This window comes from Mustela lutreola, chromosome 4 (assembly GCF_030435805.1).
Source record: "Mustela lutreola isolate mMusLut2 chromosome 4, mMusLut2.pri, whole genome shotgun sequence".
NCBI classification, from domain to species: domain Eukaryota; kingdom Metazoa; phylum Chordata; class Mammalia; order Carnivora; family Mustelidae; genus Mustela; species Mustela lutreola.
This window is the reverse complement of record NC_081293.1, coordinates 131,725,025-131,869,203: the sequence shown is the minus strand read 5'-3', so window position 1 is coordinate 131,869,203 and position 144,179 is coordinate 131,725,025. Positions and strand designations below refer to the sequence as shown.

The 144,179-nt window shown below is 37.5% G+C and overlaps 1 protein-coding gene and 2 long non-coding RNA genes across 6 annotated transcripts; 1 reads left to right on the top strand and 2 right to left on the bottom strand.

Moving 5' to 3' along the window:
• Positions 1-47,871: 47,871 nt before the first annotated feature.
• LOC131829378 (uncharacterized) lies at positions 47,872-58,062 on the bottom strand. 2 transcript variants are annotated; one of them, XR_009352835.1, is made up of 3 exons: positions 57,765-58,062; positions 53,258-53,345; positions 47,872-48,622 (listed from the first exon to the last, which is right to left on the bottom strand). It is a non-coding gene; the product is annotated as an uncharacterized LOC131829378 (long non-coding RNA). The 2 variants fall into 2 exon arrangements; XR_009352836.1 differs by lacking the exon at positions 47,872-48,622 and adding an exon at positions 50,059-51,530.
• On the top strand, positions 48,552-108,880 carry CALCR (calcitonin receptor). Its single transcript, XM_059171132.1, has 12 exons — positions 48,552-48,628; positions 55,246-55,402; positions 57,746-57,856; positions 62,492-62,604; positions 64,760-64,851; positions 72,635-72,761; positions 89,674-89,827; positions 94,947-95,007; positions 95,093-95,159; positions 97,548-97,766; positions 98,484-98,525; positions 108,620-108,880. The coding sequence occupies exons 1-12, from the start codon at positions 48,578-48,580 to the stop codon at positions 108,878-108,880; spliced, it is 1,455 nt and encodes a 484-aa protein (XP_059027115.1). The 5' UTR covers positions 48,552-48,577.
• On the bottom strand, positions 84,909-123,793 carry LOC131829377 (uncharacterized). 3 transcript variants are annotated; one of them, XR_009352833.1, is made up of 6 exons: positions 115,590-123,793; positions 114,493-114,581; positions 114,157-114,290; positions 110,236-110,329; positions 91,657-108,923; positions 84,909-85,035 (listed from the first exon to the last, which is right to left on the bottom strand). It is a non-coding gene; the product is annotated as an uncharacterized LOC131829377 (long non-coding RNA). The 3 variants fall into 3 exon arrangements; XR_009352832.1 differs by having other exon boundaries at positions 114,157-114,281; XR_009352834.1 differs by lacking the exons at positions 114,157-114,290; positions 114,493-114,581; positions 115,590-123,793 and adding an exon at positions 112,333-114,139 and having other exon boundaries at positions 110,236-112,134.
• Between the last annotated feature and the right edge of the window lie 20,386 nt (positions 123,794-144,179).

Here is a 144,179-nt window from a genome sequence, read left to right as displayed (position 1 = left end):
CAAACAAGTGGTCAATAAATTTAGACCATTATGAGCTAAAAATTCCACAGAAAACTTCAGAAAGGAAATGGGACTTTGCTGCAATTGATTGGATTTTCATAAATCCTTATGCTGGGGATTTGAGTGAACTTTTTACATATAAAAGAAAATTATCTGGGGAGCCTTTTTTTTGAAACACAATAACATACAACAACATAGCATGTTGTAAACTAAATAAAGTATATAGGTTCTCTAGGTTTAAATTTTTCTAGGAGGTAAGAAACACAAAATCTAGAGAGGGCAGGGAGTGAAAATAACTCAGCTGAGGCTCCTCGACCCCAGAGGAGTCTTTCTTGGAGTGTGCTGTGGTCTTCAAACATCAGTGTCACCGAGACTTTGTTACCATGCAGATGCTAAGTCCCTCTGTGGCTCTACTCAGTTAGTATCTCAGAGGGTTGGTCTGAGGAACCCACTATTTAAACAAATGCCTAAAGGACATTCTTATCTCAATAACTGCTTTCCTGAAGGGTGCATATACAGGCTACCAGGTAGAACAAATCCTGAAACAGCATACAAAGTCTTGAACATATGTGGCCATCTGCTTGGAGGGAGGCTCCAAGGCTTCCATCCAATTCTCAAAAGGGGGGACGCCTGGGTGGCTCAGTCCATTAAGCATATGACTCCAGCTCAGGTCATGATCCCAGGGTCCTAGGACTGAGTCCCGCATGGGGCTCCTTGCTCAGTGGACTCCTTGACTACAGCTCCCCCTGCTTATGCACACTCTCTAAAAAATAAATAAAATCTTAAAAAAAAAAATTCTTTAAAAGATGTGGAAACCACCCCCCCCCAAAAAAATTGTTAAGAATCACTGGAATACAGGAAAGAAGGCAAGGACATTTTAAGGAAAGAGAAATGGGATGTTTTCAGTGTGAAGGGGATCAGAACTATCACCCAGGCGAGAACACTGACCTGAGGGTGGACGTGAGCAGGCAGTGATGTTAAATGGATGACGAGGCCAACCACATGTCCACCACCTCTGCGGAAGAAGAGTAAGCGTCATAAAACTGTAGCAGGAGGAACTGAGACAGGAAATAAATACTTTCTCACACTAAAACTGCCGGGAATACCCCAGAGGGTGGGAATAAACTAGATAATCACCCATCCAGAAAGTCAGACACACTAAAAGATTGATGATTCAGGTCTGTCTGCTTTTTTCAGCAGAAAATAGAATTATGCATTTTGGGCTGTTTTTGGTTATGGCAGTAACCGCAGTGGTCCTAATAAAGGAAGAGACTTTATGACATTTTATTTTTATTTGTATTTTGAATGTTTAGGTTTATTAAAAATTAAATTTTAAGTCAGCTCCTTATTATGTTTTCTATGTCCTTCGTTAATTATCCATTATGATAGCAAAATGATCAATGCTACAGTTTAGTGGATCAGTTAGTGCTATTTTAAAAGGCATGTGTTGAGCATATATTGCCTGGCTAATTTTCTACTAGAAAAAGATAAAGTTTTATTTTTCATCATACCCGTTCTAAATAAAGTAAATGGACATTTATCAGTGGAATAGTATAAATTGTCCTGGGCTTTGACTAAGAGTCCATAATAACCAGCCAACCTCATTAATTTGTTGAGGAAAAAAAAAATCTATCAAACATGTTGTTTGTTCTCTTATGCAAGAGAACAAAAATGTTGATTTTTCATTCAAATGGTTTGAGTATATATATTTGAAGAAAATTCATTCAAAGAATTGTAAAGAGCTGTTTACATGACTGATAGAATTGTTTTTGTTAATTCTTAAAATAAAATTATTAAAAAAATCAAATAAGAAGCTAATTACATAGACTAACAAACTTGTAGTAGGGAAAAAAATGGAGTGACATTGAAAAGCTATGGGATTCTACAAAGTTTAAGAAAAGGATGAAATGGATAGTTGTATCTATAAGTTTTCATTTCATTTATCTATAAGTTGTATCTATAAGTTTTAGAATGTTTGAAGAATAATTTCATTTAATTGTATTAATACCAAAGAGAAAGGTTGAAAAGTGGAAAAGGTGTGTGATGTAGAACAAGACTAAGAAAACCCTGCTTACCAGGTGATACACAAACACCCAGGACCTTGTCCACTGAGCATAGTAAAATGGCAATAATAACCTGTTCTAAAACTTGAACTCTACTCTGACTTCTACCACCAGCTTTTGTTTTAATTTTTCTAATACACCATGATTCCATGGAGGAGCCTCACGAGCACTTTCTCCCTAAAGCACTAGCCATATTAGAAAATGGTCATTCAGAGAATTATACTTTAGCCTAAAATCTGGACCAGAGTTTAAGAGAAGAAAAATCTTCTTATTCCTTCACTAAACTTTACATTACTTATGGCTTAATAAATGTTTTACAAATGCTTATTTGAAATGAAGAAAATGGTTTCATAACTTTTTCTTAGTATCAGTGTATTTCTTTAGTTTATTTTCAAAAAACCTCAAACTTACAAAAAAGTCACAATAATAATATAAGGAACTCCTATATATCCTTCATGCCAATTTACCAACTCATTTTATCATTTTTTATAATTATTTTGGGGCCATTTATGAGTAAACTGAAAACACTGCGCTCCTTTACCCTTAAATACCTCAGGGTGCATTTTCTAAAAATAAGTACATCCTCTTAAATAGCCACACATCATTTAGCAGTGGTATTTATTTAACAATACGACTATTTAACAATACTATTATTTAATCCAGAGTCCGTATTTAAATTCCTCACTAATTCCTTATAACAAAAATGACCCAAAAGAAACTTTCTGAAAATATACAAGAAAATAAAGAAGTCATTAAACATGTTTAAAAAAAAAAAAAAAAACTGCTTTACCCTTGGGTGGGGGGAAATGGTGCTCTTTACAATTCTCTATGATTTTTTAGAGACTTTCAGGTTTGTTTGGTGTTTTTTTAATATAATGTAATAAGAGCTCAGAAGTTTTCTATAAGATCTCTAGCTTTTCTTTCCAAAACCAGTTAAACAGGAACCATTAACCTTTCTTAAACAGAAGTGTGTGGCACATAAGATAGATCTCTTTACACTGATCAATAGAGTAGGAACAAAATTAATGCCCAGGACTGGTCATTAGTGTGCCACTCACTTCCATGAAATAGCATGTGTCTGTCTAGGGGCAAAAAGCATTTAACATAGAAAACAGCTATCAGGATTTATTTCGCACTTTTAAAATGCTCTTATACTTCTTCCATGCCCTCACCACTTAAAATCGATGACTAGATGTAAGAAAGAACTTCTGGACAGCCTCGCCAATTAACTTACTCCTTCTTAGACAGAATAGCAAAATACTAACCTGAAGGAATTTTCCATCTTGGTGCATGCACATAAACATATATGATATTAAACAGGAGGTAAAATCATGCAACTCAACAAAGGTTAAGAAAATTGAAATTTGGGACGCCTGGGTGGCTCAGTGGGTTAAGGCCTCTGCCTTTGGCTCAGGTCATAATCCCGGGGTCCTGGGATCGAGCCCCGCTTCGTGCTCTCTGCTCCGCGGGGAGCCTGCTTCCTCCCCTCTCTCTCTCTGCCTGCCTCTCTGCCTACTTGTGATCTCTGTCTGTCAAATAAATAAAATCTTTAAAAATAAATAAATAAAATAAAATTTAAAAAAAGAAGATTGAGATTTGAGAAGATGCAAATAACAAGTGCAAAGGTTTTTTAAAAATTGAAAAATCTGTTTCTCACCAGAGAACTTTAGATGTCATGGCATTAGTTAACAGAGTTCAGTCTGCTTTAGTATTCCAAAAGTCCTACACTGTGGCTCAGTCTGCATCCAACTTCATAATTAGGTCAGAAAAATGATTACACCACCTCTTAGGCCAAGAGCAAGTGCTTAAAGAGTATTAACAGCCCTGAATAGATCAGCCAAGGTTATTTACTTCGGGGTTTCAATAGGAAATCTTTCAATTTTGAAATTCTTTGGCAATGTTCTCTATATTTCAAGTGAAAACTACTGAGCCAAGGACAGACAGTGTTTGGTCTCTGTGAGAACATTAATTCATTCATTCACTCATTCAAAACCTGTAAACTTGAGCTTATTGATGGAAGCAGCAGCAAGATAATAATCTTTATCTGTATACTAGTTTTCAATTTAAAAAAGACTTTAGCATACATCATGTCAAGTAATCCTCAAACTTAACTCCTGTAAGACAGAGGTTCTCAATGTCTCCATTTTACAAGTGCTTACAAGAACAAAATGTTAAACAAGACAGCCCTGTGTACTCAAGGAAGTTAAGGTTGCATGGTAAAATACCCAGCTAGGTGGAATTTTTGTTAAATATGAAGAATAAAATTTGTATTTCAGCTTGTTCGGTATGAATTATCTAGTATATTTTAGTTATACAATTGCCAGGGTCTCATATAAGCCATATATTATGATTAGAAGAAAGGCTGATCAACTTGGAAAAATAGAGCAAAAGTATAGAGTTAAAAAATTATAAGTCAGCCAGATTCAATGACAGTGAAATTTATACTTTTTTTTCATATATTCACATGAATAATTACAGGAGAATTATTGTGAATAGCCATAAAATAACTATAAATAATGTTGAGAGGCAATTTACTGAATTAAGATTAGCATTATAACCCTATCATTGACTAAGTTAGCGATGTTGGGCAAATTTTTAATTCTCTGAATCTGTTTTCTCATCTGTTAAGATAAGGATAGTAATCAGTCTCCTTTGGTTTTTATATAGACTGACCCTTGCATAAAATACCTAATATAACTCAGTGAATGTTATCTCTTTTGTATGAGTATATAAATAGTTCTATATGGGATTATTTATATATTTCTAAATACTGTATGCTCTCTGGACTTGTGTAAAGGTGAATCTTTCTTGTAGTATCTGTGTTTCTCTTCACTAAAGCCTTCTGATATAATTTTACTGAAAAATGGGAAAGAAAAAATGTAATGAAACTTGTTTCACAAAAATATTATCCTCAGTTCTGCAATCACTGTTACGTGTGAGTTTAGTAATCCCTCATTATCACTCAAAGAAATGCAAATTCTTCGTAAGAATGGTTTCTTTTTATACCATACTTTGTAAAACTTCTGAATTTTATTTGAAGGGGTGCTAACATGGGTAGAAACAGAAGTAATGCCTACCTACATTTGCATCTTTATTCAAAGGAAAAGAGATCATATTGTAAGAGGCAGCGTAGTGTAGTGGGAAGTAAATGGGCTTTGGAGGCAGATTCCTCTAATTTACAAATCCCAAAGCCTCCATTTGCTCCCTGTACAGTTCGGACCATGCTTTTTACACTTGCTCAGCTTGACGTTCAACCATTTCAACAGAAACTATTAATTCATACTTTTTAGGGCTGTGGAAAATATTACTGGTAATATGGAATACTTGCCAAACATGTGATAGGTGTATAGTAAAATCATGTTTCTTGGTTTTATTTTTAGCTATTTTGATACAAAGCTTTCTGACAAGGACAAAATGCTCATAGTTAACCTTCTCTTTTATATCATTCTTTTAAAAGCCCCATCTTCAAAATCATCCCTCTGTTAGATAAAGGGATCTTTTGTTAGCTAGTGGTGCTTGGTTTGTTTTCCACTTTGAAATGTGGGATAGAGAGAGGGTCTCCAGGATGGTAAGAGTATGCCAACTGCTAAATAAACATCGGAAAGGTCAGAACAGACTGACCTTGAGCAATGACCCCCCAAATTTATTTCTCAAAGAAATAACATAGCAAAAAAAAAAAAAAAAAAAAGAGAGAGAGAGAGAGAGAGAGAGAGAAAGAAAGGAAGGAAAGAAAAGAAAAAGTACTTTCTGACTTTACTGGGCAAGGGGGAAAAAGACTCATAAAATGTTAATAGCTTATCACTGTACATTTTAGATCTACTTAGCTACTAAACCTGTGAGCAAAGGACTCATGTTTCCATTCTTCTTCAATCAGGGTGAATCCACAGTAAAAGGATGAAATGAGTGGGTTTTTATTACAGCGTGTCCCCCCACCTCACTTCCCAGTCCATGTCTCCTCATCCAACAGTGCCAAGTCTTTTTTATCTTTTCTTCAATATCCTCCCCCATTGAAACCTCCCCTTTCATTACCACATTTAAAAAAAAAAAAAACCACACACACACACACAAAAAAAACACAAAAACCAATAGCAGCTTAGTGCTTTATCCCTCCTTGGTCTTTGCATTTCAGCAGAGGTCAAAGGCTAAGATTTCAATTGAAAACATGAAGCATAATTTGTTTTTTTTTTTTTTAAAAAAGTCAGGCTTTTGGAGGAAAGATTGCCAGATTAGGAAGATGATTAGAACTTTTTGCAAAAATAAAGTCATATTGGATAATTGGTGCTGAGCCGTGTCTTGGGTATTTTGGTTAATTCAAGGAAAAATGAAAGTGTCTGTCAAATACAGTTATGGCTTATTCAAAATGAAAATCATGGGAAAAAATATTCTTCAATTTAGATTATCTATTTTGTTGAATAAAACAGGAATAACAATGAGAAAATGAGCCACTTTTATCCTCTAAAATGGTAGTTCCTGGGTGACTTTTAAAGACATAACATCTTTAATCCCTCAGACTTCCTAAGATGTGTTTCTAGGTATTGTTCCACTTCATACTTGTCCTGGGAGGTAAGCGCAGTTATCATCCCTTTCCTCAGAAAAGGAAAGTAGTTAAGCTTGACTAGGTAGTTATCAGCAGCACTGAGGCTAGAATTAATTTATCCTGTTCTGTGGACTGTTTACTGACTGCCTGGTGTGAGCCAGGTCACCTATCCTGTGCCACTGGGCTTTCCTCATTTTTAGTGCAGTCTTTCCTCTCTGCTTGGCCTTGGTGTGGAAAGACAAAAGGGGTTGTGCAACCCTTTAATGCATGAATGCTGGGAGTTAACCAAGGAGGAAGACAAAGAGGGCTTTGGTTCCTCCAATTTGCATTGTACCACAAAGTTCAGAAGCCCCCTAGAGCCGCCCCTCACCCGTCTATAGGGTGGTCTCCTCTGGGCTATGTTCCCTGGGTTGGATTGCATGTGCTTAAAACAAACAAATCTGAGCTCTTCTCTTTGATACGGAACTGTAGATCCTTTGGACGTTTTTATTCCATATTCTCTCTCTGAGCAGAAAGGGACTATTTGAAATTGGCAAAACTAACTAAAGGAGTTAATAGTTAACCAACTGGATCATATGATCACGCTCTTCCTAAATATAAGGCCAGCTCTAGTTTTAACCATGATCCAAACAAGTCTTGGTTCTCTATGGCTCTTGTGTATACCAGAATCCTATAAAGGAAAGCTAGAGCGCAACTTTTTCCGACTGGTTTGGCAGTATGTTGATCTTTTGTAAAGCATACCAGCCAGATAAACTGATCTCCGACCTAGTTTGCCAAGCATTTCTGCATTTACCAGAAAATGGGAAATTATCTTTCACACCAATGACATTGAATACTCACATCTTTCCTGAGATTTTTCTGCTTTGGACATGAGCAATCATGGCTCTATGATGTAGGTGTTTATGAAATCCCTGCAAAAATCCGTTGGGTTTTTTGGCAAAGGAGCACCTCTGCCGTTTGTTTTTATTCTAAAGAATTGCATCCATAGGCCGCAATCTGTCTACCATTCCAAAACCTAGCCAGATGGACTGTTAGCGGGTCTGTTCTAATTTGGGAACCATTCCAGCTCTGAAATAAAGTGCCTTAATAATTTTGTTCCATGTGTATCAGCCATTGACTGAGGTTTTGGCCCACCACAAAGAGCAATTATGCAGCTTTCTCATTACTATCATTATCCATCTGTAAAGCGTCCTGTCAATAAACCACATTTTCTCCTGGCTTGGGGTCTTTTTTAACCTAGTCTCCTGAATATTATTCTATTCTGCCTAAGGTGAAAGGCGATGCAGCAGACAGCAACACATGCAACAGAAGGGCTTCTAGAGATAGACTAGTGACCAGTGGATAGCGGAGTGGACTGAAAGACTGACGAGAGTTTTCTTCCTGTCTTTAGCATCACACCCTTGGAGCTATACCTTTCCAACAGCAGACATAATCTCTTCAGGGCTTGTAGGTATAGCTATTTATTATAGAGCCTGCACTTGCCTTTGGATAGACTTAATCATGCAGTATCTTTCCCAAAATTGAGAAAGAGAGAAGTTCTGAAGTAGTGAGAATATTGATTACTTGACTACTATTGTCTTTTGTTCATATCACACAGTTATGATCATGATTTCTGCATGGCTATTTGTAGACAGTATTGGAGAGTACTCAGTAGTGACTAGAACAGTAAGACTCAGACTCTTCTTACAGTTTATATATACATAAGTAGTTTTTTAAAATCTCAGAAAGAGTGCTCTTTTTTTTTAAGATTTTATTTATTTATTTGACAGACAGAAATCACAATTAGGCGGAGAGGCAGGCAAAGAGAGAAAGAGGAGGAAGCAGGCTACCCACTGAGCAGAGAGCCCGATGCAGGACTCAATCCCAGAACCCTGAGATCATGACCTGAGCTGAAGGCAGAGGCTCAACCCACTGAGCCATCCAGACGCCCACGAGTGCTCTTTTTAATTTGGAGTGAATATTAACAGCATTATGAGTTTTGTTGATTTATTTATTTGGTATATTAAATATTCTTCAGCTGCAATTTAAAGACAACTTCTGTGACAATTTGTTGATGATGATTTCAACATATTAAAATTTTAGCTACATACTGAATTTTGATTAATACTTTGGCCACCATATTATTGGGGTTGTTTCAATTATCCTAAAACTAGAAGAGTCCTTTTTTGTTTGTTCTTAAGCTTCTAATAGTGGTGGCTTTCACCGTTGGCACTGTTGACCTGGAAACCAATATAAAGATGAACAGAATAAAAGAAATAAGGACTAAAAGAATGTAAATATAATTGTATGGCCACATCCATTCATACTGCCATGAAGTTCTGGAATTGCTTTGAAGAATATGTAAAAATTAACTCAAGGAAAAGAAATACTTTTTCGTAATTGGCTCACGAGATTGAAAATTGGCTAATTTTTCCATCTTCCGAAATGTTTTTTAATTTTCACCTCTATTTTGTGATATGTAAGGGCAATGTATGATTGAAGGAAATATTCCTTAAGTCATATGATATGCAAGAGGGACACGTGGAACACCAAAGGTGATAATTTAGCATCTCAGGCCCCTGCTAACGTGCAGACTTTAACAGCAACTCAGTCTAGGTTCCCACACTCACTGACTTCCATCCCCGTTGCCTAAAGCCGATTGTTCACAAAGTGAAGTCACTTTACCACCCTCATAGTGCTCTGTGTATCAATTATTAATTCAAATCCATTAATTCTATTGAATTCAAAATGAAGAAATTAAGATAAGAATTAAACATGCTGTTCATGACCAATGTTTTATAACTTAAATATAATATAAATTGTAATAATACTTTAATTTTTACATTCTACTGTGTTCTCTCTGGAGAGCCCTTTTTCCAGGCACCTCCAACCAGCTGACAACAGGGGTTCTCAAATTTTCGCTTGCATGGGAATCATCTGCAGGGTTTGTAAAAGCCTGATTGCTGGGCGTCCTCACCAGTTTCTGGCTCAGGAGGCCTGGGGTGGGGCCAACGAATTTGCATTTCTAACCAGCTCCCAAGTGATGCAGATAATGTTGATCCAGGGACTACACTTGGAGAACCACTGGCTTAAAGGACCCTCCATCCTGCCAGGATGGCATTTTCCATCAATCAGCCATTTTGAAAGCTTGCAAATGAATAAAGACTTATGTTCCTCTGCATTATTGAGATATAATTGACATACAACATTACATAAGTTTAAGCTGTACAAGGTGTCACTTATTATAAGCAGCGAATTTATATAAGAATCTAGGAAAGTTAGAATACTGATAAGAGACGCTCTGAACAGCATCTAATACTTTGAATGTTTCTGGAGATTTAGAGTTTCTTTTCATGGATGGTGCTACTCTCCTCAATCAAAGAAGTTAACCACTAAACACCTGTGTGACTAATTGCCATCTGTGCTCTCTGGAACCTTGCTAATAGAAGAACATGTCAGAGATCTTTAATGAATTTTAAAATGCACCACAGGTAGATGATCTTAAGCACTTCTTATGTAAGGGAAATTATGGACCTCCTGTCTAATATATTGCACAAATCCAAATAAATGAAATTGAGCCAACTCTTTTGTATGATGCGGCATTAATTAAGAGGTGGGAATAAAGTCTATAGTTATGCAATCCACACAGTTTCTAGAATGAAAAAAACTGGCCTACCTGTTGAGACCCCAGTTCAGTCTAGCACTTAAGGACTAGGGATTATTCTCCACTGGCAGGAGAGCAATGGAATTGGACAGTGAAAATGGAATTGGACAAACTGAAACTCAGCAAAAATCTGAATGTTTTGATTTATAAATTTACTACCTCTGTCTGCCACGGACTTCCTAATGAGGATCACCTAACCTCTCAACCACTGTATTTCCCCAATTACATAGGAGGGACAATTACATAGTTTTGTGAGAACATTTTTAATAGAAAAGAGCTCCTTTCAGAACTTAACTTTCTAGAATAATGGTCAAAGCACTTATTACTGTATCTTTGCTCAATTTGATAAACCAGTTTTCTTGAGAGTTCATGCTGTAAAACATGAGTACTGATAGAAGTAAAAAAAAAAAAAAAAAAAGAACTCTCTTTCACATGTACAAATAGTGATGTCTGTGAGGCTTTTGTTATTTTAAGGAGAGTACAAATTGAACCATTAATCTTAACCATAGAAGAAAATTTTGCCTTCACATGCATTACTTTTACTGTACTATCTTTCCAATGACCACTCTAAGTATTTTTAGAGTGGTAATTACTGACCTTGCCCAAAGCTTTTTCATTCATCCATTCATTCATTGAATAAATACTTAGTGTTCTAGCTGAACTGTGGTTGAATCTGTGCCATGACCCTACATTTTAATCACAGTTGTAAATCCCAGATACAAGATATTCAAACATGGAATTAAAAAGGAATAAGGAAGACAAATGAAAGGATTTCTGTTACTTATGGGATGATTTAAAATAAGTGAAAAAATCAGATCAAATATGCAGTTTTATGGTTCTTCAAATTGTTTCTTTCTTTGAAACTATGTGAAATACATACTTATATCTTTATCATGTAGCTGCTTATCAAATTTCATTCACTTCATAGAGTTATCCACGCATGCAATGCATGCAACAGGCATTGAAATAAACTAATTTGCCTATGATCATATTTCAGGCCAGTGCCTACAGCTATAGAACACAGCATCCCTCCCAGAGAAGTTGAAGATCATCATTTCCCACAAAAATAAAGCCAAACCTTCCTCTTTCACAAAATCTCCAATAAAGTTGGTTAAATACTATATATATATATATATATAACTATATATATATATATATATATATATATATAGTTATATATATATATATATATATTTCAGGCTAAGTTAGTAACATAAGTGAGGGTAAATCAGAAGTTTTACTCAGGGGCACCAGGGTGGCTCAGTGGGTTAAGCCTCTGCCTTTGGCTCAGATCATGATCTCAGGGTCCTGGGATTCAGCCCCGCATCCGGCTCTCTGCTCTGTGGGGAGCCTGCTTCCCCCTCTCTCTCTCTGCCTACTGCTCGGCCTACTTGTGATCTCTCTCTCTCTCTGTCAAATGAATAAATAAAATATTTGAAAAAAAAAAAAAGAAGCTTTATTCAGGGACAAGTACTTTAGGGTAAAATAGGTATTATGAAACTTTGACTAGAACGTTTCAGCGTGGCTTTTTGTTAGGGTTTAATTTGTTCCTTAAGGGCTAAATATGAGTAAGATATATTCTAATTTTTTCCCATTGAAGTCTTTTCAAATTATTTTTTCAAATAAAATGGTTTTGATGTATTTAAATGAACAATACTCTTTTAGAAGTTATTTATATTACACCATAAAATTTAAAATTTCACAGCAACTTCCCAAACATTATTGAGGGTACTTTGGACCAAACACTGTACAAGGTGCTGGTAATGTAGAAATGAGTGCAGAAGTGTGCCTGAAAGTGTTCAGACTAACTGATAATCTTTGTTAGTAAGCTACAGAATCTATTTGAACATAGACTTAATTTTTGGACTAATCACACGGGTGTCAGGGCACTTATTAAGTAGTTGCAGACATTTTGAACAAAAAAAGACCAATATTTCAGGGCAGTAGCTAGCAGTATCTTATACTCTGGAACCTCAAATAAGCCAGTAGACCACTATACTTTTTGAGTAAGCTTACTAAGTTAAACTGAAAATGGTCACCTTGAGGAAATGAACAACAAAAACCCCATATCTGTCATTAAACCTGTGCAGGTCTGTTTCCTGCAAAGATATATCACCTTCAGTCGTTTTGACCCCAGCATACTATTTCCTTCCCCACTAGAGCAAACCTGCATGAAATACAGAATTCTGCCCCCATGAAATAGGCTTCTGTTTGGTGAAGTGCTTCTGTTGTTTATGTCTATCTTTTATAATTGCTGCGGGCCTTTGTTTTGTCTCAGAAGCCTATAAACAGAGTTAACCCTCGACGTTGTTTTGAAGTGGGTATACTTTGTTTTGGATGCTTTTTTCCAAGAGGCAGTCATTTTTCTGAAGATGCCGACCTACTTCAGTTGTTTGTCATCTTTAATCAGAGGATCTAAAAAATTTTATTTTGGTAAAAAATTTATTACTAGAAAATCACAGTACTGAATAAGTATAAAATAAATTTAAGTAATTAAATTTTCGAGTGTTACTTTTGTAAATTTATAGCATTTATGGTTCAGAAGTGATTAAAATTTAAAACTATATTAATATTTTTGGGACACCCTTTAAATAGATGAATAATATTTAGATATAAAATTTAAATATAAATGCATGCTTTTTAATGAATAGTACATAATACAAATTAACTTTTAAAAGTTATATGTAAATTTGTGTAAATTTATAAGTTGATATAAATATGTATTTATTTGAATTTGTATAAATGTAGATTTGTATGAAGTCATTTTACTGTCTATAAATATGTGAATCTGAAATACATATCAGTATTTTTTATTTATATATATACTTAAAATTCACTCTTTTGCCAAGCCATCTATTTGACAGAGAATGAGGAATATACATTATTGAGTGAATTTGAAGTTCAGCTAAAAGTTTTTTTTTTTTTTTTAAGATTTTATTTATTTATTTGTCAGAGAGAGAACGAACGAGAGCGAGCATAGGCAGACAGAGTGGAAGGCAGAGTCAGAGGGAGAAGCTGGCTCCCTGCAGAGCAAGGAGCCCAATGTGGGACTCGATCCCAGGACGCTGGGATCATGACCCGAGCCGAAGGCAGCTGCTTAACCAACTGAGCCACCCAGGCGTCCCTCAGCTAAAAGTTTTAAAGCTACTTTTATATATGATCACTCTTTATAAATAAAAATTCATTCCATAATACAAATCTAAATTTGGGGAGAAAAGCAGTTATGAAGAATAGATTTTTTTTCTCAGAACTATTTTATTTTGACTCATAGTTTTATGATATTGGAGTAATTTAGTTCACCTTATATCAAAAGAATAGCTAACCTATTGTCATGTATTCTGGGAATGAATGACCCAAAGCTAGAATTTTGGTATCTTACGTCTGCTCGTAAATTTACACTGTCAAACATAGATTCTCTCTCTACTCTTTAGAAAAAATTTTTATTTAACTCATAAGGAGCTATGCTGTTGAATAAACTTCTAAGACTTACATAGTTATAAGAACTAACATCTTGTACTCTCTCTATATTGACAAATAACATGGAGTCATTTTGCTTCTTTTTGCAATAATATAAACTGTATGATCTGCCTAATTGAAATAATATTTCTTAAGTTATCATCTTACATTATTTTATAGTCTCTCCATAACCTGAAAGTCTTTATGACCCTACTGCAATAGAACCCCTATACAAATCTAAGCAATTCAAAATATTCATTATAAATTGCAAGCTAATTTTTTCTTTGTCTTGTCTCTGAATCAGTATCAGTAATACTTTATTTTTCCCCCTTCTTTACACTGTTCTGTATTGACCACTTATCTCCAAAGGATAATAACAGTATGATGAATTGATACAAACAAAAGAATAAATGCCAAAAGAGGTGTTGTCTCCACCATTCCCTGCTATTGTACATCAGGGTCATCTTGGGGAAAATTGCTTCGTAAACTCAGGGTCTAAGTTTTCTCACCTGAACAAACAAAAAACAATCCAATTCACACAGATAGGTGCTAAAGCCTCGGTCTGTGTTTCACTGCCCATGAATCCTTTTGGAATAGTGGTTTCTAATCTTTATATCGACTCCTCATCAGATTAGTTCATTGACAAATGTCCATTGATTCCAATCACATTTCGTCTATCCTTGTTCATTTCCTATGACTAGAAGTGACAATGAAAGCAAAAATGTGAATTCCAAGTTTGCTAACTTGTTCCACTGAGATTGAACGCTGATTTTTCCTACACATGATAATTCTTTTCCAAAGAGCATTCACATTTAGATTAACTTAATATGAAACAAGTCTCTAAACACATAAAGAACATTACCCAAAAGAAATATTGAAACTGTTACTGAAATATTCCATAGTCAAAGAAATAATCTGATAGGAAGTTAATACACATACTGTAATGCATGTAAAGTGTTTAAGAACACTTGTAATAAAGCTGTTTCTGAGAAAGCTAAAAAGTGAAGGAGGAAGGAAGATAACCTAAGGATCGACACTGATTAACTGTTGTCAATCTAATTCCTAACTGGCCTAAATTCCTAAACTTTCAAAGTGACAGACCTACTGACTTAAATCCCTATAGCAAAATATCCAGCCTTGATATCAATGAGTATAGTGTGGTCCTGATACTGGAAGGGATAGATTGCCATGTGGCAAGGCAGACACAACTTTGAGTTCCTGGCTCCTGGTTTCCTTTGTTTTGTGTCTAGCATATACACTATTATCTGCTCTATATCGTCTGCTGCTCTCAACCTTAATTTGAAAAGCTCTCTACCTTTGATGGGATAGTTATTTCTTTCCTTAAAATCTTTTTAAGATTTTATTTATTTATTTGACAGAGAGAGACACAACAAGAGAGGGAACATGAGCAGGGGGAGTGTGAGAGGGAGAAGCAGGCTTCCTGCTGAGCTGGGAGCTATCCCAGGACCCAAGACCATGACCTGAGCTGAAGGCAGACGCTTAAGGACTGAGCCACCCGGGTGCCCCAGTTATTTCATGTTATTAGTGTGAACATAGTTCTGAGAAATCCAACCAGGTACCTTCTGAGATAGCTTACACATCTCTAATAGCCTACCAACTTCTGTTATACTAAATCCAGATTCTGTAAGAAATGCAAATAATTGGAGAAAGGTACAGCAGAGAGTCAGTGTTAAAGGTCATGTTTTTGAATATTTTTTGAATTGGTCAAATTGGGAAGATAGGAAAGTATAGAATGGGAAAGACAGGAATATTTAAGTGATTTCTAAAAGAGCAATATGTAAAAAATATGTAAATATGTAAAAAGAAGAAGAAGAAGATTATAATTTTCTATTTAATTGAAGCCAGGAAAGGAAAAAATTCAACCTCAAGATTTGAGGTTACTATTTGACCATGTAACTTGCCCACTAATGATCATTATAATTGACGTTTATGAAGCACTTTTTATGTGTTCAGGCACTTCTCTAAGTACATCACAAGCATTAATTACTTTAATTCTTCAAACCTATAAGGTGAATGTTTATATTAGCCTTTTATTTTATTTTTTTTTAAAGATTTATTTATTTATTTGACAGAGAGATTACAAGTAGGCAGAGAGGCAGGCAGAGAGGAGGAGGAAGCATGCTCCCTGCCGAGCAGAGAGCCTGATGCAGGACTCGATCCCAGGACCCTGAGATCATGACCTGAGCCAAAGGCAGAGGCTTAACCCACTGAGCCACCCAGGTGCCCTAGCCTTTTATTTTTAAAGATGAAGAGCCTATGCTTGCAGAGGTCATATGACTTGACCTAAAAATTTCAGTTTTATAGTAAAAACCAATAGGGACACAAAATTCACTTTCTTTAAAAGATACTTTATTATGAGTACCTTTGGAATTCGTTTTCTGAAAAAGTTAATAGTCTCATTATCTACTTAGAGACAAAGAATTAAAGATACAGCTGTCTATAAAAATTATACACACTCTCTGACAGACATACATTAGTTTCACTTTTATTTATTTTGTTTTTCTAATATTTTGATAATTCTTTGAAGTCAATTGCATATATGAGTTCCTTGGCAAAGGAGAACACAATCAGTAAGTTTTGGGAACAACTTGAAATTAAATTTGCTTACTTAGTACTAGAAGGCATTTTTTTTTCCTTAAGCAGAAATAAACTTAATAAATAAAATATATGAGATATAAGATTATAATTTGATTATAACTTAGAAGAGAAAATTATAAATATGTGTACAAAAATACATTGGAAAAAATAGATTGAAATATTGGAGGTAGTTGTGTTGGGGTGGTGGGACTCTAGCCAATTTTCTTCATTCTACATATTTTTTCCATTTTATTTAATGAGTGGTTGTTACCTCTATGATGAAAAATATTTAAGTATGGAAATAGGAAATGTAATTACAGAATACTATAATCAGAGAGTCTTAGAGTTATAAATATATTATCTAAAATAAATTTCTATAAAGTATGGGCATCCATTATAGAAATTTCTAGGCATTAATATGCATATTTGTTAGATTTGAGAACTTAGAAACAAACGACTTCAAAGGGAAATCTACCTCATTATCAAAATATTAGATATTGGAACTTGATATTAGATTTTTAATATCTACTTATTGAAAACTTTTTTATGTTGACCCTAAGTTTTATCTCACTGTTATGGTTTAGACTTAAAAATAAAGGAACAATCTCTAGGTTTAAAAAACCAATCAAGGGGAATGTTTTGCATTGATTTTGGAAGTGTTGCTTTGTTCAAGGCACTCTGCTAAGCACAAGACCAATAAAATATAAGTCCCACTCTCTTAAGAGTTACTGATATAGTTGAAGACATGAGACACATACCCAAATAAAAGCCGAAAAAAATTGAAGACCTAAAAGTGATAGACTTGATTCATTGGTTCATTCAGCACACATTATCGAATACCTAGTAGATGACAGGAACACAGTGGTCAACAGAAAGCAGTCCCTGCTATAGATAACGTCATAGTCAAGTTAGAACAGCTAGTAGGAAACCTAGTGATTATGGTACAAATACACTCATTTATCCATCCTTTTATCTCTAGTTCATTTTTAAAGCTTTCACTAAGCACCCTTTGTGTAGCTACCAAGAACAGCACCAAAAAGAAAAGTGAGGGCTGTAGAAGCATGTCAAAATTAAGTCTTTATGGAGAGGAATTTACCATGTGGAATGAAGTAGGCAACTGTTTGTATTTGAAACTATTGGAGAAAAAAAACTCAAAATAATTTTTCTAGGTTTTAAGTGATAAGAAAGGAGATAAATGAAGAACATGCTGAAGCCAGGGACACATTCATGGATGAAGTATTCTCTAGTGTTCGTTTGAAGGGGTTAACTTTTAAATTCCTCTATTCTATTACATTTCAAGGAGCTCACTATTATGAAGCAACATTTTTAGTAATGCTACTTTAAAACATTAACATTAATAATGTAATGGCTAAGTCACCTCAATTTTCTTAGCCTATTTTACACAAACGAACAAAACAGGAATAAGCTAATTAAAAATAAGTTAATGATGCTCTATCCTTTGTTATTTACCTCCAAACAGTTTTCAGGTGGCATAATATCTTTCTTTTTAAAATTAATTAATGATTTATTTTTTGTGAGAAAGAATATATAAGGGGGGAAAGTCTAATTCTAGAATCATTGCCTTATAAATAATTTATTTTAAAATTATTATTTTGATGGTAGATAATCAATTTTTATTTAGGCTAATAATATTAAAGCAATCAAGTAATTATGACAATATACAGAATTCTAGATAAAATGACAACCAAATTTATAAAAATTAAATTCATAGAACAGATAAAGCAGAGGAAAAGATTGGTATGTTATGAGGGAAGACTAGAAGTCTTTAAAGTCTACAGGAAAGGTCTTCATATAAGACTCTAAGTCACCTAGAAGATTATGAATAGCAGTTAATGAACGTAACTCACATTCATTTAGCATGGTTTAAGTTTGTTATTATAAAATCAACTTGGTCACTAAAAAGTACATGATGGGGTTTGTGCCTGAGTGGCTCAGTCGGTTAAGCCATGCCTTTGGCTCAGGTCATGATCCCAGTGCCCTGGGATCAAGCCCCACATCAGGCTCCTTGCTGAGCGGGAGCCTACTTCTCCCCTGCCTGTAATTCCCCTGCTTGTTTTTGCTCTCTCCCTCTCTCTCTCTCTCTGTCAAATAAATAAATAAAATCTTTTTTTAAAAAATAAATGATGTAGAAGATTTACATAAAAATGGAAGTTTTTTCTCTAAATTCTACAACTCAACTGCCCAGAAGAATCTACTATAAACAATTTTTTTTAAAGATTTTATTTATTATTTGACAGAGAGAGGCACAGTGAGTGAGGGAACACAGTGGGAGTGGGAGAGGGAGAAGCACACCTCCCCACTGAGCAGGGAGCCTGATGTAGGGTTCGATTCCAGGACTCTGGGATCATGACCTAAGCCGAAGGCAGACAATGACTGAGCCACCCAGGCGTCCCTAGATAATTTCTTTTGTACCTTTCTGGATGCTTTTTTGGTAAATGCAAATATATGTTTATGTTAAACATAAATGAGATCAAATATAAAAAGTGTTATGTATTTTTAACTTAGTGAATCATGAAGATCTTTCCATATTATCCCATACAGATTGAGCTCCTTTTTAATAGTTAATGCTCCATTTCATTGATGAAAAATAACTATTCTAGACTGTTTCCAAATTTTGTCTGCTTTAAAAACTGCTGTAACCAAACATTCTTGATGGTCTGCACATGCTCATATTAGTTAACCCTACAGAAAAATTCTTGGAATGGGTTAAATTTTTATAGTTAATGCCCTTCAAGAAAATTGTACCCCTACACTCCCAATAACAAGGAAAAGTGTTGGATAATAAGACATTTTAGTCTTTGCTGAACTAACAGGTGGGAAAGTTCCTCACATTAATTTTCAGTTATTTAATTATGAATAGAGCTTAATAGTAATAATTAATTATTAACAACATAAGTATTTCATTAATTATGAGTGGAGTTTTCCCATATTTGAATTGGTCATTTCTATTTTATTTTGTCTGTTTTTATTGAGTTTTTCATCTTACTGATTTTTGTTTTTGTTAAAGATTTTAGAGTATTTTCTGTCATATAAGTCATGAATATTTTCCCTAGTTCCTAGTTTGTGTTCTGCTTATTTATGTTTTGCTGTATGTATGTGGTGTTGTGAGGAAATTTTAAATTCCTACCTTGTCTGAATTACCAATCTTGTTTTTTATGCCTCCTGAGTTTGACACGCCTGGTAGAGTTTTTTCTATTCCATGATTATAAAAACAATCATATGTTTGTTATTTTTAATGTTATGTGTTTTTACATTTACTTATTTTATTTATCTAAAATACGATTAAGTGTAGGGAATGAAGAAGAACCCAGTTTTTCCCCAAATGGCTTTTCAGTTGTTCTAGCACCATTTATTAAGTAATCCGTCTTTTCCCTACTGACATCAGATGCCACCCTTACCCTATAATAAATTCCCACGTGGAGTTGGACTTATTTCTGGATTTTCTATATAGTTGTACTGAAATAATCCCTTTTAAAGTTCTCCTTTAGTCAGTATTTTACTCAACAAGATTTCCTATCTTGGATAGAAAATATATCTTCATTATAGCTATAAGATAGAAAGTAATCCTAAGGGGTTTAGAAGTCAGGCTGCCTTCACAGTAACTATGTACAGAAAAGTGTGGTGTGTGTGTGTGTGTGTGTGTGTGTGTGTGTGTGTGTATTTAATATCTCAAATCCTTAAAGTTTTAGTAGCTTGAATATGAGAATAATTTAAAGTTGTCTTTTCTCTCTATATAGTTCCATCTGCTTTTAGTTTTTTGTCTTGTAAAGAGGGCATTGTTATGGATTGTTATGAATTACTATGCTATATTTTAAAAGTGTTTTTGAAAAATAGAAATAGTAATAATTTATGTGCACTAATCATTCATAGTTTATCCTATATAATTTATTGTATATAATTATTTAATCTTCCCATGTGAAGAGGCATGATAATTATCAATGTCATCTAAATTCTATAGGATTGAGATCTGTCTCAAAGATACAGGTCATTGATCCAGGACCATATGGCTAGCAAATAAAAAAAAAAAAAAGAGAGATCCCAAATCAAACCCAGATCTTTTCAGAATAATAATGCACAGGTTTTTCCAGTATTCCAAATTTCCTAAGTGTAAAAGCATTTTCAGAGTTTGGGCTATGTATGGTACTATGATAAGACATTGGGTTATAGGAAAAACCTTCAGTTCTAGCTCCCTGTGTTAAGATGGAATGACTCGTGAAGCCCCTTATAGTTTAGGCAGAGGCAAAGCTGTGAATAATGGCTTATCTTTATACCCTGTTGGCAACTTTGTAGTATCCTCTTCTCAAACACCGACGATTGCACGTTCTCCTGGTTCTGATGGGCAAAAACATCCCAGTGTCTTCCCACGCCTGTCCTCCTTGGACTTACTCTCAGCTCTGATTCATAACTCCTTTTTACTGTCAATGCTATGCTTTTAGAGCTCTGCATCTTAAAGTGGTCTCCAGAAACCCATGATTATTTGAGTGATACAACACAATACTCTTTTCAGGGCCATTTGTATTTTATGAAAGACTTTTAGTAACTGATTGTTATTTTTTGGTTATTTAGTTCCTTTTGGAAAATAGGTAGCATTATGGGAAACATCACCTATCATCCTCCAAAAAGAGATAAATAATCTTAATCTGTATACACACACACACACACATATATATACAAATGTATACATGTGATAGTGCAAAAGAAAATGGGCCTTCTAATGGAAAGATCTAGGTTCTAGTCCTGTTTCTAGCACTTATAAGTTGGGTAATAATGGCTATATGTAGCCTTTGTGTATGTGGTAAAATGTGAGCAAGTTCCATTTATCTAAGCCCCATATCCTTATCTATAAAATGAACACATTTCCATTTGTTCTCCCCATTAAGTGTTGTCATGAGGTACAGTTAAGATCATGGATATAGTAATCAATTGCAAAATATAATGTAGCAAAAGATTCAAGATTCAGAGCGACTCACTCTTAGGGATGCTAATCTTCAGATGAATCCTGCCTGTACCTTTCTGATCTCTACTGGCATGAGGGATCTACTCTTGGTATGTAAGAAGATTGGGAATGACACAAGCAAATGTGCTAATTATTCTGCAGAAACATTAGGACTTTAAAATAAAAATTCCATCCTACCATATAATAGTAAAGAAGTCTTCCATCTCCTCCCTTCCCCTAGGAGTTAACCAGTAGTTTATTCTCATTATGTCAAAGGTAGGCATAATTCCCCTAAGATGGGTTCTCTTCATTGTGGCCACAACTGGAACTTACTAATTTTTTTATTAGACCAGAATCACAACAGAAATAACCCAGTCAGCAGACAGAGTGGAGCAGATTAGATCTATAGGATGTCAGTATCATTTTCCCTGTTTTCAAGGCAAATGAAATCTCTCATGACTTAGTTTCAATGACTAAGACAAGAAGTTGGCCTTGTGGGTAGAGGTCAAGTGCAATTTGATAAGGACCTTGGTCTCAAAATATATTAAAGATCAGAACATCATATAAAGATTAGGATGAAGTTTCCTGAGCTGTTACAAGAACCAGAGAATGTCAAGTTTCTAGGGACCTTAGAGAGCAGCTAATAAAGCACTTTCATTTTATAGATGGGGAACTAGGGCCATTCATTGACTAGCCTGAGATGATATAGGTACAGTAAGTGGTAAAACCAGGACAAAAGTATGGATCAGTAATATCACTTAAATATTAATATTTGTAACTCTAATAGTTATTTACATTTTTAAAAGTTTCCTTCTAATTTTACTTATAAACACTACCTCATGACTACCTAGGGCACTCCCTAAAATGCTTTCTCCATCTGTTTGGGATACAGAACTGGTTCTACATATGGATTATATACTCAAAGGAAGCTTTCTATAGAAAGGAAGAAGAAAGATAGGAATGCTGTGTTCCATTGTTCTCATTGTCACACTCCCTTTCTCCTTATTTCTTTAATTTGAAAGGTCTTCAAAGCAAAGCTCCTTTGCTTCCAGGGTATCTAGAGCAACATGCCTTAACACTGATGTTCTCAGAACATATGTCAGTTATTCCTTCTCTTCTTAATCTCTCTGTGCCTCATTTTTTAATCTGTAAAATGGGAGTAACAGTAATACTTACTCCATCCATTACTGTGAGAGTTAAATGAGACAACATATTTAAAGCACTTTGAACATTGTTAATACATAGCAAATGCTAATAATATTAGCTATTATTACCACCACTGTTATTTGCTGAATCCTTTCTTCAGGGAGTGTCAGTAAGATGTCAGTTTTTTTTTTTTTTAAGATTTTATTTATTTATTTGAGAGGGAGGGAGAGAGAGAAGAGAGCACAAGAGCAGGGGGAGGAAGAAGCAGACTCCCCACTGAGCAGGGACTCTGACACAGGGCTGGATCCCAGGACACTGGGATCATGACCTGAGCTGAAGGCAAACACTTAACTGATTGAGCCTCCCAGGCACCCCAAGATATCACTTTTTAAGATATAAGGCTATTCACAGGGGACATGGAAAAACCTGGCTAATAGCATCAATAGCATATTTGAGATTATTTGAAAAGCCTGGTTTAACAGCAGAATAATTTTAAGATCCCATTGAAATTTGCTCTTTATCATTATAATGAGATAAGATGGTGTAGAGGATAGTAGGTGTCTGAACAGAACTTTTCTTCTTAATGTGTAAAATTTTATTTTGTTATAAAAGGAAAAAATTTACCAGGAATATGCAAAAACAACCCCATAAATATATAACTCTCTCCTAATAATCTTACTTCACAAAGACTTAAAGGTTATTATCTCAATTCTATATGCTTTCTAAGGACTTTCTACTTCCCTGACTGTATCTGGGCCTTCTCTCCCTGACTTCTCAGGCTTTCTAGAGGCTACATTCTCAAATTATAATTTGTTCTCAAAGAGAAGTGGAACAAGCTCAGGTCACAATAAAAATGTGTCCATATATTGAATAGTTTATTGCATGTCAAATGTTTTATGGACCCAACCTCCTTGAAGTTCACATTAACACTGGAAGACAAGTATTATGATCCTCATATTTCAAATAAGAAAATGGCGCCTCAGAGAGATTGACTGACTTTCCCAAGGTCACACAGCCCCTAAATGCCTCAGTGGGGTTTCAAACCTTGTTGGTCATTTCACGATGCCATGCCTATACTTCAAGAGGTTTTACTGAAAACACAACATTCTAGAAAATATCACCTTTTAAAACATATGTAGAAATATTAAGAATAAAACACAAAAGAAAAATTCAAGTGAATGGAAATATAAAAACAGAAGAAATATCTTTCATACCAGCTGTTCTCTCTATCTCTCTCTCTCAAAATCTTTAAAAAATAAATAAGTCAGTTGTTCTGGAAGAAACCTGTGGTTCTGTATTGCAATATTCAACAGAATATCCCAGCAAATAAACACATACATACTTGTACTCTGAGCAGATGTTGTTAGCAAGATTTTTTTTTCCATTTTAACTTGTATTAACACGAATGATCAGTTTGATCTTCAGTGAAAATACATAATTTTTTTCTTCTATGAAAATAATTTGTTTTCACATCCTCTGTGGAATATTTGAGACTTCTAATTGTCCTTTGGGATTACTCACCCCAGTTTCCTTTGAAAGCAGTTATTACTTTAAGACCATCCCAGGGACGCCTGGGTGGCTCAGTGTGTTAAGCCTCTGTCTTACACTTCAGGTCATGATCTCAGCGTCCTGGGATCAAGCCCCATATCAGGCTCTCTGCTCAGCAGGGAGCCTGCTTCCCCCTCTCTCTCTGACTGCCTCTCTGCCTACTGGTGAGCTCTGTCATATGAATAAATAAAATCTTTAAAAGAAGAAAAAAAAAGACCATCCCAGAAGCACAGCAAGAGAAGAGTCAGGATGAAGGTGAAGGCAAGTCTTGGGCCTTTGGGAAGCACAGAGCCCTGGGGAAGAGCAGCCTCCTGCAGCACCTCAGTGTTGGGATTTGGGGGTGCACATGTATTTGGAGAGTGTTTATGTCACTCCTGGCCTCTGTGGAGCCTCTGGTTTACCCTAATATTTTGTTACATGCCCAGCTTCCAGCCTGATTCGTTAGATGCCAGTTCCTAAGTACAGTAATCATATGTTGGAAGGAAAGTAGTTATCATAAATTATGTCAGTGTTCCCATTTATTGAGAAAAAAAAATTTATGAGTGCTATTTAGAACCAGATAATTTTCTATGGAATCACAGAACACTCTTATGTGTGTAAGGGGCAGATGCTGTCAAATGCATGAGCTGTTGAAGAGTTGCTAGAGAGCCTCTTCCACGCTGAGGGTTGCTTTTTAATTAGACTTTTCAGGTTGTCTGTGTAAGTCGTAATAATTCATAGTATCAAAAATATAATTATCTTAAATATTTGAGGATCTCCAGCTGGATTTGTTTAAGCAAGAGGGTACTCCCATGTTTATATTCACCAAATGATTGTTGATCCCCTGTACATTGCACAAAAATCTCATGTTACATATACTTTTAAGGCTCTGAATTACTTGTATTACAAGTTGTGGTGCCATAAAACAAAAGAAATGCTTTTCTAAAATGAGAAAACCACCATGAGGTACTATTGGACAATGAAAACAGAGGCTGTCGAGTCAGAAAAACTTGGGTTTGAATTTAAACTCTGCCTCTTCCTAAATGGAAGACTTTGAATAAATCTCTTAATCTCTCTGGGATGCAGTGTCTTCCTCAATAAAATGAAGAGGCTGTGTCCCACACAGGGTTGTCAGGAAGGTAACTAGCGTGATGCCATACCAGGTCTCCGAGAGTTTTGAGTTTAAGAAGATCATGAGCAGTACCCTATGACTCCTCCCCCCATCTCGCCTGATTCCCTTCCCCCTCGGAAGTAACTATTATTTGTTCTTCTAAAATGTCTACTTATGATCTCCATGATTTTCTTCATTGCATGTGCTTGTGTCCTTAAGCATTTTTTTTTTTTTTTACCATCTTGCATATTTTTATACTTAACTTTCTCTTCTCATCTCCCCCTTGAAGTCTTTCCCAATACCCCAGGCTTCGGCTCCCTGACTGTCCCTGCCACTAGAATTGCTTTTCCCCAATCCATTCTCTAAAGCAGAATCCCACCGCTCCCCCAGTTAACACTCTAGTGACTCCCTAGTTCTCTTGGTCCGGGCTTAGAGATGAAGGATTTGAAGCGACATATGCAAACTGCAGAGTTACTCCTAACTTTTCTGAAAAGATTGACTGAAGCTCCCTTAGGAAAGCCCCGCTACTCCTGCTGAATGCCTCCTTCTGGAAGGTCTTAGTTCATGTTACTCTGAACCAGGAAGATACGGAGCAGAATTGCTGACCAGCTCTGACTTCAAACTATAGTTTTTAAGGGAAGACACATTTTTATATCATCCATGTAAATATGTAAATAACTATAGAGTTCTCATGACTCCACCTGAGTTCCAGTGAAATAACAGAATTAAATGCCTTTGCTTATGACAGGAAAAAACAACTCAAAAGCCTTTAGAAAAGACTTCTGGTTTTGCCTTTTTTTTTTTTTTAAGCTACAGATCATTCCAAATCAGCTCTGAAAATCCCTTCTATATTAAAAAATTAGTAAAACTACTATAAATATAATGCTTAATTAATATGACTTATAGGGAAGCTTTAAGTTAAACTAATGATGTAGGGAAACCAAATTTTTGTTTTTAGACTATGCATATTCACATTTTCTAGTTAGAATTAAATATTACTACTTTTACAATAGAGATTTTTTTTAGTTTTGTATTTAAACTTTCATGATATACTGATACCATATATGTAATTTATTTGGTGCTAAGTCCTTAGGGACATAGTCTATAAATGCAATACTATTACTGGAATAAATCAGATTCACCTGATAGGATGATTTCCATTGAGAAAATAAACTAAGAACTTCTGTATTTGGCAAAAAGTTAATATCCAAATGTGAGTTTTCCAAACGTTGCTTTGACCAAAGTCTTTAGAAAGAAAATAAAGCAAGTTTCTGCTTTGAAAGCAGCTGACCTCCAAAGTTTTAGATTGATTCTAAATTGGAATTTTTTGCTGAGTTGTCTTGAAAGTTTTTTCATTTTGTTTTGTTTTTGTCATACGTACTAAAAGGTCCAAAAGGACCTAGGGCATTAGTTTATTTATATGATATGAGGTTAGGAAGCCTGTTCGCTCTTAAATACCCTATTAGGATCTTCTCTTATCCTGATAACAATATCACATTTCTAATAACTCGAGTCCCAGAGTTGCCAGCAACTCTTGAGAGAATGGCTCCCCAAATTAGATTTTGAGAAATGTGCAATATAAGATCATTTCCTGCCTAATAATGAATATCATTGGGGACAGTTTAAGAGATTTGGGAAAAAGAATTTGCCCACGAATCTATAGGCAAAATTCTTTTCCCCAAATCTATGGGATTCCTTTTTGCCACGCTTTCATCTGAACCAACCCGGTGCCACTGTGCCTTGCTCTGCCCTTAGCTCAGTCTCAGAGATCCCACAGGCTGAGTCCAACTCCTAGAACCAAAACTTTATGCTGTCTCACTAAAACCAGGTCATCTTTCAAGCAAAAACATTTGGTCTGATTTGCTGAAAGTCGTATTTCCTGGCTAATGGTTCTGAGCATGACAAATTGATGCCCACTTACCTGGTGTAGATCTTCATTCCGGGTCAGCTGAGTCACAGTCTTGCAGGGTGGTCTTTTCCTTTGTGTCCCACTCCGTTTCTGCCACACAGGATTTTTAACACAGAAGTTGGGTTTTCTGTGATCAAGAAAGACGAATTCTAGGATTTTCGTGTCATTTTGTTCCCTTTAACTAGTTCCTTCATTTAAGGATCATTTTGTTTCTGGGGCCCCTGGGTGGCTCACTTGGTTAAGCATCAGCCTTCAACTGAGGTCATGATCCTGGGGTGCTGGGCTCGAGCCCCACGGGTCCCGGGGTCCTGGGATGGAACCTCACATCTGGCTCTCTGTTCAGCGAGGTGCTGCTTCTCCCTCTCCCTATGCTCCTTCCCCAGCCTGTGCTCTCTCTCTCCCCCTCTCTCAAATAAATAAATAAAATCTTTAAAAAAAAATTTTTTAAAGGATCATTTTGTTTAAAAATAAAGAAGATACCAAATGCCTCCTCCTGACAGAGAAGTTCCCTTTTCCTCTCTTCTCTGTCTCTCTCCAAGTAGAGACTCAGGAAAAGTGAAAAGCAAGAGTAAAACGAAGAGCTAAGAGTTAATTTAGGCTCTAGCCAGGCTTCTCTCTGGGATGTTTCCTTACCAACACCTGGGCCACACCCCCAGAGTCAGAGTCCTGAATGAGAAGCCAGGACACTAGTGTGTTTTGAACGTTCCCCAGGTGATTCTAATCTGCATCCAGGCTTGAGAAACCCTGGAGTTTCTAACCACGACGCAATACAGAATACCGCTTGAATCTGCAGCTTGCACTTGCTACTGCATTTTACCTGTGTGACTTTTAATATTGTCTATCCTGTTTTTGTGTCTGTAAAATGAAGTTGGTGGGTAATGACCACTGGTCTATCTTCCTTCCATCCTGAAAACCACAAGCAAAAACATCTATCTTCCGTATAGCATTTCATTGTGTTTGAGGATGTTGTAAATGTATATCACTGTGTTTAGGACAATCAATATATTGATTCCACTCCATTCACTCTAAAGCATTTGGTTAATGGCTATTATTTTACTTTTGAGTTGTTCATTCATTCAACAAATACCCATTGGGTACATCTCTTGATACACCCTTATTTAGAATGCCCCCATCACAGAATCTTGGATCCTAAGGCTAAAAGGGACCTGTTTCAATTTTCTCAACTAGAAGTTGGAGAATCTGAGACCCAGAAGGTATTGCGGCTTATGCAAGACTTTGTTATACTAGACTAAAACATCTAGTTAGTGGCAGAGCAACTAAATCTTTTACCTGAAGTCCTTGAGCCATATTTTAATATGGCTACCTATTGTTGCATAAAAAAATTACCCTAACATTTAGTAGCTTCAAACAATAAAAATAATTTATTATATCTCACCATTTCTGTGGACCAGGAATTTAGATAGGGCATAGTGGGAACAACTTGACTTTGTTCCTTGATGTCTGAAGCTTCAGCGGGAAGTCTCATAGGTAGCAGGCTAGAATCATCATCCGAAGGCTAATTCATTACATCTGTGGCTGCTAGTGCTCAGACTAATGATCACAACAGCCATACTTGGCCCTTCCCTGTGTTGTGGTCTGGGCTTCCTTACTGCATGGTGGCTGAGTGCAGGAGCAAGTGTCTCAAGAAAAAGAGAGAGCCAAGGAAAAATAGACAAGCTTGGAAAGGCATGAAGAGTTACTTCTGCCACACTCCCAAGGGCCAGGTCAGTTACTGAAGTACCCAGATTCAAGAGGAGGGACCATAGTCCCCAACTCTTAGAAAAGTGTCCACATCACATTGTAAGAAGATAATGTGGGGTGATTTACCTGTCCTATTGGAGCCACCATCTTGGGGAGAATACTTTCTGCCACAAGTCAGAGACTATTTATGGGAGCCCAGTACAAGTTGAAAACAATGTCCATCATCATTTTATATAAATGAGGCAAGAGAGTACAACTCCATCAAGAATATATCTCTGAAAAGCCTAAAGCCAGTCAAGCTTAAGCAACATATGCCCTCAAAAAAACCCACATATACCCAGTATATACCCTCCACATTTAGTGTTCTGATTTTATGCTCTAGCTTCACACTCTGGCTTATTAATGCTATATAAATGATGGTTAAGTAAGACTCTTGAAAAAAAAATAATGACAATTTTCTCTTTATTATTTTCCACAGCATTTGGGAAATGAGAGGGACTTTAGCCCCATCGTGACTTCTCAAGAAGTCAGGAAATAACTGCCATACATCTTGGGCATTTGAGTGGAGTAAGGCAACTAAATGTCTCCTAGAACCTAGAACTTACATCTTTTCTTCTCTATATCTTTATATAGAATGTAACTCTGAGAGAGAATTGCTTGTGCCTTTTTTACTCACAGTTGCGTTTCTAGTGCCGGCATAGTCCTTAACACAATGCATATGTATGTTATTATATGTCAACATATATATGTCAATATATACACTGAACCATTTTATCTTTCAGAAACATTGCAGAGTATATACATGCTGAAAAATATAAAAAGACTTCTTTTTATTAACATTGTAATTTTTTCCTCCTATTTATTCATAGGAGAGAAGTAGAATTTTATTGGCTTTATTTCCAATATGAATAAGCAGGTTCATAGTCCAAACCCATGAGAAACTTATTATATAAAGGTATATTAGAAAATTTCTCATTATTTAAGAATATTAAAAAATATATATATCTGAATGTTGAAATATAGGAATAATCGACAAATTTTTAACCCAACAGGATATTATTTTCTACTGTGATTAATGCAGAATAACCAGAAAAGTTAAAACATTTAAAAAAATCTAGCCAATTTGATTTCTTGATGGGAAACCTTAGTTTTATTTTTTATTCTTTTTATTTTTTAAAAGATTTTATTTATTTATTTGACAGAGAGAGAGAGATCACAAGTAGGCAGAGAGGGGAGCAGAGACAGAGGGGAAAGCAGGCTCCCTGCAGGGATCCTGATGTGGGGCTCCATCCCTGGACCCTGGGATCATGACCTGAGCTGAAGTCAGAGGCTTAACCCACCCAGGCACCCTTACTTTTATTTTTAAACTTACTACAATGACCTCTTGTTTTGGAAAATAGTCTGTTTCTTTCTTTCCTTTTTTTTTTTGTTTTGTTTTTTCTTTTTTCGGCCCTACTGTTGCTGTTATAGTTGGGCAAATATCAACATAATTTAGTAGATTCAAATGGTTTTGACATGCTATTACCAGTTTGGCTACTGACACAAGGAGCCACTGTTGTTATCTTATTTAACCATCTCTCATTATACTCCATAGAATAACTTAAATACATACACAAAGACACAGTATTAAAAAATAAGATGAAAAATCTTTCTAATTCTTTCAATCTGATGTCAAAGTTATTTTGTTGTATAGGTCCCAAGAAGAACTTCTTTATTAATTCATCCTTTCTAACCACTAAACAAGGAGATAGTCCAAGTCCTTTTTGAAACTTCTATCAATTTATTTTGGAAATCATTTTCTAATATTTTTAGAATGTAAAACATAGTCCTTGAATTAAAAATGTAACTGGGACAGAGTCCTTGACTCAAGCATCATTAATTGAATGACCCTTAAGTCAAATCTCAACTGAAGAGTCCTTCAAAACTAACTTAATTCTAAAAATACATTCATAAAGAAGTACATGTATAAAATTTTCCTTGATACCATAATATAAAGGCAATGTTGAAAGCTTTACACATTACCCAATCATGATAATTATTATATATTATATCCTATAAAAATGAAAATCTTAGATCATATCAAACATTTCTTACCATCTATTTATCAGAGTCCCTATAATTCTGGTGTATTTAAAATTTAGTGACCTGTTTGGGAAAATATCTAATGTTCTTCTTCTATAAATGAAGGTCATAAAGCTTTTTAGATGGCTCATGAACTTCTTTCTTGTAACACTGATGTTTATGAAATTTTGGTCTGTAATCACTTCCCACACTTTCATTCTTAGCATGAACAAATAACATCTTTTTCCGGTCAAATCCAAAAAAGAATACGTATATGAGTTGTGTACACACATGGAGTAGAAGACTAAATGGGTGGGACAAATGATTCTTGAATTCCTTTGCTCAAGTCACCCATAAACTGATGTGAGAACCACATATCTACCTAATATCTAACTCCTAGTTTGTCTGAAATTTTCACTTCATTAATTGATTTACTCTCTCCTGACACTTATTTTGGCATAATATAAGTGCAATCTATTTGAAGTTAATTCTCCAAATACTCCTGACTGTCAGAATGCACAGCTTATGTCAGTCGTTTTGTGACTAGTGAGAAGTAAAAAAGACATAGCCAGTTGTTTTCTGTACTGAGTCCCAGTTTGTTTAATTTTGAACAAGGAAGCAGGAAAGAGGAACCCAATTTCCCAAATTTTAACCCAACTCTGTGGAAATTAAAATCAGGGAGAGTTTACTACAAATTCACTGGGTCCTTGGAGTGCAAGATCTTACAATCTGATATTGAATCCCAGATCTGCCACTTTCTCACCTATGAACCTCCCCTCTTGTGGCTGTGGAGTTAATTCAGGTGATGTGAGTGAAGGCCTTAAGCACTGCCCTAGGCACACAGTGGTTAGCATACAAATAGCTCCATATGTCCCTCTATCTGTGATGCCCCTGATGGGCTTCATTTCAGATTGGGTTAATTAAATATATTGTAATGACCCAACCCACTAGACCACTCAACTCTTTACAGTTATGACTTTCATTTTGTTCATTGCTACGTGAGAATTCAATGTCAGTGGAAACAGAATCAAGGCTTAAATTCAGTTAAATTGCATTAAAAACAATTGCTTTTAATGCTTTAATAGGAGTGTATTAAAAAAAATAAGTCAAGCAGAGAAAGACAACTATCATATGATCTCCCTGATATGAGGAAGTGGTGATGCAACATGGGGGCTTAAGTGGGTAGGAGAAGAATCAATGAAACAAGATGGGATTGGGAGGGAGACAAACCATAAGTGACTCTTAATCTCACAAAACAAACTGAGGGTTGCTGGGGGGAGGGGGTTTGGGAGAAGGGGGTGGGTATGTGCTTTGGTGAGTGCTGTGAAGTGTGTAAACCTGGTGATTCACAGACCTGTACCTCTGGGGATAAAAATATGTTTATAAAAAATAAAAAAATTAAAAAAAAAAGCCCACCCTCCTTTGTTAGTCCACATGCCTTCTGATAGCCATACTTCCAATATAGACAACTGGAAAATATATATTACATTTTGCTTTGACTTGGTCTTCTCTTTTGTTGACCTAAGTACATTGGAGATTTGACTAGTTTCTATTGAGAATCTTACTGTTTTTTTTTTTTTTTTGTCTTAGTGTATGATTCAGTTTTGTTTTATGCTTTTTTTTTTTTTTTTTTTTTTTTTTTGCTTTTTTATGATGATTTCAGCACTCACCATTGATGTGCTTATTAACTGGGCAAAACCACCCAGTGAAGCATTTTGATGACACAGCACTCCGTTTCTGATGGTGGCACAAGGCAGCTGTCACTGCACTTTCACTAGGAATTGTGCGATGCCCACAAGGAAAAGAGAAGAGCTATTGAAATAGCTAATAGCCCTGATTGAATGTCTTCTATTTCTTGGCCACGTTCTGGAACTATCCAGGAATGGATGTCCTTATGATTCTTTCCAAACCATTCTCTAGGGAAGCAAGACATCTGCTCCTCTCTAAGCTATGTCATGGAACTGAGTTTTCCATGTTTGGCATGCTGTCCTCCAGAGGGGAGAAGGGATCTTGCCTGATAGGGAGAGAGAAGAGTACACAATGTATCCTCTAGGCCCTAGGAAATCTTTGGTCTCCTTCTTCCTTTGTCCCCAGTCACTGAGTATTGTGGAGCTTAATTCTCTGTTCATCATTCTCCATCTTCATACAATTGTAGAGTTACTAGAAGTCAGGGGGCTTATAGTGTGGTTTCTCATTGTACACATCCACAGTCCTGTCTTGCCCAGATTCCCACAAGCAGTGGATCGCAGAGCTGGGTCTTGAATCCATATGTGCAAGCTGGCACTTCCTATCCCCCATCAACCCCATCCCAGGCAGTTACTTCATCCTTTCCCATCATGTCAGTGATGAACTCAAAATGAGACTATTCAGAGCTTCTTCTTCTTTTTTTTTTTCTTCTGTTGTCTTTTCTTCTATTATTTTTATTTTTCACTGTGGTGAAATACACATAACACAGAATTCACCATCTTAACTATTTTTAAGTACACAGTTCCATGGCATTAAGTACATTCACCTAGCTGTGTAACGAGCACCACCATCCATCTCCAGAACTTTTTTTATCCTGCTGAACAGAAATGGTGTACCCATGAAACAGTAACCTCTCCAATTTCCCACCGAGGTGGTATCTCACTGTGGTTTTGATTTGTATTTCCCTCGTGATTAGTGATGTTGAGCATCTTTTCATGTGCTTATTGGCCATTTGTATTTCTTCTTTGGAGACATTTCCATTCAGGTGCTTTGCTTATTTTTTATTGTAGTTTTTTTATGGTGTGGCTGAGGGTTGGCTTTTTTTTTTTTTTTTTTAGTTTTGTTTTTTGAACGTTTATGTAACACCTCTCTCTTCCTGAGAAATGTCATGCTAAAAAAAATACCATTTCAAGATATACCATGGGTGTAATTTACACAGAGCTGCCAATGGGGCTTTTTTTTTTTTTTTTCCGTCCGATAGATATCACAAGCCTAGTCATTGAACATTTTGAACATTTCTCTCTTTTTGATCTTATAACCTTAAGGACTATATAGATATAGAAGCCTATCTTATTTACAAGTATTATTTGAGTGTCTGTCCAAGATGGCAGATCACAGATTTCACATACAGTGAGAGAAAGGAAAAATATTGCTGAACAGAGAAAACAGTATGTTGTTAAAGAATTCCTGCTGGCATTCTTTGAGTACCAGTTATTGCTGAGGTTAGATACTGTAACTATCTTATGGTCTGTTATTTTGCAGTCAGGCCTTGCCTTTATTTCAAACACAGATGTTGCAAAATTTACCTATTTTTAGCTACATTTAAGTAATGTTACCATAATGCTCATTAGGAAAGGCAGATATGAAATGTAAGATAGAATATGTTGTGTTTTTTTTTTTTTTTCTCCTGCTTGTGGGAATTTCCAAAGAAGCAAAACAGTGATAAGAGGTAAAATGGAAAACTTGGGCAATTTTCTATAGTATCACCAAACGTGTTCCGCGTTTGCTTGCAGTTGTTTTTATGGGTATATTATGACTATTCCTCATTGGCCACTGAGATTCATTTCCCTTTATAGTTTAGTAATTAAATTTGTGAAATATATTTATTATTATTATTTTTTTTTATTAACATATAATGTATTATTTGCCCCAGGGGTACAGGTCTGTGAATCATCAGGCTGTGAAATATATTTTTAACAGCTAATCACCATCAGGACACTCTTAAGAAATGTAATTAGAAAGACCAGCAGACATTCTGTCTTAAACATATTGCTAATTTAGTACTAACTCATTTTTTTAATTGCAACTTACTGTTGGTATCATGAATGAAGCTTTAATTACAGAGAATGGGCCGCTCCGAAATGGCACTCCCACTTGGTTGAAGTGCCCTCTTTTAATCTGTGGGGTATTCCTTATCGGGGATTATTGTCAAACATTTTTTTAAAGTATTTCTCCAGTTACCAGAAGACAGATTAAAAGCAGGGCCAAACAATTAAGGTGAGATGAGCGTCACTTTCTCTTCTCTGTAAAGCATTCTTTTTTTTTTTTTTTTTTAAGATTTTATTTATTTATTTGACAGAGAGAAATCACAAGTAGATGGAGAGGCAGGCAGAGAGAGAGAAGCAGGCTCCCTGCCGAGCAGAGAGCCCAATGCGGGACTCGATCCCAAGACCCTGAGATCATGACCTGAGCCGAAGGCAGCAGCTTAACCCACTGAGCCACCCAGGCGCCCCTCTGTAAAGCATTCTTATTCTCCGCTACACCACAGGGAACTTCCTATTAGCAACACCAAATAAAGCCCAGAATAAATCCAAGTTAGTTTGTCTTCTCTCCCCCCTCCCTCTATATTTCACATGCAATTCCTACACATTATAGAAGTTAGAAAATGCAGATAAGCAAAAGAAAATCACCTGCAAACCCACCTCCTGGTGAGGTTTTAGTATCCTCTTTGCCATGACTCTACTGTGAAAATTTGTGCAGTTGTCCCGGGTGTGTGTGTGTGTGTGTGTTTCTAATTATTTACTTTCTCTCTCAGAAAAGGATTATTTTTTCCTGATACATTGACTTTGGGCTTCATGTTGTGACTTGTTTAGGTCAGTGCGAGGTGACTGAGAAGCTGTGTCTTACCCCATCGGAGCGAAGTTTGAAATGCCATTTTGTAGTTTGGCTTTTCTGGCCTGACAACCCCCTGCCAGGACAGCAACACGATCAGGTTCCCTGCTGCTCCTTCAGCCTTGGTCACAGAAAAAAAGTCTCTAAGGAAGGAGATCTAGTGAGGGAGCCTCAGCTGCCCCGTAGCTCCATGTCATTTGAGCAAAACATAATAATAGTAATAATAAATACCTGTTATTTTAGGCCACTGATTGTTTATTACACAGCCAATCTAATATTTTACCTAGCCCCTAAGGCTTAGTTTCCACAGCTACAAAATTATAATAACAATATTATCTGCCCAGAAAGGCTACTGAAAGGATTAAGGAAAATAGTACATTGATAGTGCCTGCTGCCTAATAAGAACTCAGAACATGCGGGCACCTGGGTGGCTCAGCCGGTTAAGCGTCTGCCTTGGGCTCAGGTCACGATCCCTGGGTCCCACAATAGGCTCCCTGCTCAGCGGGGAGTCTGCTTCTCCCTCTGTCTTCTCCCCTCTGCTCATGCTCTGTCTCTCTCTCTCTCTCTCTCAAATAAATAAAATCTTAAAAAAAAAAAAAAAGAACTCAGAAAATACATTTTATTCTTTTCTTCAAGCTGTTCTTCTGTGCACATATATATATATATTTTTTTTACAAAAACAAGATTATGCAGTACATTCAATTTGTAGTCCTTTTCAAAAGTGTTAATGTAATAAATATGTAATAAGATAATTAAATATTCTAATACAGTTTTCAATGGCTGCACAGATTTCCATAGCGTCGATGTACTAAAGTTTATTTAACAAACCCATTATTTTGAGCATTTAGATTATTTCCAAATTCCACCACAGTAGACAATATTATAATGGCTATTTCTATAATTAAATATGAGCCAATTTATGATTATATAGTTAGAAAAAAATCACATCAAAGGATCTCCATGTTTTAAGGATTTTGACACATATTGTAAAGTTGTTTATAGTTTACAAACTTATGCAGTTAATAAAGCAAAACTTTGCCAGAAGATAGTTATATAACCCCATTAGTATAATGCTTATAATATTTAAGCTTTCCTGTGGTAAAATCCCATCAAGAAATTATGTTAAAATGCATGAACCCTTATGTTGCAGTATTTTTTCCTGCTTCCACTAAATTAGCCAAAAGAGACATATTCTGATTTGTTTTCTAAGCATCTAAAATTTATGTTGATACAAGGAAAAATGTGCTGCTGATCATAGTATTATCATTGCTCTTAAATGGGGTGCCGTTGAATTTTGTGTCTTTGATAGTATTGTGTGAAAATAGCAAACCACATTTTTGCCATAGGACTCATTTATATGACAATCAAGTTCTTCCATATTGTCTTCTTATAATGAAATAGGACTTTTGCTATTTTATTTTTCAAGAAACACCGAGTTTTAATTAAAAAACTGTGATAAATATCCTAGTCTTAAAAATAAGTCAAGGTAACAGTTTCTAGACTATGTTTCCAATTGTGCTATTGATTTTGTTTCCCGTTCTAGTAAATATTGTCAGCCCATTGGGTCATGTCAACTTTCTGTCAGTTGTGGGTATATATATATATATGTATACATATACGTATGTATATGTGGGTATATATATGTATATATATGTGTGTGTGTATATATGTGTATATATACACACACACATATATATAGTAGGTGGGCTTGGGCACTTTACAGTGATGTTTGCTGCCCATTTCAAGTTTCGAATTTGCACAGAGCTCCATAAGAAACATCTCTGTTCTAGGGAGACAAATTAGAATTGAACTGCAATTAATCCAGTTGCCCTGAACTATGAACCTCCGAGGCATTTAGCAAAGTATTAACTGATGGCAATATGAGCAAACCACTCCTAAAGGTGTTGCTTTTTTTTAAAACATTTTTTAAAAGATTTTATTTATTTATTTATTTGAGAGAGAGAGAGAAAGAGCACAAGTAGGCAGAAGGGCAGACAGAGAAGCAGGCTCTTTGTTGAGCAGGGAGCCCAATGTGGGGCTCTATCCCAGGACCCTGGGATCATGACCTGAGCCGAAGGCAGAGGCTTAACCAACTGAGCCACCCAGGCACCCCCTAAAATTGTTGTTTTTTTATGTTTGAAAGTTTCTTTGTTATGTGTTATGGACCAGATGGAAACATTTGGCTGGCTCTATTTCCCACAGTTCTTTGGTTTAGGAGAGCCCTGGGATCAACATTAGCCTTACCACTGATACAGGGCTAAGAAGATCCTTGATGAATTGAGTATTTTGATTTTGATCTTAATTATCTTTGTGTGTATAGACTGCATTTAATTCTGATAGAAGGAGAGAATATAGTACTGCATTTTTAAATTACGTATTGTAAGAATATTGAAGCAGTTAATTGAGGAGTATTAGTTGTAATCTAGCCCAATATTCACCTTGGTGACCAACTTTGGAATTAGCACAATTCCACAGAGAGCAACCTTGAAACTGACATTGAAGCACTTGTGAATAATTGCTTCAATACAGAGAAGTATGAAAAAAGAATATAAATAATTTACATTTGTCATTAAGCAATAATCATTCCAAAGTATGATTGTTAGTTTACTTTTATGATTTAGGTAAAAGTCAGTATAGTTAATACAGTTGACCTAGGAAAATAATATTTGTCTAACAGTTTTATTTTATTGGGAGGGAGGGGCAGAGGGAGAGAGACAGAGAGGATCTTAAGCAGGCTTCACACCCAGTGTGGAGCCCAATGAGACACTCTGTCTCACAACCCTGAGATCAGGACCTGAGCCAAAATTTAGAGTTGGAGGCTTAACTGACTGAGCCACCCTGGTGTCCCATCTAATGATTTTAAAATGAGTGGTCATAAATCTCTTAATGTCTTTTAGATTATGGGCTGATAAGGATTCTTAGTTTTCATCCATTATAACCACCAAAAACCTTCAACAAGGAATATTCATGAAGAGGCTCTAAAGGGAAATATATTGTCATTATTTGTAATTATTAAAAACATATTACAAATTAGAATTGTATAAAATATAATGTATAATATCTAAACCAAGAGAAAGAATGAAATATGCGTTAAATATATTTAACGATCTTCAAATTGTCAATTTAAGAGGCAATAAATGTCTACCAAACTTCTACACATTTTCCAAAGCAAAATTTCACACACTTTTTAAAGCACAGACAATTCTTTCTAAAAAATAAAAATTACTGACAACTTATTTTCAAACTGTCATTACCTAATATTGATTTTAAATGTCTGTACTTCTAGAATCAGTGTAAAATATGCAGAGAGTGTGGTTTTGAAGAACTGTTTTCAAATTTTGTCTCTGCCCCCTCATTGACTGTGAGAACTTAGTAAAATCATTTAACATCTTAAACAAACTTTTGTTTCCTTATGCATAAAGTGGGGATAATGTTTATTTGCATTTGATGTGAGGATAATGTTATAAATATAATTACCCAGCTCTTGGTGTGCACTCGGTTCATTTTAGTTTCCTTCCTTCCTTTCCCATCAGTCCTTTCTTTAAAAAAAATAATAATAATAATAAGTCCATTTTAATATGTATTTTACTTTGGCTAAAGACTACTATATAGTCCTGTGTATCAATCAGCCATGATAATAATAGGTTTTCTTAATAAACAGTAGGTTCCATCTATATCTTTGCAAAGAATATCAAAACTTAACTGAGGGCACCTGGGTGGCTCATTTGGTTAGGGGACTGCTTTCTGCTTAGGTCATGATCCTGGAATTCTTGGATCAAGTCCTGCTTTGGGCTCCCAGCTCCATGGGGAGTCTGCTTCTCCCCCTGACCTTCTCATCTCTCATGTTCTCTCTCACTCTCAATCTCTCTCTCTCTCAAACAAATAAATAAAATCTTTAAAAAAAAAAAAACAAAAACAAAAACAACTTTCCTGAACCTAAAGCCTTAAGTTCAGCAGAGAACAGAGAGGCTAAGGGAAGAGCTTTATTACCTGTCCCCTTCCTACCAGCAGTTAGTTCAGGTCCCAGGAAGACCTGCTGATTAGCTATTCTGCCCAATAGCAACAGCAGAGCAGTGAATTTATGTTAGTCAGCTGACATTAGAGAAGCAGTTGCTAGTCGAGTTTCCTTTGGAAAGAGTCACAGGTCCTGTTAGAGTAAACTCTTGATCAACTCAGTTACTCCAGTTCACTTCATTGGCACAACATGAATTCTAGCACTTAACCTCTCCAGTGTTTCTGTTAGCTACTATCACTGAATGCAAACCACCAGAGGGAGGCAGGGGAAGTACAAAGAGCTGTCATAGAAATTCAGCCAGAGATTGGGAAAATATGAATAAGGATTACGTATGGATGGAGATTATCTAGATGTCTCCCAGACACATTCTGAATTCACTGAACTTGGCTGCCTGCTTCTCAGTTATTGTCCCATCTATATCCCCAAACCAAATCACATGCATTAAGATTACTTCTTTGGTATTCCCAATTAAATGTCAGATTGGCCAAGTCTTATTTTAGGGACCAAAGGTTCTTCACATATATAATTTTAAAAAAGTGAATTGACAAAGTGAGTCACATGCAAGTTTTATTTTAATAAAGAAAGTACCAAGGTTCCTGAGTGGCTCAGTTGGTTAAGTGTCTGCCTTTGGCCCAGGTCATGATTCCAGGGTCCTGGGGTTGAGCCCCGCATCAGGCCCCCTGCTCAGGAAGGAGTCTGCCTCTCTCTTTCTCTCTCACTCTCTCCCCCTTCTGGTCCTCCCCACTATTTATTCTCTCTCTCTCTTTCTCTCACAAATCAATAAATAAAATCTTAAAAAGAAAGTACAAAGCTTTGTTTAATAAAGCAGGTTGCAAAATGTTGGCTTCACCTGAAATACTAAATTCTCATATTGAAATTTACTTTGATACCATCCTTTTAGACAAGTTCCTTAGACTGCCATCTTGAATATTAGCTGTTAAGGTCATGGTGGGAACCAACTGCATCATCATGGCTGACATTGAGGGTTCCAGCTTGGCTGGCCATCCCTGATGTCATTAATCCCACTGAATCTCTGTTTTTTGAGGGAATCCAGCTAATTTTACAGAAACTTTGAACTGCTTACATAGCCCTGCAAAAAGGATAATTTCCAAGGCACTCAAATTTCAGGGAAATGGGCCCTTAAATAATTTAATAGGAAGAAAAGGAAAGCTTTGTAATGATTAAATTATATCCGATAGTGCCTTTCTCTATTAGTAAATATATGCTACTAGAATTGGAAAAACAGGAAGAGACTTGTCCCTTGTAAGGTTCTCAGTGAAATATCTTCATGTACAATCCCAGAAATGGTGAAGGGATTGGGAAGAATATATAAATAAAAGGGGTCCATAAGAGTAGTTCCCACTCAGGCATTCTCTGTAGTACATAATGGCGCCTAAGAGCAAAAAAGTGCATCTGACTCAGTAAATATTTGATGAGTGAATTTACAAATACAATAAGAGCTCTCTGCTTCATTCCACTCCCCTTCATTTCTGCAAACACAAACATACGGAGATACATGCACAGTGAACACCAGCGCTATGGGATAGAGGAGGGAAGTGGAGAACTCCACGGCTGGCCTACAGCTGGTGAGCACTGGCACAACAGAGCTGTGGTTAATAGCCAGTGGTTGTTCTGATTGGTGGATGTGGAAATAGCAGCCACTGTTAGCCATTTTGAATAATACCACAGGGTATTCCTTTATTTAATCCACTTTATTCAGGCCTAAGCATCTTCTTCCCCAAGGTATCTTTGAAATCAGAACCAAATGGAACTCATGAGGGTGAATAAGAGGAAACACACTGGCACAAGGATGAGCTGTGGTTGTGGATTATTTCTATCCCAACTAGACTGGACCTTACAGGCTTTACTAGCAGAAGGCTGAAGCTAGAAAAAACCTTTGAGGTAAGGCATTGTAGGGGTTTACAGTGTACACCCATTTGGGAATATAACAGGGGTTTAACTAGAGCTCTTCCACTAGCCTCCTAACCAATTTGAGGGAAATCACTTCAGTAGGCTTTCATTAACTCACCTCTATAGTGAGAGTTTTGGAAAATTTGAATTCTGGAGTCTCTTCCAGTTCCACCACCCAGTGAAATCAGGCATATCTTTTTCTGAAAGAAGAAGTTTGTCAAAGGTGTATTAGGACACAATAATGTGTAAATAAGGACCAAATCATAAACCCACAATTTTGAATTCCTGTTGGTATTTATAGGATGGTTTGATGTGTGTCGGACTATTTGACTTAAGCAGTACATCACCTAGCTGGAAGTCTTCTGGGTAAGAAAGAAGAATACTTTTCATATATCCATATTTGTGAAAGCAGACTTTCAAAACAAAGGAGATATATATATATCATTGGCTGTATATATATATATATATCATTGGCTGTACTCCCTATTCTGTAATAGCACCAACATATTCAACTAAATCATCTATTTGTCGGAGTTACAGAAATCTAGATAAGTTGTGGCAAAGTCCTGTCATTTCTATTCCAGTATAATAAAGAGATGCTAATAAATCTGTAACAGTTGCCTGTAACTACAGTCTTTCTGCTCCTAAAGAGTAGCATAGCTTTCATTCACTGAAATCAGTGAAAGTCAACCATTAGTTAAATTTGCCTGTCCATTCCTTGAGTGTTAATTACACATTATTAATGGTGAAGTAATTGATAACAAGAGCTAACTTAAGTGAATTTAGTTAGAGGGTCCATTGTTGCAGGACTTCTCAGAACCTTTAGTATCCTAACATAAACATAAAATTTTTTTGCAGAAAAGACCACATAGTGTTCCATATTTCTCAGACCTTGTCCTTGTGAACTACTCCTTCCTTTTTCATTATTAAATGAGTGGGCACAATGGTCATATTTTAGAGATCATAATGTGAAAAATGATGTCTTTGCTTATTTTCTATTGAAGGGTCAGAAAGACCCAATATTTATCTAATTGCTATGGTTTCCCTTTCTCCAAAATGTCTTTTTTATATTTTATTACAGTTCCATTTAGAGCCAATGTTGGAGTATGAAGAACCCTTAATTATAGTCCAATTGTCTAATTTATAGATAATTAAATTGAGTTCCAGAAAGGTGCAGTAACATGCTTAAGAGTCATATGATGAGTAGGGAGAAGGTGGTGGGGTTATGGACATTGGGGAGGTTATGTACTATGGTGAGTGCTGTGAAGTGTATAAACCTGGCGATTCACAGACCTGTACCCCTGGGGCTAATAATACATTATATGTTAATAAAAAATTTTTAAAAATGTTAAAAAGAGTCACATGATGAGTTTGAGGTTATTTTAGGATTAGAATGTAGATTCCTTATTCCTTAGCCCAAGATTTTTTTTTCTATTACACTGCAATGACTCCTCTTACCATATTCACCATAGCTGATCTCAACAGAAACCATGAGCGTATTAAGTTATGAATTTATACAGAAGCTGTAAAGCTGTTATTTACAATCAGGTGCATTTGGGGGTGGCTGTGTGGCTCAGTCAGTTAAATGGCTGCCTTCAGCTCAGATCATGATCCCAGGGTCCTGGGATCAAACTCCATGTCAGGCTCCCTGCTCAGCAGAGAGCCTGCTTCTCCCTCTCCCTCTGTCTGCCACTCCCCCCTTGCTAGTACTCTCTCTCTTTCTCTCTCTAGCAAATAAATAAAATCTTTAAAAAAAAAAATCAGGTACATTTTAGGTTCTCCATACGTATGACCCTGTTGACAACTCAAATTCCATTTGTCCAAAGCTGAGTATTCTTTTCATGTCAGATGGCAGTATATGTGTAATGACTAAGAACATGAACTTCAAAATCAGCCCAATTAGAGTTTCTTCAATATAGTCAATGATACCCACATCCTCATCTTTGCTCATGCTGATTCTTTAAACTGGACTATTTTTCTTCTAACCTCTCACATATTGAAGTTAAACTTTATCCTGAGATGGTATTAAAACACACATAATAAGTGCATGATGTGCTTTTAATTAAACTGATTTGAGCCAAACAGTTCCTGTCTTTCCTTTCTCTATCATGGCTGCTATTGTAGATCCAGTACTAGAAAGGATTGATGAGGTCACAATGCCTTTTCCTCAAATTCGTCTTAATTAATGAAGTACTATCTAATTATTCATTAATAGTATCCATTTGAGTAATGTCACACTTTTGAATTGCACATGATTCTGAACCACTTCTCCAAGATTTCTCACTGATTAATGTTGCCTAGCCAACTGCTTAGAGGCAATCTATCTTTTTCATTCGATAAATGTTTATTGAACACTTACTACATCGGGCCCTTGACAAGAGTCAAAGGAAAAGTCATTTTTTTCCAATATGACATCATTTTTATTCTGCTTCCCTTCTCATCTAGACTCTTTTACATGACGTGCCAACCTGTTTACCAAAAACAGCTCCCCAAGGCAGAAATACCAATTCTTACTAACTAAATTTGGAGCTTGGAGTCAGATGAGCATTTTAAACCCATGATGAGAAGCAAAAAGTTGTTTTGCTTTGCATAATAGGCCAACAGAAATTGCGTTTATGATGACATTGTATCTTGGCAAGTGAGTTCCTGTAGTAATGAAGAACGATTTCCAAATAGATCATGTAATCAAGGCGTTATCCAAACAGAAGGCATTGTTAAGGCAACAAACCAGCAGACCTTGTGGCTTCACAAAATATATTTACCTGTCCACTTGGACTATACCTACAGAAGCTTACTAGATAGATCTGTCTTCAAAACAAATGTCAAATTTCAGATTTGAAATGGATTCTAGGCAATGGATTATAGACAAAATGGATTATATAGACAATGGATTATAGACAAAATGGATTATAGACAAAAGGCTATAGCTACTCTGAGATAAGCAGTGCCTGTTTCTTCTCCTTCCTGCTCTTTGCCCATACCCCCATCCCTCTCCTGTTCTCATAGCCAGGGTATTAGGGGAGAGGATCTTAAAGAATAATGCTCCAAAGGAGCAATTGCCTCTGAGATGCCTTTTATAGCTTTGGGCTTTGTACCAAGGCTGGGGAATATTTAAGACCTCAGAAATTCCACTTTTGCTCCATGGAGAAGAAAAAAGAAATTTTTAAGTAAAAGGGCAGCTCTTTCTCATGACTTGCAAACTTAATAGACTATGGTGGGTTAGAAATTGCCATCGAGCCAAAAGAGCATTTTCCAAAGTATATTCTGTAGATGGGTTAATAACCGTGATTACAAAAAAAAAGGTTTTTTTTCATCGTCAAACAGGCTTGGAGAATGAAGACTTAATGAAGTCAAACTAGTGGTTTTGGTAGTGGAAAATTAGCTACTTTAATGTGCTAATGTCTATGGTAGATCTCTAAGAAGAATATAGGAAATGCTTAATTTCCTAAACATTTTTGACCATGGAAACTTTATTTTATGCTGCTTCTCATGGGATTACTGCTATTCTATGGAATACACTTTTGGAAATGCTGATCTATGAGAATAGACACATTATTTTCAGACTTTGACATTTCATATTCTTTCCACAAAAAATAAATAAATAAAAACAATGTAACTTTACATGTCAAGGAAATTTGTTCTCCTTAAATGAAGATTATTCTATTCAATCATCATCATTGAATTAGTGATTTAGACTGAGTGTATTAATAGAAGTGGTTTCCACTGACCAGCTCATCCCTGCAACAAAGGAATACAATTTGCTAGGGAGGAGATTAGTGATGAGTGCTCCTTTGTGGATTCAAACCAGGGCAGATTCTGTTATCCTACCCAGTAGCTGAACCATTGTCCAAGGTTATTTCATTTCCATGTTCTGTATCAAACTCCACAGTCAAGTTTTTAGACTCTACCTTCATCTGGTTTCTATATGGGGCTATATGGGGCTTCCATAAAAGCTTTTATCTTTTTTTATTTTTTTAAGATTTTATTTATTTGACAGATAGAGATCACAAGTAGGCAGAGAGGCAGGCAAAGAGAGAGAGATAGAGAGAGAGGAGGAAGCAGGCTCCCTGCTGAGCAGAGGCTCGATGCGGGGCTCAATTCCAGGATCCTGAAATCATGACCTGAGCTGAAGGCAGAGGCTTTAACCCACTGAGCCACCCAGGCGCCCCAAGCTTTTATCTTTTTTAAAAAAGGGTGCCTAAAAGACATCTTGGAAACCACTGCACTAAGTAATTAGACTGCTGGACAGATCCAGGGGAATCAATATGTTTCACATATGGAAGTGTGTTCTTCTAGTCAAAGGAGGATTGGCCAAGGAGTCTTTACATAGACATGGAAGTGGTATAGAGGTGAAGCTACTTGTCCAAAATAAAAGAAATCATAAAAGTAAAAGTAGAAATTAGAATCTCTTGGCTCTACAATTAGGGCTCTTTGGGAAAAGAATAATGCTTGCTGTCTTACCACATTCTGACCCTACATCACCCCTTAAACTAAGCAACCAACATTCACCGAGCACTTACTGTGTTCCAGATTTCTTTCTAGGTTCTTGGGTGGCAAAACTGAATAAAGTCCTTCCTGTAGAGAAGGAATAGGGAAAACATCAGGAAGTAAACAAATAAATCATCTAATGTCAAAGTCAAACTTTGTTCTGGTTTCTCAGAGTCATTTTCCAGGATTCCAGATGATTGTCTGATCACAGGCTACCTGTCTCAGAAATACCCATTCCATATCGAACATTTCCAAGTTTCATATTTATCTCCATTAGCCGCTGTTTGCCCGACTTTGTCCTTTCCTGTTTGGGTGCAGGTTTAACTCTCTAAGCCTTAGGCTAAAACAGTTCTCTTCAGAGTCACTGAATTCTGAACCCTACCTGTTGGAAATTTCAGGTTAGTCTTTCCAGGTTAGTCTTTCCTGAGAGTCCACACTGCAATCTACCCTTTCTTTAATCATCCATTCAACTAAGCTATGGGTCTCTGTTAGTTCATTTGGGTTCTCCATGTCTGTCATTCTTTTTAACTTCATCCTTTTTTTCCCCTCTTTCCTTGAAAAAATCTTCGTGAAGGTGAATTACTTCATTCTCCATTCTTTTTTTTTTTAAGATTTTATTAATTTATTTGACAGAGATCACAAGTAGGCAGAGAGGCAGGCAGAGAGAGAGAGAGGAGGAAGCAGGCTCCCAGCGGAGCAGAAAACCCAATACGGGACTCGATCCCAGGACCCCGGGACCATGACCCAAGCCGAAGGCAGAGGCTTTAACCCGAAGGCAGAGGCCACCCAGGCGCCCCTTCATTCTCCATTCTGATTCTACTTTTTTTTTTTTTTGCCATGTTTTTCTCTCTTAAATTCATAAAGCCCTGTCTTTATTCACTATTTCTACTTCCATGTTCTCCTTCTCCTCTTCTCAGATCACCATGAAATACTTCTCTCAAAGAGAGGCATATCTGAAAAGTGCTGTTTTAACCTGGGAGAATTACGACTGAACCTTTCTGACTAGAGGCAGGTTCAGTATAGCCCAGATCTTCTATAAAGTTGCACATGAGAAATTTGTTATAGTTCAAAATAAGGCAAGAATATTTAAAGTTATAGACCTCTTCACTTAATAGGAAAAAGGAAAGGACTCTGTTTTTTGACTAAACCACTCTGTCATTTCCAAATATTCACTGAGCTCCATGTCCATACTATTTTCATTCCCCTTAGTTGTTCATGGTACAATCATAAAAGCAGTGTGTGGGGCTATGAAACCATAGGGCTTCCCTTTCCTATAGCAAAATGACTGGGAAGCCTCACTCACCTTCAAGGGGACAATTGTCCCACAACCTCTAATGCTCCTCATGGTAACGATACTGTTGAGCCAAAACCTAGCAATTTATACTTTATAAAATGTCAAATGACATCAAATATATAACATAGATAGAACAAGCCAATTAACTGCCTAATCACCCCATATTCACCTTCATAGAAAAGCTGACTTCTCACTGTACTTAGCCCTCACATTTGGAATTAATGAGTAGAACTTTCATCTGAAGAAGAGATCTGGCTTTTAATTCTGGCACCCATCATGTTCCACACATCCTGCTTCTCTTAGAGGCTAAATCATAGGACCACCATAAGCAGCAGACCGTTAGAAATTCAATGTATGTCTATAATTTCCCTCTAAAAAAGCAGGATCTAGTTAAGGGAAGCTGTGTTAATTTCATGAGTGCCCATAATACATTTCTTTTTTTTCCCCCATAATACATTTCAAAAGTCCTACCTTTCACCCCAGAATAAGACTCATCCAATACTCAGGTAGCAATATTTTCCATTGAGGGAGAAGACAAATTAAAATCTCCTTCTCTTTCCCCTACTTCCCTTCTTGAATTCCTTCACTGTCCGTCCTTTTACCCGGGCTAGCAAACTGGGAGAAAACTTTAATTTCTTCTTCATTTTCTCTTCCCATAGTACTAATATATAAATGGAATACAACTTACTCATTTGGGAGCCGGTAAACCAGGCAAACAATGTAGATACTAACTTAGACCTAGGAGAAAGTATAAGACATATGATGCAGTCATAACCACTCACCCTTAGGTGAAATACAGTTTCACACAAATATCACTGATGAAAAAAATATATATATACATATTTAATTTTTTGCTTTTTTATTACCTTTCCTTGTGTAAAATTATCTGCACAGTCACGAAAAATTGTTATTTGTGACACAGCCGCATGTTTCTCTTACATGCTTGTGAGAAGGAATGGTGAGCTGTTAGGTGACATAGTCAGTCCTTGCTATTGAAGAAATTCATTCTTAGTAGCAACTTGAAGCTTGTAGAAAATTTTGTAGGAAAGAAAAATGCTCAAGGCTCTAAATAAGACTACTCAAGTCAAAGTTGGCCTTAAATTACCTAGAGGGATGACTAACGATCCTTCACAAATCGTTAGGTCGTATTCGTTCCTGTCCAGTGAAATGATTTCTTTGTGGATGTTTCCACTGAAATTTTCAGCAGTTTTACTGATGCCACGGATTAACTGAAGTCCACATTGGCTGCTCTTGATTTCTCCAAATCCTTTATTTTGGTCCTGATAGGTAAAGGTGGTTCCGGAATTTCATAATAGGACTTTTGACAACGACCAGACACCAGTCCTCCCTGGCTGGAAGGAAGGGGCGTAGAACATGCGACTATATTTGCATCCCCAGCATATTGCTTACATACATGAATTTTATGTAGAGTGTCTTGGGACATGATCCTCTCCAAGTGAAATAGAAAGAGAAGAAAAAGAAATGAACTCTAGTCAAGATTAAAGCTGTATTTATTAATGTAAATGTCTTTGTTACATTTATGTTTTTCTAGGATTTGGACGACCATCTTCAAAAACCAAAAATGAAGTTCACATTCACACGCCGGTGCTTGGTACTCTTCATCTTTCTAAATGTAAGTAAAACATCATTTTTAAGCTACATTAATCAAGAATGCTGAAATAGAGCGTACGATTGAATAGACATTTGGAAGGGTAGACATCTTGCCAAAACTAAGTTCCACCAGCCATAAGTTCCTCAAAACTATCCTTTTATTGATATTTTGTTAACAGATCCACACTCTGAATTTTCCCAATTTAGATTAGTGTTATGGTTCCCTGAGAAATGTGAGCTTTGTTTACAAAACTTTAGCATTAACTTGAAACATATCCACATTATCTTGGAATTTAACATGAAAGGTTAATAATGTTCCTGGGTAAAACATTTTTCATGTTAGACAGGTGGATTTGAAACAGTTTCTAGGCTCCTGTCTTTTTCAAACATCTGAACACTTTCAGTCAGGTTATTAATTTTAAATGCATCCCTCAAAAAAACTAAGAATCTTAAGTCTTAACAGACCAATGTCATTTCATAACTCCTTCTCTAACCTTTTAAATCATGTCCAATTTATGAGCTTTTATAATTGTTTTATTTCTAAATGGTTAGCAAGAAGTCAGAACTGCAATTATCTTAGAAAATGCTACCGGGGCCTGTCTATTTATTTGTGTTGACTTCACTAACCCACCATCATATCAGCTTCCACAACACACATGAAAGAGAGATGAGTAAATTTTACATAAATAAATTAGGAGTTGTCTTTATCCTTATCCTTTCTAGCACATCAGAACAACAGTGACCAATGAATCATAAGGGCAATAAACATCAGTCAGTACCTGATATTATTATAGTCACCTAAACAAAACTCTTCCAGGGTTCCAGAACCTACATTTTTAATTCATGAATAGTCATAAGCTTACAAGTTTGCATAAACTATTTCTCTTAACATTATTCAGGAAAAAGTACTAATATTCCAAAAATGTTCATCTGATTTTTAAGGGAATTTTTACTTTGTAATGATATACATTAAATAAATGGTCTATGGGTATGATTGTTAATGTGGCCCTTTTGTATCTACTTGGATAATGAGTATAGTCTATTTTATTATGTAATATTGTTGTATTATTTTAATCTTTAGATAAAATATAGTACAATTTGCTAAAAGTAATCCAGTATTTGGAAATGCAAGTAACTTCATGTCATTGTAAATATAATAAAAACACTTAAACAAGAATATTTTAGGAACTACTAGCATATTTAATTTTGTCTCTAACTGCCCATGACTTATATGAGATTCTATAGTTGCAGAAATAGTGATATATGCCAATTCATAATTGATATTATTATTTTTAGAGCTTAAATTAAACCCTTGTGATCAATTACATGTAAATATTTCTAAATAATTTTATTTCATAAACCATATAATTATATTCGACAGTGACAGAACAAAAGTAGTTACTAAGTTACTAAAGTAACTTACTCGATACAAATAAGACAGTTTGAATACTACTGCAAAGATGAGAGATCATTTCTGATATGTTATTCAAAACTTTTACCCAATATATCTTATAATTCAGACATTAAAAGAATTTCATGTATTTGAGCCATGGACAAAAAAGTTTTCTGATTTGTGAGCATCTCTTTGCTAGCAAACATGCTGCACAGGGTACCTGAGTGATTTTGTGCTCTCTGCTGTGACAAAGAGAAATTTGCTTCTTTATCCTGTATTTGGTTCATATATTTGATTTGGAGAATTCTACCATAAAAAATTTTTGATATGTTGGTTTCCTCCTAAAACATTCATTGTGTTTCACAATGGATACTCCTCCAAGAAAATTAAATTTTTTAATAAAGCGATATTGATTTAAATCACTATAAAATATTGTTTCTTAAGTACATTGGTTTGAAAAACCACTATGAGTATGTCTGTTGAATTCTACCAACCTGATTTCCAAATGCTCTTTAAAGTATCAGTTTGTTACCACATTCCATGAGCCTAAGTTTACATTAAGCAAAACCATCCCCTCACTTTCTCTCCCTTACCTACAGTAATGCAATAAATAGACTTAGGACAGGGCTTGACACATAGCGAGCCTCAAAAATGTAGTGATGATGATAATTATAACAATAATGATGAGGACATAGAAAAACTAGATTCTTTGGAGAAGCATTCTGTTGTTAATTAAGCTGCATTCCCTTATTTGCTTAGAATTTAAAATTATGCAGCAGTTTTGTTGTTTATATAATGCTTGCATAGAAAGTACATAGGACACCAACCATCTGATGCTATCTGGAAAAACCAGGGCTAATACTTTACAAAGTTCTGTTTTATCCATTGTTATTTTGAAAAGTGTAAGTAACTGAAACCTACAAATAAAATCCTAACATCTACATTGTCAGTATTAAGGATGGCGACATCAGAATCCTGTTGGTTCTATCAGGTTGTGGATTCTAGAATCATGTTCCTTTTAAAGTAGTTGTGTCTCTGATAATCATTAGGAATCTTTCCCTATGCTAGCACCATTGCATGGGTTCCCACGTTCATTAGGTTTAAACCACTGAAGAGATGGACCGTTTCTTAAAGTTTTACACAGAACAGTCCTGTAATTATTTTTGTCTCTGTGCTTCTAGAAACCACCTGTAACCCAAAAGTAGGCTGGTTGTCTTACATCAAAGTAGGAATTCCTTGACTCCATGACCATTCAAACCAGATTGCTTTCCACTAAACTCCATGACGAGTGTGCACGAAACCTAGAATGTAAGCCCCATGAGGGCAGGGACCTGGCTAGTCTTCTTCACTGCTGAGTCTCCAGCACCTAGAACAGTACCCGGCATGTGGGAAGCAGAGTATTTATTACCCGAAAGAACCAGCGGTGTTTCGGCTGAGGACTACAGGTATTGGTGGCAGCTTGGCAGTCGTATTTGTGGCGCCATTTGCTTGCACCTTTAGGAGTGACATCACATATACGGTGGCTAAACTGCTACACAGGACAACAGTTGAGAGGTTGGTTTTTGTTTTGCTTTGGAAAAATCATGTAAAATCATGTAAAATGTATGTAAACCTTTGAGTACCAATCGTTATCCACAAAAGCAATGTGCCCTTAACATCTCATCTCTACCCTCATGTGAGCATAAAATATTTATTTACACCCCAAATATATAACATAAATGTAATACTTATGATAGGTAAAATTTTTTTAAATCTTTCACATTTCTTGATGGTCTTATCTACTCACTATGCTTCTATTTTGCCTCTATATTGCTGAAAACTCTACCACCTCACTAGCCATTTTTATTGGTACAAAATTGTCAGCAAAAAGTGTGTATGTCCAATGAACTTTATGAAATTTGTATATGTATTATTGTCAAGCAGTAGTAATTCCATTTTTGGAATTATATATATATATCTGTCTATGTCCACCTACATAGACAGAATTCCTCAATGTGTATGTTATTTTCAGAAAAAAAAATCACTGAAACATTCAGTTACCACTGGAAAGATTCCATCATCAAGCTCACACACGAACCAGACAAGGAGCAGACTCAGACCACTATGGCTTATCTACAACAGGAGTTCTAATTTCTCATTCCTTCAGTGTTGAAACAATCTCTATGGAACCAGGCTCCAAACCAAGTTCACTGGAGTTTGTTTCAATATTGCAAGAATGGTAGGATTGATGCTACTATCGTCCACATGATTGACACCTGCTCTTTCAGATGGTCATATTTATACTGTTACTGGTGTTAAAACTGCATTAGAACAAATGATGCTGTAATTGAAACTACAAGTACAGGGTTTTCCTCTTGATATCTTTGTACATAATGTCCCCCCACCATGGTTTCCAGGAACATTTCTTAACTGGCTGCCCAGTCCATTTAAAGATAGAATTCAGAATGTTACTTCTGGAAAGAATGCCAAACTTAAACAAAATAGTCCCTAATATCTAAAATATAAATTTTATATATGACATCACATTCCATCCTCTAATATGATTTGCATATGGTGAGAAAGATGGCCCATAAATAAGTAATACATGAAATGATAATTCTCATGTCAATGAAAGATTCTAAGAATAGAGGCACAAAAAATGTAAAATAGATTCCCAAGGTTAACCTGTAATTAATATCTCTTATTGTGAGGAACACAATGATCTATTAAAGACCATGGTTATGGTGATCTCTAGAGAGATTATTAAAACATGCACAGACACGTGTGTTCATACAAATGTAGGTTCATAAAATCCAAAATGAAGTCTTAACATGAAATCTCTTCAAAATAAGTCTTTGTTACCCCCAAAACACATTCCAATTCCTGAAGGAATTTCTGAGCATTCAGTGATTGATGATTCTTTACTGTCACAATTTCTGGTGTCTGAAAATATTTTATGATGTTGCTCCTTCTTGCTAGTCTGTAAGCTCCACGAGGGCAGGATCTATGCTTGTTTTATCCAGCACTGTATCCTCAGTTGCTAACATAATGCTTGACTTCCTAGCAAACAATGACTATTTGCCAATTGGTTGGTCTTAAAATAAGTAAGAAAGGGTCATATGACGGCACAATGATGTTCAACTACATTGGTAAAGGATCTGTACATTTTTAAATAATTTCTGCCAGTACATTAATTTCTCTTTTCATTGTCATACACTCAAGAGGCATTAAAATTAGAAATAATCCTAATAGTTAAAGAGTAGTATCAGCCATACTCACAGTAAGTGTCCATCTAGAGTTAGAAGTATCAAGTATTCAGAACCTCTTCTGTTGGTAAGCAATTTCTGCTTGGATGGCTTGCTGGCACCTTCAAAACAAGTACAAAAGAGAACTTACCTTCTTCCCCCTCTAAGGGTTTTCTTTGCCCAACTTCTCCCTTCTCAGGGCACTCCCACGTTTTCCATTATATAGGTTAAAATATCAGAGCTATCAGACTATTACTGTTCTCCTTTCCTTGTATTTCCTTATATTCAAATATATCTTTTTATTATTTGAGAGAATGCTGAGGGCTGTGCTTCCCTGCTCCCTCCTGCTGTGATCCAGTCATGCCTTGGGCTTCCTGGCTCCCTCCCCAGCTCTGATCTGTGGATATCTGATGCCCACCACATGAATTTTCCTAACACTTTCCTTTCGCAACCTTCACTGATCAAAAACTGGCATGAGATTTTTATTTTAGTCATGTTGTAGTAACATTAGCTAAAATGTATTGAACCTTTCATTGCACCATGCACTTTGTATTTATTTTCTTAGGGCTCTGTATTTCCTGATTTTCCTTGACTCCATTTATTACTAACCCCCAAAGATGCTCCCCTCCAGGAAGGATGGTTTCCTTGCAGTGTCTCACACATGTCACTTCCTACCTCTGGAACTTAGATGCGTTCCTTTCCCTCCATCCAGAAAGCTTTCCCTCTCCTCGGCTTGGACAGGCACTCGAAGTCCAATTCAAAGTCTCCCTTGTTATCTGTAGTCATCCCTGACTGCTCTTGCTCTCTGTCCTCCGTCTGTTCTGAATTGTTGCTGTATCATGCACTGTATAGTTTAGCATTTAGAGCCAAACTATCTTAGAGGATAGGACGCCCGTCTTCACAATGACACACACTGGAAAACAGTGTGGTTCTCCTATGAGTCGCCTGACTTATTATACAGCTCAACTTAATAAAAACGAGTTTGTTTTAGAGACTGTGAGGCATTTTAAAAAAAGTACCCAATGCTATTTCTGCCATCGGTACATTTGGAGAAACTTTAATCTTAGAATAATTTAGACAGAATAAGGCCAAATAAGCAGTGTGTTTAACAGGTGTGATAGAAAAAGAGCAAGGAGTATTCTTAACTTTAGAAGAAGAAAAGTCAGTGCGGGCTGAAGCTTGCAGTCTTCTCTGAAAAAAGTCTCTATGTGGAAAACGGATATAGAAAATCACAGATTCAGGCACCACCAAAAACATCACGGCCACAAAAGAGATTGAACTCTAAATAAACACAACTTGGGACGATGGGTCAGATGGTGATCGTGACCCTTGTCCACCTGAACCAAAAAAAGCAGAAGCACTAGGAGAAATATTTAAGATTTACATTGGTTTTCAGCAGTGAGAATAAATACCCTGTGTAAATCATCTGCTGATGAAACCAAATTAAAGATATTGAGGCCAAGCATCAAACGCAGAATATCTCAGAAGAACAGATTTTGTTTGTTCTGTGGAAAAACTGGGGTGAATTTTTGGCAGTGTACATATTCTAAGCACAAATTTTTAAAAAGCTAAAATAATCTAATATAAAAGCTTATTTATTGCAGTAATATATCTATTTTTAATAGTATGACTCATGATTATTAGAAGTTCCAAAGAGGGCAAAATTGATTTAATGTTAGTATTTTTTGGAAATCAGGTTATTTGTTTTGTTTACTTATAAACTTTACAGTGATAATAAAATTAAAACACTCTTATATGATAAAGAGGTGCGTGGGTTTGGGTGGGTGCTATACATTTTTAGCAGTGAATGGAACAAATACAAATGTGAAATTTGTAGGTGGAATTTGTAGATGAAATATAAATATACTTTTTAGTTACGAAGAAAAATATCCTATGTGGAGACTATTCGTAATTGTTACTCATGAAGGAAAATGTTTTCAAACTTTTTGATTGTTTCATTTATTTTTGCATTCACCCATTCCCGCTCTGTGTAAGTAACCAATGTTTTTTTTTAAAATACAGCACCCAACCCCAATTCTTCCTGCCAATTCGAATAACACCTATCCTCCCAATATGAAGTCCGAGCCATTTCTGTACGTCCTAGGACGAAAGAAAATGTCGGATGCGCAGTACAAATGCTATGACCGCATGCAGCAGTTACCCCCATACCAAGGAGAAGGTAAGAAGATGGATCTCCGCAAATATGTTTTCAAGCATCATTAAAGGCTCATTTTCTTCTGTGGATAAATATGTTTTGACTAATTTTAATATGCCAGCATTTTTAACAGTGGTTTTCAAATTATGGTATGTTTGTGTATGTCATGTTGGAGACATGTCTACTTTCTTTGCCCAGGCTCACCCAACTGGTTTTGGGCTAACAGCAGCACCCATGACAAAATTACTATAATAACTCAGTATTCACACCTGGCAAGGAGGAACAATACAGGGCTAAGTGATGGAAAGGAACTGGAAAATGACAGGAAGGGAAGTGGAAAATATTGGGCAGAGAATTAGCCTCAGGTCAATCCTGTCAAAACCCTGTCTTGCTTGGGTTAATGAGGCAGTATCTTTCCTTAACTGTCAATGGGTTGGCAACTCTGGCTATTCCTTTCTCTTTTCTACCCCCAGTTCTCAGAGGAACTAGTAAAATCTGTCTCCTAGGCAGGCATTGTTTATCTATCACCTTCTCTAGAATGCTCTGTGGGACTGTTCAAATATTTTCAGAACCAAACTCATTCTATTAGCTATAGAAGGCTATGTGATTGCCAAACATTACTACATCCAGTTCTCTCCCCTGTCCCCTAAAGCATTTGAAAAGTCCCAACAAGACCATGTGTACCCTTGTATATTCTAAGATAACACTGCTTGGTAGGGGGAATATTTTTTAAGTATATTCTATTTCTACGTGTGGTTTGTCTTCAAATAGTTAAAGTTTTAATTTCTAGTTCCTATTTTTAGCATTTTCCTTTAAACAAAACTCAAGACCATTAAAAGACAGGTACATGTTATTCTTCCATCTGCACAGTTTTAATGTCTTTTTAAGAACCTGAAAAGTTATTAGATGTGGCTCTGCCCACATCAGACAAACCATTCCTCTGAAACAAATGAAACGATAGAAACACGAAATTTATTTTCGGAGACCAAGTGAGAGCAGGCTCCTGCACTTCAGTCCTAATCATTTGGGGAGGTTGAACTTTCAGACTATGATCATTATATTGAGATTTTTTTCTTTTCTTTTTAATCTTTTTGCTCTTTTCTATTCCTTTCTTTCTCCTCCCTCCCTCCCTCCCACCGCCATCTGTCTCCCTCTCTTTCTTTCTTGTCCGTCCGTCCTTCCTTCCTTCCTTCTTTCCTTCCTTCCTTTCTCTCTCTCTTTCTCTCTAAGAACTGACTTCCAAGGCTGAGTCTTAATCTTTTGGATAGCTTTATAGAGGCAAATCTTCACGTGTTAGGGTAGATTAAATTTTGAAAGGAGTGAGAAACTCCTTGGAGCCAAAGCTGATAAATACATAAACTGCTCAAACTGAGCATTGCTTTAGTCACTAATAAAGTGTGATTCTAAAATAATAAGACTAGTTTTATACGTAATCTGTTAACTGTCTACAAATGCAACTCCAATAGGAATTTTGAACAATTGAATTTTAAACCCTTGGATTAAGAATAGAATTACCCAAGGGATGCCTGGGCGGCTCAGTCTGTTAAGCATCTGACTCCAGATTTCTGCTCAGGTCATGATCTCAGGGTTGTGGGATTAAGCCCTGAGTCAGGCTCTGTACTCAGCGGGGAGTCTGAGGATTTTCTCTTGCCTTCTCCCTCTGCTCCTCCCCTGCTCTTGTGTGTACTCTCTTGCTCTCTCTCTCAAGGAAATAAATAGATCTTTTAAAAAATTAAGAATAGAGCCATCCAAGGCAACCAATTTTAAGTTAATGTTTAGGAAGATCTGTATGTTCTAAAGCCATAGAATTTTTTCAAATTAAGCCTCTTATCCAGGGGTGATATTGCATATACTTTCGTAAGATTTCTTTGCAGCATTTCTGAAGATATTTTCTTTTTTTAAAAAAAGATTTTATTCATTTATTTGACAGACAGAGACCACAAGCAGGCAGAGAGGCAGGCAGAGAGAGGAATGGAAGCAGGCTCCCCGCTGAGCAGAGATTCTGATGCAGGGTTTGATCCCAGGACCCTGAGCCCAAGGCAGAGGCTTTAGCCACTGAGCCACCCAGGCACCCCTCTGAAGATATTTTAAAGGAAAGATTTTGGAGGAAAGATTCCATACAGATGACATGCATGTCTTTTGAAGAGCAAATGGAGAAAACCTATAAAAATGTAAATTTGATTAAGAGTTGGTAAAGTTAATATCTTTATTTTGTTGCTGCTGCTGTTCTTTCTAATATTTCTATATGCACACAGAGAGCTCCAGAATAACTATTAAATGGCTAGATCCTATCGAACACTGTTAAGTCCTGTTGATGATTCTGCAACTTTTTCCAACGTCAATATTAATTTCTTTCTGAATCATCAGGTCCGTATTGCAACCGTACCTGGGATGGATGGCTGTGTTGGGATGATACACCGGCTGGAGTATTGTCCCATCAGTACTGCCCAGATTACTTTCCAGACTTTGATCCAACAGGTAAAATATTTCTTTTTATTTCATATTTTGCTATAAAGCCTTTAGAATTTTCATGGTTCTGAAAAGAAAATCAGATGTAAAGGATACCTATCAAATCATACTCTATGTGTTTCAGCACTTTCTGAAGCCTTTCTTCATGTGAAATATCACCCAGTTGTACAAGTATTTCAAGCTCTCCTTATTTTTTAGGTCATGTTACTGGTCCAATGTGCACATGGGTCTCCAATTCTAAATGAAAGTTAGATTTTTATGTATTTCAAATACTTAATTTTAAATTAATTTTTTAACTCTTGAGGTTTTATTTAAAGGTGGTTGTTTTTCAGTTTTCAGCTGTCGCACGTTTGATGACTTATGCAAATACTTGATCTAGACTTTCTGTATATGAGACTGGTAGAGTACACACAATGGAAATTTTATGTAACACTGGAAGTTATATAAAACTATCATATGTAAAGGAAAAGAAATCAGAAGATAGTAACTCTAGACACTTGCTAGATTTCTTTTCCAACAGTAGATTATTAATATATGTTTGGTAAATAAAACTAATGATAAAATGAATGGATCATACTAACATCCCCCTCCAGGCCCTGCACAACGTGAGCGGTCAACAAATGTGTGTTAAATAAATAAGTGACACCAAATTCATTTTAGTTATAAAAGTAACATAGGAATACTTCTCATTGAGTATCATTTTTTACTTTTCAAAACAATTTCATGTGTATTATCTAAATGTATATACTCACACAATATTTGATACAAAATTGCAAGCGAACCAAGTCTCCTGAGCTCTTACCTAACCCTCTCTTTACAAGTCAGTACAACAGCCTTGGAAAAGCATTTGAGAAACAGTATTGCTAATTCCCCATGCACACTCACTCATGCAGATTAAAAGCACTTAGAATACTTAAAAAAAAAAAATGTTAATTTCCTAGGGAAGACATGTTTTTCCTTCAGGCCTTCATCTAGCCACACTGGTATAATTGGAAATTGAATCAGGATACATGGAGAGGATGAGAGTCTAGGGGTACCATCTACCAAGTGGAGTAAGGAAGAAGCTAGGGGGGCTGATGCGACATATCTCAGAAACGTCAGCTATCCAGATAGATTCGATGTCTGGAATCCATGATGCTCAGTGGTTAGTGGTCAGGAGCAACGCAAAGAATGTGGAAAGAGGTATCTGAGTTTGTCTTACAGCCTCAGGCCAGAGAGTAGACACATGAAGGACCGGGAATGGATTTGGATAGGGGCTGGTGGTGAGTGATTCTCGACTTGGCTAAGAACCTTGAAAACTTATCAAAATCCTGATGCCTGGTACCACCCCAGACATTCTGAATTAATTAGTTTGGAGTATAACCTGGACATGAAGATCTCTTAAAGTTCTGCTTGTGATGAAACATGCAGTCAAGATGAAAGTGTGTTAAGAAAATAAAATAAAATAAAGAAAAATAAAGAAAGAGGCAGATGCCTGGAAAGTTCAGCCAGTACACTGAGTACCAGCGGCATCAGATGAGAGTGATACAGACAATAGAGGAAGGCGGGTCCCAGAGAGGTAAAAAGCAGTAGCCAGCTAGCTTCAGGGACTAGCGGTGTTGGGGCCAGAAAAACTTTGTTCCGAGAAACTAGATAGAAAATCTGTCCCATTGCAGCATTAACCGAGATTAAGAGACTGAAAAGGGAGTATGTATCTTAGTTATAAAAGAGACCCCCATGATGAATGGAAGCTACAGGCACAGTTAAGCCCCAGTTAACAGGCGAGGTTTGCTGGGGAGAGTAGAGCGAGCCTGAGGCTGCAGAGTGTGTTTAAGCTGCCCCACAGGATGAACTGGCTGGCGGGGCCCCAGGGGAGTGGGTCATTCCACTTCAAGCTCCAGACCTCTTCTCACAAGATGTGATATAAAAGAACACAGTGAGCCCTCCACACTTCACAGTGCTCATTTTCCTCCTTCCTTCAGTATCCTTTTGGAAGTGGTTCCATGGAAGAGGAACATTCAGTCAGTAGAAGGGAAGGTCCTGATAAGAAGATCTTCACTGAATTATCTGGTCTGAACTAGAAATAGCATTTTAAAGTTTGTTTCACGTGTAAGAGACTTGGAAAAAACAACCCTGACTTTCAGATTTTTCCACAAGTTGCTTGGTCAGAGTTTCTACCACCTTTCATGGTCAACCAGTCCATCCATCTGTGTTCCTTTGCTCACTGAGTATGAATGACAAGAGTTTACAAAAGTGAGAATTTCAGTTAAGATAGAAAACAATCGTCAAATGGTAAAATCTAGGCAAGAAAGTTTCCAGAATCCAGATTAGAGCAGAGAAATTCATCTCTCCCTGTGTCAGTGTTTAAGAAATGCTTTGGCGCTTCCAGCAAGGATGAGATCTTAAATTCTACCCGAGTAAGACAGAGATAATGAAAATGAGATTACAGGGGACTACTTTAAAGACCAATTCAAGCCAGCCACTTCTGAAAATTTTCATTGTGCAAAGAGGAAGGGCTGAGTGCCCTGCCCTCCTCAGCACTACTTTCCTGTAAACTCCAACTCAACGCTGTTTGATGATCATCTTTCTGGCTTTTACTGACTCTTCCCAATAAATGATGCTTCATTCATCTGGACTTGACAACTACATTAGAGATAACTTGATTGGCATAAAGAGCTTTTCTGTAATAGAGGCTACAAGGCCGTTACAGAGCAGCAATGGGCTCTTGCCAAAGTGGCTATAATTATTGACTAAAAGGCAAGCTTTTGGTCAGCAAAACATGGATTTCCAGGCATAGATCCATCTTATCAGCCTGGTTTTTAGAAATAACCCTCTCAAGTGGGGGTGGGGGGCGATCTACTTCAAAAGAAAAAGAAAATTAAAAATATGTATATCCAACACACTTAATTTCATTAGGATTTTACCATTGACCCAAGGCTATATTTTAATAATAAACAAAAACAGTTTAATGAAATGACAGAGATTTCATTTTAAGATGAAGTGTTTGGTAAAAGACAGGTTGTGATAGAGTGAATAACAGCACTGAAATTCAAAAGAGGTTGGTAGCCTGTAGGAATATGCTAGAATGTAAAAAGCGCATTTAACAAGGATATGCTTAGGGCACTGCCTTTAATGTCAAACACTCAATCAACATTAATGGCAAAGAGGCAAGAAGGTCGATATACAGTTTAGGACCATGATTCTCAACCTTGATACCCTTCGGAATTGTTGAGTTTTTTTTTAAATGCTGATGCCTGGTTACCTCTTCAGATAAGCAAATTTGAATCTCTGGGGATTGGGCCTGAGAATCTGTAAAAAGCTCCCTCCCTGGAGTGAAATTCTGAGCATGTTGTCCTCTTTTTTTTTTTTTTTTTAAGATTTTATTTATTTGACAGAGATCACAAGCAGGCAGAGAGGCAGACAGAGAGAGAGGGAGAAGCAGGCTCCCCACTGAGCAGAGAGCCCGATGTGGGGCTCGATCCCAGGACCTTGAGATCATGACCTGAGCCGAAGGCAGTGGCTTAACCCACTGAGCCACCCAGGCGCCCCAGCAAGCTGTCCTCTTCATGGGGCAGTCCCCAACAGAGTATTTCAGAGGGAAATACCAATATCGAGCACATGCCGAGTGGCTCCAGGCAGTGAAGGAACACCAAACTGTGTATTGTGAGTAAATGGGGATGTTTGGTTTGGAAAAGGAAGTTAGAGTAGACATATCCTTTCATCAAATACTTAAAGATTTGCCAGGTGGAGAAGGACAAGTTCTTACAGCTGCAATGGATAGAACCAGGAAATGCCTAGACCTAGACTTTGGTGACATCAGAACAAATTAATATCTCCTACAGTCTTGTCCATGATTGGAACAAACTTTTTCAGGGGGAACATCCCACCCTCTTCCATAGAATTTGCCTTTTGTAGCTAAATAGCTTTGTCAGAATTTATTTCCTTTTGATAAAATAGTAAGCTACTTTCTGACAATACAATAAAGATAAAATGCTTCATTACAAGCCACTTTTTTAAAATTGCAAATAAGCTTGGAATGGTCATCACTGACAAATAGCATTAGCAAAACCATGGACCTGTTGTCACTATCAGTTTTTCTATGTTGATTAGTCCTAACCCTTTCTGAAATATTGTTGGGGTCCAATTGTGATTCTTTAAATAGTTTTTGTCTGATGACTGTCTCAGCAAATTCACAATTTAAAATTCTTCTATGTAACTTTCTAACAAATTTACATTAAGCATATAAATGAATAAAAGTATGGTCTTGCCAGTCTCACATAGTTCCTATCTAAAATCAGAAAGGTAGGGTTTGTTAAAAAATATAAGGTACAGTAGAGGTAGCACTTCTGAATGCGATGGGCCTGAGATTAGATCCCAGCTGACCCACTCTCTGGTGACTTCAGACTCTATAACCTCTCTCACTCTGTTTCCTGTTTGTAAAGTGGAGATAGCAACCTCTGCCTTACTTGGCTTTGCTGAAGATAAAACGAGACAACACGTACTAAAACATCTTGTAAAATGCATGATTCATGGTAGTCTCCTTTGACCTATATTCACATTCAAGTTCTATAAAGGGATTAATGCTGTGGAATGGCTTGTAAGCCTTATTTTTCCTTCTTGGTGTTTTGAGATCGCAATGTAATAACTGTTATGTCTCATTAACAGAAAAGGTTACAAAATACTGTGATGAGAATGGGGAGTGGTATAAGCATCCTGAGAACAATCGAACCTGGTCCAACTATACTATGTGTAACGCTTTCACTCCTGAGAAACTGAAGGTGGGTTTCATTTCCAGTTTGGGTATTGGGTGAGAATGTCATTATTTTTACATAGAAATGTATGCATAACTAAAATACCTGCTACCAAGAAGCCAACCAGTTCTCTAGAAGAAAATTATATCATGGCCTGTGAGTTCTAGGGACTTTCTGAAGTAGCATTAGAGAAAATGACATTTTACTTCTTGGTTGGAACTCAGTGTCGAAGAGTTCCAAGAGAATCAGGCCATTTATAATGAGGGAAATATTGTCCATGGAAGAGATGATGGGATTTCTCACGAGGCCAGATGTTAGGCAGCATTTCCAAGGACTCTCTAAGATCTAAGATCTTAGGTCTTCTACCAGAAGAGTGCGAAAATCACAAATTTTTTCCCCAAGTGACAGTTGCCCCCAGTTCCCTGCCTGAGGATGCCCATTATAGTTTTCCTATCAGGCTTTGAAGGAACACTTAGAATGAGACTTCTCAGCTACCTGTTGATACAGGTGTGGCAGTTTTGTCTATTCTGATTTGTTAGTATTTATGTCTTACCCCCTGTTAAATATTCATAATATCGTCTCAGCTCAGAAACATTTAAGCCAATGGGAAAAACCCAGATACGTACTCTCCAAATGCATGAGAAATCGGAAAACAACAACAACAACAACATAAAAAAAAAAAACCTCACCAAGCCCACAGTCAGCCTCCTCTCCCCAAGGTGCTGGGGGAAACAGTCAGTCAGTATTTAACCACACAGGCTACGCCATGAGCAGCCTCCTGGTGCTACAGTGGAGACCTATTGTTATATAAAGTTTTCTTAAAAATAAAATATACAGAGATAAAAATAAAATAGTGACAGAGGTTAGGCGCACGGCTATATATCCAAATTAAAAACAGTATTTTAAATGGTAAGAGGATTCTATATCGTGAACTGTTTAAAAGAAGGAACTCTTAAAAAGTGCCACTTCTAGTTTTATCTAGTTGGTGAAGTCAGGAAAGTAGCCAGAAAATAAACTGGTGGGAGAAAAGACAGGAGCTGAGTATTTCTTTTCGTGCAGAGACTCCTAAATACTTTCTAAGAAGGGGAGTGTACGCTATTTTGAAGTCTTTATCAGCTCTGGCTATAAACCAACGATTCCAACTTTGTCATCATTTCTGCAAGGATAAAAATGGTGCCATTAGGAGGGTAGTTATCAATGAAATTGGCAAATAATAATATGTAAATGTCCCATCAAGAGGTACAACAGCCACCATTCAGGAGAAGTTGATTAGTTCATTTTGAAATTCTAAAGCCTAGAAAGGCAATATTTGTTTCTGTCCAGCAAAAATGCATATCAACAAACAAAAGACTGCGTGCTTTGAGAGCTTTTTAGCAGAATCAGTGCTTCCATATCAGGCTCTTCACAAGGAAATTCACAAGAATCAAATGTTGAAGCATAATGATCTATACCTAAATGCCACATTTCTCCCAGGAATTAAAAAAACTGCATAGAAATGATCCAACTTATCTACACTGCATTTGTATCATATGTTCAGAAACATTCTATTGAGCATGGTGTCACTTTTTGCTTTATGCTTTATGTGGTTTAAGTTTATATTATTAAGTTAATAGAAATTAAAAATTGTTCTGTCTTCCTGACTTAACATCTGGACCTCTATGATATAATACCAGTTTTCTTGTGGTTAGTGTTTGCATAGATCATCTTTTCCTGTCCTTTTATGTTCAGAATTTCTGTATCCCAGTAGTTAATGATGTTTCTTATACACAGCAGATAATTGTTTTAAAAATCATTTAGTTTTGACCAAACTATTTTAGAGATGAGGCCTACCGAGATCCAGAGGGACGAAGTGACTGACTTATGAGAATCACACAAAGACTTAATGATTAGTACTCTGAGTAAAGAACAGTGCTAATGAATCCAGTCTGATGTTCTTCCCACCACATCATGCATATTCTAATATAACTGATAATCTTGTAAAATTTTAACCTGTTAACCCCAAATATTATGATTCAATATAATTTAATTCTCTGAAACATTTGTTGTAATTTTAGTGGATTTTTAAAAGGATGAGAACAATTGTTGATTTACACTGGTATTAAATATAGAAACTATTTTCCCTCCTCTATTATCATTTATTTGCCTGTTCATTTTTATAACTGTTTTGTTATTGTTGTTCCAGAATGCATACGTTCTGTACTACTTGGCTATTGTGGGCCATTCTTTGTCGATTTTCACCTTGGTGATTTCGCTGGGGATTTTCGTGTTTTTCAAGTAAGTACCCTTATAGCATCTGCTTTTTATTTTCTTCTTTAAGGTACTGAAATAAATGGTAAACTGTACGAGTTAGGATAAGGGTCGTCTTCTGCAAACCACAAGAGAAATGCAACACTGGGAATCATGGAGTAGTAAGGAAAGTGGAATTACTTAAAACAGGTTTTTTAACCCTATCTCTGAGGAAAATAAGATGGATTCATATAATTTTCAAAGGTAATATGACTTCCTCCCCAAATGAAATAGTCCTGTGAGCCCGTAGGTACATTGGGTTAACATGTGAAAGGCTCCACTTACCATGGCTAAGATTGCAGAACTACTCAGGAGAGGCTGCTCTTCCTTCTTTCACCCTCTTCCTAAAATATGGAGACCATGGCCAGAGGCTCAAATGCACCGTGTCTAATTGTGAGCTTGTCACAGGTGGATTTGGCCAGAAGAGAAGTGTAGCTAGTGAGCTCAGAATGGTGTTTAGCCATAGAAGGAAGGTAAGGCTCCCTTCTGGTCCTGACTCACTCAGCTGGGACCAAGCAGATTCTGGAAGAAGAGTTAAGTGTCAATATTTTGCCCTTGCAAGCCGAGCATCATCAACCAGTTATCTTCTAACACTCTGAGGAGTAAAATCCCAGGGAGGTTTCTATTTCAAAGCCATGTCTAGGCACTTGATTGCAGAATCTATGGCAAAATGATTAAGTTGATATAAGTATTGATTTTGTAATAAAGGAGAATTGGAAGCATTGAATCTGTTTTTCAGGAATGACTGCATCATATGTGTGAGATGGTAATGTGTGTTCAATTCAGCCCTAGACATGTCCTATATTTGGTGTGATTTCTGTAAATCAAAGGCAGGAGTCACTATATTACTCTTTCATGAGAACTCTGAATAATGTCTAAACTACTGGGCTGTCTCCTTCAACTAATATGTTCTTTAGTTGTGTGGAATTATACAAAGGGTCAAGAAAAGCTCCTTCATAGGATCAGACTACAAATAATCCTCCACACTTTAAAGAGGTGAGATATATAATGTAAGTAAATATACAGTGATTCATACATAGTATAACAGAATCTTAATTTGATTTTTGTCAAAATATTATCATGCTACTACTAAAGAAAATTAAGCTGGGGGGGAACACCTGTAAGCACATAACTACCATTATTATTTTTCCCTTGACCCTTTTTAATCTTTGCCTTCATCTTATACCACTGTCACATTAGGTCTATATCTTACATAGTCAAAGTTCTTACTCTGACCAAGCAATGTAACTGAGTAGCAATTTTTTGTTAACTGAATAATAATAATTAAGTAATAGTAAATAAATAATAATTTAAATAAACAGAGAATGAGCTCCTTCCATATGTGGTTTAACTGGAGAAAGATATAAACAAAGCAGCAAGACAGAAGGGACTAATTATTAGAATTAGACTAGAAGAGTATTTTCACTTATAATGATCAAAATATATCAGAGTAGGGCACCTGGGTGGCTCAGTGGGTTAAAGCCTCTGCCTTTGGCTCAGGTAATGATCCCGGGATCCTGGGATGGAGCCCCGCATCGGGCTCGCTGCCCGTCAGGGAGCCTGCTTCCTCCTCTCTCTCTGCCTGCCTCTCTGCCTACTTGTGATCTCTATCTGCCAAGTAAAACAAATAAAATCTTTAAATATATATATATATATATATATATATATATATATATATATATATATATATATCAGAGTAAACACATAGCATGATTAATCTTGGAATTTCTATCCATTTTTCAACTGCACTTGACCATGGTGAATAAATATATCATCATGGCTCCCATATAACTTTGATTAAAAAGTCTGTCACTAAAATTCTATCCTTTAAAATTTTTAATATAACCATAAAAAAATTGAAAGGAAAAAAATTGAAAGAAACAGCCCCAAAATTGGTAATGGTGCAACTAATACATGTATTCAGGAGTTTAAAGATAATAAAGTGTCAATGGGATATTTCTTAGTTCCTTATTTCTACAGTCACTTAAATAAGTCACTTAAATAAGTGAAACGTGAGAGCCAAATCAGCAAAGAAAAAATAAGAATATTCCTTCAGCACTCATTTCTATATTAATACGAATTTCTATCTTCATGGAAGATGTGTGTTTAAAAGTACAGCACGTAAGTAAAGTATTTCTCAACTGGTTCAGTTAGACCCAGAACAGAATTAGTCTGATCAAACCCCTGAGAGAATCTGGGGGCAAAGTGTCTAGAAAGCACCTAATTTTGTCCTACTGTCTCTCAATTCCAGAAGCCTAACAAACAGCAACTTAAATCTTAGGAGGAAAAACAAGTCTTATTGATTTATAATCTGAATACGGTAATGGGAAGACAGAAACTGAAATAGCTTGTTCTCCAGAGTACACACAACCAGAGACAGATAGGATATGAAAAACATACATGCTGAGATACCAATATTAAGATCAAAAAGCAGTCACATCTGATTTTAATACTTGTTCTTAATTTTATCTTAAACCTACCCAAATTAAAAATCTCAAGGGCATCTGTTTTCTTCAAATTAAAGTATAAAAAAATTAAAGTATATTTCTGAATGTTCAGATTTTTTCTGTATATTTGCATTTCATAAATATTAAAAGCAAAAAATAAAAGGTAATTCTGATCTATCACTGGATTTTATCTTTTAATTAGCAACATTTCCCCAGAATTGTTTTCAGATTCTCAACATCAGCCTTAACGTCTTTACTGCACATTACAATGGAAGCTTTTATGATTTATGTGCTTAAGTGGCATCATCTGTGTGAAACCTGAGCAAAAATATAATCATCACTCCCTTGCTTAATTCTGCATTCCCAGGCTTGAGTTATTCTGCAAAATCTAATCAATTTCATAAAACTTTCATGAAACCAAAATGAGAAGTTACACCCAACTCCACTTTTGAGACCTAATGCCCCATTCATAATCATCCCACTGAAATCTCACTCTCAACTCATAAAATGTGCCTTATAGGGTCTATAAAAGGGAATAACCCTGCAGGTGTCCCCCTCAAACCAGCAGGCTAAGAAAGCCTGCAGAGGAATTTACAGTTACTAAATATACAGGAGGCTGTGGAACTGCCATTACTTTGCTGCTAAAAATCTGGGAGATTACTCATATATATACTCATTTTCTTTGCAGGAAAAATAGTTAGGAGCAACAATATGGAGAGGGATTAAATAGAAACATCAAATTTATTCAGCAAGACTCCCTCACTACTAGATGCCATAGTAAATGTCAACAAGAGAGTTAAGATGAAGATCCCCTTAGGGAAGACGGTCTTGAGAAAGTCCCATAAGTGGCCATTTATCTGTGTTTGTTCCCTGACCGTTTTAAGCAAGTTTGCAATAAAATTCACTTACCCCATCAGTTCCACTTGGAATTTACCAATTGACATTTCTGTGGAATTATCCTAAATTACTAAAACATCTCACTGTTTTCTCTCAAAAAATCACCACAATCAAACATTCATTAACATCCATTTTGACTGTTTGATACTCATGCCTTACTGATTGTTGAATTTTGAATATTAATTACTCTTGCATGAAAGTGGATAGAGATCTATGTTGGAAGACAGGGGGTGTCTTTATTGCTCTGCATTGTCTATGTTACATTACCTTGGCCGTATCAATACAAAAAAAGGGCTTCCACAGGGACCTCCAGAAGCAATACTGATTCCACGCTACACACTCAGTATGCACTGTTACTCTCTGTCACATCTACAAAGTGGATGAAGAGCTAACACTTTATCTTGTACTTGTAGAGTAGCCACTATTATACATCTCTGGTTGCCTTCCTAGTGCTCCAGAAACACCACTCAATCAATGGCACCAAAGACAGCCGGCATCCTTTCTCCCAACCCACCCTTGACATGACAGGACATAAAAGATAACTGTTGCTCATGTCTTGGCAAACTCTTCCCTCATAGAACAGCAGTAATAGGAAAAGAGACAAGAATAATGATTGAAAAGGAGTTCCGTAAGGAGAAAGATTCTGTGTTAAATCAAAAAGTATAAAGTCTCTTGTCAGAGAGGAAAGATGTATAAGACACTGGGTTTCGAATTTTTCTAGGAGTTTTAATGCAATCCATTCCATATTCCCTCCCATCCCCTCACTTGTCTTGTCCATTATGAACAAGATAGGATAGCCAGGTAAAGAAAACTTTGAGTTACACAGAAAGCTACAACTGCTTGTATCAATCACAGCAGGTATTGCAATGCATATTTTCACATGTACCAGTAAACTCAAAACAGCTTTTACTTGGTTTATGACTGACTTCTTTCCTTATTTATTTTGCATATGATTATCATTACAGTCTTACAAAGAACTGAACACTGCTGTTCCTTATCCTGTGATATCAAACTGGTTTACACAATCTGCAAAACTTAAGGCAAATATTAAATGCCTTCTTATACAACTACAAGCTCCCCCAAATCACACACATGCATATCTAATGTCCCAATTACTTGAAACATTTTTCACTGTGGAAGATTTACACCGAGTAAACTAAAACCATGAAAATAACATTAAGTTTGAGCCTTAAAATATGGCATCTTGAGAGTCATATCTAAGTAAATCATTATCGCTTCCTCACATCTGAATGACACTTTGGTTGGGCCAAGACAGAAGTAGATGTTGTCTTATCATCCTGCTATTAAAGAATCTATAGTACTTGGGGTTCCCTGCCATTCAAAAAGCAAGGAATGTTTGGTCTATCTAAATAAATACCTATTTTCATCAAGAGGCATGAAGTATAGGGGCCTCTGGGTGGCTCAGTGGATTAAGCCTCTGCCTCTGGCTCAGGTCATGATCTCAGGGTCCTGGGATCGAGCCCCACATCAGGCTTTCTGCTCAGCAGGGAGCCTGCTTCCCTTCCTCTCTCTGCCTGCCTCTCTGCCTACTTGTGATCTTTCTGTCAAATAAATAAAATCTTAAAAAAAAAAAAAGAGGCATGAAGAATACATAATATCAGTTTTGTGCTTTTTCTACTTAAGACATTTCAGATCTGACAGATCATGTTCATTCAAGCAACAAAATATTCGCATTGAAAACAATTGAACACCTAATTCCTTATGTTAAGTTCAGTTAACCTCTTTAGCATCCTGTGCCTCTCCTTCAGAACAGTTATCCTAATAAGAGTAAATAAATAATTATGTAGCATATAAGGTCCCCGTAGACAGAAGCTGTCTGTTTTGTTCACCCATATATCCCTAGTATCTACCAGGTCTGAATCATACAGTAGTGTGTGTTGGATTATCAAATGGGTACACAGTAATATGTGTTGGATTACTGAATGAATTTTAATAAACTTAAAGTACCTCTAACTTGCTTCAAAAAGCTGAGTGTAAATGTCATCAAGTAAGTGTAATAAAATTTTTTAAACTCAATAAGCAGAAATTATATTGAAACTTTAAGACACAGAAACTCATATTCTATACTAGTCATATTCTTCCTTTGGAACCTAACAGTTTATCCAGCTTTAAACCAGATCATTTTCTCATTATGTACATAATACTGCACTAGATAGAGGTTTTTGCTACTGTTGAACAACAGCATAATGTTCAATATTAGTTAGTTAATACCTACAGCAAGAACTTGGCAAGTGTTCAGTATGATACAAAGTATAAGATATGAGACAATCTAGCATTTAAGTAATTCTTTGAGGTACTAGAAAGCTGTTTACTGGTCACAGCATGAAGAAGCAAACAGCTCTTATGTAAAGATTTTTAATTTAAAAACATGAGTATCAAACCCTGTAGGATATCAGACCCTCTTCTAGGTGGACAGAATGAATTCCTTTAGCACCCCCACTCTGGTGACAGAAACAGAGAAAATAAGAGGCAAACAAACAGATAGATGATATGTCAGGAGGTGGTGTTAAGAACAAAAAATAATAAAGCAGGGACAAGAGGGCGATGGAGTAATAAGCTAGAAGCGAAGGAAGTATATTTCTGATTTTGATTTTTGAGTTTTGAGTATTAACCAGTCCTTTACACTGATGTCGTACATTGGCAGATTATTGAACTCTACCTGGTCAAAAGAAAAACAGTCATGAGAATAGCGACGCTCTTTGATGCATCCATCTATACTCTTTAGTTCTGGATCATGTCAACTGCTATTGATTTAAGCCAGGCTGAATCCAATAATGAGACCACAGATACTTGCCCCCCAGTGAGAAGAATTATAAAATGCTATTATGACTCTATGAAAAATGGCAGGTCACAGGTTTAATGTAGCAGTCTCAATAATGAAGAGTTTATGCAGGATAAATGGGTATGATGTTTTGCATAAATAATTTTTTCTTTTTAAAGCCTTAAGTTTGCAACCTACTTTTATAATACTATTATAAAACCAATTAGATTTGGTTTGTTTAACAGAGCTTTCTGCTGCCAAATAAAGTAGTACATGGATGTGTGTGTGTGTGTGTAAGTTCTTCTCTAAACCCTTCCTGGATATTAAGTTCTGCATTCTATCCCTGATCAACAAGTTGAAAATTTTAAAATATTCTGTATTTACTATTTACTAATGGCTATGCTTCCTGAAAGTTGGAAGATGTAGCTACAATAATCAAAAAATGCCCTAACAGATGATCTCATTACTTAAATATACTTTTTACTACAGATAATTACATTTTCTTTTGATTTGAAATTTAGGAAAGCATTGTAAATAAACCCAGACCATTCTCATATTTCATCTTTCCCCAGAATTCCCTTTTCAAAATTCCTAGAATCCTAATTTCCTTCCATGAAAATTTTTTTTAGAAATAGTTACTGTGATCTATCATTGGCATCATTAACTGAATGTTTTGAATTTTCATATTATGTTAAACATTTTTTGACAGGATCAATTATGGTAAATGCAAGATTTTTGTTCATCAAGGATAATCATTCCAATTTTGTTATAGCCATCCTACAGGGTTCTCTCTATTTGCATCGAAAAGTAAAATAGGATATTCAAACTAATGTTTATTTATGTGCTCATTCACACAAATACATATGTACAAGCTTATGAAGTGGAGGAGAGAGGAATGAAAAATCCAACAAATTGTTTAGTACCCAAAAGGTGGGAAATGGCTATGCCAATAATCGGCAGAACTTGGATGGGTTTCCTCAGAGGGAAACCACAATATGCCTTCTAATGAGATCAAATTTGAGCCTATTTAGAATTCTCTGACTGTGTCTGAGCTCCACCATCAGGAGGATGTGGAAAGGGAGAACCACAGAATTGATTCTAGTTGGAATATGAGAAATAAGAAAATAATAGAAGAAATGGCAAAAGAGAAGAATGATGGAGATTTAATAAAGTCTGGGATCGGTCAAGGACACAAATTCAGTACTTTGTCAAGGGCAGCCTTGGTTCTGACTTCATGCTCTGTTATCCCATTTGCCACACGATTTCTGCCTGGTTACATCAATGAATATTCGACTTTTCATCAGAAGCACCCTCCCAACCCTAATGGCTTCTCTTGTAAGAGTCCTTCTCTTAATTAATTTCATGACATTTGCTATAATTAAAAGTGATTTTATCACTCACTCTTTGAGTTATTGTATGAAGTCATGCTGAGGGCTGAAAACTAGGAGCTTCCGTGACTGGAAACTGTTTTTAAAAATCAGGCAGAAAAGTGGTGATGAGCCTTTAAGCTGGGACCAGCCTCACTTATTTCTACAGAACTCTCACCTATTGTTAAAGGAAATATTACAAATATTACCAAAACTTTTTTTCCAGGTACTTCAACATTTTGGCACTAGATAATGCTTTCTGTTACATTTTCTTCCAGGAGCCTTGGCTGTCAAAGGGTGACTCTGCACAAGAATATGTTTCTGACTTACATTCTGAATTCCATGATTATCATCATCCACCTGGTTGAAGTCGTACCCAATGGAGAGCTTGTGAGAAGGGATCCTGTAAGCATTGCATGATTCATTCGTGATTTATTCTTAAGGACCTAGTCCCTGTAAATAGTGAATGTGATGCTATTTGTCTGACTTAGAGAGCTACAGGTGTGATCATACTGACTTTTACAGTTGAGTTTTGCAAAAAGCATGGTGTATCATTTCTATCCAGTTATTGGAACTAATTGCTATATGCAGTAGTAAAGAGTTGGGAATAATTCAGTCATAACCAAGTAAGAATTGTACAACAAATCAAGACTTTTTACTACTAATAAAAAATGTATTCACATCTATGGGAAGTTTACTGAGCACATTTTATGAATATAGGTAATACGAGGTGTACTAAGGCAATGCCTCAGTGTGTCACTAATCAGTTACAGGTAAGCCTATATAGGAATCCCCTTCGTGTCCTGGCACTGGGCTGGGCTTGTGCCAGCCAACTGAGCTATAAGTAGCTATGTATCTACCTGATAAGCCATATAAATACTGTCATATTTTATGTCTGTATGGCTTGAAAAGGTTTTAAATACCCTGAGCTTAGTCACTGTCTTCTCCCAATCTCTGCTGTTGATCCCCATTGACTGAGCTCAGTCATAAACCAGAGGACAAGGATGCCCTGGTGGAGATGTACAGATGGGTTTCTCTGGGCCCAGGGCGGTGGGAGCAGGGTGAAGAGTGCATCTGAAAGCACAAACAGAAGCTATCTAGCACCCAGTGAATGACCAAGGGATATTTTCATTTTTGTTTCTCTGCTTAACTGTGTTATGCAAGCATCTGTAGATAGCCTCATCTTTCAAAACTGGCGTTTGACAGCTCCGCCAACCCAAAGACAAAAATGCGTGAAATCTGCCCAGAGCATGCATCCTGCGTGACAGTGGCATGGCATGGGAAAGCAGCTTAATTTGGCTTCTAACAAATCCACACTGCTAATCATTTTTGCAGTGTGAATGTATTTAGAAGGATATTATGGTCCATATTTTAAAACCATGGCATCTTTTCTTAGCTTACCTGCAAAATGTGATCCAATGGGTTTATCTTCATGAGTTTTCTTTTTTATGTTTTTTTTTTTTAAGATTTTATTTATTTATTTGACAAAGAGAGAGAGATCATAAATAGGCAGAGAGGCAGGCAGAGAGAGAGCGGGAAGCAGGCTCCCTGCTGAGCAAAGAGCCTGATGCTGGGCTCGATCCCAGGACCCTGAGATCATGACCTGAGCTGAAGGCAGAGGCCTAACCGACTGTGCCACCCAGGTGCCCCAATGAGTATTCTTTTTTAATGTCAACTGATTTCAATAAAAATAATTTCATTTCATCTAGTCTTCCCAAGACTCCAGCAAAGGATGGATATTATTCCCGTTATTAACTGAGTACACTGAGATTCAGTGAAGGGACGGGTCCTCTGTCCTGTGGTTATTTAGAGATGGGACTCAAACCCAGACATGTCTCACTCAGAAGCCCATCCTCTCTTCTATATACCACATTGTGCTCTTGATTTATTTCCTTAGGAAGAATTGTTCTTAAAGAAATAGCCTCAATCAAAAAAAAAAAAAAAAAAAAAAAAGTTCCAACAAAGTGGTTGGAACTAGAGAGTATTAAGCTAAGTGAAATAAGTCAATCAGATAAAGACAATTACCATATGATCTCACTCATATATGGAATTTAAGAAACAAAACAGGATCATAGAGGAAGAGAGGAAAAAATAAAACAAGACAAAATCGGAGAAGGAGACAAACCATAAGAGACTCTTAATCATAGGAAACAAACTGAAGGTTGCTGGAAGGGAGGGGGTGGGGGGTAGGGTAAGTGGGTGAAGAACATTAAGGAGGGCACGTGATGTAATGAGCACTGGGTATTCTATAAGACTGATGAATCACTGACCTCTACCCCTGAAGTCATTAATACATTATATGTTAATTGTATTTAAATTTTTTAAAAAGTTAAAAAAGAAAGAAAGAAAGAAAGAAATGGGCTGAGCCATTCCAAAGTGGTAATTGTCCATAATTGAATACATATATTTAATTAGGGACGCTAACTCCTATTAAGATGTAGAAGCAATTAACTAAGCATTTCTCAATCTTTTCTTTGAAAAGATTCAAAGTTTTGGTTTCCCATACCCCATTAAGTGTGGAAATCCTGAAAAAGTTACTATCTGTATGGAGGAGGCCAGGAAATGGCACTGAGTCATTAAAGAATCAATGCAGTGCTCAGTGGTCACATTATGAAGTATTGTAAATTCTTGAGAAGGCTTTCTCCCATCACTTTTGTGGGGGTCTCCTACCCATCTCCTGTATCATTCCACAGCCCACTCTCTAGAGGCTCGTAGGGTGAAGGGGCTTTTCATCCATTGTAAGACCATACTAAACATACTATCTTCCCTAAATAGTCTAAATTCAGGATTCTTTCAGATTCACTATTGAATTACAGAAGCCATTTAACCTTATCCATCAACAAGAAAAATAAAAACTGCACTGCTTACTTCCAAGAACTTGTCTTGGAGTCCCAAAAGAAGCATAAAGCTTTTAAAAATTCCCAAGGGCACAATATTGCAAGTGATTGCTCACAAGTGATTGCTAACTCTTGCCCTGTAACTAACGCCCTTGGTCTCTGCACTTGGCTTCCCTAACTCATCTATTAGTTTACTCATTGCTCTTAACAGCTCATGAGTTTATCACTGGATGTTTTCACTTTCATAGGATACTTTAGGGGCAGACGTGCCTGTATACTTGGCCAGTCACCATGCACACCTGCCTGCTAGCCACCACCAGGTCAACCTGACTTTGCCTTGCAGCTTCTCTATTACTTGGAAACCTATAATAAAGCCTGTAAGCAGATGTCTAGGGACCCAGTTCAACTACAAGGCAGCTGATCTCCTGGGAGAAGAGAAGTGTGAGCATAGAGGAGACAGAGAAATTAAGAGTAAGCTTTCTTATAGAAGAGTGAGGTTGGCTCTGTTGCACACATTAGGGACTCTCAGTGACCTAAGTTTGAAAAAAAGGAAAGAAGCTTATCTTTATGGCATGACTAACACCTGGTTCTGCCAATAAATATATTGTTAACCTAACAGAATTATGACTTAAGCTATCCAAGAACAAACTTCCTAGGAAACAAAATTGTAAAATCTTGAAAGGTAGAATTTAATCCAATCAATCAAGTGTTTATTGGGTGCCCCAAACTCAAATTTTAGTCTTTAAGCTAAACTGAATTTCATAGCATTTGGGGAACATCGCTATTTATGATAATCCCTAGAAATGGACCACACCTGTGGAAACAGTTTCCTATGTCTCATAACCATACATGAGGGATTCAGCCCTTTGTTTACCTATTTCCAAGTGTTTGTAATTTTTTTTTAATGGAAAACAAAGGAGCAAAAAGTCTGTGTGCCTGAAAGAGAAGCCTCGTCTCCTCTGAGGGCTGACAAAATGAAAATAAACCACCAATAATAAGCCACTGACAGTGGGAAACAGGAAACAGTCATAATGTGTGAACACCCTGTGCCCCCTTTCACATTTCCAAAAGTCTTTTTATTCCATAAGACAAAATTTGGAAATTTGCCCTGTTTACCAAATACATACAAATAGTGTTGGCTAAAAAGAAATGGCTACAATGACAAAAATTAATTCATGTTTGCAAGTTGTGAAGCATAATGCACTTGGCCCCCCAAAACGATGTCATTTGTGTTTAGTATGTTTTCTATTTGCAACAGTCATTGTTTTCCAGTGGGATCTTGCTAAATCTTTTCTCATATGCAAACAACTCAGGGCTGCTCTGTCTAAGCAAACAAAGTTCAACAAAGGGCAAGAAAGAACCCTTGAGTAGGATGTCTTATATGATACTCAACCTTGAACTGTTTATTTCCAAGAGAGACAAAGGTCTTAAAATCTGTGTTATAGCTCCACTTGAAAATAGATATTCTGTTATAAATGGGTTCATAGAGGCCCAATTTATTAAGTATTGCTTCCCATCCAGCAGACTCTGAAAGTGAACTGCAGTTGAAACCATAAATCCAGGCATCAAGAAAGGAGAAATTTCCCTGTTGTAATATAATTAAATTTATAGGGGATAAAGAAGAAGTAGGAAAAGTTTAAGTAGGAAAGCCCCATCTTTCCTAAGGGTAAAGTTCTCCATCTCTAAAGAGCCAGACAAAATAACGTCTCAACACTGAGAATCAGGTCATCAATATATTACTAAGTCACATGCAAAATTGTATATTTAAAATGTACTTTAACTAAATTATTTAAAATATATTTTTCTTGAAAAAGTGACATTCCAGGAAACTTAGATTAAGGTTCTCCATAGCCAAGAAGAGTGGAGATATTAAAGAAAAACCCAAGAAAAGGCTCCCACCAAAAACAACAACAACAACAAAAGACAAAAAACCAAAAACCAAACCCACAAGAAATTTTTGAAAAAGGGAAATTATTGGACATTGTCAAATTACACATATCAATTGAAATGATAACTAACAAAAAATATATAACTGCAGCCATAAATTAAGGCATTTTTATCAGCATTCCATTTACCTATGATTCAGGTATGTGTCATATATATATATATATATATATATATATATATATATATATAATTTAAAGATACTTTTTCTCTTAAGCAAACTGAAAGCAGAGTTGTGGATTATTTTTTTTCATTTTGACCCAATTCTCAGGTCACTGAATCAGCAGTTAAGAGGCAAAAAGATTTTCCTTCCCAGTGCCCAAGGGAATATATTAAAAAGAAAGTTATTTCTTGTGAAAGGAGGCTGCATCCTCCCAAATGCTGTTGTACTACTTCTATAAGAGTTTATTTTTGGGGGGCAAAAGAAAACAATGTTCTCACTCCTCAGTAGGGAATCCCCTTGGGTTTGTGCCCCCTTACCCATCTAAGTAGTTAGATTCATTCCTTGAAATTTTTTTAAGTTAGGCAGATTCTCTGCTGTAAAACCAAGGGTGAGAATTTCATTCCTTGACATTCTTTTTTAAAAAGTTAAACTCAAAATAACTCATGGCATAAATAAGGGCTGAATAGAGCCTCAGTTTATTGAGTGATGTGAAAATTGCCCATTGTCATTTGTGTCATTTGAGCATTTCATTTCCATAATATCTAAAATTTCATTTTCTTGTTCTATCTGCTTATTTGATGATCTTCATGTAGAGAGTCAGGAGGCAGAATTAAAAGCATTGTTCTTACTGCATCTAAAGGAAGCTGGCAGCATATTTGTCATTTTCTAGAAAGAAATGTCTCTCTGCACTTTTTCTCCAGGTCTAAAAGGGACAATACAGGGAGATTAGATTTTACTGGGAAACTGGGCACTTTGCACTTCAAAAGTCAAAATCATCCAGTCACATTTTCTGTAGCCTCTTACATAAGTAAAGTCAAATGAGTCCTAAATTGTGAAAAACAATTTCTTCTAATTCTAATTTGTTTGGGACAGTTGAGCCACCAGACTATGTCAGAACTTCATCCTAGTTGTAGGAAGCTCAGTTTTGAATGGATGCCCAGAACTGAGACACCAGAGACAGATGAAACCCAGGTTGGAAACAGGACTCCTCATACCCAGTCCAGAGGAGGCTGGTACCAGGGAGGGCATCTCAGTGTGAGAGAGGTGACAGGGACAGCAGTTTTTGAGATGAGAGAGATCACTGCAGGTAAAAATATATTGAAATTATTCACCTTAGTAGCCTATGGAAGAAATTAGACTGGGAATGAAAAAGTATGTTGGATTTGAGGGACAATGCAGGAGAATGGTGGTAAGGAAATATCCTACTCTGGTCATTTATGCTATTTCATTTAGATATCGAAACCAGTAAGTGGTATTTTATCCAAGTTCATATGGTGCAGAGAAGTATGGAGGATTTCTTTATTTCCTTTAAAATGTGTTATTTATAAGAGACCACTTTCCTATATGGATTTGAAGAACATATTGCTAAAAATGGCTATAAAACATCAACCAACCTGTATTTTCTCTCATCAGGCCAATCTGGGTGGTTCCTCTTCATAGGAAATCAGTGATGACAAATGGTGCCTTGTGAGATGGTTTAGGTAGTGAGGCTTCATGTCAACATTTGCAGCTAAGCTATTATGAATTTCTTACAGATTTGTTTTCACTCTCAAAAAGCTTATAGTTGAGATAGAAAGAATTTTGTACCCTCCAGCAGTGGTACATTCTGTTGGTTCATTGCTAGAAGGCTAAGGAGCCCAGTCAGTTTGTACGTAGAGGGATTGCTCCCAGTACTGTAGCATTGATCTTACTGGTCTTACAGGATCTCAAATCCTTAGCTCTTAAACCTAATGTACAGATTATTCTGCGCCGTTAAGCAATGTCCTTAACCTCACTTTTCTAACGTGTAAAGTGCAGATGATAATCGCACCTTCCTCACAGAGTCGTTAGCGAGGGTTAAATGAACGGATACACCTAAAAATCTTCAGAGCATTCTGGCACAGAACAACTCTCAAATGTTAGCTATTGTTATTTATATGATAGTTGTTATCATGGTTGGTAGTCCTTAAGCACTGTCATTTTCTCCCGGGGCACCTAGTTTCATTTCTGCATGACACAGCATAAATTTGGAAACTTAAGAGCATTTGTAAAAATAAATAAATAAATAAATAAATAAATAAGATGAAATAAAACTGCTTCAATCTAAAAGGGACTAAGTGGAAAAACAGAATACAGAGAATACTCAGAAGTTAGTAAATCGGAAATCAGCGAGGTCTGAGAAAATAAAATTCAGTCAGTCATGGCTTGAGAACCTCTAGTGAAGAATGACATAATATCCTCATTATACCATATAGAGAAACACCCTTGAGCGTGGCAAGCTGTTAATTTGTATTCCCCTGTTGCATTCTTAACAAGTTGTGTTTTTTTTTTTTTTTTCCCCCAACATGGGTGCATCCTGCTGTTCTGTTTCCTGTGGCTTTGTTTTCTGAACACTTCCAGAGTGCTTGCTTTGCCAATCTGTAGGTCATCTTCCAACATTCTTATCTTAGTTGGGACTTTTATCTCCCGTGCCTTCTTTCCCCCTAAACACACGGAATCCCAACCGTTCCATAGACTCAAGCTCATTTTCTCTGACGCTTTATCAGAAATCAGCCCAGGACTGCCTGACAGACTCACATTTAATTGCAAATGTTACATTCTTAAATTCCTCTGGAGAAAGACTGCAGTACTTCCTTACAAAGTTATTTAATGCTGACTTTCTGACTGGGGGATTTTTCTCCTTCATTCAGCTAGCTTTAAAGACAGTTTTTGAGTTTATATGAGTGCCTTTTGCTCCTTCATTTATCAACTGCCCTGCCATCTTGACAAAAAGTACTGTGATCCCTCCTCATGAGGTTTTAGTATAAATGTGCATCTAAGTCGGGACTTGCCCCACTGCATTGTGCTTCTACTGAAACACAGATAATTAGCATTATAAGCACTGGAAGGCCCGTGAGTAACCAAAACAGGAATCAGATACTGAAGAATTTCCTTCTATAATCTAAACCCATTCAGAGTGGCCCATGGACCAACAGCATCAGGATGCCCACATGCTCCCTAGAAGTGTAGAATCTCAGGTCCCATGTTAGACCTTCTAAATCATGATCTCTTCTGCTAGAGCCCAAGAACCTGTGTTTTAACAGGCTCTGCCAGTGATTTTGATGCATCCTAATATTTCAGAAAATCACCCCGATAGGAAGATAATGACTATGGATACTTTCATTATTTACATTTGACCTGGACATATTTGCAGGGTTACATTTTAAAATGCTTTCAGGAACTCAGATTCCTGTAAGTAAACCATAGTTATCCCTTTTAGAATTTAATATCAAAGAGTAGATTAGGGGCACTTTGGTTGCACAAGTTGGTTGAGCATTCAACTCTTGGTTTTGGCTCCAGTCATGATCTCAGTGTGTGGGATCAAGTTCCACGTAGGGCTTCACACTCAACACAGAGTCTGCCACTTCCCTTTCTAAAATAAATAAATATTTTTTCTAAAGGAGTAGATTAAAGGGCATTTTCAACCTTGTGAGATATATGAAGGGATGGAGAGGAAAAGTTAAGCAATATTCCTTTTGAGTTCTCCATGTATCAAAATAACCCTCTCACTTCAATAGAAGAGAGCTGGGGAAATTACCAACCTTACTCAATGTCAGTCTCATTTAATCCATCCTCCCTGGTAGACAAACAAAATGTTTGCCCAAAATTCACAGTGGCATTCACTCCAGTTCCAAATAATTCAAGGAAGATCACGGAGATGAAGCCTTCATGTCCCAAAAGTTTATGCCCATACAAGACAGAATGATCTACACATCACGTAGATACAAGAGACAAAACAAGCCAGAGACACAGAACCAGCTGGTGCCTTGTTGACATACATATATCTGTTGGTCAGATCTTCTGGAACATTCACAGAAGAACAAAATGTGATTTCCAGAAACTTAACAGACTCCAACAAAATCAGCCAGAAGATCGGAATCCTTTTTGTTTTGGCTTTTAGTTGTGATTAACCTACCTCTCTCCCACAAGGATTTTTTTCTCTACATTTTTACTCACCACTCCTCCCCATTTCCTAGTTTTTCTGGATGGTTTCATCGCAGTTTTCACCTGTAACCAACCCTGGTGGTCTGTGTGGAAGTGATTAGAACATAGATAAAGTCCTAATCCAAGCAGTCATTCACAGGAGACAGCATTGCCCCTACAGCCCTGACTGCTTTTTCCAGAGGAAACCCCACATTGACTCTGAAAGTATAAAATACTTCTTCCATTGCACCTGGGCCCAGTATGTCATGTTTTCTTAGAGAAACTGGAAGAAACCCTTTCCAGTTTTTCCTGATTCACATAACATCCTCAGATAACTGTGAATGACAAAGAAAAACTTCTCTGGGGTAGCACTACTGCAGCTCCCCAAAAAGCTCTAAAGAGAAGTTGCCCTGAAAAAAGTAATCAAAAAATCTCCCTCGTAGGAAGATAAAGAGACCTTGGGGATTTAGAAATTAACATTTAGAAATAAAAACACCCAAGAAATGAAAATTTACAGTCCTATGACTAGAGCAAGTTAAATGCTAGTCTGAAAAGCAGACAATAGGCAGGAAAAACCTATGAAGAAAATAAGAAAGTGAAAATCTTCACTGAAAACTGAAATTTGAGGTCATGAGGCACCAGGCCAGATGTAAGCTACCTTTGATATAAATATATCACATTCCAGAGAAACATTCTCATTTCTCCCTCTAAACTCTGCACATTTGGAATGTAGTCCAATGGTTGATATGTTAGGGAAACATAACATTCCTAACAGCATGAAATGATCAGTCACCTAATAAAGAAATTGATTTAAAGAATATAAAGTTTTGGGGCACCTGGGTGGCTCAGTTGGTTAAGCTTCTGCCTTTGGCTCAGGTCATGATCCCAGGGTCCTGGGATTGAGCCCCACTTTGGGCTCCCTGATCAGTGGGGAGCCTGCTTCTCCCTCTGACCCTCCCCCCTCTTATGCTCTCACTCTCTCTCTCCCCCCAAAATAAAAATCTTTAAAAAACAATATAAAGTTTTGCTTATAAATTTATAGATTATCATCCTTAAAATGAAGGCCTAAAGAGAGAGGCAGTATTGTGGAGTTGTATAGTAGCTGTGTTGGATATTAACATTTGCCTATAAAACTAACATTCTCAAATAACCAAAATTATCCTCAAACATCCCTTAAATCATCTATCAAGTACAATATACTTTCCTCTACAGAAATGCTTAGGCACACAAAAGTTTGAGGATGAGTTGTTTTTCTGAGCAACTATCTCTCCTTGGAGTGCTGAGTTCCTTGCTTTCAGATAGGTTCCAGAATAATAAGGAACCACTTACAAAAGGGAGAAAATGGCAGTGATAAATAACATCACTAATTTTTTGCCAAGTCTTTTTGGAAACTTTGTAAAATGGATACTGTTTTGGAGACTTCGTAAAACTGATATTGTTTTAGAAAAGAAAAGCAATAGAAAAGATTGAAAAAGTAAGTCCTTAACTCTAAAAATGTAAAATAATTTCACTTCCTTTGATTATCTACCAAAATATTCAGATACCTCATTCCCTCATGACATGTCTCAAGACAATTCACAACCTCAAATAATTAAGTAAGGGAAATAAAACTCTTCTCAGCATCCCTCATCTCATCTGATCTAGTATCTCCTGTTTTATTTTGGTCTTATAACTGGGTTCAGTAGTGTTTATTATGAATGAGAAATAAACGCACACTTCCCATCATATCACAGAGAACGGGAACACTTGTAAACTTCTTCACGTAAAACCAAAAGCTAATTATGGAAACCCTTCTCCAATAATAATACTTCAAAATGATCCTGAAATCAAAATTCCTTCTCACAGATAGGGGGCAGACTGATGAAAGGCCCCATAACGTAGGACCTTTTTCAATCATTTGAGAGCATGTTTTCTTTTGATTTTCTGTTTTCTAAAGAAGTGCTATTTGGAATGATGGGGTGGTTAGAAGAGATACTGAGCATATTTGACTCAGACAAAACCTTGTTTTCTTTTAATTGAAATGATAAGGGAAGCAGCAAAAGACATACTTTTAAATAGGTCTCATATAACGATGGCCATTGTAGAAAAATGTTTCAACTGCATACATAAATAGTACTTCAATAGAGAGCATCCGTCTTCCTGTCACATGCAATTGAACTCAGCTGATAAATAAGTCTTGCATCTCTCCTTTATGAGAAAAAAATGATTATGGATTTTACATGTAATAAGCTCAAAGGCCTTGAAAAGTTCTGGATGATTTGCATGCGGTGTAAATAATTGAAAAATGTGAACCACTGTGACAGAGTAAAAAGGAGGTATATTATCAAAATTAAACTACCAGGTTTATAGGTGACTATATTTTAAAATATGTTATTTTACCATTATCTCAAGCCAGGGAATGTATTAAGATAAACTACAAATCATGAAAATTGGAAGTGTTTTCAGAAAGAAGACTTTGTATGCCCAGCTTGAAGACTTCTGTGCAAAGAAAAGGAACTGCTTTAACAGGGCCATAGGGTATAAAGGACAGGGAATTGCTGATGTTGGGAATGCTAACTTCTAAAGATATCAAAACTTAGAAGAACATGGCAGAGACTCAGGGGGGCACCCCTAACAGGGATCCTGCCCAGCACTGTAGGTTTTTTATTGATGTCAATAGCCTGACTCCTTCAGACATTTGCAAGAACCATAGGTCTGTTAGGAAAAAAGGACTCTGGAATTTATTTGCCAAATCTTGATTAAGCAGCTCTTATTTTGATACCTGAGAAAAAATCAAAGTAGGTATCAAAATATTTTTAGTGAACAACATTATAAACACTACCCAAAACCATATTCATTTAGATTTAATTGGCATCTACTGCTCACCTTTTGTATAAATATTATTGAGTTGGGGCGCCTGCATCACTCAGATGCTTAAGCATCTGCCTTTAGCGCGGATCATGATCCCAACGTCCTGGGACTGAGTCCCGTGTCGGGCTCCCTGCTCAGCAAGAAGCCTGCTTCTCCCTCTGCCTCTGCCTCTCTCTGTGTGTCTCTCATGAATAACAGATAATTAAAAAGATAAATAAATAAATAAATAAATAAATAAATGTTATTGGGTTTAAATTCTGAGGGTCCAGATAGGAGAAACTGCAGAGACAAAAAGATGATCAAGTAGACACATATTTAATAGCAATTACATGTTCACTTAATATGTAATCTAAATGTCCATTAAGTAAAATATAATAAAAAATTAACCTGGCAAATTTAACCAATGTAGACCACAATTCTTTATTACACAGCATTTCTAAAAATGTCTTTTCCTTCGAGCAAAATATCTAGATTGACTTATCGATTCTTCTTCCCTGGCTCAAGTAAATATAACTTTGCACCCTTCCTTCTGTGCTAAAATGAACTGATGAGAAACCTTTTTTGAAGCTTCAGGGAAACATAAATAATCATGCTTAATCACTGGAAATCACTCTGAACCTAGAGGAAACTTTAAACTTTCTACTTTAAAACATAACAAACCTGGCAGCTTTGACTTGACAGAATTAATAAGAAGCTGGATCTGTTCACCTGATACTTCATTTTACCAATGAAAGGCAGAAATTGCAAGTATTTTGTAGAAGAGAAGAGTTTTTTGTCACATATATAATATATTATGTGAACGAAATACGCACTGGCTTGGCCCTTGCCAAAGATTTCCAGTATAGAAAGCTTACCTTTGGCAGCACTTCTCTGGGCCTTCAAGACTCTAGGTTTCTTGGGAGTATGGTTGCTGTTTGACGACTTTAATCTTCCAACCTAACGCCTGTAATCCAGTCCAAGAGTAAGAAGTATCTGTTATGCCACATTCCACATCTGCATTTCCTATGGTTCTCCATTCCCATTCCCTTTAATGTCTTCAGTCCTTCCACTCTAAGGTTTCTATGAATGATAGGATTAAATGTGTAATCCTTTCCAGAGGTATGGCATTTTAATAAGGAAATAATCTTAAACTAAAGAAATGAAATTATGTGACATATCAGACATTTCGAAGATGGTGGAGTGAGTTCTGAGAAGTGAGATGGTATTCCCTAGCTCCCTTTCAGACCTGGTAACATACCCATAGGGCAAAGGTACCAAGAATCGTTCATGGTAGATTCTTCAATGGCTTAAAAGTAGGATATAGGCTGTGACCTACTGTTACCTGAATTGCTTCCATAGATCAGTGCTGATTTCCTTTCTACTTCTTATCCCCAAATCCTTCCCTTGTCCCCAGCACAATCAAAGGACACCTCAAAATATTGACCACCTGTTCTTAGGTTGGTCTTTTCTAAAAAGCCAAAAAATTCCAAGGCAGCTTTCTTATGGAGGCATTCTTTCCCCCATTGAATGTTTTTGTTTAAAGATTTATTTATTTATTTGAGAGAAAGAGAGAGAGAGAGAGAAAATGGCCATGGGTAAGGGCAGAGGAAGGGAGAGAGAGAATCCCAAGGAGACTCCGAGCTGAGCATGGACCCTGACACAGGGCTTGATCCCACGACCCTGAGATCATGACCTGAACTGAAACCCAGAGTCAGATGCTTAACCAACTGAGCCACCTAGGTGTCCCCACTGAATTGTTCTTAAAAACACTGACACACATTATTTTCTATGCTATGCAGATGAGAAGAATTATTCTTAAGTGTGGTTGGGAGATATAATTGGAATAAAATGCGCAACTGAACATCAACATTCCATAAAATTTTGAGGTTGACTTAATTGATTAGACTAAAGAAAATCTTTTTGCTATAATTACAATTCCATTTTTAATCAAATTACTATAAAGGCTCTTCATGTCATGTGATGAAAACATAGATTTGTCTAATGAGTATACTAAATCAAGAAAACTGTAGGATCTCTTCTCTTGATAGTGACATTATTGCTCAAAAAATCTTATATTTTATTGAAATACAAACAGATAATGAAGACACTGAATGGTGATACAATTCATCTGAAGCCAAAGTGGATAGTACTGCTTTTACTTCTTAGGATACATATCATTCACAGAATTATCTCTTTTTTGCCCATAATAATAAAGAAAATAAAATAGAGCATAATTCACAAATTCCATATATTTTTGACTTGGAACATTTGTTGTTTTACTTGGGAGTGGTCTAGTTGTATTTGAATATAGATTATTTCTTGCAATTTAGGAAATCATTAATCTATACAAAATTATAGTATTATGACTGCTTCCTGGAATAATAGTCAAAGAGCTGTTTAGCTAATTTAATCTCAGAATTAATCTCTTATTACCTGCTGCTGCTAAGCAGAAAACCATCCCAGAATGATGGAGAGGACTAACCTTAGGCAAGAGGACCTGTCTCTTTGTTGAATGCCTGGTTTACTCCATCCTTGAGGGAAGAGTTGTAATCAAGTCAGAGATTATATGACCATACCTTATTTATCTTGATATTCACAGAGATACTAGAGTTCTTGTCTCATAATAGGTTTTCCATAAATGTTTGTTGAATGCATCTGAATGACCTTGAATACCTCAGGCATGTGATTCTTTACTAGGAACCTAAATTAGAAACTCCTAAAATATTTTGAAAATACACAAGGGAGTTATGGTCTAGTTACACGTATTTCATAAGTGTTCCCCAGGTGATACTGATGAACAACCCTAGTTATGAACCACTGATCTAAGTGGTGATGAATTTTATAAAAATTTTAATAATCATCTTGATCATCTAGATATATCAAATTATGCCCATGATATATTGGGAGGAAAAACTAATAGACTGTTGGTTTTCAGACTTTTTGTGAACTTTTAAGCCATTTAGCCTCAAAAAATATCTTACCCTGAACCCAAATACAAATGATCCTCTTTATTCAAAGATTCCATATTTGAAAATTTGCTTACTTGCTAAAAATTTACTTGTAAGTCCAAAATCCATATTCTCAGGGTTTTCATGGTCATTCACAGACATGCACAGAGTAGCAAAAACACTGAGTCACTTGATGTACACATTCTGTACAAGGCAACACTCTGTCTTCTTATTTCATCTCACATAGTGTAAATGTCCTTTTCACAGTCTATTTAATTCCACATTTCTTTGCTTTTTGTTTAGTGATTTAATTACTTAAAATGATCCCCAAACGCAATGCCTAAATGCTGTCATCTTCCTAAACACATCTTCCATAACACTGTTATGATGTATCTAACAGAAAAAAAAAATAGGTATGTTAGATGAGTCTCCCTCAGGCAGAAGTTATAGTGTTGTTAGCCATGAGTTCAATGTTAGTAAATGAACAAAATAAAATAAATAAGTTCTCTTTAAACAGAAACAAATAAAAGTTATATATTGATTGGTGGATGAAAATATTTAGACCAGAGGCTTAGAGGAACCTGACCCTGTATTTCCCTTTGGAACAATAGCTCAGTATTTGCTAATTCAGTTTTTGCAGTAACTTTGCAGAACATAACTATTGTGAATAATGAGAAGTGACTGTATATAAAACATGAAGCCAGACTTCTCCGGGTGACAAAGAGCCACCTCTTTGCACACGTCTATTGTCTTTATCTTTTTCCTCTCTCTTCCTCTATGAGTGGCAGCCACCTAAGTATTCTACACTGGGATTCTTGACCCGGAAGGCATAGAGCTTTCAAATAAGAGTAGTCTTCAAAATGAATGCAGAGTATCAACTGCATTTCTTATTTCAGCTATATGTTCGAGTTCATGTGCACCTAACAAGTATTTGCTTAGCAAATGCAAACTCATATAAAATTAAATCAAATAATTCCACTCAGGGGGCACCTGGGTGGCTCAGTGGGTTAAGCCGCTGCCTTCGGCTCAGGTCATGATCTCAGGGTCCTGGGATCGAGTCCCGCATCGGGCCTCTGCTCGGCAGGGAGCCTGCTTCCCTCTCTCTCTCTCTGCTTGCCTCTCTGTCTACTGTGATCTCCCTCTGTCAAATAAATAAATAAAATCTTTAAAAAATAATAATAAAAAAAAATAATTCCACTCAGGAAGATATTCAGATAGAGGAAAAAACAAACAAACAAAAAAGTCAGTGCCTTCCTAAGCCAAATATAAATTATTTTGGGTCACCTGATGTTTTGAATTCTGTGCACTGCTCTTCCACTTTGGTCAGAATCAGAAGTTGCTTCTGTCTCTGAAAAATGCAGTATTTGCTTTCTTGTGAACCCAGCTGGCATTTTCCTATGTTCTATGAGTCCCAGAAGGATTGAGCACATTGGATTCTCAGTAAATAAATTATTACGGCTATGCATTAAATAGAAATGTGCAGTCCTGAAAAGGTTAGTGCAGCGCTGAAAGTCATGTTATGGCTTTCTTACTTTGTAAAAAAGAAAGCCTGAAATCAGTCAGATTCAAAATGCAATAGGGAGCAACATGATGTAAAGCAGAGAAGTTGGCAAAATAATAATGCAAAAAATCATCTCTAAAACCTAACGTCTGTTGTTGTCGTTGTTGCTACAGAGAGTTAAGCGCAGTTAAATATCTTAGGGTAGCGCTCCTCAACCAGGAACATTTTGCTCCCCAGAGTATATTTGGAAATGTCTGGAGACATTTTTGATATTACGAATGGGTAAGGGCTGTTACTGGTGTCTAATGGACAGAGGTCAGGAATGAGGCTAAGTGCCCAACAATGCACAGGACAGCACCTCATAAGAATGACAATAAATCTTCTAGTCCAAAATATTTGTGGTACCAAAATGAGAAGACCTATTCTAAAGGTGACTATGAAATAATTTAGGATGTTCTGTTATGCAGTTTAAGCAATAATTATTTCTATACAGACCATATGTACCTGATCTGATTCCCCAGAGATGTGGTTCCTTCCTCTACACTTAGTACTAAACAAGGATCTATTCCTAATCTCTGTGCACCAAACATGTGGATCCCAATTTAGAAGCTAAGCCTCCCATATGAAAATAAAATCACTCACATCAGATGGGTTCAGCATAGGTCCTGGCTCCTACATGAGAAATTTATCACTTGGTTCTCTCCTCTGTATTGCTAACGAGACATCATCAACAGATCAATGGACTTTAGGAGCATCATGAACAATTTCTGGGTTATTCGCCTCATTGGCCACAGAAAAGGGGCCATAAAAGTCATGTGAAAAATCCTTGGATGCTCAAAAACTATAGGCTCAGAAACAATGCAGGGAAATCAACCTGTTGAGTCTATATAAGTCACCAGAATGTCACAGGAAAAGAACACTTTGAGGACATGGCTTCCATTGCCCTAAATGGCTGTTTACCTGTAATACAAATGCAATACTAATGGTCTATGCACTGTCATTCTGATTTGTGGGGACAGAGGGTGGCACATGTCCACAGATGCCTGGGACAGGCTGAATGCAAATCCTTTGGTTCATATTAACATTTACCCTCTGTTCACAGTCACACTCTTGCCAATACCTTCCACTGACTTCTTCCCTTTCTTTCTGACAGCTGAGCTGCAAGATTTTGCATTTCTTTCACCAGTACATGATGGCATGCAATTATTTCTGGATGCTCTGTGAAGGAATCTATCTGCACACCCTCATCGTGGTGGCCGTGTTCACCGAGGAGCAGCACCTGCGCTGGTATTATCTCTTGGGCTGGGGTATGTATTTTTTTCAGCTGAGTTTTGAGTCACCTTCACCTCTCTCTGTAAATTTACAGTCTTCTTCTAGTCTTGGTCTCAAAAAATGATCAGGAGTCTAGGTCTTGCGAGGAATGATGCGACACAGGTTGGGGCAGGAGTTCAGTCTCCAAGAGAGCTTGGTAGAAGCCCTTTAATAGGTTCATATGGATTGTGATCAGTGTGGGAGTCAGGACAGAGAAGGAGCAGTGTGGTTATGTGTTTCACCAGGAAGCAGACCCCAAGTACAGATGGACAAATGTGCCTTGACTGAGAGAAGATCTGATCAGACTCTCCCTTCAGTTTTATTTATCACCTGTTTGTAGTGCAAAATAGAGTTTCACATTTTCGATTCTGTATCTCCTCCATTCGGGCACTACTTCCCTCCCTCAAAAACATTCCTTCCTATCAATCCATCAGCAGGACTCCTCCAGTGAAAGGTCAGGAGGTACACTATCACCGAACAATAGACATAAATAACCTCACGAGACTCCACAGTGCATGGCAATGGCTTTGAAAAGCCTGTAGCTGGTTGCTTAAATCATCGTTGCTTCTGCACAGATTGACTAAGGTAGAGTGCTGAGGTCAATGAGGCCACTCTAAAACTTCTCCCCTTCCCCGAAGGGATGCTAAAGTCTAGCTCACTCTGATGGAAGGAAACTAGGTAGGTAGTAGAGGCAGGGAGAGGGGAAAAGGTCTGAGACCAAAAAGCATGCTGTCAAAAACAAAACAAAACAAAACAAAACAAAACAAAAAGACACATCCTGTGAACCTCCCATACCAGAGAAAGTTCCTGACTGTAGAGCCAAACGTTTGCCCTTATTGTTCACTGATTAGTGACTGTGGCTCTTGGAGCAGAAGCTGTGGATTATCCTCAGTTAAGCCCACTCTTTCATGTGGCATTTGGGAGAGCCCCTAAAAATATTGATAGGAAAGGAAAGAGTTAATGAGGAGAGAAGATAATCCAAAGGTTTCCTGAAAACATCAACCTTTGTACTTAAACCCCTACTCAACAGGCATTGTCACCAAGGTATGGAAATATATCTGGGAAGTCATGTAAATGACCTAAAGTCTTTCACAATCTACACCAGGCCTGGTCCTATGTGATACTTGTTTCAGTAACACCCTTCCTAACAGGTGTATATGGACTTTAACAAAACATATGACCCCAAACCAATAGGACAAATGTATAATGGTGGGTTAGTGGGACAGATATTTGGGGTGTGTCATCAATGAACTGATCATGGTTGCAAGTAACAGAGAACAAGATTTTCTAACTTAAGCAAAAAGAGAATCTAGAGTATCTTCTGGAAGTCAAGGGCTGAAATGCCACCAAAGCTACTATAAGGGTTGCACACTGGGACTAGAAAAGGAGCACCCTCCCTCTATCTTTTTTTCTGTTTTGTTTTGTTTTCCCCTAAGCATCGTTTTAACCCTTCTCTGTTTCTATAGACCATAGATCACAGGGCCTCCAATCCCAGGGTCAGTACAAGCTACCCCAGATTTTCCTGAGCTCACATTTTTCTGTTCCAGGTACATAAAAAGACTAGATGCTTGTCTTTAAGTCCCAATTCTGAATAGCAGGACAAGAGAATCTGATGGGTCCAACTAAACTCAGGGGGCCAGACCTGGCTCAAAGAATCATGGCTACGGACTTTGAGAGGGAGATGATCACATAGTGCAAACATGTCTGGAAATGTGTGACCCATCCAAAAAAATGGGAGAGGGGTCTTTGTGACCTGGGCAGCCCATCTAGAATATTCCCCAAACCGCCTCACCACTGTTCCCCCATGATCTCCTCATTCTGTTACCTTAACCATCCAGCGAGATTAGAAAGCAGGCTTGTGACTGTCCTGCCAGTCTCACGTCCAGTGCTAGGTTCTCTTGCTCTTCCTTGACCTCAAAATACATAGAATACAAAGAACAAAATGGCCTTTCATTATTTTTTTCTTTTAGTCGCAACCTTCCACAAAGAGGCTGATCTTACCTTTAACTGACCTTCTCAGCCTCATATGTACCTTGTCAGAGATTTCTTGTCCTCCAAAGCTAATCATACTAGGAATCAACTGAATACAGTTCAATGCCCCCCAATAGTAATTCTGATCATTACAATAGTAATGATTGTTGCTGGTCAGATGCCTTCCAACTGAAGACCTGAAAATAACATCCCACCCCTGGCCTGCCACACACACACACACACACACACACACACCATTTCTGTGTGATGTATTTTACTTTTTTCCTTTAAAATAAAATCTATGGCGTATTTCTTATACTGGTTTTGACTCTTCAAAAACATCTATCTACCATACTCAGAAATTTTTCCATGGAGGAAAAAGGCTATAAATTTATTCTTGCCTGTGACATTCAACAGAGATGAGGGCACCCTGGAAGGAACAATTTATAATTACTCTTTCCATTCTGATGCATTGTGAATTAGTTATGAAACTTTTGACATCATCATAGACAGCTCGATGAAGACATCTGCTTAACATGCATAAACAATTCAAAGCGAAAAAGGAACAAGCTGTTCAGCTGTATCAAAAAGAAGGTAATAAAAATAAGTAAAAATATTTATGGGATCCCTGAACCTTCCTTAATCAGAAAATACTTAAAACTTTATCAGAATGATTGAAGTGGGATCCTAAGGAACATTACACTCACTCAGTAAGGTAAGCATGGAATCATAAATTTAAAAGAATGAGAATTTGCACTTCCCCCTAGACCGATGTTTGGAAAGACAAATAGTCAACCAATATAGTTCTAAAATGTAATTATTTTTAGCAGGTCAGACCTCAATCTATCTTACTCTACCCTTGCACACATGCGCATGCGTGCACATGCTCCAAAATTCCACCAAACCCTTTACCGTGTTTGAGAACAAAATTGAGAGACAACCGTGATGATGTCTTTTGAAGCAATAGCTCTGTCCTAGAATTTGGGCAAGCATTGTCTTTGGGTGGGAGGAAAACAGCTAAAGGCACAAGTGAAATAATGCCGCAAGAAAAATAGTGTCACAGAATCTTTAAAGAATTTCTAGTGGAGCAGAGAGGAAGAAATTTCTACTGGGTAATATTTTTATTGTCCTTTTGAAATTATTTTCACACCTAAAAAGTATGATAGTTCCTAAATGTTATGGTGCCATGAAATAAGGTAAAACCTGTGCTTTGCAAGGAGGTGAGAGTGGGACAGCCGAAGATTTGGTGCAAGAAAGCTGTGCCCGAAGATGTGACTTTGTTTACAGGTGACGTATGTCCCATCCATTCTTGTCAGCTGTGAATAGTATTACCCACTCCAGGATCTGGAACAGATCCTAAAAATTATAAAAGACATAAGGAACATCACCCTCTTGGAGGAAAGTATCCAGTGATGTAATTCTCCCCAATAGAAAGTGAAAGAATGCTTTTCTTTTTTTTTCTCTTTTTTTTTTTTTTTTTTTTTTTGGTAGTTACTCCCTTACAGATCTGCACAGGGCCACTTACTAGTTGATTTCTCTCAAATCGAAGCAACTTCAAATAGTGAGGTTTAGTTCTCAGAAATAAATTATTTGTTTTACAGCCCTCTCCTGATTGATTCTTCGCCTTGCTCTTTCTCCTCTTCTTATAAATTAAAGAAGGAAATTCCCTCTGTGGACTCTTACAATGAACACACAGAATTTATCTAGTCCCCCTTAAAAAAAAAAATTCCTAGGGAGAAGGGATTATTTTTACATCTTCGGTGGCAGGAAGGGCCTTTAGGGTTCTTGGGGTCTGGGGGATAAGAGGAAGAGGAAGGGGAAACAAACTGCCTCAAACAAGGCAAAGAGCACTAGGAATGAGCAGAGTTGGAGTCCGCACTCCTCTGTACATTAAGGAACACATCCTGCTCTCTACAAAATGATGAGGTGGGAGGGAGAACTCCATATGCTTCTTCTGCTAATTCTAAAACGTATGTTTCAGAATATATCGAGAAAATGAATTTCTGTTTCTAAAACCCAAGTGGGGAAATGATATGTTAGAACTGCCGTGAATAAAACACAATTATGTTTTGTGTAAAGAGTCTAACTCAAAATTCTCTCAGGCCAAGCATTTAATCAATGGCCCTATTGAATTATATGCTTCACGGGTTAAGAAGCTGAGGTTGTTCTCAGGTGAAAACTCAATATTCTGAGGCAATGTCATTTTGCATAGAATTCACAGAAAATAAAAATGTGGAGGTCTAACTCACTTCTGAGATACATTTCTCAATCTGATGATAATTCTAAAAGCTCTTTCTACAAATGTCTCAACCAAATCAAGCAATATTCTGTTGGGCTGGGGTACATCTGAGGGGGGGAAAAAACTATTTTGCAAGAACCACAACTGTATTCTAGATGACACTTATAGAATGAAAATTGATTTTAAAAAGAGGTACCCTGACAGAATGCATTGCCGATAATGACCCCTATCATTCTGTTTATAAATTCAAAGTTGCTTTTTACTAGAACTTAGAGTTCAGTGAGGGAGGTAGACTCCAAGTTACCTTCATAGAGGTTCCACAGGCAGAACTTACAGAGGGCAGGGAAGGCAGTCGTGCCCTGAAATATTCTAATGGAAAGACAATGGAATCGATACATGTGATATAAACAGACAGGAAAAAGAAAAGCCTACAAGAACTATTATGAACATCAACAAGGATTTCAGAGCAATCAGGCTATTGTCTCCGTAAGCTATCCCAGGTCATTGCCCTCCATGGTGACCTAACTCCTGTCTATTAAAGAGTCCAGTTCACATGCAGTGAAGAGCTTTGTGGACTCAACTAACAGTCATCACCACAGACATAACGATGGTGTAATGGTCACAGTGAGAGTAACAAGGTACCTACCATCCTGGAATATTTGTTAAAGACTTTTAATTACCTGGATGCTCTTCACAAAACTCTGAAAGCACGTGATGTTCTAACCAAGAGAATAATTATCGGGATTGACCAAAAATAGTTTGTGTAAAAACATCAGGGAAGTATCTTGACAGAGATATTAAAATTTGCCACCTTTTTTGAAGATAAACTACCATTTTCCACGCAATCACTGTTGTAGCTTAAGATCAAGAAATCAGGTGTGATTTCTGCTTTTTCACATTTTTAGGGTTCCCGCTGGTGCCAACCACTATCCATGCGATTACTCGGGCTCTGTACTTCAATGACAAGTACGTATTTGGGTGGTTTTTAAGTGAACGTATTTGTAAGTAAAATGCATTTATATTCATGTATTCCCTCCCTCCTTGTTTTCAGCTGCTGGCTGAGTGTAGAAACCCATCTGCTTTATATCATCCACGGTCCCGTCATGGCCGCACTGGTGGTGAGAATTGCTTTTATTTATCTTGTTGTTGTTGTTGAGAATTGCTTTTTAAATCCATTATTAAGTGTTATCTCTTTGTGAAGATTTCTGTAAAGATGGCCCTGTGTCCCATATGGCTCAGGACTTCAAAATTAGGCTAAGGTAATGATGATCTGTAATGAGATCATCTGTAACAATTTGATTTGAGGATCTTTAAATGAAAAAAACAATTTTTATTTAACACTGTTGGGGAAGGGTTGCATTAAGTTCATTTCTATACCCGCCATCACAAAAATACAGTTTTCTTGAAACAACACTATACCTACCTGCTCCTCATTAAAGGCAAAGATCAAGGGACTGAAGAATGGTAAGAAGATGTTACTGAGAAAGAAAGTAAAAAATCAGAGTCCCTCTGCACCTTTTTCCCTGGTCTCTGCCAAACAAAACCATCTCTCATTTCATCTCTGGTCCGTGAGCCATCGTGGGAACTACCACTGAGCATACACTTCAGGATTGTACATTGCTTGCATGTACATTGCCAGGCTCTTCCTAACAGCAGCCCTTCGAAGTAGATGCATCAGGACTATTGGTACTCATTAAGAAAACTAGACCCAAAGATTCAAGTAAATGTATTCCCAAATTACATGACTAGTAAAAAGTTGGGGTTGAGGAGAACATGACCATCTGCATGTATTTCCAAGCTCTTTGTTTTTACCTAAGGTTTACTCTATGGTAGTGAGCATGACAACCAGCCCATTTAATATTTAGACACTATTTTTCCCACTAGCCTCAAAAACAGTGCTTTTCCCTTGGAAAAAGAAAAACGAAAACAGTCCGAGTCATAAACCATGTTCTGCTCATGTACTGAAGAAGTATCCATTAGAAACTGATCAAACCAAGTCATCATCCAACCTGACTTCCCACTGCCCCAGTCTCTCCAGTGCACACTCAATTTCTTTTGCCCTACTTCAGAGCAGTGATGGACATGCCAGCCCAACTGTGCTGACAAAGACCCATGGATGTGGATCTTGAATATTTCAATACCTCCTAAGAGTTCAATTATTACTAAAGGTCTCTCTTCTTTCTTGAGTTTTGGGGGCAACTATGCTTATTTCTTTTCTGGGTAGAAAAACCACACTAATCATTTAAAAATAAATCATCAATTAAATTTTAAAAACAACTTTGGTTTCAAAATTAATCTCCATAGCCAAAAGTAGTTTGAGACCCACTGCAATGGCTAATATTAAAAAGTGTGACCATACCAAGACTTGGCAAGGGTAGAGAACAGCTGGAATGCTCAGCTAGAGCTAGAGGGAATGTAAAATGAAGCCACTTCTTTGGAAGACAGTTTGCCAGTTTCTTATAAAGTTAAATATACATTTATCATATCAACAGGCAGTTCTACTCCTGGGTACTTACTCAAGAGACACAAAAACGTATGTCCACACAAAGACTTGTATACAAATAACCATAGCATGTTAATTTGTAATAGTCAAATTGTGAAACCTTGCCAATTTCCATCAACAATAGAATGAATAAACAAATTATGTGTATTATCCATGTAATGGAGTACTACTACTCAGCAATAAAAAGGAATGAAATGCCAATATACACAACGTGAATGAATCTCACAGATAATATGTCAAACCAAAGAAGCCAGACATGAAAGAGTACATACTGTATAACACTCCACTTCTGTGGTAATAGAAATTAGTGGTCGATTGAGGTGGAAGGGTTGTTGAAGCGGGAGAGAACTTTCTAGGGTAATGAAAATGCTCTTGTCTTGTTTGGAGGGGTTGCTACCCAGATACCCCAGATACCTACATTTCTCTAAACTTCTTGAATGTAAACTTAAAGTCTCTAATTTACTTAATGTGCCTTACATCTGAATGAAGTCATGTTCTTTAAAAAATGTTATTAGAAAGAAAAGAGGGCTGGGAGAGCTATCTCTACTACATAAACTTCAGAGATGAATTCTTCGGTCCTCATTTCACTTTCTGGGAAGTAGTCCTGCCTAAGGGGAAAATCTCCATAATGAAATGACCAGAAAACAAGATCTGAAAGTGTTGGTTATGACTCTCCTTCGGAAAAATCATAAAAATCAAAGTGATGAATAAACTACCCTCATTGGAATTAAACTTAATTTATTTACTTATACAGAAAAAAAAATGTTTTCTCATTTGGACAAAAATTTTTTTAAAAAAAGGGAAATGTTAACTCAGGTCTGGAGAGGGTCTTTGGTTTTACGGCTGCACCCGGTAATGCCAAGCTTATTACACCAACTCACACGCCGTCTCTCCTGTCCTGTGACATCTGCTCCCAGGCTGAGATAAACAAGAGTCAAGGAAAGCAGTCATCCTTAAGTCGGCCGGACCTGGATGATTTGCTCATAATGTCACATCTTTGCAGGTCAATTTCTTCTTCCTGCTCAACATCGTCCGGGTGCTCGTGAGCAAGCTGAGGGAGACCCAGGAGGCGGAATCGCACATGTACCTGAAGGCCGTGAGGGCCACTCTGATCCTGGTGCCCCTGCTCGGAATCCAGTTTGTCGTCTTTCCCTGGAGGCCTTCCAACAAGATGCTTGGGAAGATCTACGATTACCTGATGCACTCTCTGATTCACTTCCAGGTAAAGAAGCCGGTGGTGTATTGATCAGCTGTTTGCTCAGCTAGTTGATGTAGGCAGAAGCACTTCTAAGGTCCATCTGTGATCAGAAGGACCTTTGCAAATATATATAACCTGGAAGGGATACAGCTTCTCTTTTTCTCATTACCTGTTTCCCCCTTTTATTTTTGAATCTCAAAACCGAGGAAGGAAAACAGGGAGGATGAGCTTTGAGAACACATCTTTCTGAGGACAAATACTTGTCCAGGGACTGACCCACTGCACAGCACTGAATACTGAGGACAGAGTTTCTATTCCCACCGTCCTTTCAACCTTTCCTTCCCCTATCCAATAGTTTGAGGGAAAGCACATTTGTTTTGCCTTTATGAGGGGGAGTTTTGAAGATCAACATAACCAGTGCCAATCAGTTTCCCAACCTGATAGCTAGCATCACAGTCACCAATGCCATGAAAACACAGTCACCAATGCCATGAGGCAGATGTTCCTGTCAGTAGGAAATGTCTCCAGTGGACCCCAAGGTGGAAGCTGTACCCCCTTAAACTAGAATATTCTTATAGTGAAGCACTGAATATGAGTGTGCTAGTAATTGTCTTTCATCGAGCCTTGACTTGCTAATGCAATAGTGAAATGCTCCTCTTCAGGCTGTCTATTAATATTGATTCCTAAACAAGGTAATGCACCCCAAAATAATCTCAGTTCTATTTTTCCTTCTCTTTTAAGGGATTCTTTGTCGCCGTGATCTACTGCTTCTGCAACAACGAGGTAAGCGTGCATTTCACAGAATACCATCACTCGTTGATACAAAGCCAGCATTTTACAGTTCCCAAAGGGCCTCTGGTCACATTTCATTTGCTCTCACTTCTGCAGTTGACCTCACGGGGTTTCGTGACATACAGGATCATGTATTTTTCCACTACTTCACATGAATCTTATCTGTGTTTCTATGGGAGAATTGTAGATATGATCCACATGGGCAGCTATGTTCTGATTTCATTGGATGGCATCTTAAGCTGGTCAGTCCCTGGAGCAGCAAGAGTGAGAGCTATTCTGGATTCTCCTAGAAAGAGAAGTCATGCTGCCATCCTTTTGGAAGACTCAGCTCCTCCCTGGGGCTGAGCCAGGATCCAGCCAGTGTGAACTGGTTCACCACTTTCTTGTCCTGTCGCTTGGTGCCAGTGTCACATCACGTCTTCGAGATGGTGGCAGTCCTCCTGAAGTTAAGACCCCAAAAGGAGCCTCATATAAGTAATTTATTATCTGAATATTTAGCTCAGTGAAATCTAGAGATCCACATGGCCAGTGTTGTCAGGGGGAGGTTAGCCAGAGTGCCCTTTCTTGCAATGAAATCTTCTTGCCTGGGACCCGAACTGTGAAGTAGAAACATGAAGCTGCTTACTCCCTAATGCAAACTGGTGCAGCCACTGTGGGAAAAAGCATGGAGGCTCCTTGGAAAATTAGAAATAGAACTATCATATGATCTGGTAATTCCACTACTGGCTATTTACCCAAAGAATATGAAAACACTTATTCAAAGAGATATATGTACCCCTATGTTTATAGCAGCATTATTTATAATAGCCAAGAAATGGAAGCAGCCCAAGTGTCCCTTGAAGGATGAAAGGATAAAGTAGTTCTGGTACATACATACAATGGAATATTACTCAGACATAAAACAGTAAAATCTTGCCATTTGCAACATATATGTTAATTGCACTGGAATTTCTTTTTTAAAAGTGGAGCTGCTTTGGGGCGCCTGGGTGGCTCAGTGGGTTAAAGCCTCTGCCTTCAGCTCTGGTGGTGATCCCAGGGTCCTGGGATCGAGCCCCGCATCGGGCTCTCTGCTCTGCGGGGAGCCTGCTTCCTCCTCTCTCTCTCTCTCTCTCTGCCTGCCTCTCGCCTGCTTGTGATCTCTGTCTGTCAAGTGAATAGATGGAATCTTAAAAAAAAAAAAAAAAAAAAAAGTGGAGCTGCTTAAATTTGTACCAAAGAAGACCCAGGCTTTCAAGAAACACAGTTTGTAAGCTCCCTCATTTTTCAGGTGAGAAGCCTACACTCTAGGAAGAACGTGTGACTGGTACAATGTCACAGTCATAGTTCCACAACCAGGACTAGAACCTAGATTTCCTGATTCTTAATTAAATGAACTAAATATTCCACTACACTATAATATGTCTATGATTCCTCCCTGGAGCTTTGCTCATATACTTTTTCTAGTTATATACCACATGAATTGTAATGTGCAATTATTTTTTATCATTTTACGTTGATCCCTATTTAGAATAATTCTATACCAAGAAAAATACCATTTGGTGAAGAGATCAACAAATGTTAAGATTTTTCCTATTAGTAATTAGAAAGGTTTCTAACCAGAATCAATTGATCTTTAATTCTCTACTCTTTATTTCTTCGGTTATCAGGGAGCACCTATAAGATTTTGCTGTTCTATGACGTATTATTTATCTCCAACCTTGTCACTGCTTTATAAGATTTTTGTCGCTCTCATTCTACTTTTTAATTGGTACATTTTACTCCTCCCTTCATCCATTCACCCATAAGCTCATTCCTTCATTCAGCAGAAATAGATCATCCATTCACTATCACTAGGGGCTAGACTGAAGGCCTGGGGTAGAAATGAAAAGTCACCCTTCTGCTGTCAGCTGTTAGTGTCTCTTTGGTTATTTTGTTTGTTTTAAGAATAGCAAAAACCAAATAAATAAATAAATATGGTTTAGGACATCCTCTCTTTATATCAATTTCTATGAATGCATAATCTGTCTTATAAGTTATTTCAGGTGCCATACAAATAAATTTTCCACCTAAAGCAATATCTCTATAGGGCTAACATAAAAATCAGGTTCAGAAGGGGCATACCTTGAAAACATGAGAGGATTGTAGGCATTTGCAAAAATACTTCACCCCCCTTCCTCTGTTTTAACCATGACGCTGTCTTTGAAGCATCAGGCATAGAGAGCAAGACAAGAAGTCCTCCTAACAATTGATCATTTCTATTTCATTTGAGTATGTTATCTCTGCTTTTCAAAGCCAAGAAACCATCTCCATTTTAATTAGGATTCTTTTACTGGGGAAGCTACCAGAGTGACATTTCTAATAAGATAGAAATTTTGTACTGTGCCAAATGTAACATCACAGCCCCATGAATTTTAGATTTGCAGCTCTCCACTGGGCCTTCTGTGAAGGTGCTGTCTATACCCCCATCAACCCGGCAGGGCATGCAGCCCTGCGGGTGGGTCTCGAAGCTGCCACTGCCACTGCCAGAGAAGTGTGTGGGCTTTGCTGGGAGCACGTTGAGTTTTAGCAGAGATCTAGGGGGCTGAGATGGCAGCTCGACAGTGCAGAAGGAGGTTTTCATTTTCATTTCTTACCTGCATGTTGTCAGTGATTCCCATTATGGAAATTGGTCAAATACCGACAGATAGACTAGAAGCAGGGAAGGAATTTGGAGAATGACAGGAGTAGGAATCAGGAAGCACCCACGAGGGCATGCTTATGGATCACGTATTTCCTACAAGTCTTCTAAGAGTATGGATGTTGACCATGTATTATTAAGTATGTAAGGGACCTCAAAGAGATGATGACAGCTACAAAGATGCCCAGCGGTTCTGAGTTACATCTTAAAAATAGAGAGAGCACCAACAAGACAGTGGTTGTTCTCCCTTTCCATGGGTCTTGCTATTGTCCATGCACTGTGGGTAAAATCGTTTGTCGATCAAAGTAGCATGATCAGAAAGATCTCAATTTAACAGTAACAGATTGGAGTGGATGGAAACTACCACTGCTTTTTTGTTGTTGTTGTAACTTGTCTTGCTTTAGATAGCCCATCCCACCAGCTTCTAAGAGATGGCAGTCTCTTTCTAGAAAATATTTGGTTCCAAAGCCTTCATCCAAAGGTACAGTTGGTAGGCCCTGCTGACACTCAGGGTGGCTCCCTCACTCCCGAGGAGCCTAGAGATCCTTCTAGTGTGTCGCTTCCTTGACCAGGCCCCAGCCTTGTTCTGCCTCACCAGTTCTCTCTTCCACCCACTCAAGGACCCCAGAGGGTCAGCCTCCTTTCTTCACACTGTGAAGAGCCTACGAGTCTGTCTTTAGCACATGTCATAGCCATTCCCGCTCCACCGCTCAGGCACCAGCTTGGACATGGTACCAAGCCAAGTGTGGGACTTCTTTACATGGCTATCAATTTCTAGACTGTGCTCTCAGAATCAAAGAGAAAGACTTGCTATACTGGGGTATAAGCATAAGCACCAGAAGTTATATACTGTTGAGTGTCTTCTCCCCATTTCCCCAGGTATTCCCACCATGAAGGGGAAATGCAAGGTCATTTGTGTCTCTGTATATCTCTCTCCCTCTCAGGACTGGAAGGGCTTTGTACTAACCACGGCTCCTTCCTATCCTCAGGGGACTCTCCCTACACTGTATCTTGTGTGTCCTCTATACTATGGCTTTTAGTAAAATTCTTTTTCCAGGGTAGCATGGTTTTCACTTCATAATGCAAAGATAAGCTTTTCTATTTAGAAATTCTTTTTCTCACTCAATAAAACCTGGTTTTCAAAGCTGTTGTCCTTCTAGAGACTCAAGAAAGTCAGCTTTGAGACTCAAAGCTAAACAGTGATTTCTTTGTTCTAGAGCAGTATTCTCAAACTTTCGTGTGCATCAGAATTGCCAGGGAAAGTTTGTTAAAACATAGAGTGCTTGACCCCTCAGAAGAGTTTCCTATTCAGGAGGACAGGGATGAGGCCTGAGGAATTTGCATTTCTGACAAGTTTCCAGGTGAAGCTGATGCTGCTGATCAGAGAACACACTTTGAGAACCCACTCTAGGCAAAATCTAATTTGTTCTTCAAGCAATGAATGGCCATGACTTAATGAACTAGGGAGTTGCAGGGTAATGTTATTTAGGAAATATAATAGTTAAATATTTTCAAAAATATTAACCTTATCATAGATGATATTTATTTGTTGGTGTCTTCTAGAACAAGAAAGCTTCTACAGACTAGAAGAGTACATAGTGAATGGGAATTAGAAAGCCTGGTCTTATGATCATGAAGTACCCAATTTATCTCAAACTGTAGGGCATGTACATTCTGTAAGAAAAAGACCAGTAAAGATAATGCTCCAAAAGGTGAAAAAAGTATCAGTGACAACTTTATGAATAATATTCAGAAGCATCCCTCAGTATCTAATTAACAGGATTTAATAGGGGTTCCGCCTCAGAAAGTCATATAAAAGCATTTAAAGCATACCTCCAAGTGGATCTAAAATGTTTTTAAAGTTCATGATTTTTAATCTTAAATTTCGATTGCAGCAGGCCTGTTGAGTTGTGGAATCAGCAAGTGAAGGTATGAGGGAGCAGGTTTGAAAAATCTTTCTATCCAATGGATCAAAACTCCTAGGAATAAACGCCACCTTCCACTCAACAGTATATAACTTCTGGTGCTTATGCTGAACTTGAGGAAAACTAAGGCCAAAGATGAAAGCATTCAAGTCCAACTGTGAAGATTCTGACCTGATTTTCTTTTTCACAGATGTAGAAACTGAGGCCCAAATATACCAACCTCATATAGATGGTTAATACTAGAGCCAGGTGTAATACTTATGACTTCAAACCATCAGATCAGGGCTCTATTTTTTAAAGTGGTTAATAAAGAAATTGATATAATTAGGGAAAATGTAAAGTGATCTGTGTTAATTGCTTTTATAAGGAGTGATGAATCTATATAATTCAAAACTTTGTATGTTATATTTATCACATTGGTAACTCCTAACATTTCTGATGCTTTTCAAGAGCAATGAAAAGTCTCCCTGGTTTTTTTTTTCCCCCAAACAGATTCAATGCCCTTATTTTAGTGATCAAAGCAGCATCAAGCTCAACCTGTGGTATTGTAGGAGATAATTGCCCTATTAAACTATAATTATTCAAGTGTCTTTTACATCCTGCTAAGGGCCTATTCTTATATGTGTGGTTTACAAATTGAAGCAGATTGCCATCTCCACACAAAAGAATAGATTATAATTCGGGAATGCAATTATAGAAGGCTATGAACATTTCTGTAATAATAATAATATTAAAAACATAAAATAGGCCTCAAACCCTTTGGCCTCATGCTGGGCAGGGTACTTCATTAATACGCATGGATATGCCAATGGGGATTATTTTCTTAAAATGTGAGGAGAAACAAAGCCTTTTTTTTTTTTTTTTTTCGTCCTCTGGGCACTTTTACAAACTCACTCTAAACTTAAACTGTCTGCTTTGGATACCTCTAAATAACCGTGTGATTTTTATCTATAAAGACAGTGTTGGTATTTGAGAGATGCTGAATCCACGGAAACTGTCAATTCCCTTTGTCTGGGGACATCGCTTCTCCAAAAATATGCTGAAGCAGTATATTTCCTAATTCCTCAACAGGGCATTTGATGGTTCCTAGATTACAAACCTGGCATTTAAAGCATTAAGGACCTACATTTAATAGATAGTATGACCCAAATAAAACCATGCCATCTTTTGGCTAGTCCCAACAGAAAAATAAATGGTATAGAAATCCAAAAGAAATCCAGGAAGTAGCAAGCCTGGGCCATGGAGCACTCTGTAGAGACCTAGTGTAGAATGTATGAGATCAGCAACTATGTGTGTCATTGAGAGGTCTTTGTATTTTCTTAGCACTACCACCCTCCAAAAAAGAATATGACAGAAGAGTTTCATTTTAGTCTGAAGACTTGAGGTCACCATCCTGCCATAATAACAGCACAGTAATAGCAATAATAACAGTAGCCTCCCTGTGTAGTACTTTAAAGCTTAGATGCCACTTTGATATATACTGTCACAATTTAATCCTTCCAACAGCAAGGTGAGGTAGAAGAATTGTATTGAAGAAAGGAGTCTCAAAGAGGTTAACTATCCTACCCAAGATTATAAGGCTAATGTGGGCAGAGTGAGTTTCTTGACCCAAAGTTCAGTCCTTTCTTTCATGGCATCGAATGAGACCCAGTGAAATGATGCTATAGGTGGAAAAAGAACAGAAAGGTGGTGTGATGTGACCCAATGACACTCTTCCTTCCCTGCCCAGCTGGTTGCCAGGTTGCCGACAAGTGCCTGCTTCTGCTCATTTCCAAAAGTAGCAACTCACTGGAGCTCAAGAGCAGTTCCCCAAAACACACACCATGGCATGAGAGAAGACCTAGCAACAGTTGTAGGTGATCCAACACCCAGTAGCTTACGGTTTACCTCTGGAAGGAATTCAAGTTCTCAAAAAGCAATGATTCTAGGTCTCATATCAAAACCCATGAAAGAACATTTCAATTTTTCCATAAGGTTTGTCCTAGATGCTTTCAGCTCCCCACCCTGGTACCACCGGATATCAGTGCACTAATTATGGTCATTGGTGATCATTTTCTTGGCTGAAAGAGTTATGAACTCATTCTAGAATGGATGTTGATAGTCCACAAGTATTTGTTGAAGAACTGCTGTATGCCCAACAGCATGACATGTTCTGGGAATACAAAAATGGACAAGACATGGTTCCTGCTTTTCAGAATTTTCTTGTACAGGAGGAGAGAGAGACACAGCAAGTCACAATGTTATAGCGCAGTAAGAGCAATAATGAGTATAGATTACTGCAACAAGAGCACGGAAGAGAGACTCCTGACTCTGTCTGTATCAAAGGATCAAGAAAAGTTTCCTAGAGAAACAGAGTTGAGTCCTGAAAAACAAGTTTGGGCACCAGTGAGGGTGGGAGAGGGCCATTCCGGTCAGAGGGAGCAGCATGAGCAGAGAGACCTGATGGGAAGAAACGATATAGCTGGTGGAGAGAGACAAGCAGTTTGTTAATTTTGGAGAATTCAGGTCAAGGCCATAAGTGGCTTAAAACCACTCTGGCAGAGAGATGAGCCAACTCAGACAAAAGCAGTAGAATGACAGGAATTTTCCACTCCTGCCCCTGATAGCAGCTCTGTGCCTGGTATCTAAGTGCTCTTACAGAACCTGAATCCCTTCTATCTGTGCTGGCCGGGTGACTGAAATAGAGGCATTTGGGGTAAATAGCTAAAGGACAAAACCATCAAACCAAGATTTCAGGTCACTCTGGGTATGGACTGAATTCCTTCTGAAGAGAGTAACCCCAGTCCAGTTCAGCCCATTCGGAGTATGTCCCCCTACTGCTGTTTTGAATGGCAGCAGCCGAGTGCAGGAAGCCGGTGTGAGCAAGAGCACATTGTTTCAATTAGAGAGAGTAAATGGACCCAATCCTTCAGACTTTATCTTCTCTTTGTGTCTTGACCTCTAGACAGAAATGTCACAGAGGGGGAACAAACTAGTCAATGCTCAGTTATTCGGCACTAAATGCAGATAAACTGTCCTAATTGCTTTTCTTCTTTACTGTTTCATTCTTCCTCATCTCTGCCTCTTCTATTCCTCCAATCCATCTTGTCCCTTCCAGCTGTGTTACACCTTCCATCTGTACCTCTTGCACTAATGTGCTTAGGAAAGCAAAGGAAGCAAAACACTTATATGAATTAATTTTCAACCAGTAAATAGCCCTAATAAAGAACTAGGCTGGAGAGGAGCCTGAAGGTGTCAGACTATCAAAAGGGAGATACCTGACTCTCAAATCCAGCCACATTGACTGGCAGAACCTTGGAGGTGGTGGGAGGTGGGGTTAGCAAGGGGTGAGAATGGGAGAAAAAGTAGGAAATTACTGCTGCTACGCACCAACATCGTATGAGGTGATTCAAATAACCTCAGTAAATCTTACTCATAACTGAATTCATGTCCTGATCTCCTTTTTACAAAGGAGAAAAATCTAAGAAAGAAAAAAACAAAAAACCAAAAGACAAAAAAGCCTATGCAGGCAATAAGCTGGGACCCAAACCCAAAGAGCACAGTCTTTGGGGTCGGTGTGTCAACACTTAGTGCTCTCATCCTGCCTAAGCAATGACCACAGGAAACAAATTCTATTTTCAGTTCAGTTCACAACTTGATGGTCAGCTATCTACAGTGTGTATTGTGGCCAAGCACATGGTCAGGAGCCACGAGCTTCCCCTGGTATGGTGGTTCCACCACATTCCAGCGGTTCTGACCCTGGACACGTTACATAACCTCAGCCCCCATATGTAAAGTGAAGGGAACAGTAGCCATTAAATCAGCAGGATTAAATAAGTTCATACTAAACAAGAGCCTGGAAAATGGCATGTGGTAAACCCTCAGAAAATAACAGCGACAGCTCCAACTTTTCATGCTGTCCATGACCCTCAGCACGTCTTTTGTCAACACAAGGTTCGGATACAAGGTGCACAGCTTGACCATGGCACTTAAAGTTTTGGTGTTTGTCTCTTTTAAATAAAATTAGATAGATGCACATTAGAGAGTACACTCACACACTCATCACCTCCAAAAAACACAAAAACAGTTTGTTGCCACAATAATTCCGAATGATTGGATTACCAAATTCGTCTACCATTTGTCATCTTGAACTTGATGGCTGCTCTGCGATATGAAGAAGAACCTCTCCTCAGTGACAAGTTTCATACCCTCTTGTCTGTGATGAATCATTTGACTGTTTTGCCTTTTTCTGAGTAAAATATTTAAAAGGATATGACAAATACTAATAATTATTTGGAAAGACTGTTCTGCTATGATACACAGAAAATGTATTTGCCACAGAAATTATTCAGCCTTCTATTATGCATATCGGTTTATAACATTAGTATGTTGTACTATCATTTATATCTTCTTTTAGATTCAGACAAATTTGGCTCTTCACAATTAACTCATTACATGCTTTATCTCAGGTCATACTGTTGCCGGATTCCCCCTCCTGTGCCCCAGAATGGTTAGGTCTTACATTCAAGTTCGGTAGCAAGATAACGAAAGATATATTAATAAATCGATGCAAATATTTTGTATAAAAGCATATCTCCTGTACTGAGCCATAGAAAATCAGAAATGTAAAATAGATACTGCAGCAATAATCTCTATTTTAGTCTTGCTCAGCTATAGAGAAAAGCCAGAAGTTAGGAGATGACAGGGAAGATGAACTTAAAGACTAAACTGAACTCAGTTCTGAAGAAAGCAGAGCTAGACAAGCAGTGTTACTACTTTTCCGCGGTGGTTATTTTTTTGTATTTAGAACTTCCTGACTTTAGCATCTTTTCCTTCTCTACTATACAGTTTATCATATTTGTAAAGCAAGTTTGGTAAGTTTGTTTACATATTAGAAGTTTTTTTGTAGGAAGAGATTGAAATTTTATTCTTAAAAGCTTCGTACTCCATTAACCAGAGTTTTATCCGGGGTGTCCCATCTCAAGCCATGCTGGAGAAAGGAAAATCCACAGTATGAAGCCCTTATAATGAAACCCCGGGCTGTGCTGTGGTACATGCATATGTATATGTATATGTATATGTATATGTATATGTATATGTATATGTAAACAGTAATGTGTTTAGGTTTAGATAAAAATTTCTGCATTATCAGAGGTGGTAGCAGATAAAAACTTTTCAAAAATCTTTTCCTCTGATAGGACACCTATACCATAATGGGTATAATAAAACCAAGGCAATTTTCATTCATTGGACAGGAGAGCTAAAGAAGAGACTTTTGCTCAAAAAGAGCAAACAACCTTGCCCGTGGTAGCTTAGGCAAGCAACTCGTTTCTCTGACTTAAAGATTCTTCTCCCACGATGGTATATATTCCCCAACCAGAGCGTGTGTACTGCAGGGTCCTTCGGATCAGAATTACAACTCAGCCTCCTTTGGCCTCTGATAAGCTCCACGAACTGTGGCCATAAGCTTGGCTTGGGTCGTTTCCGACAATTATACCAAAACAAGGTTCCCTTTTCTCTTTCAGGTCCAAACCACCGTGAAGCGCCAATGGGCGCAGTTTAAAACCCAGTGGGATCAGCGCTGGGGGCGAAGGAACCCCCGCCGCTCCGCGGCCAATGCCGCCGCCGCCGCCGCCGCCGCCGCTGCCGCCGCCGCGGCCGAAGCCGGGGACATCCCGGTTTACATCTGCCACCAGGAGCCGAGGAACGAAGCCGCCGACAACCTGGGCGAAGGGGGTGCCGAGGTCATTGCTTTGGAAATCATTGAGCAAGAGTCATCCGCTTGAATGTGAAGCTAGCGCAGCATCGTGATCACTGAGCCTTCATTTCCTGGGAGACAGACAGACCATCCGTTTAAAGTGATCCCCATCCTCCCAGGAGCTGAGCATATCATTTGTGAAGAATTATTAAGTGAATTTGCCCATAGTAAATCTGGAGAAAGTTATCCTTGGTACTATTGCTGTGGGAGACAGTCTAGGAATGGGGTCTCCCACTGCATCCCTTGTGAACCCCATCTTTCATCTGGGACTGAGATGCAGTTGTCTTAGTAATGCAAGCAAAGTATCCAAGAAAAACACAATTAAATTGACCTAGTTCAGAAACAGGGTGCTCCTTGTTAATCTTGAGCCATTTATAACTTTGAAAAATTAAAAGCATGGTCACTATTTTTCTTTTTAACTCTAGACTTTGAATTAGAATATTTCTGTATTTGGCTATGGATCTGATTTTTAATTTTTTTATTTCAATCAATTCTGATGTTACTCAGATGTTTTACCATCCTCACAATGTAAACCGCACAAATTACATGACCTCTGCAAGACCAAGTGGCTTTCTTACATAGAGATGACTAAGAAGGTAGAGGGGAGACCTGCATTTGGCAGGAAGAGGTAATGTTTTGGATGAAAAAGAAATTTAGCGTCAATTTGCTTAAAACATTAGATGGGCCAGTTTATTAACTGGTTTATTAATATCATATGCTCAGTGTGGTTTTGGATAATCCTGTCCGTCAAACAGGCCCTAACTGCCGTAAGAACTGGCCCTCACGTTGAGTGTGCTTTGGTTGCTGACATTTATAAATTGGGAGGTCACAAAGAATCCATCACTAAATTTTTCACAAAACTGCCAAAAATATAATTTCTAGTGGAAGAGAATATTCTCTTTAAAGAGAGTTTTCCACTTTCTTAAGCTCCAGGATTTATAAAGCAAATCACTCTAAGGTTTATAAAGCAGATTACCTCTTGCCCTTGGGTGCTATCTAGCAGTAAAAGATAAATTTGTTTAAGACTGGTAATTAAAAGACTCCATATAAATCCATTAACTGCCTTCCACCCAGCTTCAAAGCTTAACAAGATCTCAGTCTTTTCCAGGAAGATTCAGTAGGGCTAATTAGAAATCAGTTTGTAGTTGACCTTTGGCTTGATGCTATTAGCAAAACAGGAGGAGGAAAAGTAACTGCTACGAGTTGAACCATCTACCAGTTCATTTAAAATAAAAGTAGAGGGTCTTATTAAAGCCCAATATTATATTCCCATATCTCTCCTTACATCCTCATCATAAAATCTTCAAAAATCCCTGAACAAACCAGTTATCGTTACCGGCACCTAAAGTTCATTTGTGGATTTGCAACAGTAATCAGAGTTACCATCATTTGATTTTGTGCCAAACGGGGAGATCCATTGAAACCCTTCAAATCCCAGATCTCATCTATGTCGATGCCACTGCCTTTCAGAGGTGATCTAGTTGTGGAAAAACAAAAAGTTGATTTGTTTATGGTTAGATATTTAGTGCACCCAAAGAAAATTATATTCCTTCAGTGAAAATGTATTTTGGATACTAAAGTGGTTTATGTCTCCTTTACTGAATGTAAGGGAGGAATTGAAGAGAAGGTATTTTTCCAATCACAGTATTTATGTAGTGGTGTTCCTATTTTCGTTTACAAACATGGAAAACAGAGTATTTGAGGCAGCTCTAGTACAAATGTGATAATATATTGCTAGATATTCTAAACATTATTGTGCTATTATAGTAGGGGCTGACGAAACAACACAGCTTACCGTAGAATTATACATAGTGCCAAAATGATGTGAACTGCTTACGCTATGTATATGTATAAATTAATACAGAGTATGTTAAAAGCAAAAAGATGTATATGTGCATATTTTTCTACAGAAATATATTCTCATCTTTCATTCATTCATCATGTCTCCAGCTCATTCCATGCTCATTTTTTCATTTCAGTCATGCGCGGCTAACATCCCACTTAATTTGGATAGCAGGAAGGGGAAAGATAATCCAAATAGGTTAGAAAACCAAATGTAAAAACATTGAGGTTATTGTCTTTGTCAGTGTAATCAGCTTCCATCTTCAACTTTGCTATAAACTCCGAAGCACAGTTCTCATACCCTGGAAAATGCAAAAACCACACACAACTGTTGATCTCTATGGTGTAAATTTGGGGAGCACAGCAAAGAAATCTAGGGCAAGAAGTATCCTTTTATTGTTCTTGACTTTTTTTTTTTTCATTATTCTGGGACCAGACTTGAACTGTCCAACATCACATCAGATCGTTAGAATTGTCACAATCATTGATTTTTAATATAGTCTGGGAGAGAGACTAAGATGGGACCAAAGGCGACTAATTAAATGTCATTAGAATGCATAAAGACCACTATTGGAAAGATTTTCAGATCTAGAAAGCATAAAATGGAAAAAATGAGGATAAAATGAGAACTGTGATAGGCAAATAAAGGGGAACAGGAACAATTTGTAGGTTCTGCATACTATTCAACTACTGTCCTCCTGAGAGCTGGAGAACTCTTTCAGAAAAGATACATAAGGACTACGTCTTTCCCTTTGTGTCCCAGTAGACAATACAGATAGATATTATTACCCTTGTGATCCTGAAAAACAAAAGTAATTTTCCATCATACCATAAAACCTGATTCTTCAAGAGGACAACTTTAACTCAGATGGTCAGTTTCCCACCTGCTTTGATCCCCACTACAAAACAGACCTTTGAAAGATATCATGGTTCTTGAAAGAGGGAAAGATATTGAAAAAGAAATGACAGAAACACTATTGTCATGGAGCTCCAACCCTGTTCATTCATTCCTTCATTCATTATCATTGATTCAACAGACATTTCATACACTTTTCATCTAGCTCCACAACAAATAGTTATTAATAGTAGTTATCCTGGCAAAGTTTCTTGGCAGTGGTGACTGCTTCTTTCCTGAGTCAATGGTACAAATCAAAACCTACTAAGTGAACCATTACCCTAAAGCCATAACCACTGACATCTTTGGAGTGGAAGAACAAAGGGACCCATGCAGTTGGAACTGGTAGCTGAATGTGACCTTTCCTCTTTACTAGTGCTCTGTGGGGCAGCTCAAGTTATTAGAAACATTCTCAGAACAAGATCTCTGCATAAACTCATTTTCTTAAGAACAAGGCCTGAAACAGTGATTCTTCCATGGGCTAGATTACCATTCAACTGCTTATCAGGGGAGTTAACGCTTTAGAGTTTAAAATAAGGTTATACCTGAGGGTTGCCGGGGGGAGGGGGTTGGGGAGAAGGGGGTGGGATTATGGACATTGGGGAGGGTATGTGATTTGGTGAGTGCTGTGAAGTGTGTAAACCTGGTGATTCACAGACCTGTACCCCTGGGGATAAAAATATATGTTTATAAAAAATAAAAAAATTATAAAAAAAAAAAAAAAAAAAAAAATAAGGTTATACCTGAAGAGGTGAGATCAGAAGCCATATTTAGAAACACAATCAGGTACACTCAGAAGTAAACTCCATTTATTATTTTGAGAGGGGAGACAAGATGGCTCACTCCTAGCTTAAGCTTACATAAGATTGATTTTAATGAATTAATCCATGGGTAATTTATGTGTCTGCAGGGGGGCAAGAGGGGAGAAAACAATAACTGGAAACATAAAAGAAAGAATGATACGTGCCTGTGAGAGTCAAGTAACGAGGAAAAACCACATTTGAAAAGTAAGAGCTATCCTTCTGATTATTTTTGTTCTTCGGGACACAGGATTAACATCTGTTTACCCCCTGTAAGTAATATGAAGCACTGAAGGAATGAAAACTCAGCGTAACTCAGGCCAGGAAGATTTTCTAATAACATGCCTTCCTCCATTTGGATTAGTGAGCATCTCTGAAAGATTTCAGAGATTTTCCATTATCTTAAACATTGACCAACCAGGCTCTCGGGTCACTGATCCAACTTACAGAAATTTCCACTTACAGAAATACAATGCCTTGTCTCTAACTTTCCAGAAACCCTCTTGGCTGACTGACCAGCAATGCAGCTGCATGTCATTGCCATCTCCTCTACTTAAGAGACTTATCTTATTTTAATTTGGAGAAATCACTTCCCAACAAAATCTCAAAGTACTACAAGAGAAGTGCTGAACAGAAATTCAGTAAAACCAGTTGAGATGTCTTTAAAGAGGGGAGGAAAGAAAATGCATTCAGAAGAGACAGGAAGTCCGTGTCCACACACCCCTGCCAGACTGGCTAATCGAGGCTAGTGCTCACACAGACTTGTCTCACACAGATGCCCTGCACCAAAGTGTACACCCAGCTGCGACGTCGCAACATGTGCACACAGCGCCGTGTGTGGCGACTCTCATGGCTGCAAGCATTTCCCTCCTGTGCTCGAGCATGACAGCTTCTGCGTGCTGTCATCAGAAGAGGGGTATTGTCAGGGGTGGTTCATGTTATGGAGAGCATCCCTTAAATAGAGATGATTTAAGAAGACAAAAGAAAAAATAAGAAGACGACAAAAGAAAGGAACTCCAATCACGGAAATACTGTAGTCGATATGAATGGACTCCTAGACACTAGCTTACTTACTCTTTGTAATCACTGAAACTGGTTTTATCCCCCATTTTAGTGATGAGGAAACTAAGTGAAAGAGGAGTTAAATAATGCACCCACCACAGTCACACAATTAGTAGTAAGTGGCCAGGCTAGGATTTGAATCAAGAGTAGCCAGTGCCTTTGTTTTTGAAACTGCCTTCTTGGTTGGGTGGTCCCACCATCCTGTCTCTCAAAGAAAGACTGTCCGTTCCCCTCTTGACTCTAAAGGATACAGATCATTGTCTCCTGTTGGCCAAGAGGATAGAGATTGTTCATAACATGTTTCTCTTTTGGTCCAAAATTAACTTAATTCATGGTCCATGGATTCCTTCAAAAATTGAGTAGTCTTTAGATGAAATTCAGCTTTCTACAGCTTAAAGGGTATCTTCTATCATGATGACTCCTGCTTCTACCCAGGGATATATATATATATTTTTTTTTTTTTTTCACACAGTCTGCAGCTTTTCCATTTCAAGATGGAGTCTTTGTGCAGACATTGGGGAGAAAAAACATGCTTTGGGAAATTCTCAGTGGATACCCCAGGCCTAACTTGAGACCTGCGGCAGAGTGGAAGAAGAGGAAGGAGGGCTGATTTTAGCGCTGTTTGTCATAAGACTTTCACTTACTGATTTTCAAGAAGGGAGGCCTGCACAGAGAGGACAATAAAGACCACGAACATGAACTCACCCATGGAACTCAGCGTCAGGTGATGAAGAGAGGCAGAGTGGAGAAGGAAAAGGTTCGAGGAACTGTAGCACCAGCCAATGGGGCAAAGTAGTTAGGGCTGCTGGCTCCACCTCCAGAAATTGACCCTGGAGAAACTACAGAAACGGAGGGCACACATGCATTTTAGGAATTAGCATTTAATGGGGGAAAAAGAAAAAGGAAAAAAGAAATAAAAATGAAAAACTCTAGGTTTCTCAAATGAGTACACCACTTTGAGGAGAGGAAGGGGTCTAGACAATGGCTGGAGGCCACAGCAACAGAGCACAGGACAGACTTTTATTGTGTTCTGCTCTTTACCTTCTCAGGGCTTGGGACCTCCCCTACAGCCACAGGCCTCACTGCTGGTCCCAGGGTCCACAGAATACTCTCACAGCAGCATAAGAACCCTAAAGGAGTAAGGGGTTCATGAAAACAAGTAAGTTTGCACTAAGTTGCTACCCTGGGCATCCATTCCTGCCCTTCGTTTCCTCTCCAGCACGGCTAGACTGGTGCATTATAACTTGGGTGGGGTGGGGAGGGGAGTGTCTTATCCCAATACTTTCCTTTAGTGGCCAGGTGTAAGTGTTCCTGTGGAGTAGCAGCCCAGGAAAGTATCCAGGATACCCCAAGGTGACTTGGTCTTTACCCTGGGACTCACTCCCCCATTCTCCTTAAATTCACCAGGATCCAGAAAGCCATGGCTTGGTCTTTGGCCACTCCCCAAGAGACTTTAGACACCAATTACTCCAAAGTCAGAGGCTCATAGGCCAAGACAATTCAACGTCTCCAGAATAGAACCATTCCCAAGGAGAGCCAACAAACTAAACAAAGTCTACAATAAACCAGTGTGATTAGGAAATGCTGATTAAAAATTCCAAATAAGCTTGAAAACATATATTGAAGGACATAAGGAAAGATTATTAACAATACAGCAAGGAACAAGAAAGAATACAAAAGAACCCAGGGGAATACTGTTTATGAATAAATGCAATGGCTGAAATAAATCATACTACATGCAATAATTGCAATGAATAACAGTTAATTAGTAAGATGGACACAGCTTTTAAATGAATTAGTAAGAAGATCTGATTAGGAATATCCCCCAGAGGAAGCAGGAAAGAATAAAGAGATAGAAAACAGAAAACAGAGGTGGAAGTGCCAGTGTGTAGACAACAGGAGTCCCAGAAGGAGACCAAAAACATACAAATATATTTTTTTAATTAATTAAAGAGACCTCAAATAAGAAAACTCAAGTGTTACTAAATAAATACCCCAAACTAAAATTCTTGTTGATATTGACAAGACTGGGGACAAGATCAACATACCAAGTAGCTGAAGCTTTTCTGAGTTTTTTGGTGGGGGGAGAGAGGAGGATCGAGATTGGGGTAATTAAGAAAGCAATATGCTTGGGGCACCTGGGTCAGTGGGTTAAAGCCTCTGCCTTCGGCATGTGTGCCCTCCATTTCTGTAGTTTCTCCAGGGTCAATTTCTGGAGGTGGAGCTGGTGCTACAGTTCCTCGAACCTTTTCCTTCTCCACTCTGCCTCTCTTTATCACCTGACGCTGAGTTCCATGGGTGAGTTCATGTTCGTGGTCTTTATTGTCCTCTCTGTGCAGGCCTCCCTTCTTGAAAATCAGTAAGTGAAAGTCTTATGACAAACAGCGCTAAAATCTCAGAGTCCTGGGATCAAGCCCCGCATCAGGCTCTCTGCTCGGCGGGGAGCCTGTCTCCCCCTCTCTCTCTGCCCTCTGCCTACTTGTGATCTCTGTCTGTCAAATAAATAAAATCTTTAAAAAATAAAAAAGAAGAAGAAGAAAGAAAGCAATATGGGTAAATAAACATGAATATGGGTCTTAACATGTATGAAACAGTCTTAATATATCATTAATTATAATACAGCAGTTGTGGTCACCAATTAAAACAGAGAATCTCAAATTAAAAAAAAATAAAGCCCCACAACATACAGGCAACAAGAGATACACATAAGACCATAAGACAAAAAGAAAATAAAAGGTTGAAAATCGGTGGGAAAAGTTTTGTTAGGGAAATGTGAACCCAAAGAAATATGGGGTTGTTTCTTAATGTCTGACTAAATAGAGTTTAAGACAAAAAAATCATAAGGGAAATCATGTGCCAGTAAAAGAAATAATTGAACAAGATTATAACCATCATAAATTTATACACATTCTAAAATACAGCTTTAAAACACATAAATACTGAAAGAACTCCAGGAAAAAATACGTAATTTATCAACTATAATGTTGGTTTTTTTTTTTTTAAGTTTTGTTTATTTATTTGGGGGGAAAGGGGCAGAGGGAAAAGGAAGGAGAATCTCAAGCAGATTCTCAAATGAGCACAGGGATCCCCATGGGGCTTGATCTCATGACTCTGAGACTGTGATCCTGAGATCATGACCCAAACTAAAATCAAGAATCCAAAGCTTAACTGACTGAACCACCCAGGTGCCCCAATTGTAGTTGATGATTTTAACATACCTGCCTCAGAATCTGACAGATGAAGCAAATAAAATGTTAGAAGTGTTACAAAAACATCTGGAAAATATAATTACCAAACTCAAGCTATTGAAAATACATTAGCTATGTTCAACAAACAGGAAATACACATTCCTTTTGCATATACACAGAATGTACAAAAATGCCATTTTTAAGATCATAAAGAAAACCTCTATTAATTCCAAATGACTAATACCATTCAGAAGATCTCTGACCATAAAGCAATAGGATTAGAAATAAATATCAAAATCATAGGTTCAGCAGCCTTATGTTGAAAATAAATATTTTAATATAACACTTATTTTTAAAAGAATATTTAAAATTATAGGATGGTGACTGTCTTACATTACTGTCATACTAGTTTTTAACCATTAATGCTATTTAGCACCTCATCTCTAAATTTACAGGGCATACTAAAGCAGTTCCTTGAAGGACACTTAAACTTTTTTTTTTTTCCAATCTAAGTGAAGCCATCTCTTGCCATAAGCAAAGGGATGGGAGATCAGTATACTGGTCATCATTTGATACAAATAAGGAAGGTGAGCTTAAGGTTCCATGTATGTTTCTGGCCTATGTGCAAACTCATAGTTCAAACCAGTGCTGTGGATCTCATCAGGTAGTGGGAGGACACTTTAGATATATTTATCCGAGAGGAAATAAGATGGTGAGCAACAGAATGAAAGCAGAAAAACATAAGAAGGAAAAAGTTACATGAGAAATTCCCCTGAGGTGATGGTATTCTCCAAGTACACTGTCAGGCAGGCTAACTCAGAAGTCATGGCCTGCAAAGACTTAACAGACCAAGTTAAGATGCTCAATTCATGCAGTTTATTTAATCAACTGAAAACAGTGAGAAGCTTATAGAAGAAGATCTTATGGTAGAGTATAGCAGGATACACTAACCATACTATCATGTTTCCTCTCTAGGCCACATATTCCCTGCCGAAAGCATAGAGTTGAGGTTTGAGCAAAGGGGCACAGAAGAGGATGCCTAGAGTCAACACACTGTGCTTGCTCTACCAGGGAGATGAAGGACTCATGGCTACAGTCGCAGCTTGCCAATGACCATAATTAACAGCTATGGGTTTTATCTGTATTTCTTGGGCAGAAGACACAGGAACTAGAATAGATGTCACGTGGGCAGTATATTTAATCTCATGATTATTGAATGTCTTAGAAGCCTCATGCATACGTAGGTTACCATTAATATCGGGGTTTGTATGCCTTGGTATATTTGGTATAGCATATATACTTTGTGTCTTGTGGTTCCTCCATATCTTATAGTCTATGTTAAACACACAAATGCTCTATGCAAATTATTCTAGTGTATCTCACAGATTGCTAATCTACTTATTATTCATACCTCTCATTTACTTTCCTCGTCTTCTCTGGAAGAACTGAATGTTCTAACAATCAAACGCCTATTACAGAGGGATATAAGTTTCAGAGCAGAAGTCAATAATGAAAAAAAAAAAAAGAGCAACAAAACCAAATACTTGGTTATTTGAAAAAAAATTTTTTTTAAAAAGGCCTCTAACAAGACTGATCAAGGAAAAAAGAGAGAGTACGCTTAGTTTAAAAAAAAATAATAAAATGATGAATTAAGATACCACAGAGATTATAAAAAGAGTAAGAGCATCATAATGTCTATATGTATATGTTCAAAGTCCAACATACACTAATAAATTTGAAAAACTTAAAAGAAACAACTAAATTTCCAGAAAAAATAGATAAAAATGGACAAATTGGGCAGCAAAAACAGAATACTTGAGTAAACTAGTCAAAAACCACAGTCTTAGATAGTTTTATAGGTAAGTTACATCAAATTTGTTGAGGGATTGTTCATTTCTACCATAAAATATTTTCCAAATATACAAGATTTTCCAAAATATATAATAAAGATGGTACCACAAATCAGGGGAAAACAATGATTTGTTTAATAGATGGTGTTAGAAAAACTGGCATACACCATGAAAACAATAAAACTGGATCTCTTATTAATCCTACATAAAAAGATAGAGTCCAGGGATATTATTAAATATCTAACTATGAAAGATAAATATATGCATGAATGAAAAGAATATGTAAGCAAATGGTTTAAGGGCAGGGAAAGACTTCTTAAAGAAATACCATAAACTAAAAGTCAAAAAAAATAAAAATAAAACAAAACAGTGAGTTTGTTTACATCAAAAGCAATATACCTGGTCAACAAGGAATAGTGTCCCCTTGTTAAATAGATATCTCTAACTGACAAATGATAGCATGGAATATAAAACTGAGTTAATACCTAGAACATAAAAAGAACTTCAGCAAATTAACAAGAAAAATATTGGCATAGGATATGCACAAGCAAGTTACAGAAGAGGTCATCCAAAAGGTTAAAAAGTATATGCAGATATGCACAGATTCCTTAGTTAGCAGAGAAGTCCTTACTAGAACAACAGGGCCACTATTAGACATGGGAACATGCCTACTTCCAGGGAGAACCACCAAGGTCTGTAGTTCATCTTGTGAGAGAGGGAAACCTGCAAAGTGGGCATTATTTTTTACTGATTCAAAACTTTCACAGATGTTATATATTTTAGGACTGACAGGTATTGGGGGGAAAGCAGCCCTCCTCCAGTTCAGTGGAAGACTAGAAAGAAAAAATTCTGAAAGTCTAGAAAGGAAGCAAAGCCAAAGTTTGGAACCTAGTGACTAGTAAAGCATACTTTTAAAAAAGATAACTCTTGACCTGATTTATATGACATCTATTAAGCATTTAATCAGCAATGACAACCAAGAACCTCACCAATCTAAAACTCAGTAACAAGACAAAATATGTCTATCCTTGTACTTGGCATATACTGAAATAATTGAATCAGAGAAGATACTTTGTGCATTTAAGAAGTGGATAAATCTCCATTCTAAAACAGTATGTTGATGAACTGATAAGCCAATCATCACATCTCCATTCACACCAAACCTCTAAGAGAATCTGTCTCCCATCCATGCTTTGGCAGCTATGTTTAGACCACATGATCTCACTGTCCTTGTCACAGTACATTGGACCATGAGCAGATAAATAACCTAACCTGAACTAATCAAATTCTGTCTCAGGAATCCTAACTAAGAAACATAAACATTATTAATTACACGGTGATGGACTTTGGAGATAAAGTCCCCAAAGATTCTGAGTTGGTGGATATATTTGCCAGATATACAGTGATAGATAAGAAGGAGAACCAGGAGAACAAAACAGATACATTGAGGGAATGAGACAAGGAACCATGATAAGAGAGACAGAGAGAGAGAGGCTGGGAGGGAGGGACAGGGAGAGAGGAAGAGAAAAATGGAAAAAATAGCTGCCTGATTGCTTTCTATCTCTCAAGAGACCTGACTTTATTTCCAACAATTGGATTCTATAATATTGCCATGTATTCTTACAATTAATTGCTCTTTTCCTTGAAATAATTTCAGTGGATTCCTGTCCAAATATCACAATGTGCCCTGACTAAGATAATTGGCTTCTTAGAACATATGTCTAAGCCTTGAACAAACGCTTGCCAAGGCTCATTAAATACATCAGACATACTCTTCTTCCTCCTATAAGAATGAATAGTAATGTCATAAAAAATGATCCCTGTCAGAGGGTTTTAGGTAAGAAGCTGAGGGTCATGGAAGCACAGATGGTTTTCATTTCTTCTTCCAAATGACAGTAGTAGCTTTGTCAGGGAAAGAAAATAAAATAAGAGGATTTGAGTGAAAAATGAATTTGGTTTTCTGAATCTTAGTTACAACAGTACATTGAGTCTGCTGAGGACCTGCCTGCTCAACCTACAGGCTGAGAGGATTCTACTGGGCAGAAAACCTATCAGTAAAATAAAAAAATTTTTGAACTGAAAAATAAAAGGAAGAATAGTGCCCAGATATAGCTCCACAACCTTCTCTGGAGGACCCTAGTATGCCCAATAAAGTAAACTGAAGAAGAACAGGGTATATTTCATGGAAAAGTATCTGGGAGGAAAGTCAGAAATAATTATTATATCCTACAAAGACTATATGACATGTGAAGTGGGGCAGTAACAAAGTGAATCAGAAATGTTAATTTCTGAGAAGAGAAGTACTGTCATATGTATGTTACAGAAAGTTGGAGAGTCAACAATAGAAAGATGTGATGTCATATGTGTGTGTGTGTGTGCATATGTCTGTATAATGATGTCAAACATACATATTTTATTGTATACATATATTTTAACTCAACTATCAAAGAAATTAAAGACCAGAATAGTATATTGAAAATATATGGAAAAATAATTGATATGCCTATAAAACCAATAATAGACCTAATGAGGAAGGGAGAAAGAGTGTCTAAAGAAATCAGCATGGTATTCAGGACGCTCTCAGAGATACAACACATTATGAAGAACTATGTTCAAATGGAATTTCTATTATTTTATTTTATTTTATTTTAGAGAGAGAGAATGCAAGCATAAGAAGGGGTGAGGAGGGGCAGAGAGAGGGGGGAAGTAAACTCCCTAGTGGGCAGGGAGCCCAATTTGGAGCTTGATACCTGGGCTCAGTTCATGACCTGAGCTGTCAGCAGATGCTTAATGAACTGAGCCACCTAGGCACCCCTAGAATTTTTATTTATATTAATGGTTTGTTAGGTAGTTCAGACTAGTTTTTCAGAAAAACACTAAAAACTTTGATAAAATAACAAAATCATCTTGTTAAAAACATAAAAATGAAAAGAAGAAAAAAATCAACACACAAAATCAAGAGTCAATGGAAAACAATAACCCCAAATGGTAAGTGCTCTCAGAAACCACTCACACACTGAGGTCATTTGCTGATGTGAACCTGAATTTTGATAGAAGACAGAAAACTAACAACTAAGAAAAGAAATCCTTCCTCACAATAAGCACTCATCCCCAAAAGGCTAACCTGTCAGGATTCAGGATGAGGGTGAGTTAAGGTGAAATACATTACATAAGGTGAATTACATTCCATCCCACTCTTCAGGATAAACTAGAGAATTTCAATTCTTGAATTCAGTTTATGTTCTTTAGAAACATTTGTGCTCTAGGCAGTATAGACATTTTAACAATGTTTATTCTTCTGATCCAAGAGCATGGAATGGTCTTCCATCTTTTTGTGTCTTCTTCAATTTCTTGCATGAGTGTTCTGCAGTTCCTTGAGGACAGATCCTTTACCTCTTTGGTTAGGTTTATTCCCAGGTATCTTATGGTTCTTGGTGCTAAAGTAAATGGAATCGATTCTCTAATTTCACTTTCTGTATTTTCATTATTAGTGTATAAGAAAGCCACTGATTTCTGTACATTGACTTTGTATCCTGCCATGTTGCTGAATTGTTGTATGAGTTCTAGTAGTTTGGGGTGGAGTCTTTTGGGTTTTCCATATAAAGAATCATGTCATCTGCAAAGAGAGAGAGTTTGACTTCTTCATGGCTAATTTCGATACCTTTTATTTCTCTTTGTTGTCTGATTGCTATTGCTAGGACTTCTAATACTGTGTTGAACAAGAGTGGTGAGAGTGGGCATCCTTGTGTTCCTGATCTCAATGGAAAGGCTGCAAGCTTTTTCCCATTGAGGATGATATTTGCTGTGGGTCTTTCATTGATAGATTTTATGAAGTTCAGGAATGTTCCCTCTGTCCCTATATTTTGAAGTGTTTTAATCAGGAACCGATGCTGGATTTTGTCAAATGCTTTTTTCTGCATCAATTGAGAGGACCATGTGGTTCTTCTCTCTTCTCCTATTAATTTATTCTATCACATTGGTTGATTTGCGAATGTTGAACCATCCTTGTAGCCCAGGGATGAATCCCACCTGGTCAAGGTGGATAATCTTTTTAATGTGCTGTTGGATCCTATTTGCTAGGATCTTTAACTCACTGAGCCACCCAGGCGCCCCCTTGTTTGCTAGGATCTTGTTGAGAATCTTAGCATCCATATTCATCAGTGATATTGGTCTGAAATTCTTCTTTTTGGTAGGGTCTTTGCCTGGTTTGGGGATCAAGGTAATGCTGGCTTCATAGAAAGAGTCTGGAAGTTTTCCTTCTGCTTCAATATTTTGATACAGCTTCAGGAGAATAGGTGTTATTTCTTCTTTGAAAGTTTGGTAGAATTCCCCGAGGGAATCCATCAGGTCCTGGGCTCTTGTTTTTTGGGAGGTTTTTGATCACTGCTTCAATCTTGTTACTAGATATTGGTCTATGTCTATACTGCCTAGAGCAATCTATACTTTTAATGCTATTCCAATCAAAATTCCACCAGTATTCTTCAAAGGGCTGGAGCAAATAATCCAAAAATTTGTATGGAATCAGAAGAGACCCCGAATCACTAAGGAAATGTTGAAAAACAAAAATAAAACGGGGGCATCACGTTACCTGATTTTAAGCTTTACTACAAAGTTGTGATCACCAAGACAGCATGGTACTGGCATAAAAATAGACGCATAAACCAGTGGAACAGAGTAGAGAGCCCACATATGGACCCTCAACTCTATGGTCAAATAATCTTTGACAAAACAGGAAAAAATATACAGTGGAAAAAAGACAGTCTCTTCAGTAAATGGTGCTGGGAAAACTGGGCAGCTATATGTAGAAGAATGAAACTCGACCATTCTCTTACACCGTACACAAAGATAAACTCAAATTGGATAAAAGACCTCAATGTGAGACAGGAATCCATCAGAATTCTAGAGGAGAACATAGGCAGTAATCTCTTCGATATCAGCCACAGCAACTTCTTTCAAGATATGTCTCCAAAGGCAAAGGAAACAAAAGCGAAAATGAACTTTTGGGACTTCATCAAAATCAAAAGCTTCTGCACAGCAAAGGAAACAGTCAACAAAACAAAGAGGCACCCCACAGAATGGGAGAAGATATTTGCAAATGACACTACAGACAAAAGGTTGATATCCAGGATCTATAAAGAACTCCTCAAACTCAACACACACAAAACAGACAATCATATCAAAAAATGGGCAGAAGATATGAACAGACACTTCTCCAATGAAGACATACAAATGGCTATCAGACACATGAAAAAATGTTCATCATCACTAGCCATCAGGAAGATTCAAATTAAAACCACATTGAGATACCACCTTACACCAGTTAGAATGGCCAAAATTAGCAAGACAGGAAACAACATGTGTTGGAGGAGATGTGGAGAAAGGGGAAGCCTCTTCCACTGTTGGTGGGAATGCAAGTTGGTGAACAGTGTGGAGATTCCTCAAGAAATTAAAAATAGAGCTTCCCTATGACCCTGCAATTGCACTACTGGGTATTTACCCCAAAGATACAGATGTCGTGAAAAGAAGGGCCATCTGTACCCCAATGTTTATAGCAGCAATGGCCACGGTCGCCAAACTGTGGAAAGAACCAAGATGCCCTTCAACGGATGAATGGATAAGGAAGATGTGGTCCATATACACTATGGAGTATTATGCCTCCATCAGAAAGGACAAATACCCAACTTTTGTAGCAACATGGATGGGACTGAAAGAGATTATGCTGAGTGAAATAAGTCAAGCAGAGAGAGTCAATTATCATATGACTTCACTTATTTGTGGAGCACAACAAATAACATGAAGGACATGGGGAGATAGAGAGGAGAAGGGAGTTGGGGGAACTTGGAAGGGGAGGTGAACCATGAGAGACTATGGACTCTGAAAAACAATCTGAGGGTTTTAAAGGGGTGGGGGGTGGGAGGTTGGGGTACCAGGTGATGGGCATTATAGAGGGCATGGATTGCATGGAGCACTGGGTGTGGTGCAAAAATAATGAATACTGTTATGCTGAAAATAAATAAAAAATAAATTAAAAAAAAAAAAGAAACACTTGTGCTATCCACTTGTGGTTTAGCAAAAACAAACTCAAATGTTCTTTTTTTTTTTTAATGTAAGTATAAGTTTTGCCCATAGGGGGGGAAAATAATAAATGCTGTGCAGCACACAGCCAAAAATGACTAGGCACATAGAACTAGGTTTCATGAGGAGAACAGGAAAAGAAACATACTTGCAAAGACACCAATATTGAAACTTTATAGACTATGAAATAATTTTGCTGACTATGTGATACATATAAAAAAGAATGAAGATATCTACAGAGGATAAAAAATTATAAAAAAATAAGAATAGTATGTAAAAGAATCAAATATAATTTCTGTTATGAAAAATATATTTGAGAGACAGTACATGAGTTTAATGGATGATAAGGCAGAGATATAGAGGATTCATGGACTAAAAGAAGAGTGAGAAAAAAATATCTGGAGTTCACACAATTTGATAGGAGAAATAGGTAGAAGAGAAGCTAAGAAATGTGAGAAGGTCTAACATCTGTTTAATCAGAGCTCCAAATAGGATGAAAATAGAGAATGAATTGCAAGTAGTATTTGAAGAGATAATGACTTAGAATTTTCCATAAACTTCACACACATTAATCCACAGACATAAGGAGTCCAATAAAGGCCAAGAAAACTAAATAAAAAGAAATTCATAGTCATACAGACTAAATTCACAGGAATCCAAAAATAGGAACTCTTAAAAAGAAACCAATGACAATAAACAGACTAACTTCCTAATGAGTAAATTAGTTAGTTCTCCACATTAACAATGGAAGACAGCAGAATGAGAGAATCAATAAGATAAAAATAAAGTTAATATCAACCTAGATTATGCACAAATTCAAAGGATCTTTTAAGAATGAAGGCAAAATAGAGAAGAGGCATATCCAGAATGGCAGAGTAAGGACTTCCATAAAAGCAATGAGAACACTGGCAAAATCTGTCAAAATCAATATTTTCAAAACTCTGAAAATTAACCAAAGGCGGAATTATTCTGGGAAAGTCATTAAGCAACTCAGCTAGAGGCTTCTCCCTGGGAAAAGAAAAAGTTGGAGCGTACCTCTAATGTTCCAGCTTTTGGGGCCAGGGAATGCCCGAGAGACTTGTTTCTGTCTCACGCACTGGGGGCACTGATGGGACCAGAATACTCTAGGAGCCTGGGGGCTGCTGAGAACAAAAGAAAGCTGGCAGGTTTGCAGCAGCTCCAGAGAACCTGCAATACTGCAGACAGACACCAGAGGGGGGAATAGATTACAAACTCCTGGCAGGGGTGGTGGGTGCGGAGTAAATACCTCTAATTGAGAATTTATGCACACAAATCCAGAAAATATACTTCAACAGAAAAGGTTTGGGAGGGCCCCAGAATCTCTAGCCAGACTGATTTGGTGGTTTTTTCCTGTGCAAAGCCAATTTGTGAAGACTGATCAATCGTTTCCTAATGACACTAAGTTAGGAACTAAATAATAGAGGCTGTTCTTAAAAATAGGTTTTCTCATTTTAAGTGTCACTATTTTTACACCAGCTTGTTTTCATGAGAAAGCTTGAGATTGTGGTAGATGTTTCACCTAACATCCGTCTTTCCTTGTTTGTTTGTTTAAGATTTTATATATTTATTTGACAGACAGAGATCCAAGTAGGCAGCAAGGCAGGCAGAGAGAGAGAAAGGGAAGCAGGCTCCCTGCTGAGCAGAGGGCCCCATGCGGGGCTTGATCCCAGGACCCTGAGATCATGACCTGAGCTGAAGGCAGAGACTTTAACCCACTGAGCCACCCAGGCACCCCTTGTTTTTTTGTTTGTTTTGTTTTGTTTTGTTTTTTTACTCAAATTCTAGTTAGTTAACATACAGCACAATATTGGTTTTGAGTGAATGCAGTGACTCATCACTTATATACATCACCCAGTGCTCATCCCAACAATCCTTCCTTAATACCTTAATACCTATCACCCATCTAGCCCTTCCCCACCCACCTTCCTATAGTAACCCTCAATTCTCTATCATTAAATGTCACCTATGGCTTGTTTCCCTCTCTCTATTTTCTTTACCCCCTTCCCACACATTCATTTGTTTCCTTTCTTAAATTCTACATATAAGTGAGATCATATTTGTATTTCTTTGACTTATTTCGCTTAGCATAATTTACTCTAGCTCCATGTACATCATTGCAAATGGCAAGATTTCATTCTTTTTGATGGCTGAGTACTATTCCATATATATATATATACATATATATATATATGTATATATATATATATATATATATCTCCCATATCTCCCATATCTTCTTTACCCATTCATCAGTTGACAGATATTTGGGCTGTCTCCTAGTTTGACTATTATTGGTAATGCTGTTATAAACATTGGAGTGTATGTACATCTTCAAATCTGTATTTTTGTATCCTTTGGGTAAATACTTAATAGTGCAATTGCTGGATTATAGGGTAACTCTATTTTTAACTTTTTGAGGAACCTCCAAACTGTTCTCCAGAGTGGCTGCACCAGTTTGCATTCTGACCAACAGTGAAAGAGGGTTCCCCTTTCTCCACATTCTTGCCAACACCTTTTGTTTCCTGTGTTATTAGTTTTAGCCATTCTGACAGGTGTGGGGTGGTATCTCACTGTGGTTTTTTGTATTTCCCTGATGATGAGTGATGTTGAGCATCTTTTCATGTGTCTGTTAGCCATCTGGATGTCTTCTTTAGAAAAGTGTCTATTCATGTCTTCTGCCCATTTCTTAACTGGGTTATTTGTTTTGGGGGTGTTAAGTTTTGTAAGCTCTTTATAGATTTTGGATACTAACCCTTTAACAGATATGTCGTTTGCATAATATAACATTCTTCTCCACTGGCTATTACTCATCTGTAAAACTTAGTAGAGATGGTAGAAGACAAACTGCTGACTCTGCTCAGATATTTCCTTGGTGGTTTAGATGTGTATCATGCATCCTGAGTGAGCCCACTTGTGTGCAGAATTTTGATTAGTAAATTCACAAGAATTTGAAAAATCAGTTAAGATTTAATTTTTAGTTCTGGGGATGGCTCCTGATGACTATATTTATAGGGACTGGTATCCAGAGAGCATGACTGAGTGTCAAATTCCAAACACCATCATTAAAATGCATAATTATTTTTGCACTCAGGATATTCAAAGTCCACACATTTGTAAGACTCTGTGGCCAAAAAAGTATATAAGATACTGGTCTCATGGGGTTATTATTTATACCATGCATGTATCCATCAGTTTACAGATTTAAAAACCAAAAGAGAAACAGATTGAGCTTGTGGCAAACAATGTGAGTGTTGTTTGTTTCTTCCTTTAGGAAGGTGAGCTGGCAGCCGTCAGCTGTTAATATCCCCAAAAGATAAGGCTCACCTTATCTTTTGAGCTGAGCACACACTCTTCTCAGAGCAGCCCCAGCCAACAAAGTGACTAAATGGCTCAATTTATTTAAAGTGAAGTCTAGAAGCTAACACATGCAAGAGAAGAACTCAAAGCTCAAATTTGATAAGTTTTTACTGTTTGCAATAAATTTTTTATTACCATTTTTCCAATCTTTACAGTTGTCTCATCCTTATTTCAAGAGCAATTTTAATGACTCATTCACCATTATTGTTTCAAAGCATTTAACTTAAAGACAACACTCTGTTTTCATATGCTTATTTAGCTTTATGTGATGCTTGGTTAAATTATATAACTACAAAAGCAAGAACTGGTATCTCATGATTTTGGAGCAAACTTTTGCTAAGCAGATGTCCTTGTCCTAGTACTTCTCAAACTTAGCTCTGTTTCCAAATCACCTGGGGAAGGGAGAGGGTCATTACAACAGAATCCTATTCAGCAGGGCTGGGATTGAGACCTAAAAAATCTCTATTTCCTTTTCTTTTTTTTTTTTTTTTTTTTTTTATTTTTTTAAAGATTTTTATTTATTTTATTTGACAGACAGAGATCACAAGTAGGCAGAGAGGCAGGCAGAGAGAGAGGGGAGGAAGCAGGCTCCCTGCTGAGCAAAGAGCCCGATGCGGGGCTCGATCCCAGGATCTGGGATCACGACCTGAGCCGAAGGCAGAGGCTTTAACCCACTGAGCCACCCAGGCGCCCCTCCTTTTCTTTTTTAAAGATTTACTTATTTATTTATGTGAGAGAGAGAGAGAGAGAGAGCAAGCATGTGAGCAGGGAGAGGGGCAGAGGGACAGAGAATCTTCAAGCAGACTCCCCACTGAGCATGGAACCTGACTCAGGGCTTTGATCTCAGGACCCTGAGACCATGATCTCACTGATGCTCCATTGACTGGACCACCTATGTACCCCTAAAAATCTGCATTTCTAACAAGGTAATGCCAGTGATCCCAATGCTGTTAGTCCCTGACCACACCTTCTTGAGTGTTTTCTAGCCAGGAGCATTCAGCATGCCATGGTTATCTATCTGCTAGTGTGTTTTACATAGGAAAGGAAGAATACAGGTTCATCTGGAAAATCAGAAGTTTCTTCAATAATGACATATGAAGTTTTATTTTGATCACATGCTAGGTTAAGTGCTATATATACATTATTTCATTTTATACCCCCATACACTCTATCAGGGAAGATCTTATTACCATTTTACAGATCACAAAAGTAAGCCTCAGCCAACTAAGGTGCTCAATGACACACGACCAGTAGGTGGCAAGAGACATTTTCACCAGGAGAGAGCAGTTATTCTTAATTCCAACTAAGATTTTGAAAAACCAAATGGAAGAAAATAAAACCAAACTAAAGAGACTTTCTTTGGATTTCTTTTAGATTTCTTTACATTATAATTGAAGGAATTTTCCCAAAAGGAATATGAAGCAAAAGAGAGGAAAAATAGTGTTCAAATTCAGAGATTTCTGAACAGATTCTGGGGGAGGTAAGCTCATGCCATACTTTATTTACTGAAGGTAAAATCCTTATCTTTATTAATAGAAATACTTTTCATGCTTGAAATTCTGTCATATTTATTAATTTATAATGTTTATGGATTTTTTAGTACTCATGAATCAAACACACATATCACATTAGTCCTGAAAGGGATGCAACATCAAAGATTACAAATAGAAGTACGAAACCAAACCCAAATTGAGTTTTACTGAATCCTAAATATTAAAAAGTTGCTGAATAAACTAGCCCTCTAAAAATCTGAAGCAATGCCTGGCTGGCTCAGTTGGTGGGGCCAGCACTTCTTGATCTCAGGGTCATGAGTTCAGCTGCCCACTGGGTGGAGAGATTACTTAAATAAATAAAAGTTTAAAAAATCTGAAAAAGATCCCCTTCTCTGTTAGTAAGGACCTAAAAAGAAGAGTCACATTTGTATTTTATCCTATTCTTTGAATCACGATTTTACCACCTACAAGGGAATAAAGCAATACAATAAACTAATATCATAAGTCAAGGAGGCAGAATCCAGATGTTTTTAAATGTTTCTTTGTGAACAATAGTACAACTAAATGATTCTCAATTTCACAAAAATTTTCTGCCTTACTTACATTAATTATTAGGTGACAAAATTTTAAAGAATAAAGTTAACTTCATAATGCACTCCATCAGAAAAGCATTTTGCAGGGGTACCTGGCTGGCTCAATTGGTGGACCATGTGACTTTTGATCTCGGGGTTGTAGGTCAATCCCCACCTTGGGGGCAGAAATTACTTAAAAATAAAATCTTAAAAAAAAAAAAAAAAAGTTTTGCCAGGGTATTTTCAGTCTGTATTTATGGACTCAGTTAGACAGGTATTTGAGTGTCTACTAGTGGTAAAAGTATGGTACTGCACCATAGGACCTCCTCTTGGAGAGAGGACCCCAAAAGCTCGATTCAGAGTCTGCAATACTCAACCAACTCTCTTGCTGCCTTCAAAAAGCTGGGTCACTTGGAGGAAGCAGACATTAAAAATGAAATTTATTATCTAGTATTTAAAAAAATACAATTTATCAATATGTTCATTTTCTTGAAAAGGAAAGATTCCTTTTGGCAAAAAACCATGCTGGATAAACTTGAGGTGATGGGGAGCCTGTTGAAAGGGTCATGGTTTGGGGGTCCCAATAGCAGTGTTCTCAACCTGGCTCTTTCACATACTGTGTCTTGATTTTCATATCTGAGATGAAGCTCCTTCTGGCTTTATGACTGTGTGAAGAATTTTCTTTAGCAATGATAAAACTTCAAAAAATATAAACACTGTGATTGCATTGCACCTAACCTTTAAGACTTTAGGTTATGAATTAAAGAATAGCCACAATTATCCAAAGGAGTTATTAAAATAATCTTGCTTTTTTTTTTTTTACTACATATCTGTGTGAGGCTAGATTTTCTTTATATACTTCAACCAAAAACAATCTATTTCAACAGGTTGAATGAAGAAGCAGATCTAAGAATCCAGTTGTCTTCATGGAGCTAGTCATGGGGGAGAGATTAATGAGACTTCTTCTCATTAAACGGTTTGTTTTATAAAATATAGTTATAAGATATGTTATTTATGTTATTTGGCAATCAGCTCATTTTATTTCAAATATATATTTAATAATGAATGTGGTGATTGTTTTCATTTTACAGCACACCATACTGAAAGATAGTTACTGAAAGTTAGCAGAGGTTACCCCTGGTTGGTGGCCTAAACTATTTAGGGATTTTTATTTTCTTCTTTAAATACTTCTGTTTTTTTCCTGAATTTTCGTGGTAAGCACCTATTAGTCTTCTATTCATAAAATGCCATTTCAAATTTGAAAAATAAAGCAGACCACAGTACATTTCAATATATATTTCAATAATATATATTACGTAGTATCCATGAAAAATTTCCTCTCTATTCAATCCCAACAATAAGGTACATATATTGTTAATAGCTATTTGTGCCACCATTGAGATATGTTGCATTTTTAATGTGGTTAATTGGTATTTCTTTTCAGAAAAACAAATTAAAAGCAGAACACTTTCTTCACTCAGAAGCTGGGTATCATAAAAAAAGAATGGTTTCTTCCAACCCATGTACTGACTCAAGAACCCCAACTGTTCTACATTCTAGCTGTAACTTTACACAAGTTAGCCAATCTTTCTACAGATGGGGTGGAGCTACTGTGTGGACTACTGGCTAACTGCCTTTCAGGACTAAGCCTCTCATCTGTATTCTGCTCTAGGACACTAAGTCTGGGACTCCAGATTCCTTGACAGCTGGACACCTACTAAGATGTTCAGTAGGAGTCACCAGCTGGTGACCAGATTCTCTCAGCATCCCTCCTCCACTGCAGGTGACCCTCCAGCTCTAGCTTCTCTCAGCACTCCCATCCAGCACCAGCTACCCTAAGACCCTCTAGAACATCAGCCAACTGCTCTGCATCAGGGATCCAAGCACTATGCAGTGTGGGCCCCGGAAGCATCCGCACCAGCCACACTGCACACCACCTGTTGAGTTCTCCCCCTTGGAATATCCAAGCACTGCTTTGTGCCCTCACCTCAGAGATCCAAGCACCAGCTCTAGAGGTGAGCAGGAGTATCCCACCTTTGAGGTCCTGTGTTCTCATAACTTAACTCTGCTCTTCTTTTCCCCAATCTGAATGTCTGTTAATCTACCTACACAGATAAGGAATACCCTTCCTCACTCATTCTTCCTGTGGAAAGTCATTCAAATGTGTGCCTCAGTGAACCTTACATTTCTGATCCTTGGGATTGCTTGTGAGTGGTTCAAATGGCATGTTTTAAAATCTCCTGTGTTGAGGGTCTCTTTTATTTCTGAAAATTGTTTCTATGAGATCGACAATAAACACAGATGCATCTGCACATCTGTAAGAATGTTCCAAGGTCTGCAATTTCCTGCATCCCTTGTAAGGACAGTTTTACCCCCAGGAAGTTCTACTTCCAAGGTAAATAAGTTCCTAGTTAATAAGAGAACAGATTTCTCCCCCCAAAAAAGTGTCCTTCCTTCCCCAAACCACTACCTTTTGACTCTTTACATTTTCATCCTATTTTCATCTTGGAGGAAAGGAGCCAAGAAACTATAGAAAGACAAATTATGTTACTTTAAAAAGACCTGACTTTAGCATTCCCTAGAGAGTTCCTTAAAGATTTTTTAATGAGTAGGAAATCCCCCTAAGATAATATTCAAAACACTAAGTTTTGGTGTGCCTGTCTGGATCAGTCAGTAAAGCATGTGACTCTTGATCTTGGGGCTGTGAGCTTGAGCCCCGCACTGGGTGTAGAGATTACTTAAAAATAAGATATTATAAAAACATAGTAGGTTTTTGTCCATATAGCCAACTTTCTGTTGTGACATGACACAGTCACTGAAGTGATATATACCAGACAGATGCAATGTCCTTCTCTAGGTAAGAAAAGATTACAATGTACTCTGAGCATTTCCTAAGAGATCCAGTACTTGGACCTAAGTGTTACTTTGTGTCCTCTGAGCCTCACAAAGTCCCTTGTGAAAACAGACCTTTGATTTTTCTGTTTGAAAACTACCTCCTCTTAGAGACTAAAAAACTAGCTGGTATAGGACTAAATGTAGTCAATATGTCATATTGTTTGAAATTCCCACCTTGCAAGTCATTTTGTATTAAGACTCTGTATGAGAAAGACTATTGTCAGATGCAAATTTGTTAAGGAGAAAGGTTAACACAATACTAACTACCATGCATGTAATTATAAATATGCAAGAATTTTGAGAAAACGGAAATTCGGTAGAAAAGAGCAAGAGCCAAGGTCTTACCAGAACTCTGTGAAGAGCAGGGTATCATCACAGAGGGTCACCAGACTTTAGATCTTGTGGCTATGTAGAAGACAAACAGAGTAGCCCTCAAGAGAAGAAGGAATTTAGGCTTCACTGATAATTTCCTGTTAAGTCTTTTATGTCTGAAGGAGGGAGTGGAAGACTCTATTGGTATTTTAGATCTCCCCAAATTAGAAGGAGGACAGCCCAGTTGAGAAGAGCCAAAAGACAAAGCTTGGGCTTCAACTTTTTATTCCAATTGAGAAGACACTCAAAAAGAGCTACTCAACTGTCAAAAAGCATTCTGAAGTCAGGATCATGTTTAATCATGTTAACAAACAGAAACCCAATGTACAGAGTTGACCCCAAGCTGGCTGAGAAGACAGAAAACTGACACTCATTTAGCCCACACTTTGGAAAATAAGCAACAGGTCATCTTGCCTCTAACAAAGACATGTGGCGAATCCATGTTTAGAGGAAAGCATGCTGTTAACTTCCACTTTCAAAAAAAATGGAGTACATATAAATTTCCCATGATGGTTCCACTACCATGGTAACTAGACCAACATCTAAGGCTACAAATGGCTTGGATTATGAAAGTTACAAAATCAAAACCCTAAGGACAAACAACCACAAACAGCAAACTGGGCTTTGAGCTCTAGTCAGTCAAGTAATGGCCTTTCCTTGCCCTAGCACTTTGTTTACACAAGTCTCACCCCCAGCTCCTGTCTTGGGGTGCGCCTAACCTCTTCTGGCTTTGGTGATGTCTGGTTTTAACTGATTTCTGTTCAGGTAAGCTCTTAAAAATTTCTTAATGTGCCTGAGTTTATACTTTGAAAGTCCTTCACATGCTCGTGAGTTTATTTATCCAGGTATAACTATTCGGTCTTATCCTTTCCACAATCCCAGTGGGTTCCCATACTGAGACTTAATGGATCTGGCTCACTCCACTTTGTTTCCTCCACCCTGCTGCTTCCTGCTATGAACCTGATTATCTACCCCCCCCCCCCCACCACCCAGTGTCTGCTCAAACTGCTTGTCCAGTCTTTCCAGGCAGGCTATCGGCCTTTTGCTCTATCTTTCCCTGTAGATTAGATTTTCAGGCTATTGGTCATATCCGCTACTTCTCTCTGAACTCCTTCCAATTTTGCCAACATCTCTCAGGTAATGAGATGGTCAAGACTGAACACATTACTCTCTAGAGTAGGATGGAAAGAACATCTGCTTCCCAAAAGTATGGAATTCCCTCAGCTATGGTTTTTGGTTTTTGTTTTGGGGGGGGGGGGAGTTGCTTTCTTTTTAAGATTTTATTTATAGATTTGTTAGAGACAGAGAGCACAAACAGGGGGTGTGGCAGGCAGAGGGAGAAACAGGCCGCCTGCTGAGCAAGGAGCCCGATATGGGACTCAAACCCAGGACCCTGGGATCAGGACCTGAGCCAAAAGCGGATGTTAACCAACTGAGGCACCCAGGCATCCCTGGCTATGCTTTTAAGTAATTTTAAAAAATCCATCTCCCATTTAAGATTTGAATATAATATAACCCAACTTCAATTGGGTTTTTGTTCTCTGGGTTTATTTTTTTAGTTTAAAATTTATTAGGGTGCCTTGATGGCTCAGTTGGTTAAGCACCTGCCTTCAGCTCAGGTCATGATCTCTGGGTCTTGGGATCAAGCCCCAGATTGGGCTTTCTGCCTAGCAGCAAGTCTGCTTCTTCTTCTCCCTCTGCCTTTGTGATCTCTCTCTTTCTTTCAAATAAATAAATAAAATTTTCAGGAAAAAAAAAGTTCTTTGTGAAAGTATTTCTCTGGAAGTATTGTAACACTTCAATATTCTTTTTTTCATTTCAATACTGAAATAATGAAATATTGAATATTTCATTTCAATATTCTTAATTTTTAAATTTCCAATTTTCAAAAAGTATATTTCAATCTGAGCATGACCTAAGTTTTGCATAAGTGAAAATTAAAAAGTACTTTCTAAAAAGTGAACTCTTTTAGGAACACTGTCTTAGAAGTCACCTTGTTTAGAGAGTGCTGAACTAAATTTATTTACATAACAAATTCCTACAAATTACCTTATTTTTTTTTTTACAAATTACCTTTTAAAATAGGATTAAAACACATTATAATTAACCTTTTGCTTTGACACAGCGTCAAAATAACAAAGTGCTTTGCAATTTACATCCTCCTCATTTGCTTTGTTGGGGAAAGAAGCTCTCAAGTGTATCATGCCTAAGAGTGATTATTCTAGTCCTGACACTCTGAATTAAAGAAGTTCATATAATCTTAGAGTTTTTAGGCAATGTGAAATAATCAATAAAAATAATTTTACAAAGATATTACAAATTCAAAAAGGATGTAAGTTCTTACTGATTTTTTTAAGAATAAGAAAGTACTCTGTGTGCCATAGTAAATACGAAAAAAAAAAAAAAAACCCCACTGGTTCCATTAAAACACACAAAAAACAAGCAAACAAATAAACACTTTCTTATCTATCCAGGCAGCAGAGACAGGCAGAGTAACATCAGTTCACCAAAGACTGAAAGTTTTACCAAAAGTGAGGAAACACACCGTCATTAAAGAAAGGTCTTAAAAGTACAAAAGAACTCTCAAAAAGGGGCACCTGGGTGGCTCAGCAGGTTAAGCCTCTGCCTTCAGCTCAGGTCATGATCCCAGGGTCCTGGGATCAAGCCCCACATCAGGCTCTCTGCTCAGCGGGGAACCTACTTCCCCTCTCTCTCTTCCTGTCTCTGCCTACTTGAGATCTCTGTCTGTCAAATAAATAAATAAGTAAAATATTTTAAGAAAAGAAAAGAAATACCTTAAAAAAGAAAAAAAAAAACTCTCAAAAACAAGAAGCTGTGATATGTTAAAGTTGTCATTGCCAAGCCTTAAAACATTTCCAAAAGGTGCCTTTGGATAATGAACAGGATATTTATCAACAAAGAATGAGGACTAAGAAATTATTCATAAAGGAGAAATTATATCAGAAAAATGTCTGTCTACATAGATCTGGCAGGGAATGTTTTTCCTTTTTTAAAAAAAATAAATCACAAGTCAGTCCCTGCCAAAGAACAACATTGATTCATTTCATTTTAACTGAAGCACTGACTCATTTTTCAGCCAAAAGATTTCAGAATATTCTATGTTCATTACCACATAGTAGATCAAATATAATAAAAATGGGTTAAGACCAAGCATCCTCCTAGGAAAGACTTGAGTAGAAAGGAATGTAACTCCTGTGCCTTTGACAAAAAAGATATATACTGCAATAAATTTATTCTTCCCATGGTGTAAATAGCACGGTCTGGTTTTAAGTGGCTTATTGGTAGCTCTCTCACTAAGGAAGTTTGAAATTATTTCTGGATAGACATCAATTAACAACATTCCATGGTGCCAGTTTCTGGTTTATTTAAATCTGGTTTTCTACCTTTTGGTAACTCATCTTCACGTGAGGACTAACCAGCATAAGAAAATTCCTAAATTAGTGTATGGAGTAAAGATGCTTTGGGGCTTCCCTCTCTAGTCACTTAATACTCAATTAATGTAAGGCTGACTTCAGATATTGTTATTAACCAGGGATTTTAATTGCAAGTGATAGAAAGCCAACTCAAACCAGTGTGAGGGGGGAAAAAGGAACAATTGGCTCATGCAGCTGAAAAAGCCAAAGTTGGTTCAATTTAGGCATAGAAAGATCCAAAGTTCAAGTTATCAACTGGACTTAGTTTCCCTTGCTCCTCTCTGAATTTTACTTTTCTGTGTTACCTTCATTGACAGCAGGCCCTCTTCATTTAATAATTCCTGGTACTTCCAGCTTCTCTTTCCCCCTAGTTCCAATTAGAATCCAGAAAATAAGTCTCACTTGCCATGCCTGAATCCTATTTCCATGCTTGCAACCAGAGGGGTTGTGAGTCAGAGTCCTGTGACCCCATCTACAAGGACCAAGGTGGGGTGGTTCCCAAAAGTAAAATCAAAGTGCTGTTACTAGAAAAGGAGAGAAGAGTCCTGGGCAAGTGAAAAGTACAGATCTCTATTAAAAGTAGTCAGGACCCTTTGACCATGTAACAACCCCAGGTCTAACTTAGATAATGAATGGGGACTTTTGGGTCAGAAAATCAAATCAATCACAGGCAGGGTAGGAGAACAGCCAGGCCTGTCTTTCTATGACCCAATAATTAAACAGTCACTGGGCCAGCAAGACCAGAATTCTAGATAAAACCATGAAAGTGCCCTCATTGTTGGACTGGAAAGAATGGCTCCCAGAAGATGAGAGATACAATTCCCAAAAGAAGAGAGAAAGAAGGCAGGGCAAATGGAACAGTAAATGTCCAGATTTGTTATCACAGCACATTACAAGGTTCTATTCTATTATGGTCCCTATACCTTCCATATCTCCAAAAGAAATAAATAGAAAGAATTAAATAAATAGAAAGATAAACAAACATCCCTGTAGTAACTGTATTCTAATGAACAGGTAGGTTCTCCAAGGCCTCTTCTCTGGGCCCTGCCTGCAAGGAGTGGTTATCCTCCAATGCAAAGCTGACTTGTTTAAAAAAAAAAATTAAAATTAAAAAATTAAAAAGTTGCCTAAGAGGGAATGAGGATCATTTTTTTCTGGTACCTATAAATGCACCTGGATTAGCCTGAAAGTAGACTTGGTATCGATGTGACATATCCAATTTTCCCTTTTTCTTTGACTGCCAAAAAGGTGACACAAATTCTTCTGTATCATTTCATTATTTCTCTGGAAGGTGAAACTGCACAGCTCTTTTCTCTCTTCATATGATACCTGATTTATTTTTTATATGTATATTTTACTAACAGACTGCTTCAAATTACTTTTGGAAGCAGGACGGAGCATATGTTACAACAAAGTACAATATTAAAATACTTTAGATACTTATAAATATCAAGCCAGAAAATATTTTTTAGACCCTACATCTTATTCCTTATGGGCTCATTCATTCCTACTACACACAAATTAGAAGATCTTTCAGGAGTTTTTCTGTATCAAGGGATGTCGAGAAACAAATCCATGGTTTAGTAGAAGCTATTATACCTCAAGATATGTATGTGTTTTACCTCACATATGTCTGTGTTGGGGCATCTGGCTGGTTCAGTCAGTGGAGCCTATGATTCTTGATCTCAGGGTTGTAAATTCAAGCCCCCTGCTGGGTACAGAGAGTACTTAAAACTTCCAAAAAAAAAAAAAAGTATCAAATTTTGATACAAAAAACTCTACAAACTCCCAGTGACACAAAAGGAAGAAAGAACCAAAGAGCCATTTTTTACGCAAAGAGAACCTGAAATTTATGTTGCTGTCCCTGCTATGCAAAGTAATCTGGTGAGATGGTCAGTGTCAGAGCTCTGGTCATTAGCATTCCTGGTTTTCATTTATGAAAATCAAGGTATAGACAAGCCCAGCGATTCATTTAAGGCCACAAACCTTGGCCTGTCCAACTCCAGAGCTCCTTCTACTATCAGGCTCGGGCTTTCCCGAGCAGACTTTCAGGGGCCTCTGCAGCTTTCTGGGAAGACAGTGCTTTGTCTCAGATTTGTCATCAGCTTAATGAAGAAATTCTGGTAAGTCTTGACTTCCTAAGACCAAAAATCCTCTGCCAAGTAAACACAGTGCCTGGAATTCATTAACTCACTCAATATTTATTTTTGAATGTACACTTTAATTCATTCAAAATTTATTTATTGGATACTGAGCTCTAGGGGTTCAGCAACAGATACAAATGACAGAGTCCCCATTGAGAACCTTATATTCAAGTGGAATAAAACAAGCAGTAGATAGGAATAACAGTAAGTGAAACTTTTCCAGTAGTGATAATGCTATGAAAAAGATCACAAAACAAGGGAATGTAATAGGGAAAAACTAGGCTGCTGCAGGAGGTATGATACTACCGATAGGGTTGCCAGGAAAGCACGTCTAAGGATATGGCATTTGCACTGAGTCCTCACTAACAGGCAAGAGTCAGCCATGGGAAGATCAGGTCGAAAAGCATTGGCAGAGGTCTGGAAGGAGTGAGAGGTTGCTATGTGTGGGTAGCAGGGAGAACAGTGTGGCTGGATCAGACTGAGCAAAACCAGAGCATCAGCTGAAGCCAGAGAGGTGCACAGGGCATGCTCAACAGATGGCATCAGAGAACCAGGTGGGACCATGCTTTCTGAAAACAAGGCCGTGGTCTACTAAGGATAATTTTTCAAATGTTTGTATTTATTGTCATTAGAAAAAAAAAACATAATTATATGAAAAGCAAATCTCATATTGCTGTACATTTTAACTTTTTTTTTTTTTTAAATAATGAGAGATCATGCCCTTGAGCAAAAACTGTCCCAAGAATCCAAGAAGTGAGGCTAGTGTAATAATAACCTACAGTGGCCTTGACACAGCTCTGCCTGGAAGACACAGAAGAAGCAAATGTAAACCCCAAAGATGGACTGCGAGGTTTTCCTCCCCGCATTTATGATGATATGGGGCAGTTTACTTGGAAGACTAGAACATAACCAATCTCTTTGCTGAAGATATCATTCTTTGTTGAATATTTTGTGGCTTTTTGGAACTCTTTAATTTGCACATAATCATCATGAACAATGCTGCTGTGTGAAAAATGGTCAAATCATGCAGGGGAAATAGGCATGCCCCACTTAACAGTGAATGATTTTTTTTTTTAAGATTTTATTTATTTACTTGACAGAGAGAGAGATTACAAGTAGGCAGAGGTAGGCAGAGAGAGAGGAGGAAGCAGACTCCCCGTTGAGCAGAGAGCATGATGTGGGGCTCAATCCCAGGACCCTGAGATCATGACCTGAGCCGAAGGCAGAGGCTTTAACCCACTGAGCTACCCAGGCACCCCAACAGTGAATGATCCTTTAACTCCCATGGATGCCCCACATAATGAGGTTGAAGTGAAGACCAGCTGAAACGGAAAAGAAGGCCAGGGGAAGAAAGTCTCACCACCAGCCTGCCCAGAGATTAAGCATGATGGCATTTCTTCCTATGCGCTTGTTTGAACACTTCACTAAAAGAGAGGTAGTCACTTCACAATTTGAGAGACACAAAGGAAACCCCAGAGAGTATCCTTCTGGAAAGGGACACGATACCCTAACTCTAAGCTCTGAATGAACTCCAAAGGAACTACTTGAAGGAATTGCTGTGGTTTCTCTGTTTTCTTCCAATTTCCTTCTTTAGCCCCTTCTCCTCCCACCCACATTCTGCTGTGGCCCCTACCTGTTTTATGTACCTTTTAATATTACACACAATCAATGACTCCTTTTGCTTTTTCACCCCTACCCTCTGTGTACCTACTCACTGTAGACACCTGGTGGGGACCGGACTGTAACATTTGTCTTCAAATTATCTGATGTATCTGATCTTACCAGCTCTTGAATAGAGAGCCTCACTGTCCTGAAGAATGCATACCTCCTAATTGTTTCAAGATCCTTCCCTCTAAGGTTTCAAGAAACCCCTTACCTCTTCTCATGTATGTAAACTGCCCCTAGGCTCAACAGGGCAAGGCAGCTTTGGGAGTGATCCCCTGCAGTTCTGATAATAAAGCTTTCTTGTCTTCAAAACCGGTGTCTTAGACCTTGGCTTACTCTGCCTGAGATACACGGACAAGTTTGAGTTCAATAAGGACTTTACTCAGGACATTTTCAGAGATTAAGTATGTTCCTTGGAAATACTGGAATTTCTATGTTATGATTTTTTTTTGCACAACCTAGATTATACCTCATGAAATTTTATGCAACTGAGATTTATTAAGATTATTTGAAGCTGGGGAGTCTCACTGTCCCTGACTTTAAGAAACTTGTAAGCTTCCTTCCTGAAGAACCAAATAGCCTAGGGGTGGCTGGGGGCTCAGTCCCTTTAGCGTCCAACTCTTGATTTCCACTCAGCTCATGATCTCAGGGTCGAGGGACTGAGTCCTGCATTGGGCTCCCTGCTCAGCATGGAGTCCACTTGAGTTTCTCTCTCTCCTTCTGCCCCTTCCCCTGATCCTTCTCTCTCTCAAATAAATAAATAAAATCTAAAAACAAAAAACAAAACCCATAATGTAAAATCTCAAATAATCAGAAGCTTTGATGAAATAGATTTCCCAACATTTTTTTTAGAAGAAAGAAACACAGTTAATGAAGCACAAATCATGACATTTAGTCAAAATGCCAACCCACAAGAGAAGACAGATACAGTTCATCTCTTACACCTATATTGACATGGTTGAATGAGAATTTTGAGAGTGATGACTATGAATTACGTCTTTAATCATTGTCAAACAAATAACAACAGAAACCCCTCAATTATGTACCAATGAGTGTTCATTTACTAGACTGAGATACTTGGAAATATCTTGTCAATAAATATCAAGCCCAAAGGGTTTACAGATGCAGTTTGAGTTTTAGAGTCAGACAGGCCTCAGTGATATTAAACATGATGACATATAGGAGTATATCAAGCTATGAAAAAGGGTCTTCCTGTTTAGTTGGTCCTCAAAAAAAGCAAAAGCTCATGGGATTTTTGGTTGGGTTCAGGCTCATACAGGGGAATAAAGCTGACTTTCTAAGAGAGGAAAGGACTCCATGGACAGACGAAGGAAGAAATGTCCTCACCTGTGAAAAGGTAAACAATCCCTTTATGGCCCAGTTTTGTGTAGGACTCTGGATGGGATATGAAGGCAAGGAGCTTAGAGAGGGTGGCTATAGAGCCCTTAGGTGCTGTGGCAGCCTCTGGGTCTGAGCCTTTGATATGTACAAAAGAAAGGTGAGTAGGTTTTCTTTGAGGTAGACTTGAGTCTAAAGTCCAAGAACACAGACAGACCCAAGAATCAAACTGTGCAGCAACATCTGTAGCGGCCAAGGTCAACAGACTTTGACCCATTTTCCAGAGCCACACAAGTCCCTGTAATTCCTCCACGGCCTTAGTAGAAACAAGGGCCCCAGGAAACATAACTGAAATTGAACTTATTATCCTGACAAGTGGGAACATAAATATATTTAAGTTTTTTAACAGCTTTATGAGGCAAAATTGACACAATAAACCACATTTGCAATTCTTTGATAGCTACTGAATGAGAGCATCTTTCCATGTACTTAACTGGCAATCAAATATATATTTTTTGGTAAAGTATATAGTCACATACTTTGTTCACTTTTTGATTGGAATTTTGTTTCCTAATTATCACATTTTGAGGATTCCTAATGTATTCTAGATACAATTCCTTAATTAGATATGTGATTTGCAAATATGTTCTCTCAGTCTGTAGGCTTGTCTTTTTTTTCTTTTAACAATGTCTTTCAAAGTTCTTAATTTTTATGCAGTACAACTTATGAATTTCTTTTATGGATGTTTTTGGTATTCAATTTAAGAACTCTTTGCCCCAGGTACCTGAGTTGCCTCAGTAGGTTAAGCATCTGCCTTTAGTTCAGGTCATGATCTCAGGGTCCTGGGGTTGAGTCCCACATCAGGCTCTCTGCTCCACAGGGAAGCTGCTTCTCTCTGCCTCTCTCTCTCTCTGCCTTCATGAATAAATAAATAAAATCTTAAAAAAAGAAAAAAAAAGAAAGAAAGAAAAGAACTCTTTGCTCTGGGCCTCCTGGGTGGCTCAGTGGGCTAAGCATCTGCCTTCTGCTCAGATCATGATCCCAGGGTCCTGAGTTCTAGTCCAGTATCAGGCTTCCTGCTCAGTGGAGAGTCTGCTTCTCTCTCTCCTTCTGCCCTTCCCCCTGGCCCCCTACCCTTGCTCACTCTCTCACATACTCTCTCTCTCTCTCAAATACATAAAATCTTAAAAATAAAAATCTTTGCTTGATCCAAAGTTCCAAATAATTTTCCCTATGTTTCATTATGGAACTTTAAACATTTTAGTTTTTATATTTAGATCTAGGACCCATTATGAGCTACATTTTTTTTTAAGATTTTATTTATTTGACAGAGAGAAAGAGAGGGGGAAAGCATAAGCAGGAGGAGTGACAGGAAGAGGGAGAGGGAGAAGCAGGCTCCATATTGAGCAAGAAACCAATGCATGGCTTGATCCTTACCTGTGCTGAAGGCAGATGCTTAACTGACTGGGCCCACCCAGGCGCCCCTTTTTTGAGCTAATTTTTATATATGATGCAAATTATGGACCAATTCTTTTATATATATATATATATATATATATATATATACAGATATATATACAGATATATATACAGATATATATATATCTGTATCTCCAATGGCTCAATTAGCACTATTTGTGGAAAAGACTATCTTTCTCCAGTAAATGGTCTCTGTACTTTGTTAAAAATCAATATATAACCATATATGTGTGTGGGTATGTTTCTGGAATTTCCAGTCTGTCCCATTGGTCTATATGTCTATCCTGACAGCACTACTAAACCATCTTGATTACTGTGGATATAATAAGTCTTGAAGTCAAAGTGAGTAAGACTATTGAGAGCAGACATCCTTGCTTTGTTCCCAATCTTAGGGAGCAAGAATTCAGTCTGTCACTATTAACTATAATATTACTTATAGGATTTTTTTTAAAGATTTTATTTATTTATTTGACAGAGATCACAAGTAGGCAGAGAAACAGGCAGAGAGAGAGAGGAGGAAGCAGGCCCCCTGCTGAGCAGAGAGCCCGATGCGGGACTCGATCTCAGGACCCTGGGATCATGACCTGAGCCGAAGGCAGAGGCTTAACCCACTGAGCCACCCAGGCGCCCACTTATAGGATTTTTGTAGGTACTCTTTAGCAAGCTGAGTAAGTTCCCCTCTATTCCTTTCTCTGACAGTTTTTATAATGAATGATGCATTTTTTTCAAATGCTTTCGTGCATTATCCTTTCTCCACTGAACTGACTCCAATGGAATTAAAATGTAATCAATAGCAGAAAGATAATAGGAAATCTCTAAACACTTGGAAACGAACCAACATATCT

Coding starts and splice junctions, on each gene's coding strand:
- CALCR (XM_059171132.1), top strand. CDS start 48,578: ATGAAGTTCACATTCACACGCCGGTGCTTGGTACTCTTCATCTTTCTA. Junction 62,605..64,759: donor TCACTCCTGAGAAACTGAAG/GTGGGTTTCATT, acceptor TTGTTGTTCCAG/AATGCATACGTTCTGTACTA. Junction 89,828..94,946: donor GTATTATCTCTTGGGCTGGG/GTATGTATTTTT, acceptor TCACATTTTTAG/GGTTCCCGCTGGTGCCAACC.